General features: G+C 39.8%; 7 protein-coding genes across 8 annotated transcripts in view; 6 read left to right on the forward strand and 1 right to left on the reverse strand.

Annotated features, from left to right (window-relative positions):
• The first annotated feature begins 6990 nt into the window (after positions 1–6990).
• tiam2a (TIAM Rac1 associated GEF 2a) lies at positions 6991–51375 on the forward strand. The gene is made up of 24 exons (XM_007549122.2): positions 6991–7453; positions 7889–8061; positions 8789–9013; positions 12007–12192; positions 12269–12412; positions 15748–15804; positions 21086–21262; positions 22301–22405; positions 22520–22598; positions 22713–22802; positions 22900–23118; positions 25377–25471; positions 38486–38704; positions 39812–39880; positions 41159–41284; positions 41684–41792; positions 44783–44962; positions 45107–45225; positions 45433–45541; positions 45829–45887; positions 46003–46105; positions 46296–46389; positions 47991–48145; positions 49303–51375. Exons 1-24 carry the CDS (start codon positions 7195–7197, stop codon positions 50004–50006), a joined length of 3855 nt encoding a protein of 1284 aa, XP_007549184.1. The 5' UTR covers positions 6991–7194; the 3' UTR covers positions 50007–51375.
• tfb1m (transcription factor B1, mitochondrial) lies at positions 50371–85821 on the reverse strand. Of its 2 annotated transcripts, none has more exons than XM_007549126.2 (8): positions 85702–85821; positions 85065–85211; positions 83888–84039; positions 83697–83805; positions 83450–83601; positions 82450–82569; positions 55460–55587; positions 50371–53959 (listed from the first exon to the last, which is right to left on the reverse strand). In XM_007549126.2, the coding sequence occupies exons 2-8, from the start codon at positions 85195–85197 to the stop codon at positions 53695–53697; spliced, it is 1059 nt and encodes a 352-aa protein (XP_007549188.1). In that variant the 5' UTR covers positions 85198–85211; positions 85702–85821; the 3' UTR covers positions 50371–53694. The 2 variants fall into 2 exon arrangements, with proteins under 2 accessions (XP_007549188.1, XP_007549187.2); XM_007549125.2 differs by having other exon boundaries at positions 85706–85820.
• Positions 67434–72844, forward strand: LOC103136043 (claudin-20). The gene is made up of 2 exons (XM_007549124.2): positions 67434–67681; positions 68181–72844. Exon 2 carries the CDS (start codon positions 68311–68313, stop codon positions 69037–69039), a length of 729 nt encoding a protein of 242 aa, XP_007549186.1. The 5' UTR covers positions 67434–67681; positions 68181–68310; the 3' UTR covers positions 69040–72844.
• A 7567-nt stretch (positions 85822–93388) lies between the features above and the next one.
• LOC103136045 (filamin-A-interacting protein 1) lies at positions 93389–115096 on the forward strand. Its single transcript, XM_007549127.2, has 6 exons — positions 93389–93584; positions 105423–105709; positions 106047–106220; positions 106390–106568; positions 111498–114300; positions 114482–115096. Exons 2-6 carry the CDS (start codon positions 105428–105430, stop codon positions 114686–114688), a joined length of 3645 nt encoding a protein of 1214 aa, XP_007549189.1. The 5' UTR covers positions 93389–93584; positions 105423–105427; the 3' UTR covers positions 114689–115096.
• A 667-nt stretch (positions 115097–115763) lies between these two features.
• On the forward strand, positions 115764–121649 carry LOC103136046 (cell cycle control protein 50A-like). Its single transcript, XM_007549128.2, has 7 exons — positions 115764–116250; positions 118295–118414; positions 118853–118960; positions 119049–119142; positions 119282–119428; positions 119530–119739; positions 120548–121649. Exons 1-7 carry the CDS (start codon positions 116002–116004, stop codon positions 120739–120741), a joined length of 1122 nt encoding a protein of 373 aa, XP_007549190.1. The 5' UTR covers positions 115764–116001; the 3' UTR covers positions 120742–121649.
• Positions 121650–124628: 2979 nt separating this feature from the next.
• Positions 124629–136359, forward strand: LOC103136198 (collagen alpha-1(XII) chain-like). Its single transcript, XM_007549339.2, has 11 exons — positions 124629–124845; positions 125895–126000; positions 130047–130163; positions 130251–130394; positions 131203–131256; positions 132104–132367; positions 132478–132642; positions 132881–133054; positions 133155–133445; positions 133529–134131; positions 136355–136359. The coding sequence occupies exons 2-11, from the start codon at positions 125931–125933 to the stop codon at positions 136357–136359; spliced, it is 1887 nt and encodes a 628-aa protein (XP_007549401.1). The 5' UTR covers positions 124629–124845; positions 125895–125930.
• The window catches only part of col12a1a (collagen, type XII, alpha 1a), a 63919-nt gene continuing 55281 nt past the window's right edge, over positions 135108–143745 (forward strand). The window contains exons 1-9 of the mRNA XM_007549340.2: positions 135108–135305; positions 136355–136460; positions 140507–140623; positions 140711–140854; positions 141663–141716; positions 142564–142827; positions 142938–143102; positions 143341–143514; positions 143615–143745. The exon at positions 143615–143745 is cut by the window's right edge and continues 160 nt beyond it. Coding sequence (XP_007549402.1) covers positions 136391–136460; positions 140507–140623; positions 140711–140854; positions 141663–141716; positions 142564–142827; positions 142938–143102; positions 143341–143514; positions 143615–143745 — 1119 coding nt within the window. The 5' untranslated portion in view covers positions 135108–135305; positions 136355–136390. The remainder of the gene's footprint in view (positions 135306–136354; positions 136461–140506; positions 140624–140710; positions 140855–141662; positions 141717–142563; positions 142828–142937; positions 143103–143340; positions 143515–143614) is intronic.

The following is a 143745-nucleotide window of genomic DNA, read 5'->3' on the forward strand; positions in this document are numbered from 1 at the left end:
TTGTAGCTGAGAAAAGTGGGGTACATCTGAATGCCGAGACCTCGGTTTTATTTATTTTTTTTAAGCTAACAGGACAGCTACGAGTTAATTATAATCTTTAGGTGAACCCGTACTCCTTACAGCTTGCAGCGTGTTCCCTGTCCTCTTTTGCTCCCTCTCATCTATCCCACCACCTGCTGTGTGATATTTATGTTTATGCATTTGTGCACGTCTGTCAGCATCCAGGTACGCTTCCCCCTGTGTTGTTATTTTTCCATGGAGTTCCTGCCGCCGAGCTTAATGAGGCGCAGTTCCATTTTGCTGCGCAGAAGGCCAAGGTGGCGCTGTATCACATAGATGAATTATTAAAAAGCTGTGTGTGGTAGATGACATTCTCTACCCTCACTCCTGTAGACTCCAGCAGACGTAGCTTCATAAACTTCACGTTCAAGGATCCAAGTCTGATTTGGAGATGAGATTAAACGTCTGGAACAACTTGTGATGAAACCATTTCTTTTATTAAATGAGTTTAAATCTCCTGCTCTCCTGTTTTCATAACTAAGCACTTTGATTTGAATGTCGTAGCTTTTAATGTCTAGTTTTATTGCTGCGATATGTTGAAGTCACAAATGAGTGTTGTTGACCAAGTGGGTCATATCACAGAGACAGAGCCTGTAACGGCAACCAATACAGTCTCTCTTTGTACTAAGAATGTCTGTGTAAAAAGTACACTGGCACTTAAATTTAAATTACTAAATTTCTCAGGGTTTTCAGTTGTATTTTACACTCCACAATAATAGTAGTGTCCCCTTATGCTTCAGTCTGAACTGTAAAAATTCCTGCATTTATTTTGTTTTCAGCATGACAAAAAATGAGTCTATTTTTTTTCCTTTTGGATTTGAACTGAGACTTCTTGATGAGACAAACTCTCCAGAACACGTTTAATTTATTTTTGTGAGATATCTCTGCCTTTCTTGTCCCAAATCAAACACGTTGTCTTTTTACTCTTTACCTCTCCATCCTCTGCATAGGTAATCACTAGAATCTTGTGTTTTCTCTCGCTTTCCCTCTCATCATCTTTCTCCCCACCCCCGTTTCCAGCCCAATTCTCTAACACAAACAGATCCTCAGAGCATAAACAGAGCGTTACCCAGCAGTCCTTCTCTGACAATTTCCATACTGACTCATCTGTGTTGACTAAGCCTAAATCCCATTTACCACAGCAACGCTCTGCTCCAGAGCCTTGCCCTGAAGTCACGCTTTCACCCCTTTCTCCATCCTTCCTCCTTGGTTACTGTTCCCTCGTCCATCTTAACAGTGCTACAGTAGGGAGCTGGCCATCGGTCGGCTGTGGGAAATAGGCCAAGGTATGAGGATTTGTGGGAGCATTGGTAAATCTTTCTAAAATTAGACAGTTTACGGCGAAGCGGCACCGTTTACTGCCAGGTTATAAATGTACGCATGCTGAGGGGGAAGAGAAGACGCAAGACGAGGCCTCCTGCTACCATAACAGAGACTTGAAAGCTTTCTCTTGGATCGTTTGTGCAGTTAAGTAACTTCACGGCATCAAGTGTCACTTTCATGTCAGTTTTAACTGCAGTGTGCCTGCTATGATTGAGGGAGTTTAAGGTAATGGATTTGCTACTTGTTTCTTTATCACTAAAGATGCAAATAGCAAATCTCGTTTGCTGCAAGATTCGCCATCAATGCATAAAGCTTGTTCTAATGTTGAAATAGTTAAACATTTCTTATTGAGCAATTTCTATCACATAAAAAAAAATCATGCAGATATTTCTACATGTTACAGTATTTATTCAAATTCAACTCTTTTTAATCAAAACTTCAGTTACGGATTTTAACGGGCATTGAAATAAAACTTTTTTTTTAGCATAACAACTAACAAGGTAAATCTCCCCACACATATTCTATCCAAAGGGACATAGGAGCTTATTTTGACTAAACTTTTGAAGGAATGTTTTCACATTTTGTCTCGGACTATTCTTCTAGGTGAAAGGTTAAATACGAGTTGTCTGCTTCCATTATAAGCCCCACAGTTTGAACAACACAATGACTTGGTAAAAGGTAATTGGTTAAAGAAGTTGGAGTCAGTCAAGAAGCAGTCCCGAAGGGGAGAAATAGTGAGGATGCTTGTCCTCTCCTCTCATGTGCTATTGGACCATTTTCCTCTTTCATCTCTCTGCAATTGCTCTGCAGTCAACCCCTGTCTTCACACACACAGGCGCACACACACACATCACATTTCCACCATGCCCCCTTCAAAGGCTACAAAAATCTAGTTTGGAAGCAGTATCAAAGTGCTGTTCTCGCCATGAGTAGTTTTTAATTAACTACCTAACTACCAGCGCTGTGTGCATCTATTATTGTGTTGCTGATGCCAAGGCTTTATGACTCAGTCAGTCAGCATGGTGCCCTTCTGTCTGTGCTTTCTGACCATCCCTTCTTTTGATTTTTCAGGTCTTTGAGAGCGATGCTGGAGGTCAGACATACATGCTGCCCCCCAGAAGTACAGAGGTGAGTCAGCAAATGTATTAATTCTGTCCACGTACAAGAAAAACAACAACAAGAAAAACATTTCTGTCTTAAACGTGTGGCTCTGTTGGTTTTAGCATCATATAGTCTTAGTGCAACCACTGCTCTCCTTCCTGGTTTTGATTGCGGGCTGTGTGAAGATATTTTTACACACAAGGTGTTTGCATGATTGAGGGGATTAGAAAGCGTGCGTGGGTCTGTGTGACTATGTTACTTATTGAGGTTCAAAGCAAAGACTCGTTTCATGTTCATCTGTAGGTGTCTGCCAGATAAACACAGCAGATCTAACAGAAGAAGTTCAACATGGCCAAACTAGCACCCTCTTAAACTCTGTTGCGCACTGAGTTTTTTAGAGCGTTGAGTGTTTGGCAAATGTGTCAATCTGGGGAGACGGGAACAATTGGATAATTTCATAATTGGATCATTTCTGAATGATGCGGGCTACACCGTGTTGGTGCTGCTGCACTGTTGCCTTGCCTGTCATGGGTTTGAATCTTGACCTGGGATCAGGATTCGGACCTTTTTTGTGCTCACAAAGCATGATGTCGCATGTGCACTCTAACAATAGAACTGTACAAAATTGCGAAAACAATATTTCTCAATACTTCAGATTGTCTTGGTTTGGAGGATATCCTTAGACAACATACAGGCCTTAGCAGCTTTATAACTGTACGTGGTTCATCACTGGAACAATAACTGAGATGTCTGTGTCCCATCAAGTTATCGTGCTTTAAGAAATAGGTTGAAATGCTGCGACGTGGTTTTACAGAATTTTGAAAACATACGCTATGGCCTTCTGGATCAAAAAATGTATGTTTTGCAAAATTTACGTTGTGCGAGAGTGAATGGCCCAGTTTGCAAACATGCTTTAAATTGAACTTGTATGTTTCCGATGATCTCAGAAAGCCATAGAGTATCTGTCTTGAGGAAATAACTCTTGCAGACGTGCATAATAGATACTTTCAGACACGGCAGGATTGGTGTCATGGAGATCATGGGTTAACTCACTGGGTGCTATGATTCATAGTAGGAGTCTGTGGTCAATGTGGCAAGTGTTAAAACTGGCCTCATTTAGGGTCTAGAAAGAGACTGATCATGAAGTGGTTTAGGGAAACAATAAAGGCTTTCATTAGCTCTGAGCTTTATTGTTGACTTTAATGGTCTGCATTTTAACTTCTCTCACATTTCCATATATGGAAAATCTAAATCTTGCAATGAAAATGTAAAATAATGGTTAAATCTCAAGTTATTATTTTTTGATATGTTTACAGCTGTGTTTCCTCACAGTGTGAAAAAAAAAANTTTTTGCTTCATAATTAATAAGATTAATATGATTGCTAGATTGCAAGAGTCACATTAATGCAGAGGATAAGATTAAGACATGGTGTCAGATGGGTGATATTTCCATCCACCCTGTTGTAACTGTCCATATTTTTCTCTTTTTCCAAATATTTGACTGTCTTTCTTGTAAGTGAGGCCATCTATCAGTCACCTGATTAGTTGGTGAGTGCTGTGGTACTCTGTGTCACCAAACAGCTGGAGAAAACTCTGATTACTCCATCGCTTTCTCAATGAAAGGACTTTAAACCACAGTAACAGTGTATTAAAAGATTTTAGCACATTTGAAACTGATTTTATAATCTTGGTTGTGGCTTGATACACCAAGTCAGCTCTGACTGTTGCATTGTTTCCACACGTTTCGTGAGTTCTTTTTTTTTTTTTTCTGCATGCTGGCTGCACGTGTAAGCTGTAAGTTTGTTAATTTGGCTCTTTTGTATATGGGTGAGCTAGGTTTTTCTTGAGACAGGTTCAAAGATATTCCACTAGATATGATTTCCCTCGGGTAATATGATCCTTGGACTGCACACGCACTGATCAGAACCTGTATTAGAAAGAACCACAGTTTGTCTTCATGTTTCACGCACTTGTCGGGAGTTGTGGGATTTTTCTTGGCCAGTCTGCAGCTTTACTAGCTGCAATTTGACCCAGAAGGTTTGTTTAAACCGAGCCTGCACCCTTGTCCTTCGTCTCTTCGTCTTCGCAGCTTGAGAGCAATTGTTTTTACTTTAATTCGTTTTGGCTTTGCCTTGTAAATGTTTTAAGAACGCTGCTTGGGCTCTGCCTGAAGGATAGCTGTAAGCCTTTGAGACGCTCTGCAGAGTGAAACTAAATCCTTAGCTAAAGATTTAACCCCACCCGGCCTTTAATGTTAATGAAGGAGCTGTGGTTGTTCCAGTTGTTGTGCACAGATTTCCGGGACTCCCCTCATAGTCTTTGTAGGAAATATCTGCTAATAGGGATTTGTGCTTAATCACTGAATTTTGCTTCAGAACAAATAAGACTGGACTCATTATAATATCCATAAAGTGTTCTGAGTGTTTTTAGAATATGTGAGCTTCTCTTTACGCTCAAACAGCAGTGACTTTGCGCTACCACAGTAAACCTTTCCAGACTAAACACATTTATTCTGCTGCTAAATGTTCTATTGTCCAGCATGTGTTAAATTCATGATCAGGTGTCGACGCTTAACCTCTAGACTTTCTTCTCTTTCCAAAGAAAATGTTTGTATCAGCCAGAAATCCTCTCGAGAAAAACAAAAGAATAAATCTACAGTTGATCTGCTTTATTACAGGGCGGGTTAGATGCTTAACATTATTCAACGTGAGAAAATACACACGAGTTAAACAGGGGGAAACGCTTACTTTGAGATGCAAGGACTCCAAGCAAGTTTTTGTTTGAGTTGGTTAAGTTTCTCTCCGTGGTATACGTCCTAATTTTCCCAGGACTTATTTTGCTGCTGCTGGTATCGGGAGCACCTCATCTGCTAACCCCCCTACCACCTTTTCCTCTAGGTAAAGGTCACACTCTGACCCTGATGCCAAAAACCAAGAACCTGCTTGTAATGAAAAGCAGCTGCAGGGTTAGAAAGTTAACAGCAGGGCATCTGGGCTGAATCAATGCAAGAAAAGTATGAAAATCTTGGGGAAAGATTCTATTCTCTGAACCACATGTTATTACAAGTTGGGGAAAATATGATCCAAAAAATCCAAAAAATGTCAGGTTCTCTAAATTCACAGTTGTGGTTCTTAACCAGAAAGAGGTGGATTTCGCCACACTGGTTGTGAATCTTTCTGTCCCACAAGCAGAGGTGTTCAGTTGTCTTGGATTCTTGCTAAGAGTCGATGGTGTCACGTTACTGTTTATCAGAAGATTTGGAGATATAATGTCATAAGAAAATGTCCGTCTGTCCTGGTGAAGAAAAATCAAAAGACTTTGTCGAACTGGTAAAAAGTGGTTTCTCACCACCACTTTCCCCTGTGGTGGTGAGAGATGGATCATGACTGGAAGAACACGATCCTGGTTGCCATCCTATAGACCCAGTGTGAGACTGGCCCAGAATCACATACATAGACGGCATAATGCATTGGGATCCATGAGAATGAGATGGGTAGTGTTGATAGGCAGAGTAATGTCCCCGGACCTGTTACTCACCGCTTGGAAACTGTACTTTTATGAATGGATATAGAAAGAAACCCCAGATCAACATAAAACGTGACTATGACAAAGATAACATGCTTAGAACTGAGCTTGACACATAAAAAAAAACAAAACTAAAACCCAAAACTGAATTCTGCCACGACGGCACATGCTGGGTTCCTGCTTGCTGAGAACGCTGCACTCTGCTGTCAGGAGCAGAATCGATGCTGCAATCTAGTCAAGTGTCAGTAGACTGTCATCAAGGATGAAAAGGAGGCATTTCCATCAAGTGTTCATTTTTGGAGCTTGAGAAGCCACATAAGACCACAAATGATGTAAAATTGTTTGACGCAGAAGGGATCCAAACTCCCAGACGTCTTCGCTGGAGATTTATTCTACTTTCTCTGCTTAGTGAAAAATTTAGTGACTTCGAAGTAGTTTTGAGCTAGACTACTAAATACTAACTAATTTGTTTTATACGACTTTTGGGCTGAGTGAAAAGAGAATATTTAAATACGGTTCCATCTGTCTGTATACATGGTTGCGAACTGGTTGCATTTTCTTTCCATATAGTTGGGAATTCTCGGAATAAGCCAAGCTCTTCCACTGCCAAGTAGTTCATAAAAAAATAAAATAAAAAAAATTTCCTTTTATTGTCTTACTCCAGGCAACAGCAACATTTACAATCCAAACAACCTTAGTTGCTCCAATCAAATGTTTTCATCTCCAAATTCCTTATTTTACCTGACAAAAATTCCAGGATTCATCAAACAAATTTGCTATGAATTTCTGGTAGATGGTTGTCAGGCCCTAAATGTTAATAATGGGAAGGTTTTGTAAAATATTTAAAAAGATGAGAAAGAACGGATGGGTGCTATCTCTTAATACTATTGCACCTTTATTTATTTGTAATTGTTTTGGTTTAGGTTATTAAGAACAAATTTGGGTGTGTTCTTCTATCGGGTGTGTTCTAATCGTTGTGTTTACATCGTGCCTCCCTAGGAGACCAGATACAAAGACGTAAGCGAGGCCTTCGACAGTGGTGTCGACGGCCTGACTGCTGACACCAGCTCCCCCTCCCAGGTTTCCAGCCTCCTGTGGTTCCCCGGAGCCTCCAGAGCTCAGTCGTCAGGAGCCATCCACCAGACAACCAGCGACGCTGTCCGCCAGAACATCTACGAAAACTTCATGAGAGAGCTCGAGACGGGAAACGGAACAGGAAGGGGCGACAGGAGAGACCCGTCGACTGGAACGGAAGAAGACGGAAGCAGCAGCGAGTCGGCCGAGGGCTCCATGGAGGAGCTGGACCTTTTGTTTGAGAAGGAGCAGGGAGTGGTCAGAAGGGCGGGGTGGCTGTCCTTCAAGCCCCTCGTTACCCTGCACAAGGACAGGAAGCTGGAGCTGGTGACCCGACGCAAGTGGAAGCACTACTGGGTGACTTTGAAAGGTAAGCCTCAAACTCGTGAGTTTTGACTTAATGCTGAAAAACGTGAGTTGGGAGAAGCCGAGGAGATTATTCTAATATCCTTTCTCAAACGTTGCTTAGCTAAGCACAAAAAGGTTCCTGTTTGCTCTCAATCAGGGTTTTTACTCTTGTTCCGGATCAGTGAGTCACAGTTGACTTAAAGTAACTTTTTACTGTAAATGCTTTTAGGAGATTTATGTTGTTGCTTTAGTCTGCCGGGATAAAAATTTTCAATAAAATGTATGTGTGCTTTCACTATGATGATGATAGAGAAAAATCTTGTAGGAAATGAGAGAGAGTCAACAAAGCTTATTTTAACCTTTCAGAGGACATTGTATTCCTTTAAGAAAGCTTCTCTAGACGTTAGCATATGCAAAGAGTTCGCTGAACATTTTTCCTTTTTTTTTTTTCCCCCAGGATGCACATTGTTGTTCTATGAAACTTACGGGAAGGGCTCTACAGAGCAGGAGCTGTCACCCCGCTACGCCCTCTTAGCCGAGGACAGCGTCGTCCAGGCTGTCCCAGAACACCCCAAGAGGGAGAACGTCTTCTGTTTGAGTAATTCATTTGGAGACGTCTACTTGTTTCAGATAAACCCTTAACTTTTAGTCATTACTGCATGTGCATGTTACTCTACAGTAGTGTAATAGAGACGTACATTTGTCCAATAGCAATTTACACCAGCTTCCTGCTTCTTTGCTTCCTGTGACTTCACGTCACTGATACAGAAACTAGCCAGCTTTAGATTTTCTTCACCCAGTACGTGTGTACTGAGTGAAGTATTATTGTTAACACTCTTAACAATGAGAGTTTTCTTATTGTTAACCTTTTGCTACTTAGATTAATGAAATTTGGTGATTTCACTGAAATATGGAGTTTATAGCTTCCTGACCTGCCAGTTGAGGCCAGTCTCAAATTGGACCTTTTGCCCCAGCAGAATTCTCAGTGCATTGCTGATCTTTCCATGTTGTACTTACACCAGGTTGCAGATACATTAGAGTATATGAGATTATGAGTTAAGTCACTGTCATTGAAAATGACCTTCAATTAATTTCTGAGCAAATACTTTGTCTCCTGGACACTTTATTTCAGTAAAATTACAGGGGGCATTTATGCTGATGCTTTCTGATACTGGTGCCAAATATCAACCAGTCGTCCAGTGATCCTTCCCAGCCTATCTAGGACTAATTATTATTTTTTAAATAATAATACTAGCCATGCTGCAACATTTACTACCCTGCTAGTTTTGAACCTTGTCGCTAAACTGAACGTCAGCCTTCAAGCCTCATCACATCCCCTTCTCTTTGGTCATCTCAGGCCAGCAACCAGACGGATCTGGAGAACTGGGTGACGGCCATCCACTCAGCCAGCGCCTCGCTGCTCGCCAAGCGGCAGGGAAAGGAGGACACGGTGCGTCTGCTGCGGAACCAGGTACGCACGCTGCTGCAGAAGATAGACATGGATGGGAAGATGAAGAAGATGGCCGAGCTCCAGCTGACCGTAGTCAGCGACCCCAAAAACCGCAAAGCTATTGAGAACCAGGTGAGTCGAGAGGAAAATATAAAGAGAAATATTTTTTGTACTTCAAAATGTCCATCTATGAGAACGAATCGGCCTGCGTAGGTGAGGATGCAGGTTAATTTTGGCACATTTCTAAAACATTTAGTGTGCCATGGTGCCCGAGTGTGTGTGCTCTACTTATTTTTCCTGATTTGGCGACTGTGGCGACAGGTCTGTGCGCTTAGTTTTAGTCTGTGGGTGGTTAAAGTGGCCTGGATGCATCAGTCCCCAAATGCATTGCTGGGGGCTCGGGGGAGCTGCTTGTTCCTGCAGCATCAGATTGGGATTCCAGATGTTTTCTGGTAATAGGCTCTCAACATGCATTATCCTATTCCTCCTCCTCGAACAGCCTGAAGGGGGAAATCCAAAGCACTCAGTGCTGTGCTGTAGCCTACATACAGCAGATTACAGAGAGACAGAAAAAGACCCATAGTTTAACCAGAAGCCTAATTCTTTTTTTTTTTTTTTTTTTTTTTTTTACAAAAAACTACTGTTAGCTGATGAGACAGGCTGTTTATTTTCACAACTTACAAATCATGTCAAAGGATTGACATTCTGCAACGTTTCTGCTGATGGTGCTTAAAAAAAAAAAAGCAAAACGAAGTGTCGTAGTTATTGTAAAATGAATAAAAATCTAATCTTGCATGATATATTCTCAACAGCTCACTGCAGGCATAACCATTAGAGATGTCACTGCCTGACTACCACCAGGCTGCCTGCGCTCACGTCTGTTTCCAATTAGCCGGCATGCCACCGCAGAGAGACAAGCCGGAGTTGGAGTGAATGATAGGGTCAGAAGTGGTACAGGACAGGACTCTGATAAAGGCGCCTCGAGGCTGATGATAAATTTAAGTTTCAGCGGGGTTGTCGAGCACCGACAGGGCACCACTTTGATGTCCCTTCCTACCCCCACACCCGTGTCTGCTCCAATCAGTGCCAGCAGACCTTGTTTGATGTTGCCCTTTCCCACCCCAGCCACCAACCCCCCCCCCCACCCCGCAACACGCGAACACACAAATGCCCATATGCACTTACACACTGTGTGATCAGGTTTCACTAAAAGAATATTCATGCATGCAGATATTAAAGCAGAGAACAAGAAAAGTCAAACATCTGGTTACAGAAAAAGTTTTCCAGACTGAGGCTTCGGGTCAGTAATTACTTCTGAAAGAAAGCCAGGTGGGCTTAAACTTAAATCAAACCTGCTTCATTCATGAAGAAAAAAAACAAACAAACAAAAAAGCAAACTCTAGCAAACATTCTGCACGACTACTCCACTCCTTGCATAAATCATCTAAGAAATTTTACACACAGAACATTTCAGGAGAAAAACTGACATTTTTCCCCCCTAAATTGGTAGTCAATTTAGGAAAAAAACATTTTTTTGAAATTTGTGCCACACATGTGTAAATAAATGGCAAAACTTGAAGCGGTCTCAGCCAATCTAAACAGGTGTGGGGTTGCAGCAACATCAACAGTCCTCGAATGCCACCATCCTACTACTTTTGGATGCATCTCTGCTCCAGCACACCTGAATCCTTTGGGGGGGTTAATAACCCAGAGCTTTGCAAATGTTGCTGACATGCAAAGGAGGTAATGCAGACTTTTATTTGAGCAGTTATGGAGCAGAGAGGCATCCAAAAGTTGGTGGACATTGGCCCTTGAGAAGTGGAATTGCCAATTGACATTAATCAGAGAGTAATGGAAACGAAAGAACAAAAGTATTTTAAAAAAAATCTGAAAAAGCGAAATATCAATTTTATAAACACCTTTCTCTGACACCCCTAAAAAAATCCCACTGCAACCAGCTGCAGTCAGAAATCATCATTTTTTTGAAAATAACTTCTAATTATTTGATTGCTACAGTTTTTTAAGGCCTCAATTATTTTCTTAGATGGGAGAGTCTGTCAAAAGAACAACAATTCGTCTTGGACCCTACAGATGTGATCTTTCCTTTCCTATCTCCTTAAATCTAGTCACTGTTAACAAAGAACAACTGTTTTCAGTTTCTATATTTCTAAAACATAGCTGAGTAAAATCACCAGGTTAAGCACATATCTTTGTGAAATCCACTTGCCTCACAAGCTATTAAAATCTACGATTGAGACCACCTTACCTATCCACAGGGGGGGGAACCCAGACCTTTCGCCACAGTTGACAAGTGGGGCACATAAATCTGGTCCTCAGTGACCAAGTATTATGCCAGATGTAGTATATTTTCAACAAGAAGAATTCACAGGGTAAGCTGGTCTTCCTGGCCTACTTGTTAACTGTGCCCACCTGCGCAGCCACATAATTGTTCAGTGCATTAGCCGCACAGTAATGTCACCACAAGACCTTTGTTTAAGATGTTTGTTTAAGGTGTTCATAAAATGCCACCCTTCGGCCCTGTTCACAGTTTGCCCCTAATCCCGACGAATGCATGTTGATGTGAGCAAAACCCTAATGGGACATCGCCGTGGGTCCATTATAGTAAATGAAGTCATAGCGCAGACGAGACCTATTAAACTCGGTTGTTACAGGGGGGGTTAGAGGATTGTTTTAGCTCGAGTGTTCTCGTTAAAACCAGTCTCCAGCCAACAAAATGAGCACTTTCCTATAGCTAAAATAACATAACTGTATACGGGCTGTTGTGGTGGAAGTTTATGTGCACGGTCTGTTCAACAGCCCCCTGGTTCTCGAGACATAAAACGTGCATTTGGGTTCGCTGCGCACATAGAAATGCCTCTCTGTGAAATATGCAGTCATTTGTCACCAGCAAAACCTCCACCAAGACACGGTGCTGCCCGCCACCAGCATCTGCAAGCCATTACACTTTAAACTAAAACACTTGCCTGACCCTGCATCTCTTTTGATCCCCTTCCCCAAAAGCACTCCTTGTTTAGTCATCACCCAAAGAAGTAATTCACATAAATCAAAACTTAAGCATTGTTTTTTTTTTTTGGTTTTTGTTTTTTTCCCCCACTTGCCATCAGATTCAGCAGTGGGAGCAGAACTTGGAGAGATTCAACATGGACCTCTTCAGAATGCGCTGCTACCTTGCTAGTCTTCAGGGGGGGGAACTGCCCAATCCGAAGAGCCTGCTTGCCATCGCCAGCCGTCCAACCAAGTCCACTCTGGGACGCCTTGGGGTTTTCTCTGTGTCTTCTTTCCATGCACTGGTGAGGAAGACGACCTCAGAATAGAGACGGACGTTGTTTTTGTTGACTCTAGTCCTGACTGTGTGAATCCCTTCAGATCTGTTCCAGGGACGAGGCCACAGCCAGGAGGCGTTCGTTGTCGGTGACTTGTGGCCAGCGAAAGAGAAGCATTTTCTCCTCTCTTAAAGGCCTGGACAACCTGACGAAACGGGGCCGGGACAAGAGACCCTCTGTAGCGCAGGTATTACTCAGCACAAAGACACATTTTAAACGTTGTCAACACTGACACCGTCACATTTTCTGTAAATCTTGCACTTAAAAGTTGCATCAAGCCTTTGAGTAATATGTCTGCATTATCTTGCGAAAGTTTGGACACTTCTTCATTTTGCAACATTAAAACCACAAACTGAGTGGTCCAGTGTATGCTGCTCATCTGAGGATTTGCAGAAACTCTGCACTTTGGTTTCTTTATGTATGAAATGTCCTGGCCAAATGAAAGTTCTTGCCATCGCTAGTAAAAGAACGAGTTCTCCATTCTTGCAGGTAGTGAAAAGGCAGTGCATTGAATCGTTTAAAAAAAAAAGTAATGAAGCACTTTAAGATGACCTATGATTAATCATCACAGGTCTGAGATGATTAATCATCTGTTCAGGAGGAGAATTTCACAAGTTTGACCACAGAGTATTAGCATGCAGAATTGATGTGTGGACAAAGTGTTTGTATACATATTTGAGCATATTTTCGTTATGAAAACACCCTGAAACCATGTTGCACTTTTGCTTACTTGCATGTATTTCTGCAGCACTTTCAGCACATTTTCACCCCCATCCTCCCCCCCAAACCCCATGTGAGCGTTTATTAATGAAGAGCACACAGGCTCGCATCTCTCCTGGCTTCTTTCGAAGTCTGAGAGCAAACCTCTCATCAGCATGAGCACACGGGAACATTCCTTACCCAGGTGCAGACGGGGAAGTCTATCCTCTCAGGTTAGTAATTAGAGTTGCGCAGGCTGCCTATTTCTCAGTGCTAAATCAGTTATAAATCCTCCACTTGGCGCCCTCAGGGCCACGGACGACACTGAGGAAGCACTTATTTACTCAAGCGTTTCATGGACCCCTGGGTTGTAGCTGAGAAAAGTGGGGTACATCTGAATGCCGAGACCTCGGTTTTATTTATTTTTTTTAAGCTAACAGGACAGCTACGAGTTAATTATAATCTTTAGGTGAACCCGTACTCCTTACAGCTTGCAGCGTGTTCCCTGTCCTCTTTTGCTCCCTCTCATCTATCCCACCACCTGCTGTGTGATATTTATGTTTATGCATTTGTGCACGTCTGTCAGCATCCAGGTACGCTTCCCCCTGTGTTGTTATTTTTCCATGGAGTTCCTGCCGCCGAGCTTAATGAGGCGCAGTTCCATTTTGCTGCGCAGAAGGCCAAGGTGGCGCTGTATCACATAGATGAATTATTAAAAAGCTGTGTGTGGTAGATGACATTCTCTACCCTCACTCCTGTAGACTCCAGCAGACGTAGCTTCATAAACTTCACGTTCAAGGATCCAAGTCTGATTTGGAGATGAGATTAAACGTCTGGAACAACTTGTGATGAAACCATTTCTTTTATTAAATGAGTTTAAATCTCCTGCTCTCCTGTTTTCATAACTAAGCACTTTGATTTGAATGTCGTAGCTTTTAATGTCTAGTTTTATTGCTGCGATATGTTGAAGTCACAAATGAGTGTTGTTGACCAAGTGGGTCATATCACAGAGACAGAGCCTGTAACGGCAACCAATACAGTCTCTCTTTGTACTAAGAATGTCTGTGTAAAAAGTACACTGGCACTTAAATTTAAATTACTAAATTTCTCAGGGTTTTCAGTTGTATTTTACACTCCACAATAATAGTAGTGTCCCCTTATGCTTCTGTCTGAACTGTAAAAATTCCTGCATTTATTTTGTTTTCAGCATGACAAAAAATGAGTCTATTTTTTTTCCCTTTTGGATTTGAACCGAGACTTCTTGATGAGACAAACTCTCCAGAACACGTTTAATTTATTTTTGTGAGATATCTCTGCCTTTCTTGTCCCAAATCAAACACGTTGTCTTTTTACTCTTTACCTCTCCATCCTCTGCATAGGTAATCACTAGAATCTTGTGTTTTCTCTCGCTTTCCCTCTCATCATCTTTCTCCCCACCCCCGTTTCCAGCCCAATTCTCTAACACAAACAGATCCTCAGAGCATAAACAGAGCGTTACCCAGCAGTCCTTCTCTGACAATTTCCATACTGACTCATCTGTGTTGACTAAGCCTAAATCCCATTTACCACAGCAACGCTCTGCTCCAGAGCCTTGCCCTGAAGTCACGCTTTCACCCCTTTCTCCATCCTTCCTCCTTGGTTACTGTTCCCTCGTCCATCTTAACAGTGCTACAGTAGGGAGCTGGCCATCGGTCGGCTGTGGGAAATAGGCCAAGGTATGAGGATTTGTGGGAGCATTGGTAAATCTTTCTAAAATTAGACAGTTTACGGCGAAGCGGCACCGTTTACTGCCAGGTTATAAATGTACGCATGCTGAGGGGGAAGAGAAGACGCAAGACGAGGCCTCCTGCTACCATAACAGAGACTTGAAAGCTTTCTCTTGGATCGTTTGTGCAGTTAAGTAACTTCACGGCATCAAGTGTCACTTTCATGTCAGTTTTAACTGCAGTGTGCCTGCTATGATTGAGGGAGTTTAAGGTAATGGATTTGCTACTTGTTTCTTTATCACTAAAGATGCAAATAGCAAATCTCGTTTGCTGCAAGATTTCTCCAACAATGCATAAGGCTTGTTCTAATGTTGAAATAAACATTTCTTATTGAGCAATTTCTATCACATAAAAAAAAAAAATCATGCAGATATTTCTACATGTTACAGTATTTATTCAAATTCAACTCTTTTTAATCAAAACTTCAGTTACGGATTTTAACGGGCATTGAAATAAAACTTTTTTTTTAGCATAACAACTAACAAGGTAAATCTCCCCACACATATTCTATCCAAAGGGACATAGGAGCTTATTTTGACTAAACTTTTGAAGGAATGTTTTCACATTTTGTCTCGGACTATTCTTCTAGGTGAAAGGTTAAATACGAGTTGTCTGCTTCCATTATAAGCCCCACAGTTTGAACAACACAATGACTTGGTAAAAGGTAATTGGTTAAAGAAGTTGGAGTCAGTCAAGAAGCAGTCCCGAAGGGGAGAAATAGTGAGGATGCTTGTCCTCTCCTCTCATGTGCTATTGGACCATTTTCCTCTTTCATCTCTCTGCAATTGCTCTGCAGTCAACCCCTGTCTTCACACACACAGGCGCACACACACACATCACATTTCCACCATGCCCCCTTCAAAGGCTACAAAAATCTAGTTTGGAAGCAGTATCAAAGTGCTGTTCTCGCCATGAGTAGTTTTTAATTAACTACCTAACTACCAGCGCTGTGTGCATCTATTATTGTGTTGCTGATGCCAAGGCTTTATGACTCAGTCAGTCAGCATGGTGCCCTTCTGTCTGTGCTTTCTGACCATCCCTTCTTTTGATTTTTCAGGTCTTTGAGAGCGATGCTGGAGGTCAGACATACATGCTGCCCCCCAGAAGTACAGAGGTGAGTCAGCAAATGTATTAATTCTGTCCACGTACAAGAAAAACAACAACAAGAAAAACATTTCTGTCTTAAACGTGTGGCTCTGTTGGTTTTAGCATCATATAGTCTTAGTGCAACCACTGCTCTCCTTCCTGGTTTTGATTGCGGGCTGTGTGAAGATATTTTTACACACAAGGTGTTTGCATGATTGAGGGGATTAGAAAGCGTGCGTGGGTCTGTGTGACTATGTTACTTATTGAGGTTCAAAGCAAAGACTCGTTTCATGTTCATCTGTAGGTGTCTGCCAGATAAACACAGCAGATCTAACAGAAGAAGTTCAACATGGCCAAACTAGCACCCTCTTAAACTCTGTTGCGAACTGAGTTTATTAGAGCGTTGAGTGTTTGGCAAATGTGTCAATCTGGGGAGACGGGAACAATTGGATAATTTCATAATTGGATCATTTCTGAATGATGCGGGCTACACCGTGGTGGTGCTGCTGCACTGTTGCCTTGCCTGTCATGGGTTTGAATCTTGACCTGGGATCAGGATTCGGACCTTTTTTGTGCTCACAAAGCATGATGTCGCATGTGCACTCTAATAATAGAAATGTACAAAATTGCGAAAACAATATTTCTCAATACTTCAGATTGTCTTGGTTTGGAGGATATCCTTAGACAACACACAGGCCTTAGCAGCTTTATAACTGTACGTGGTTCATCACTGGAACAATAACTGAGATGTCTGTGTCCCATCAAGTTATCATGCTTTAAGAAATAGGTTGAAATGCTGCGACGTGGTTTTACAGAATTTTGAAAACATACGCTATGGCCTTCTGGATCAAAAAATGTATGTTTTGCAAAATGTACATTGTGCGAGAGTGAATGGCACAGTTTGCAAACATGCTTTAAATTGAACTTGTATGTTTCCGATGATCTCAGAAAGCCATAGAGTATCTGTCTTGAGGAAATAACTCTTGCAGACGTGCATAATAGATACTTTCAGAGACGGCAGGATTGGTGTCATGGAGATCATGGGTTAACTCACTGGGTGCTATGATTCATAGTAGGAGTCTGTGGTCAATGTGGCAAGTGTTAAAACTGGCCTCATTTAGGGTCTAGAAAGAGACTGATCATGAAGTGGTTTAGGGAAACAATAAAGGCTTTCATTAGCTCTGAGCTTTAATGTTGACTTTAATGGTCTGCATTTTAACTTCTCTCACATTTCCATATATGGAAAATCTAAATCTTGCAATGAAAATGTAAAATAATGGTTAAATCTCAAGTTATTATTTTTTGATATGTTTACAGCTGTGTTTCCTCACAGTGTGAAAAAAAAAAGATTTAACACATTAGAGCAAGTCATTTCTTAATGATTTTGTGACTTGGTGTATTACTTGGTACTTAAATTCCCCTAAAAAGTCACCATCTTCCATTAATCCTTTCTTTTCAGTGAGGCCAACTTGTGTTGGTGTGAGCAAGTGTCCAAGCTCCGTTGTTACTTAAATGGTTTCTCAGAGAGCCGACAAGATATTCCAGCAGGCTGAGGATGTGCAGATGCTGTCTGGCTGGAGCTCGAAGGAAAGAAGCGAGCAGCTCCATGTGATGGGCCTGTCAGCTCTGCTGCCGTCTGCCCTTACTGAGAGGTTAAAACTTACTCTGACTGAGATAGTTTTGCTCGTGAAATCCACCCTCCACCCACTCGTGCTGTCTGCTGAGCTGTGAATTGATATGCTGTGACTGCATAAAAAAAAATGACAGGTTTGACAGCTAGCACCACTTAAGAAAGTTATTTTATATTTAAAAGGTATCCAGTGCCTTTCTAAAATAATAATCCCTTGATCTTTTTCATGTTTTGTCACTTTATAATGATGAATATAAAGTTTATTCAGACCTTATATGATTAACTGTACAGTGTATAAGTGTGATGTTTTCCAAATGAAGGTTTCAAGTACAATTTGTCTTTTCTAATTTTATTTATTTATTTATTTATTATTATTATTATTATTATTATTATTATTATTATTATTTTTAAAAAGCTCTTGCAAAGCCTGATTTGATAAAAAGCATCAAATTTTCAACGTTTTCTGCAAATTTTCAATTAAAATGATCGGAATATACTTTGAGTAGGCCATTCTACCAAATGCTTAAAACCATTTAATTGTGGCAAGGGCTGCTGGAAGGTGAACTTCTTGCCCTGTTTGTAGTCATTTATAAACTCCAGCAGGCTTTCTTCTGGGGTTGCTCTGTATTTCGTGCCTTTCACCTCCGCATCAGCTGTAATCCCTACTAAAGACAAGCATCCCCGCAGCATGACGCTCTCACTACCATGTTGTACTGGGTTGATAACTTCTCCAGGAGATATTCAGAGCTTTGAATTTTGTTTTCTGACCTCAATCCGAACATTGTTCCTGATCTGTGGTGTGTTCATTTTATCTATATGATGCTGTTTGTCAGTGAACATTTGTTGGGTCCCGATAAGTCTGCAGATAATGGATATATTTAAATTTGACTCATGTTATCAACTATTTACTGATGAGATCAAAAATTTGTTTTTCACAAAAAATACCAAAACAGTACATTGTAGCATGAGGTTTCTAAAGAAACAAGAGGCAAAAAGTTTTGATGGATATGAATACTTTAAATGAGCACCCTTATATTGTTGTACATATGTTAAGTTTAATGCAGTTTCATCCATTTTCTCTTTCTCAGTGGCTGGTTCCCAGACTGAATTAAAAGCAGCTGGACAGATTTTTTTCTTCTTCTTCTTTTTCTTCCCTGGCTCTTGACCAGCGTCCCATCACCTCCCATCCATGACATACTGATCCTCTTTGGCTGTCGTTGCCTCTCGGCACACTCCACTAACTCCAAATGCACACATGCAGCTTTAAATCCTAAATTCTGGCAAAGATATTGTCAGAAACATTCAGAGCGTTTTCTGGGTGGCCACTGAAATCACTTTAAGCCCAAGAAATAAGGTGAAAGTAAGTAAGTTTGAGTGGAGCTTTTGGGAAATGAAGAGTAAATTTTTAAGAACTGTAAAAGATGACAGTTGCTTTTTTTTATTTTTTTTTTAGGTCCACTTGTTCTCAGCACTGTAATATTTGTGCTGCTAAGGGTAACAAGATGGCTGTTTTTGTGCAGCGCCCGTTACTCTGCGGCTCGTAGGGGGGGGGGACGGCTGACTGGGAAATAATTTCCACACTTGAATTGAAACAGTGCGTCCACACACACACACCACACAGAGCACCTGTTGAAGTCCAGCGTCAAGGCAGAGCCTCCTGCTAGTGCTTGGCCGCCATTCATGGAAACAGGCAACCGTCGGCCCACTCTCCAACCATGAATGAGTGTTCAGTGTTGGTCAGCTGTTGGTCAGGCTTGCCGTCGGAAACCGCATTTCGAATTTCCGGTTGCACGTGCGAGGTCGTGCCATGTTGCCGTGACGCAGAGCTTGGTCATCCTTTTGTCACCACGTTTACCTCACATCACATTTCAGAGAAATCACTAGTGAATCTCGACATGTTCCCTCTTTACGACAGGTGGGAGCGGGAGGGGGGCGGGGATTTCATTCATGCACGAACTTTTAAGTTGTCATTTAGCCAGAAAAGGAGACAAATGTTTGTATGTTGATGTTTCTTGAAAGAGCGTGTGTGTGTGTGTGTGTGTGTGTTTGTTTGTTTGTGAAGCCATGCAATGCTCTGAATCAGAGATGTTTGCTTGTCCCTTTAGGCGCTTTTTCTAGCTGGGGAAAAAGGTCTTTTTCCTCTTGAGCTGATTTATCAGACCAAGCAAGCAGCATATGAAATTGACAGACCTCATACACATTGGATTAAAAAAATAAAAAATAAAATAAAACCCTCAGTCACACACACGCACACACACACACACACATCACTCTCCATTTATTGGTCCCATAATGCGTTTGCAATTATCCCCCCTCACTGCCATGTTTCGGTTTAACTTGATATTGTCGGTATATTTGGTGCGGAGCCTTTCCTCATGATCTATGGCCGTAATAATTGTGGCTTTGAGCTGCGATTGTGGTGCCGGCCCCCGACTCCACGACGCAGCAGTGGTGTTTTTTTCCCCTCCAGAGACACAAAGTCTCAACCAAAAGCCCCAAATGGCTGCCTGAGAGGCCGAGCGGCGGGCTAACCCCCCCACCTTAATACCCAACTCAGACCTTCCTCCTAATGCCACAAATACTAGAGCTTGTAATTACCTCCAAGATCTTGGAATCATTTCCAAGCACATTGTCGATGTACATTACGAGCCTTGCAAAAGTATTCAGACACCCTTGAACAGTTTCACATTTTTCATGTTTAAACCACAAACTTGAATGTATTTTATGGGGAGTTTTTTTTTATTTTATTATTATTTTTTTTTTATTGATGGACCATATTGTAAGGGGGAAAAGGAACATTAAATGTGTGGAGTCTTGCAACATTTTATTTATGCAGATAAAATCTGAAGAGTGTGGCATGCCATTGTATTCAGTTCCCCTGAATCATTACTGAAAATAAAAACAAAAATAAACATTTTGCCGAGGTCACAGCTGCAGGGCTGCTTCTCTACCTCTTTTGGATTTTATAGACTGAAATTTGACCTATTTTTCTTTGCAAAATATCCCAAGGATGTTGTTTCTAACATTTTGTAGATCCAGCTTTATATGTGGGGTTGTTGTCTGGCTGAAAGGAAAACCTCTATTACAGTTTCCGTTCTTTTGCAGAGAGTCTCGAATGGATTTTCTTCCAGCACTACAGTGTATTTCACATCACTGCCATCTTTCATAGTGGACATGTTAGTTTTTCCAGTTATTTATTAAAAATATTTAGGGAAAATGTTTGTTTTTTTTTCTTTTCTTTTCCTTCTACTGTTCAGTTATACCCGTACTTCCTGCCTACAACATATGGGTATGATTACTTTTTAACTCGTTGAGCCCCTATTTGATGTCAGCACCAGCCAGTTTGGCCCTTGTCAATCACCTTGTGTACACAGCTATAATCATGACTATAATGTGCAGCAACTGCCATCTATGGATGTTAAATGAATTTCTGAAAACCTAATTGTTGGACATCTTTGCTCTACTGCTTGATCCGGAGCCAAGCATTCAGACTAATGGAGCTGTATTGATTTGTGTGCTTTGACTCACAGTCACTCCCTCCTCGTTTACCTTTTGTATCTCGTGTTTATCCCTTTATACTTCCTCTCTTTCTAATGCTGCTCATCCTCTTCAATCTGCTTATTCCTTTTGGGACTTACCTTAATTTTTTCCCCCTGTTTTTTTTTTTTTTTTTCCACAGAAGCCTAACATGTTGACCAGGATCTACTCCATGTCGCCACCTGATGGGGGCATTTGGGACAACGTCGACGCCGCCTCCGACACGCTGACATGTGTGCGCATGCCGGACGGCCTGACGGTCCAACTTTCCATCAGAAAACACCAGACAGCCGCTGACCTTCTTTGTGCAGCCTGCAAGGTTGGTTTTCAAAGAAATGACATGTTGCCAGAGTGAGAGGACAATATTTCTGACAGCTGAAGGGGAGAAAAAAGTGAATAGAAGCAACGAGGACATTTGGATTTCATTGTGTAGTGTAGGAATTCATGCAAACTTAATAGACAAATATAATATTTTTGAAGTCATGCAAGCTTTAAATATTGAAAGTATGAAGCATTAATAAATCATATGTGTTGCTAAATTGTTTTCAAAGCAGTCAAGTCGTGTCAAAAAGCACTTTCTGAGCAATGGGTTCGCAAAAAAAAAAACAAGTGTGCCATATATGGATGATGACGCATCATCTAGATCTTCAGCGTTGGGGGAATTTATTGAATTTATGTGTGAGCACTTAATGGAAGACAGGAAAAAGGTTGTGACAGTTTTTCTAAAATAAATTTGCTAAATGTGGGTCAGCCAGCACAGATAGCACAAGTGGGGAGTGAACTGCCAGACCACATGTTTGTGAACATTTATCAGCTAAAACAGGAGGGCCGTGTTTTACATTGCAATCCTTTTTATGTCCTTTTTATGTCATAAAAGTGTTGTCACTGCTTTTGTTTTAGTTAGCTTTTTTCATTCATGCTTATTCCATATTTTCTATTTTATTCACGGCAACGAATATAGTTATCACGACCAACAAGCCTTAACACAACTCAGTCAAGTTGTAAAAATTGTGTTTGGTCTTTAAGTAAACAGACATTTAAACTTGTTAGAGTTGAGTCACAACTTCTGAAGCCTCTGCAGCAGTATTTGAAGTTGCATTGTGTAGAAGTTGTTTAGTGTCTGACTTTGTACTGCTCCCGGTGAATGACTGCACAAACGTTGACACATGCACGCCCAACGTACGAGCAATAGCTTGGGCAATGCATCTTTGTTTCTCTCCTCCCCATGAAAAGTTGGTAAATAATTTACGCCTCTGCTGCACAAGCAGCTGCCCGGCTAAGTACCAATGCATGAAATATGTCACATTGTTGTGTTCATGCAGGCTGCTGAACATTAAAGGGTCTCTTGTGTAAGCAGGTGAAGCAGCTGGACCCGGGTTTGCACTGCATCCGGCTACACAGACAAGCAGGGCAGAATGTGGAAGTTCGATACTTGGCTCCTGGCGAGCTTCTCCACGACGCGGTGAGAAGGACATGCATGCACTCTCTGAAGAACACAAATAACTCTTTATTATCCTGGCTTTTTTTTATTTATATTTTTTATTGTGTATTGATTTTATTTTCTATCTCGCCGTAGGTCTGGGATCAGCTGGAGGTGGTCTCTGCTAATGTGTTCGCGCTGCACATGAGAAGGCCGAGCAGCACCGGCGACTTTGGTGAGCCAGCTTGTGGACAAATTAATGCTTAATTAAAATGACGTTTACCTCATGGCCTCATGAGTTTTATTTAATTCATCTTCTGTTTCAACATTTTTTTTTCCCAATCCTCAGGCTTTGCCATAACGGGACACATTGACAGTCAGAGGAACAGCAGGATTTTTGTGAGCGAAGTTCTCGCCGATGGGCTGGCTTTCAGCGAAGGTGGCAGCTTCTCACTTTCACCTCGAGTTTAAGTCTTGTCGCAGGTGCCTCCGTAGGCCGCTTTTTGTTCCTGAAACACACCTGCGTTTGCATGTAGGTCTCCGTCCAGGCGACGAGATCCTGGTGCTGAACGGCCAGTGTGTGTCTGCTCTGGACCTGGCCTTGATCCAGACCCTGTTTTCTGAACGGTCCCTGCACCTGAGGCTTCGGCGGGATGGCCCCACGCCTTCAGCTCGGACGTCGGACCGCCCCGCTCCTCTGGGCAAACGCGGCCAGGAGGTCCGTGGCAAGCATCACCGAGCAAAGTCCTCTTCAGGTGCGTTCTCTTGAGCTGCGTCTCCTTACATTAAGCACTGGGACAATAAGTTTCACTGAAGATGGGAATAATTTTGCAGCTTGGTCTGTTTGTGTGACCGGATATAATTCTAACGTCTATCCGGTCATAAATTTAGCACTTTCCTTTATTGAAAACTCCTTTGTCATTCTCCGGAAGAGACTACGCAGTAGTGGAAACGTCAAGGTGCTTTTCTCTTCCCGCAGTTTTGCATCTTTCGTTTATGTTCATGTAAGTCCATGCAAATAGAAAAGTTCTGCTCTGCTGTCCAACATTTACTGTAATGCCTGAGACCGTAGGTAGTTTTGACACTTAAGCCACAAGATTACCAGCTCACTTCTGTTTTAGTTAAGATCTCCACTTCCTCAGTCGGTCTTCTTCACAGAGGGAAAGCGAAACGAGAAATGCAAAAAGAAGTTTAGATGAAGCCGAACAGTTTTACTTGAATCGGAGGTAGAGGAAAGGCTGGAAGAGGTCTTGGACTGCAGGAGGCTCATAATCTCCATGAGTGTATGGTGTCCTGTCAGGCCGGTTTAATCTCCCGGTGGATGCGAGGTGACAGAGGCGAACGGTAAGGTCATTTATCACGCCACACAAGCACAGCTGATACCAGGCAGGCAAAGCTTTTCACTGAAACTGGAAAAAAAAAATAAAAAATGTTGTTCTAGTTGCCATTAACTTGGAAACTTAACCTCAGGATGTTCATGATATGAACTTTGCCCCTCTTGATGCATTGTTTTTTTTTTTTGTTGTTGTTTCAAATCTTAAAAGGTTGCTGCTGTTTCCCTCATTTACAATCTACAGAGGATTTTGCGCTGCACATAAACAAAAAGCTTCAGTTTCAGTGAAACTGTTAATTGTCATCTTAATTATAAACAATTCATTAGCGTTTCCTCCAGCATAGACATAATTGAACACAAAGGGATTAATGACTTGAAGGCCTCATTATGGCAGTTTTAAGTGATCAAAGCGCCTGCAGTTTTTGTTCTTCGGCCCTAGAGGGCGTCTGCTCCAAGGCACGGCTGATGAGAGGAGAGGAGGTAAATGCTGCCAGCAGAGGAATTAACGGTTGTATGACAGGAATTACAAAAAGCCTTTGTTTTCGCTGCATGACAGCATTCTGTTTTATTTTTAGAGATCCTGATGCACAAAATAAAAGGATGGGAGAAATGGAAGTTGATTATATCTTTAGAAAATCTGCTCCAGCAGGAAAAAGATTTGTTGACAGTGATTGCAGGCTTAAAAAAAGTTTTTTTTTGTTTGTTTTTTCCTTTTGTTTCCTGCTGCTACTTTGGCCCGTCTCCCAGGCTACAATCACAGTGTATGTGTTTTATCTGCCAACTGCTAGAGAGTTTGCCCTTGAGATGTTGGATCTCAAAACACTCACTTCCCTCTTTTCTGACACCATCGTCCTGCGATCAGCAGTAATATGCAAATAAACATGTTATCTAGAAGAAGCTTTATCTTTTTTATCCTTAAGTAGGATTCATAAGAGATTTTCTAGTGGATTTCTAATAAACTTATTCAAATAAAAAACCGAAACTCGTATACATTCGTTACAGATTTGAAGGGTTTACTTCTCCTAATTTTGATGATTATGGCTTAGAACTAATGGAAATTCAAATTAAAATTTTCAAATTATTTTAATATTTCACGTAGGCACTAAATGTTAATCTTCGTAAAGAAATGTGATGTTGTTCTTGACACAATTGTGGAAATTGTTCAGGAGGCAGGTATCGACACTCTTCACAGGAGGGTAATCCAAGAAAAGGTCATTGCTAAAGTAGCAAGCGATGCAGAGAGCAATGGATCCTAGCATGTTAATGGAAAGCTTAGTGGAAGGACAAAGTGCAGTAGAAAAAAAAGGGACACAGACAAACAGGCATAACTGCATCCTTCAGAAGATTGTGAAACAAAGTCCAGTCAAGAGTTTAGAGGAGATTTGTTCGAAGTGGACTCCAGCTGGGGCCGGTGCTTCACGTTTCTTCTCCTGATTAACTAGAGGTAATTGTCTCTATGCAGAAACTCCCATGTGTGTCCTGCTTGGCACATCGCTGTGAATGCGTGCCCCCATTTGTGGCATGAGATCTTTTTAAGTTTCAGGCAACAACGTTGGTTTAAAAATGCAACAAACCAGCGTTGTTTCTGTGGTTAGGTAGGATGAGCTGCAGCAGAAAAAAACCACAATAGTTAAAATGAAACAGCTGTGTGACAACCATTCTGCTGCTCTTTCTCTCCAGATGTGTTTGCTGCAGCAGACAATGGAGAGTCCCTCCGCGTAGGTCTGGAGAATGATCACTCCCAGTGTGCCCACAGGCTCGTTCAACACAGCAAGGTAGGATGGGCTTGAGTGGGTACGCTGTACCTTCTCCATCTTTCCTGGACTGTATGTGTGTGTGTGAGTGTCTGTGTGTGGATGGGAAGAAGGTAAAAAGAACCGTACACGTCGCTTTGAGCCTGCGCCCACTTGTGTGGCAGCTGTGGGGCCATCACAAAGCAGACTGGCACCAATCCGTAGCATTACCATAATTAGGATCCTCCGTCATAGCCACCGGTATAAACACAGCTTATTACTGTCACACAGACAGGAGAGGAGGCTGTTTTGCTCTCCCACTGCCTCAGGCGCACGTACACACATGAAGACGAACGCATGTGAGAGGAAGGCCTGCGAGCGCTCAAAGTGTCTTTATTTTGTGTGGTAATTAATCGAAACAGACTGGTTTTTCCTCACCAGTCGTTCTTTAATTTGTCTTAAAGAGTCTTGGCTTTGGTCCAGTGCACTGCAGATAATGTGACCAAATCATTTTATAGGAGTTCTGTCTTTTTTTTTATTTTTTTTTAGGTAATTATTTAATAACATTTGGTGGATTCTGATGCATATTTTTGTCTGATCATGTTTTTATTTTTATTTTTTTGTAAACTGCTTTTAATTGAAGTCATTAAAGCGTGAGCTTGCCCCCTGGGAGTTGTTCTCCCCCGCCCCCATTTGCAACGTAGAAATGTAATGTGCTAAAATCTGTACAGCAGTGTTTATTGAGAGCACTAATGAGTGTGTGTGGTCACTGGAAAAAAAAAAATAATAAAAAAGCCAGGTGTTAATGATGTAGACATGGCTCAGTGCCTGAAAGCTTATGAGCGCGTACGTTCATGCATATTCACCTTCTCTCTGCTCACATTTTACATCCTACCAAACAAAGCCGAGTCCTGTGATTGTTGTTGCAGTTGCGAGCGCGTTTGGCTAATTTCCTCGTTGTGTAATCTGTGCTAAACGGGAAGGGATGCCTATTTGCTGCAGGGACTTTTAGACAGAGATTTTGTGCCAAATATCTGGAAAGCTTCCCTAATTGCTGCTTGCCTAATTGCCTGTGCGGAAAAAACAAAAAAAAAAAAAAAAACAAAACGCCACCCAGCGTTTGACCCGAGGTCAGCCACGAGGAAGCCTGGAGACAACAAGCCTCTTCTTCTCTATTCTTTTTGTTTGCCCAGCGACATGAGTCAGTCCTACTGTGCTGGGATCTGCACTGCACCACTTCTGCTGCTCAGCTCCCTGCCGGTTGTGTTTTTACTGGGGAATGAATGGAATATAGGTGTGTGTGTGTGTGTGCGCGCAGGAAGGAGGCCCTGCGATGTGTGTCACTTGCGTCACTGAGGCACAAAAGGAGACAAATGCCACTTTTTCTGATCAGCTATGTCAGGCACTGCGATGGGAATTTAAAAATAAATGGAGATAAAACACAGGGCAAGATATTGCTGCTAGTAAATCACATTTTTGCTTTCATGCAGAGCTGGATTTAATCACAGTGCAGCCGTCTGCTCATTCTCCACGGCAGAGAGAGAGAGAGAGAGAGAAAAATTGAGTCACCGGGTAGAAAATCGTCCCCGCATCAGCAAATGGGTTTGTGCCTGCCTGCACGATATAAAAGTCAAGGGAGAAAGATGGAGGAGAAGGACAAATTTCAAGTCTCTTGTCGCGTCTTGTAATCAGCGGCCTCATTAGAGAGCGACCACCTTTGATTAATTGGTCGGTCCGCATTGCAGTTTGCTCCAACCCAAGAGAGATCTTCGCGCGTCTGTTCTCGTCGTAGGTGTCGTTTGCCATCGCCGTAATCCGTGTGTTGGTGTTACGTAATGAAACGTTTGGACTGAGAGCACCGTAGCAAACAGTTTAACACGGCGATGTGGCTCCGTTATGAGCTGAACCAATCGATTGTTGATGTCAGCCGAAGTGGTCCTGGATAACTCCCACAAGACACCTCAAGCTAAACTGGTTTGTTATGGATAGAGGGCGGAAAGATGCTTACTGGCAACATTAAAACAGATGTTTTTTTTTTGTTTGTTTGTTTTGTTTTTCCTATTTGCCCTCTAAATCTAGATGTAGCTGAACATTGAGCTGGGCTGGTGTGATAAACTTCAGTAAATATATGATTTATTAAGAAAGTTTCACATAAAAAAAACAGTGCTAGTTTCCACATCATGACTAGCTCTGTGTTTTTGTGACCAGAACTACTCTCTAACGGTCAAATTTAACTTTTTTGATATCGTGAGAAAACTGAGTGATAAAACTGAACTCCTTGTTGGAACTGAATCGGTGTTATCCAAAGCAGATGGTTTTTCTCTCTTTCTCTTTTGACAGCTCCACAGTCTGTGTGTTCTCCTTGAAAGCTCCCAGTCTTTCACATCTCACATTAATATCACTCTGTTTGCACATTTCCATCTATGCAACATTTAATCGTCTCCATCTCTCCCATAGCATCGTTACGTCCCGCATTGATTATTACAATTCTCTTCTTTGTGATCTCCCTTGAAAATCCCTCCATGAGCTCCAAATGGACCAGAACTCAGCTGCTTGGAACATCTTCATTTTATCATAACACCCCAGTTTTACTGGAGCTTTCATTGGCTCCCGGTCAAGTTCAGAGTGAATTTCTAAATATGTTAACATTCAAGGTCATCCAACATCTCTCTTCCCCCTTCTCTCTCTGCACCATTGATACTCTTCCCCTATTTAATATACTCCTATGCTCCTTGTGATCATGTTTCTTTATGTTTTTTGGTTGTTTTTTTTTTGTTTGTTTTTTTTTGGCTCTCTTTGTAAACTGACCTTGTGTGTTACAAAAGACCCGAATCATGCTTTAGTATTGTCGTCATCGCATAGCGAAGGCATCTTCAGTAAAGCCAGAGCGCTCAGAAAAGTTCAGAGTTGTACAAGACTTGAGCTTGTTGCTCTGTGCTGCATGATTAAAGACGTCAGGCGGCACAGCCTCATTAGACAGATCAGTTCCTGGGACTGTTTGGGATACAAGAAATTCATGTCTATTTACAGTACTTTGAGCCTACCAGTAAGGCTTTACTTCTGGTAAAAACCCTGAGACAACCCAGGCTTCTTAGATGTGTCAAAATGTTGGTTGGTGCACAGAAGGCTCTGACTGTGCAACAAAAACACATTTCCTTCTTGCTCGCTTTACTTTACGAGCTTCTGTGATGTAATTTTACTAATAATTTGCATTATATTGTTACTGCTGTCCTGTCCTGTTCTTGTTCCTCCAGCCTGACATTGTGAAATTCAACATTCCCATCTTGGTTTAAGCTAAAGGTTACACAGCGAACAGACATATTAAGCTTCTTTGCATTCGTCCAGACTAGACATTTCCGTAAGAGCATTTAAATGGACTTATAAAGAGAACCATAGGTGGAGTCGTGCTCTGTCTGCCTACCAGAGTGGGGATCCAGCTTGATTCATCTAATTTAGACGCTGATGTTATTAGGCTTTGTATAAAACAGGCATACACACACTCGGACGGTTGCAACATTTCTGGTTCCCGCCTTGTAGCAATATCATTCCCCCTGCCCTTCTGATTGCGCTCCTTTTCTACTCTTCTTGGTGGACGAGAGGAGTATGAAGTGTTATAATGCCTTTAAAAAAAATGTGTAAACTTTAACTTCAAAAGTTCTGCCTGCAGACATAAGCATATGTGCCTTCTTGATGCGTCGTTTTAAACTCGAGAGATTTTTCTTTACTTGTGTGTGTGTGTGGGTGTGCGTGCGTGCGTGCGCGTGTGTGTGTGTGTGTGTTTGAGCCTGTGGAGCAGGAGGAGGGAATCATTTGAAGATGTGCGTTTGTATTATGATTAAGCCCATCAGCCGCCATCTGGTCATGAGCAGGCTAATAATGGGGGCTTAGTGCTGGCAGTCCAGTTAATGCGAGCCTCCTCTTGTCAGTCTACCCATCTGTAAACAAGACTGCGCTTAAAAACTTACTGTAGGAACCCACATGGACCACGGCCCATTATGATACTGAGGAATGGCTACTTCGGAGGGAGCCGTGCCGACTTCAGGCCTGACCCGGAGTGATGAAGACCTTCAGCCGCCCCTCTACCTCACCACGTTATTCGAGATCTTGGTGCAGGACCAGTCGCCGGCCCATACCCTGTGCTCCCTGTTTGCCATGTGCTGGTTCTGGCCATCGGGCTCTGAAGTCGAGGAGGACGACGTGAATCTGGGGTCTGCCCTACTCGGTTTGGGGCGTCTCGTCAAAAGCAAGGTGGCCTGTCTGGCAGAGGACGTTTCTGCTTGTCTGCAATGCCAGAGAGGGTCCAAGCAGGCGGTAACTATGTGTTACGGATGTAAAGATGGGAACGTTTTGTGTCATAATTGTGTCTACATTAATCATGGTTTTGTAAAGACATCATAAAAGTACGCAGAAGCTATTGTTGCAGGAGTCCAGGTTGTTTGCTTCCAGCCTTATTAGTATCTTAATAGTATTATAGTAATAGTAGCAGTATTCTTTCCTTCCTATTCCCATAAATTTTAAATGTTTTATTCAGTGCAGTATATCTGTTTTTAAACTATAAAGCATTGTTTTCGGAATGCTGTGTGCAAATAATGCAGAATCCAGACTAAGTTTGCATGATTTTAGGAAAGCGTGTCGTCATTGTTGAGTCTTGCCATAACATTTGTAATGTTTGGACACAATCTGGACATTTATTGAGATCCAGCCTCCAAGTCACTGAGATCTATATTTCTGATGTGGGCATCACAAAAAGTAAAAGGCAGTTTACATAGCTAGCCAAATGTATTCTTAGCTGGCATAGTTTTTGATATCTGACATATTATGGTCTGCCAAATATTGCATCCAAACAGTCCTCTGCATTTGCAACATTGCACACTTTGGAATTCTGTTTCACGCCGTTGTTATGTGGTGGATATTTTAAATGGTTTTAATTGACTTTAAAAGGCATTTCTGGAAACTGAGAGGATAAAATGTTCCTTCAGGCAGGGATGTACAAAGTGTGGCCTGTTGGCATTTTTAGCCCTGAAAGGCTTTTCTATGGATTCTGAATGCAATGCAAGACTGCTTTGAATGTGGCCTGACATAACCTAACTAAACATAATTAGTGCCGAAATTTTTACTGTAGCGAGGCATTATGAACAAGAGGCAGAAAACTTAGGATGGTCTTAAATGGAAATGTTTTGGAACAACACAAAGCATTTGTCTTTCAGTGAGTACATTTTTTTTTTGTTTCTTTGCTTTCATTTTTGTTTTCTTGTAAACAGAAACACAAACGTGCAGCCGCTTTTTACTCAAAAGAGGGCATGTGGGCGAAGCCGCTTTTCAAACTTAGTTACGTAACTCACGGTTTCCAAGAGAGAAACTTGGTTTATGGTTGATGATTTACAGATCCATTTGTTATAAAAATCAGACCACTTTGTTTCATTAAAAACATCAACAGCAAGTTTTGCTTTATTGTTGAGCGAATAAAAATGACAAAATACTAAAGAGTACTTCCAACTTGACAATTTTGAGATCCAGACGAAACAATGTTCCATTTCATCCCTACGCCAAAAAACAACGTACCCCGGGCTATCAGGAGACCCGACGCGGGCAGCAAACTCACTACCGCCGATTGAAGAAAAACAAACAACGTAGCAATCGAAGAACAGAAGTTGTATCGGAGAGGAGCTTGCGGAGCCTCTGGGGGGGGCGAGACGATCCTCGCAGCTCCGATCGTTTGTCTCAAGGCCACCAGCGACAAGCAAAAGAAGACAGAAGGTCTTACCGACTGTTCAACCCCCATGTGAGGAGATGAAAAGGGATGGAGCTGTCATTGTCAGGTCATTATGTAGACTCAGACTATATAGAGTTGAAACTTTCGTTTTGGTTTGTTTACAGTTCGGTACACTCTGATGTGACAATAGATTGATTTGATCACTCGTTTTTTAGGGTTCTATTTCTATTTTTTGTTCTGTTTTTAATCTTTATTTACCGTACTTATTTACAATTTTGAATAGAGAAAATCATCATACTTTGACTAAAACTTGAATTTTTTTTGTATTTGACAAATGAGCGGAATATTACATTAAATAATCTACCTTAAAATAAAATAAAATGGCTAAGCAAAAAAAAAAAAAAAGAAGTATTGTTCCTCCCTCAGTAGTGCCATTCTGTTGTGAAAATATATACTTGTACTACATGAAAAACACTGAAAACTGAATAGTGATGCTAATTCACATTTCACCCTCGATTCACCCGGGCTTCAGTGTATTCTTAGGATGGAAGAAAAATGTTGCCATTTAGAAGTTCATGCACTGTATTGTCATCAGAGAAAAACCTCTTTAATTAAATTTGTTTATTTTTAGACATTTTGCATTTAGAATGCTGCATAATGCCGGCATCCCTTCCGCCGTTGTTCCGGCAGTCGTGCAGTGAAGTGGATCTGAATAGAGTAGAATAGGTGCTTCAATCTGAAGCCGGCTGCATTATTAAAATACACTCCTCTCTTTAAGTCCTCTGAGACTTTGCGGGAATAATATTTGTTAAGGATGAATAATAAAAGGCGTAAATGGGCTAGAGTGAAGCGCAATGGGGACCGGCCCTTCCCTCCGCCTCATCTTTCTCTCTCCTCCCCTCTGCTCCGTTTGATTTACGAGTCGGTGTTTTCTTTTATTGGGGAAGCTTTGAAGAGAAGGTGGCATTGTGGTTCTACAAGCCCGCTAAGATGGCACATGAATCACCGGCAGCCGGGCGGCTGCTGCTCCTGCTCTCTTCCTGCCTTACAGTGTCGGGGCAGGGCTGTTTTCTGCGAGGGACGGGTAAAGCCACCCACGGGGGCATGCCTGCATTTCATCCTGTGTTTTTCATCCTCTGCCTCCTCACATGTGTTTGTTTATATCAGCAAAGGCAGAGCTCCTCTGCGGGTGACGTGTAAGGCTTTACCTTTGATTTTGTGCAGCGTTTCATTGCAAAGCAGCAGCTCTGCACATATTGACTCAGAGCGTTAAAGGGGTGATAGAGATGGTGTTTGTCGTTTCTCTTGCCTCTCCCCCCTTCCTCCCCACACGCACAACAGCTTTCAGATATTTTTGCATCTCTTGCAAGCGTTTGTGTGTGGAAAAAAAAATGCTTTGAAAACAATTCATGAAATATGATTTAAATTTTGTTAATTGGTGACGTGATTCACACGTCGTCTCAGTTTTAAAGAATTGCATCTGCTGAGCAACGTTAAGGTCAAAAACCACCAATGAGAGATGCTCGGCTTGAGTGGCCGATTACAGATTTTTATAAATCTGGACTGGTACAGGTTTTAACTGCAAGAGCTGTAATTTAAGACCATAAAGGAAGAGCTTTGATCCTGCACACAGTCTGGGTGAAAGAGCCGTGGCTGTAAAACAGGGCTTTATTATTTGAAAACAAAGGCAAAAAGATTACAGAAATAATAATTTAAAAAAAATAAGCTGTCTCCAGCATCTTATTTTCACAATTACTTACTTAGCATAGCAGTTTCCATGTTTTCTCCAGAGATGACAGAACTCCACTTGAATTTGGAGTTCCCAGACGGATGCCAACATGTCCAAAACCATCGTGTTTCTTAGCATTAGATATGAGTATTGTTGAGGGCATTTAAAGCTTAAGTCAGATTCATTTTTGTATGCACAAACCTGGCCAGTAGAACTGATTATCACTTTCACTTTTTTCTTATTCATAAAAAGGAAAGAAATGTGGTCTGGTAGTGATTTTGACTTAGGAAAATGAGGGAATGTATCAAAACATTTGGCTTATTTTATTTTATTTTTAACTCATTTTAATTTAACTTAAGCCTAACAAATACATGTTGAGTAAAATTATGGTGGGAAATCTTAATTTTGATGCAGTTATGAATTGGGAGAAAACATATTTTTCAGTTTAACCTCCAAATTGGTTGATATTGATCTTTGTCTAAAGTCCGTTATGGACCTAAGACGTGAAGGAATTGTAAACAAATCTTAATGCACATTTATTCACTGCTGTCTGCACTAATCATAACTTATTGCAGCGCTCACGGTGTTATAACCACCTTCATATCACTCACTTTCTACTAGTGCAGGTCTTTTAGTAGAAAACCTCCATCTGTTTATTAATTCCTCGTGAAGCTACGTTGTTCGCCGAGCAATAGATGTCATGTTTTATTTTTGTGCGAGGCCATAGTTGACATTCCTGCCCTGTTACCCCCGCTGGCTCAGAGCTTCCCATTTTTGAGTCAGCCATTCCTCTGTGTGTGGAGGTAACAAGCCAGAACACTCTACATTGTATTGCTGCTATTGAGAGGCAGGACACCAGTCCCAGCCCCTGGCCTCTCCGTTAAGCTCTCTGGAAGCCACACCAGAGAGTTCCTCTGTAGCCGAGGAGGAAGGTGAGAGATGGAGGCGAGGTGCGGGGACCCAGACTGCAGTGATGATGCCGAAGATGGACTGTGAAAGCTGCGAGTGGAACAAGTCCCCAAAGAAGTGGTCAGACTTTCCTCTTCTGATTGACATGCAAATCAAGCCGGCAGCAGGCGCTTTCACTCTGCCCAGGCTCCCAGAACGGCAAATCAATCAGTCCGTCCCTATTGGGCCCGGCTCGATCCGGGAGGCAGAGGTGGGCTCAGAACCGAGGCGTGTGATCCAGGCCTAACTGGCAGACGGGCTGCGAATGAGGAGAAAAAAAAAAACATAAAGAAGGCAAAGAAAATCCAAGAAGCTTAGTGGATTTTAAGAATTTCCAGGTGGTGAAGCCGTACATCTGATATACGGCAGGTGTCATAGAGCCGATCGGTCATGCCGACGTTCAGGGGAGGCAAGCTGCACAGGAAAGGCTGTTCGCTGGCTCGCAGGACCCGGCGGCACGCCACAGCGGCATGGAGGCTGCTCTACAGACTGCTCTTCCTGGTGACCAGAAGGCTGGGGGAGGTAGTGGCACTTTACGCTCTCGTGTTTGATGCTTCGCTTTGCTGTTTTTGTGTCGCTGCTCAAATTTAAAAGGAGCTTCTTGATTGGTACTGGAATAGTTCACAGCGTGAAGGCAAAATCACTCTTTAAGTTCAGCTCTCTCTTTTTTTTATCTGTTTTGATTGCAGGTAGATTTTACATAGCTTGAAAGAAAATATCAACCTTAACATTTGTACTCATCTGTTAGGCGTAGATGGAGAAATCCTTTTTTAAGATGTAATTGTTTACAAACTTATTGGTGGCCCAATTGTTCTTACAACCATTATTAAACAGGACAGGTCTGACTTTTTCTCCATAACATTTCTCAAGGTTAGAGCACACAGAGAAATCTTTCACCATTCCTCTTTACCCCCATATAACCTTCAAGGCTATAAGGTTTGGGTCTGAAGGCTAAGATGTGAATGGAGAAAACATTGATTTTTTGTATGGGGTGAACCACTTCTGTGTTGATGTTTTGGATGATTTTTCTGCTGAAAGATTCATTAGCAACACATTCTTAATTTTCTGGATTATTTCCTGGCATTTCAAAGACAGCATGACTGTAACAAAGTACCCCTAATCTTGGGACAGGAAACACTCCCACATCACTACAGACCATCCACCGTGTCTTACAGGGGGGCATGAGGTGCTTTTCCACTTATTCATCCTTTGTGTTGAGTGTTTGTTGCTGCTGAAAAGCTCAAATTTAGAACTCCAGTTTATAGTCAAAGTAGAAACTAAAAACACAGGTTTATGTTTGGGATGGTAGAACACCTTGAAATTATAGATTGGCATGTTGATGGTGTCTAAAAGTTGTTCTAGTTGCTGCATTTTTTTTTTCTTTTTCTTTTTACATTCCTTACCATCCCACTCAGTTAGGAAGATAAATCTGAATTTAAATACTATGTCATGCAGTATTTATAACCCAATGAAGCAGATAATTATTAATTACTAACTAGATGTTCTTAAAAACACTGATTAACTCAAAAAAGTAAACAAGTTGTATCAAATTTTTTTAGATTTCTGTATATTTAAATGATTTTTAGGGCCGCGGTGTTAAGGTGATTTTTACATTTTGAGATTATTCTGCTGCAATAAAACATGAGTTTCTTTCAAGGCTGTTTACAGACTTTTGCTCTGTGTGGTGGCAATTTCCCCCCCCCAATCTCTACATGTTTGCATGCAATGAATTCAGAATTAAAAAAAAAAAAAAAAAAAAAATCCAGCTAGCTGTTGCCATCAGGAAACTAAATCAAGCCCTTCTCTGATCACGCCTTGTTTTCTAATCTGTAAAGATCAGCAGAGCCGTATGTTCTGAATCGACTTCAGGGCATGAGCTAAGGTACAAACGTAACGCGGAGCAGACACCTGTCAGCCAGAAAGCCCCTGAATAGGAATTCACAGCAGCGCTGTCAGATCCACTTGTTCTTCACAGCTCTCCCCGGCTTCTCCTCCCGTCTCCTCTGGCTCACGTCCTTAGCTTTTAATTGGTTATTTGGGCTGGCTGTCGGGCTGTGTTGGTTGGATTGTTGTGAGGCAGTTGCAGTTCCTGAGTCATGAGTGCGGAGCCCCCCACCCGTCCTCTCTCGCCGTCTGTTTCTCTCTGCCCGCCTTATCTAGTCGGGCTCCGGCGAATACATTTATTTATTTATTTTTTTATTTATTTATTTTTTTGTGGATTGAAGTGAACGAAATTGGGTTTCTCTGAGCAAAATGTAAGCATCTTCAGTCTTTTGTTCTCGAGCTTCGACTCCTCCACGCTCTCACAGTCGTATGTGAGCTTCAGCTGCACGTAGTGGGCCAGTACTAGAATGTGATGAGAATTAACTGAGCATTTGAGTGGAGATTTATGCTACCAGGCACATACTTGTTTGAAGAAAACCCGACAACCCCTCCCTGTGGGTGTCTGGAGCAGAAATAAGCGTCACATCTGAGTGTTATCACTCTCCCGAAGCCTGCTCCCCTCCCTGTCTGGACGCATGAGTGGGCTGTTTGATGAATTTGTTGCTCTGATATCCTTTAACCTCCGTGCTTCCTTCAGGCCGTCTCTCTCTCTCCCCCTGTCCGTTTGCCTGGTGGGAGTTTTCCCAAGGCGTATATCACTAAATGAGGGCTGACTGCCACTGCGTCGTCACCGGCAGGCTTTCTGATCTTCAAAGGGAAAGTGTGTCAGCAGCAGTGTTTACAAGCTAAGAGAAAGCTGACACGCGCTCAGTCGCATTTAAGAAAATGCTGCCGATCGGCTCAGCAAACGATCAGCTTCTGCCTGGATGCTCGCGTAGCTGTGGGTTCATGTTTACGAGAACATAAGGTTGCCTGTCAAGTCAAATTGGAGACGTTCTCAGCAAGCAGGGAGACATTCGGTCCCCTCGCAATTATCAGCTAATACTCCCAAGAACTGCCTCCTTTTTTCTTTTTTTTTTTCTTAGTTGTTTCCCAGAGACATGGAGTCTGCGCTTACATTCAGGGAGGTACATCTCTGGAGTGACCGTGTTATAATGAGCCAGCTGATGAGCCGCCGGCTTATTAACGGACGTCCTGATTGTCTGTGGACTCCCTGGGAGATTGTAGAGGGGTGGCAGCTCACACCAGTGCCCGAGCTAAATGACTCAGACAGGCTTTTACTCGCTGCTCGCGTTGTGTGCAGGCATGCGCTTCGGCGGCCCCGGCGTCAGAACGGAGGGCCTATCGATCCTTGTCTGTTGCTGTACATGCTTTAGTGGGGTGAGCTGCATTCGACTGCTTCCTGAAGCGACATTTTAGAATACCTGCACACACACACAGACACACACACACAAGGGGAAGTCGGAGATTGCTGAGCAGCTGTTTTTCTTGGCACTTGGACTGTGTCCCTCTGCTGTGTGTTGCTGAGCAGCAGATTGAAAAAAAACAAAACTGCCTTTGCTGGCACCTATCAGCCTCAGCTGATGTCAGGAGCTGGCCATAGATTATAATGCAACATCATGTCACTCACCTGCAGCAAGGAGGAATAGCCATTATGGAGCCAGAGCACTTAGATCTTGAGATGCACCAATCAGAATTTTGTGGCCGATTTATCATCTTTGAGTTTTGCAAAACTTTGCAATTGTTATTTTAGCAATTTGCACAGCTAGCAACATCATGGTACTTTGTTCAACTATCCTAAACAGAAAAATCTCATTCTCTCTTGCTCGCCACCGCCTGAATGACCCACAGACATATATGGGCATGTTGTAGATAATGCACTCTTTTAAATAGCTGTTTACTTCTGACCAGCCAGTCACAGCTCAGCGCCGATTAAGCTAAAATTGACCAGTTATGCTGATCTCCCATTGCATCAACTAAATTAAACCGAACCAAAGTGAAATGAATGTGAATTCATAGTTGCTAAACGATGTAGAAAGTGGATTTTTTCCCTCCCGTCGTTGCTTTCCATGTAATATAAGTGACAACTTCTTAATTGCTCATTTTCTGCCGCAACCGCTAACAGACTGCAACGTCTCAACCAGCCACAGGCGGAACTTTGCAATATGTTGCCTAAAGCATATGTTCATTTTCCTGAGGCTGTACAGGTGGAATAAATACAAAGTAAAGCAGATCATCTGCCTGTAGAGAACATCTCTGCAAATGATATGACGCTGAGTAATCTACGGGGCTCCACCTGTCAGAAAAGTATGTTTGAGCTTCCGTTTATTTAGCTGTAAATTTGCACACATTAAACACTGTAACCACGTATTACATGGCAACGTGGGATTTCCTGACACACTTCTGACGTTTGTTATAGCGTCAGAGGAACAATCAAATGTGCAGCAAGGCGATCTGGGGAGATTTAAGGTAGTATCTTAGATGCACTGTGAAGTCTACAAAGCCAATTATTGAGTGCATGAGTAAATGTCCAATGTTTTCAGAAAACCCAAAATTTCCCATGGATTTATTCACATAATTATAATATGAAGTTTTGAAATGTCAGTCAGTAGAGATGAAGATGTGAAGAAATAGTTTTTTATTGAAGCGTGTGTGTGTGTGTGTGTGTGTGTGTGGAGGCATGCAGACTCCACCAGTGTGATCCACCATTTTAATCTTCCGGCTGTTCTAATCTCCAAGCTGTCTAACCTAAATACTCCGTCCTCTCTGTCGCCCCCTATAGAGCGTGGAGACAGTGTGCACCATCTACAATTCCTTCCAGGAAGGCTCAGCAGCCGGGGGTGTGATGGATGATGTGAAGGAAACTCAGGGAGGCGAGTCAGGCTCAAGTCCCGCCAGAGAGGGCGCGCTGCTCAGACCTTGCCCGAAGCACATGAGCGTCACGGAGAGGCTGCGCAAGGTCATCCAGGAGCTGGTGGACACGGAGAAGTCCTACGTGAAGGTGAGTCTACAAAGACTGGACAGCTGTAATACTAGAATTAAGAGAAGTGGATTAATATTTCATCAAACTCTGCTTCACACTTTCTAAAGATTTAGTAACGTGATCCGCTGTCACTTTTTTTTTTTTCTTCTTTTTTTTTAAGACATTTGCCTTGATTGAAGCCACCGTAGGGTGTGTGATAAAAAAAGTCTGAGCATTAAAAATGATTCAGTTTCCTCTTACACCTGTCTGGCATTATTTCATTATGTCCTGATTTGGTGTTTTTGATTATAGTGACAATTTTTTTTTTCTGCTGCACAATATAAAAGCTACAATCATAAACTCAGGGTCCCTATAGTCTTTCATGAGTTTTCAGGGCTTGACGAGTATGAGGGGGGAAAAAAAAAAAAAAGAAAACAGTTGCATTTTGAGACTTCCTGATTTCTTTGTCCAAAAGTTGTCCTCTTTTAATCCATCATTTCTTTCGCCATATCTCACTGTCTTCTGTCCTTCTTTCTGTCGTTCGTTGTCGTTTCCTGTATGCTTACTTCGTGTTCTTCTTTCTTTTCCTCCACCTCAAGTCTTTCCTTCATTGCTCTCTTTGTTCCCTGCTTTCTCTCTACCTTTGTACCTTTTTTTTTCCCCGTCTTGAAACTATGAAATAAAATAAAAAATGTGCCGGAACCCTTCAAACTTCTGCACTCTGCAGCCCTTGCAGCATTTCTTCCCCTTCTTCCAAATTTCCTTGTTGTCTTCATCCGTTCCCCCTCCCTCTTCAGCCTACCATTGAGTCGTAATTGAGGGAGGAGATTGCCTTCCCAGAGCAGCTTGATTCAGGTCGTTTCGTCTGAATCCATGCACCGCTGGCTGGGGTGCTGAAGGGAAGGAGGGAAGAGGAGAATGCTCATAAATCAGCCTAATGAGAATATTCTCGCTGATTCTAAGACAAGCTACAGCCATATTAAAGGAGCGGGCTGGAGGGATAGAGAGGGGAACGGGAGGGAAATGAGGTGATTGCGGAGGTTATAAAGGCAGAACTCTGATGATGGAGGGGATTTTAAAGGATGAGCATGTTCAGGAATAAAACACAGATGACTGACCACCTTCTGCTTCTTTCCCCACTTATAGGACCTGGACTGCTTGTTTGAGATCTACCTGAAACCGCTGCAGAGCGAAACCTTCCTCACACAGGACGAGGTAGGCTGCGGATCTTTGTCCTGGAGAAAAGGTCGAAATCATTGAGTGTTTATTACCCATCGATGAGCTCAACCGGATCATCTCCCTCATTGCCAGTTTAACTGGTTGCAGGAGAAATTAGCATTCCCCGACCCCGACCGTCGAACGCCACAAAGGCGCGCAGCAATAAAGGCCAGCTTAGGTGTAAAGACACTCACCTTAATCCACTGATTGCTGTTCATGCTCCTTATTACATGTGTAATTTTTCTTCAGTTAAAACAAAAACCTTGATTTATCTATGACAGCATAATAGCTAATCTTAATATATTACTAAAATGTTACTGAAGCTTATTAAACACAAGGTGATTTATGTCAGCGTTTTTATGACCGTGACTTGGAGCCACCGGATTTTTTTATTTTTTAAAGAAATGTCATCTGATCAAAAAAAACCCACATCAAATAAATACAAATATAAGAAAAAGCCACCACAATTCATTTTTAAAGAAATTGGCTTTTCACAGTGGAGTGTTGTATCCAATCATCTTTCTGAAAAGTTGAGTGGAAAGAATAGGTGAGGTAGAAAAAGGTGCAAAAATTGCAGGCTTGAGAAGATTTGGAAGCAAAGCTTGAGCTTAACTTTTCTCTGAACTTCTTGTCAATAACGGTGTGACTGACGAGGCTGTAATGTCACAATTCTGTTTTGATAAACTTCTTCTTTATTAGTCTTACGTAAAATCACTTATTGTGAATTTGCTGAGATGCAAATAGTGTTTCTGCAGTATGCTAATGAAATCACACTTGCCGGGCATGACCTCAGACATGGGACACTCCTCCTGAGATACAGCAGTCGATAGTCCTGCTGAGACCGAGGGCAAATAAAATACCCATTATGAGAGACGGGGACGTGTCCAGACACAGACTGGACAGGGCAGTGTTGGCCCCTCGATGGATTTTAATGAACGGTACCGTCGACCCCGGCTGTACAGTAGACGGCACATTTATGTGGCTCGTCACTAACGGGCTTTGTCAAATGGAGCCATCACAGAGGAGATCTTCTAGCCCTCCAGAGGGAATGTGTGACTGACTGTTATGAATTACAAGTCATCCCAGCTTTATTTTCTTTCCATGTAACCTCACATTCTCTCTCTCTCTCTCCTCCCACTGCTCTGTCTGTGCTGTTCGCCTTTCATACATCCCCATCAATCAACTTCCCACTGTTCCACCATTTCTCTCTCCTTTCCCTTTCCTTTCTTATCCACCCGTTGCTCTTCATCCCTGCCACCCTGCTCTCCTTGTCAGATGGAGAGTTTGTTTGGCAGCCTTCCTGAGATGCTGGACTTCCAGAGGGTCTTCCTGCAGACCCTGGAGGAGAGGATTGCCTCCAAGCCTGACTTCAGCACCCTGGAGACACCCTCACAGTTTAAGGTACACAGACGCAGCGATGTTTACACCCTTATCGATTAAAGCTTAACATCTTTAAAGCACACCAAACAGGTAATCTGAGTTACTTTTCCCATAAAAAGATGTGACCTTTGAGTTTTGGGGATTTATTAGACAAATGAAGAGTTGTGACAGCAGTACAATGTCCTGATTTATAGGCTTAGCCTGACAAGTTGTGGAGTCTGTTGATTAAATCTGCGGTTCAGCGGCTGAACCCAGAAAGGTTAGTCGAGAGGAAGGGGGCTTCTGAATGGTCTCCCAGGAGAGATGGAGGACGGTCATGACTTCACGTGTTCATGCTCTTTCATCTTGTATAAAGCCACTTTCTGTCTGTGTGCAAACCTCACTCCATTTTATTATTATTTTTTTTCTATTTCCTGGCAGAAGCTGCTGTTTTCTCTGGGGGGTTCGTTCCTCTATTATGCGGACCACTTCAAGCTCTACAGCGGGTTCTGTGCAAACCACATCAAAGTCCAGCAGGTCCTAAAGAGAGGTAAGGAATCCTGATCACGGGGTTCTCACCATTACTTTTCCAGATTCAGATCCCCACAGTTCTGTCCTTTCCAAAAAGTGAGAATTATGACCGATATGTTGTGGGTAGGCTTCATATACAGAGGATGAAAAACCCCACAGACTGGATGGATGGGCAAACGGATAGATGGGTGGATTGATGGTTAATGGCTGGATAGATGGCCAAAGAGATAGATGGATGGATAGATGGCAGGTAAATGAATAGATGGCCGATGGGTAGATGACCGGGTGAAGGATGAGAGTGGACAAATGGATGGATCGGGGATGTCGTGGAATATTATGGCAAATGAAAAATAAAGCAAGGAAAATTCCATCTTCTCTACATTTTCCAGTCCACACCTGGATAATCCTTAAATTCCATGATTTTCCATGACTTTGTAGGAACCCTGCAATAAGCACAACATAGCATCCCATGAAGCAGAGGATCAGTGCATGTTAACTACCTGCTTCCAAACTTTCTTCTCGTCAGCTTCCTTACACCTGAGTTGCATCAGTGATGTCCCATGGCACTTGCTTCTCTATTTCTGGCCATCAACTGTTAGGAAGCAAGTCAATTATGTATGAAAGCAAATATCCCAGAGTGAGGCGTGTGGATGAAAGTGAGCTGACTGATGCCTTTCCAGTTTTCCATCTCCTACGTCCCGCGCAGAAATCCTGTCATTTGCGATTTCAAAACGAAGACCTGTCCGCCCAAAGTCAGGCTTTCAAATGATCCTGCTCACTCGACGGCTTGCTTTCCACAGCACACATGTCCGTGTAGAAAACTGAAAAGTTAATTTGTGCATGCCAAGACGTCTGGCATCACTTGGGAATGCTGCCCAGCAAAACAGGACGATGTAAGAAGAGTGGTGGCTTTGCCAACATGGAAGGGTGGCGAGGGCTTAAACCTGCCATATTAACATAACGGTTTGGGGTATTCCTTGAAGTAAGCAGCAGGAGGAATATTTAATCGGATTAACTCTCCAAAGTCGATGATGGGTCAGAGTTACCTGGAGCAAAAATAAACACCCTGAGCATTTTCTTGGATATTTTGATCCTGCAAACAGTGTTTTTGTTCCAACAAGTGTCAATAAAACTTTGAGGGTAGACCATTCGGTTTTAAATATAACAGGGTTATAAATTGTTGGCAGCAGGAAAGTAACCAGCAGTTATCTAAAGCTTAAAATGACGAGGTGCACCTTTATTATAGCTGGCGCTCACGAGCTAACACAATAGTGGGTAGCACAAAATTTTGCACAGTGCAGCTAAAAGCTGCTTTGTGTAATCACTGATGGCCAGTTTGCTCTGAATCACGGAGAACTCCCTGCACAGCCCGGTCATAAACAGGTGCAGTCTTCATCGTCCTCCTCTCCCCCTGCAGACCGCGAGTTACCGCCGCTTCTGTTTATTCGTTCGACTTGTTAATCGCCTGCCAATTACTGCAGGAGGTTCCGATGCAGCCGGCTGTCTGTTGCTGAAAGTGTTATAATTACTGCTGTAATGGCCCCCCCTCCCTCCTCTCTGTGGAAGCATACCGCAGTGGGAAAATGTCACCGCCTGTACAGACAACTCATTCTGCTGCATGCATCGAACTTTACTCTCGTTCACGCTGTTGGCTTCAGCAAGAGCTATGCAGGTCAGATCTGAGAGGTTGAGTTGCCTCTACTTAGTGAGTTAATTTAAAAAATAAAATAAAATAAAAGTTTGCCATTTGTTATATCATAGAGGCAATTTACTGACGCAGTATCGGTGGAGTAGATGCAGAAGAAAGCTACACTACCACCTGCTGGAGACAAGTTATTGCACCACGATTCTGCCCTTACAAGACTGACATTTATAGCAGCATTTCAGGAAATCCAAGTACCATTCATCTAAGAAGAAAAACAACCTAGTTCAGTAGTTCAGTTCGAAAAAGTAAAACCTTTATTATGACTATTTTTAATGTATGTTTTTCTACTCAATTTTAAATTTCCTCTCATTAATGTTTGACAACACTGATGTGCAGCTGCAAATAGGATTTTATCAAAAAGATAAGGCCAATCCCATTCAACGATTTAGACATCATAGTAAAATAATTTGTTACAAATGGCAACATATTTCAATGCAGCATTTTTGTTGTTATTATTTTAGATGACCGTGCTTTACAGCAAATCCAAATCTAAAGTCTGGTTTCTTAAATCAATAAAAATGTAGTCTTAGATTATATATAATCATGGGGGCAGGCTGTCAATGACACCACTCAAGGTCATTTGGAGAAAAAAGGTGCATATTAAAGGAAAGTTAAGTGGAAGAAAAAAAGTGCAATTATAAAAGATGCACAAGCAAGAAGAACAACATCCAGCTTTAAGGGGATTGTGAATTAAAGTTTGTTCAAGAGTTTCTGTGAGATTCACAAAATGCAGACAGTGGCTGGAGTTTGTGATTCAGGAGTTTTCTGGAAAATGGGCTCCAGTTGTGACAATCCGGATCCAGAAACCACGTCAGAAGCATCGAACCGTATTAAAGGGAAAGAGGATAAGACTGTAGCTCAGTGGTCAAAGGTCAAGAGCAACACCGCATAGCCACAGGCTGTCATATTATATTGGAGGGGACCCCAACAAAGATTTGAGTGCAGATACTCATAAATGTCCACCTGCTGGTGGACATTTCCAAGTTAAAATATTTTTGTTTTTCATGGTTTTATTTATGTTATACATACATACATACATACATACATACATACACATATTTATGAAAGTATGAAAATTCAAAATAATAAATGTTTGAAGATCTAATGTTTTTTTTTATTTTTTTTTTATAAGTTGCACTTAGATTTAATGAACGTAATGACCAAAATAAATCAACTATTCATGATATTCACATTTACTGAGACACACATGTAGATTCAACTTTGGTCCATCAGGAAACTCAAAGGATGATAATAAAGTGGTGAAATAACTCATGTGAATTTCTCTTTTTTCTTTTAAATTACAGCAAAGACGGATCAGGCCTTTAAACAATTCCTGGATGCAAGGAACCCTACTAAGCAGCACTCGTCCACCCTGGAGTCGTACTTGATTAAACCGGTGCAGAGGGTCCTTAAGTACCCCCTGCTGCTCCGAGAGCTGGTCTCCCTTACCGATGCGGACAGCGAGGAGCACTACCACCTCACCGGTAGGAAAACACATGCACGGTTGAGAATCTGCACTCGTTCACACTTGTTTCTCGATGATTTGATTTAATGCACGCAATGATCAAGTATCAAATCTTACACCAAATACAGCATGTAAAACCCTGATGTGTTGCGTGCCCTTGCAGAGGCTCTGAAGGCCATGGAGAAGGTGGCGAGCCACATCAACGAGATGCAGAAGATCTACGAGGATTTCGGCTCCGTGTTTGACCAGTTGGTTGCGGAGCAGACGGGCCTCGACAAGGAGGTGAATCTGCGTTTCCACATAAGATCTGTAATCGTAATGTCAGAATAGTGGAGATGCACGTGGTCTCAACCGAATTTATGAGCTTGGCCGATTACAAATGCATGAGAGCTGTTTTATTTACATGCTGCAAAAAAATATGAACGTGCAGCTTGTTCTCCTTCTCCATCCTCGGCTCACTTTTGAACTTTCCTCTTCTGTCCCCGTCAGGTCACAGAGATTTCCATGGGTGAGTTTCTCATGCATTCCTCAGTGGTCTGGCTCAACCCTCATCCATCGCTGGGCCGCATGAGAAAAGATCCCGAAATTACTGTATTTGGTGAGTCTCGCAGCGTGTCATCCTTGGATGTTTGCACAATTAAAGTCCGTGTAGAACAAGTGAATTTGGTTTGTCGGAGAAGTGCGCAGAGGCGCATGTGAGCAGCGCTCTGACTGAGACTCTCTTTGAATTTAAATATCCATAGCTGTAATGCTGATGTATGCCTTAAGGCTTCAAACTGGCAGTTGACATGCTTCTGTGGGATCCCAGGAGGTATTTGCAGTCAAAACCTAAGATGCTGATGTGCTTTTTTTTTTTTCTTTTTTCTCCCCCTTCTCCCCCACCAGTCTTCAAGAAAGCGGTGATATTGGTCTACAGGGAAAACTGCAAGCTGAAGAAGAAAATGGTAAGAATAGCATCTGTTATACTTTCCCACGACACAAATAGTGTGTTTAGTTTGAAAAGTTGCATTTTCTCCTTTTATTCCAACATGGCTTTGTGTGTCTCTGCTCCGTGACCAGACGAATCCTCGTTCGGCTCTTTGTCACGGCGACTCAGACCCGTTTAAGTTCCGGCGGCTCATTCCTCTGTCTGCACTGCAGGTCAGGCTGGGCAACGCTGCAGGTAAGAAGCTGGCACATCGCCACAATACCCCCCCTCCTCACACTGCCCCGTTTTTCACATTCCAGCCTCAATGCCCCTCCCTCTTCTTATCTCCTTCTGAAAGCATAAAACATATTTGAACTGTTTGATTAGAAGCTCTGGCTTCATTTCTTTCCCCTCCCCCCCCATCTCTGTCCATCTCTTTTTCCAGGAACGGGCACGGAAAGCAGCTGCATTTGGGAGCTGATTCACTCCCGGTCTGAAGTGGAAGGCAGACCGGAGACGGTCTTCCAACTGTGTAGCAGGTCAGAGTTACCATCTAGTTGATGTTAATGCTTTTATGAATTTATAGTTTGGTTTATCCACTGAAGGATGCTCTACTGAAGGGCTCTTCTCTCTTAATTTTTTCCCCCCAATTTCCTAACATTACAACCTCAAGCTACATATTTTACTGGGGATTTTTTTTGATAGAAAAAAAAAAAGTCTGTGCATGTAAAGTAGATTAATAATGCATGCCACACTTAAAAATTGTGTTGTTTTTTTTTCTTCTGCTGTATGGAGTTGATCAGTTAAAATCCCAATAAAATAGAAAATTGTTTATTTTTACTTTGGTGAAGCAAAATGGTCTAACAAAGAAAATTCCATTCAAAAACCAACATTTTTATTTGCAATGTGTTTTATTCAATAATAACAAAAAAATAAAGACTTTCATGTGGAGGTAGCAGGCTTATTTAAAAATCGCCAAGCAGAAGTGAATTTTCTTGTAGTCTAAAATGTACAGGGCCTCCCTGCCCCCTCACAGCTACAGGTGCTTTGATAATTTAGCAAGCTTGTAAATGTCATTCCTGATTGGAAAGGTCAAACTTTGCGCATCTTCAGTTGGAAATTGAGACTCAGCCTTAAGAGTAGAGCTGCTGCTTTACGTCCAAATAAGAGCTGAGGTGACTGGAGAAACGGGATTTCTCCTGGGCTCCTCCTTTTAATGGGACAGGCCCAGAACTTGATAGAGGGAACAAATCTCTCTTCCAGCCAGACTGGTTTTGCTAATTAACCTATGACCTGGGTAAAGAAATTACCCGTTTCCTCCAAACATAAATCTTAATCCAAAAAGTTAACCTGTAGCAGTATATCTGACATAGTATTTGATATAAAAACTGTATAGAAACTTAAAAACAGTAACAAAAACATATCTAGCTGTAAACGTGTCAAAATGGCTGATATTTACACAATCAAAAATAATCCAATTAGAATTTGTCAACTTTGTCATTAGACTTCGGGAATGGATTGAAACGTGTTTCCATAAAACGTCCGAGGTCGAATATATTCATCAAGTAAAATTTAAAGATGTGAAAATACATTTTAATTAAATCTAGTAGATCCCTGAAAAAAAAAAATAGACAAGCTGATTTATTACTGAATATTAGGTCATGTTTTAGAAAAAAAAAAAAAAAAACAGTTTTAAAGTCAATCTACTAGAAAATAGTGGCAGCTGGACAGATTAGAATACAGCTTCTAATCATAAATAGAAATTTGCTCAGTAATATAGAAAAAATGTGGAAGTCTGTAACCTGGTTAATAATTTTCCACCTGCCTCTCCCAGCAACAGTTAGGAGCCCATCATTCAAAAGCTCCTTGTTTTTCCTTCAGACGCTTTACAGAAGACTGCCATGCCCTGCTGCAGTGTCAGCATTTATTAAATTATTTTCACAAGCACACTGGTGACTGAGGGCTGTGACCAAACTGGTAATTCATATTACATAGTGTGAAATTGAAATCACTTCTAATGAATCAAATCAATCGTTTCACACACAAAGAGAAGCCTCACATATCCTCGTCTTCTATATCCGGTTCCTGAAATCAAGTCTCGTTGTGCCTACTTGGCCACTTTCTTCTCTCCTCTACTTAGTGTGCCCGAGAACAAGGTCAACGTCATCAAGGTCATCCGCTCCATCCTGAGGGAGAATGTGAGGAGGAACATGAGGAGCGAGGGAACGCTGGAGAAGAGCTGTAAGGAGCGCTTGGTGCCTCTACACAAAACGTTGCCTACCTCCGCCAAACTAGGTGAGTGGGAAGACTGTTTATTTATTATTTTTTTTATTCAAAATCCCTCTGTATCTTTTATTTTTTGATTGTTTCCTTAAGATTCTAATTTTTAGAAACGCTGCAAAGTTGAGAGCCGTCGTCTAAAATCATGTTGTACCAACAACTAAAATGTATTTACTGTTGATTGAATACATTTCAACACAAAAACAAAAGATTCATGCAACTTTTTTTGACTAGGAAATGAATGTGCAAAGTAATACTACATCAATTAAAATTATCAGGAGCTTAAGGGATTCTATGAAGCCTAATATATCTTATGACCTAACTCTGATCTCTATCCAAAAGGTGAAATTTGGGGAAGATTTTTTTTGTTAATCAGTCTTCAGAAACATGTTGGATGTAGTCAGACTACATCTTTAGCACAAAAAGTGGAACACCTTATTAGGTCCGCAATCAGGCCGTGTGCGTACAACCATTGTATTTTCAGTGACTTAATGAGAACACGGTCAATGTATTTGAGTGGGCAGAGATGTCAGACACTGAGGGGAGGAAAAAGGTTTTTACTGCAAGGTCCTGGTAAAAAGAAAGATTTAAAGAGGAAAAACAAAATAGTCTGGCTGAAATTTTACAAGTGGACAAACAATTTAATGTCAGTCACACCTGCATTTGATGATCAGATGTGGACGATGGTCTGAAAGTGCAAGTCAGCATCTATTTATTTTAAAGGTGTTTTCTTAAAGCATCAGACATGAAACTGGAATCTGTCTTGCTCTTGTATGAGTCCATTCTTTCATTTTAGACACAATCACATCAATAAATTAACATCAATTGTTAAAGTTTTAACACAAACAAATTGACAATCAAAATTGTGACCAATCACAAGTTACTTAAAATTTTTCTGAAATGTAAGACCCTGGTACACCACCTGGTTAGAAATATGGTTTGACTTGGCTGGCGGCCATTAGAGGTCATTCACAGAGGTCTGGACAAGAGTTCACATCCGATGAAGGCTGACCAGAACTGGAAGCTCATTTAAAAGTCATTAGTTTCACATTATGAACTTCAATAGAGATATTATCTTGCTTTTAAGGTCAAATTGTATATTTTATTAAATGTTTTTGTTCCGATAGAGACTGCCACTAATGTCCTCTAACTACCTTTTATTTCTTTATCAGGATCCTCCAGAGCTTCCTGGTTGTGTAAGCAGCCACTTGAGGAAGTCTCCTTCCAGGCCGGGAATCCTAAGTTAGGACCCGACTCAGACGACGGCAGCCTGAGTAGTGGAACCTACAGTTTTTCTAGCGCTCCTCCAGCTTGCGCCTCTTCTGACTCTCAGGCCTCCACCGCCCCCCAGAACTGGTCTCAGGCCCAAGAGTCTGACTCACAACCTCGCTCCACCTCTGTGAAGGAGTCGGACATTTTAAGCGACGAGGACGACGACGGTTTCAGCGAGGGGGGCGCGAGAAGGGACAGTGGGGACAGCAGTTCCCCAGCAAGTGCCATCGAAGCCCAGTTCCTCCATCTCAAGCTGTCGGAAGAAGCTGTGTCGAAATGCATTCTGGCACCTTGTGTCCAACCAGAGGGAATTGGGGACACTCCTGAGATCCAACACAAGCCATTGCAAAGACACTACAACGGAGTTAAGAGAAAAACCAACAGTATGAAGAGAAACCAGGAGTCGCTGTTGCACCTGAAGAACCAGACTAGGTCATTGGATAGTCAGACTGGTTCAGTGTCACCCTGTGGTGTTGTGGACCTCAACACTCTGCTGGAAAGAGAGTTCAGCGTCCAAAGCCTGACATCCGTAGTGAACGAAGACTGTTTCTTTGACCGAGCTGACAGCTGTGCGACAGACTCTGGAAATACCATGTCTACCTAGAATCCAATATGGGCAGAGTGGAAAAAATACTGTATCTGACCCACAGGTAGGTCATAAAGGTGAGGGGGCTGGTCAAAATCCCAGCATTACAAGTGGGGAAACCCATGTGGCTTACAGCAGTCACTGCCAGGCAGGGTGTGAAGCTGTGCCTGAACTCGGAAGTCACTAAGTCTGACACCCTGCCACAGAGGGTGAGGTGCAAATGATCTCTTAGCTGGCAGACCTGGGTTTTCCACCTGAAGTGGAGAGGTGAGACAATTTCTCCCCCATTGATGACTGCAACAAATCCTCCAAGCACTGATGTCATTGTGCAAGCGTTTTGACTTTTTCAGCTTCGCCTCTTTTTATTCTCTCTCTCTCCCCCTCCCCCCCCAAAACCATTTAAAAGACATATTACATTCCCCTCCTCTCCACATCTTGGGCTGATTGGCAGGTTTGATTTGATTTCTGACCTTTTCTGTGGGAAAAAAAAAAAAAAAATGGGGAGAATGTCCTCGGCTGTCAGTTACAGAGGAGTGCTGACAGAGAGGGTGAACCAACAGTGTATACATAGTGACAGGGTATGGAGAAAGAATCAAGTTTCCTATGCAGGGACTGAAATTATTCAGACAGGAGGTTTCCACATGAGTTCGTATTGCCTGATGCATTTACTGTAATGTAACCAAACGCTGTAGATCACGGGGGCAAATTTAATTTAGGTGATCATAGACCTTATCAGCTGCACAGGCCAAACTTTTTAGCCCAAATCTAAAAAAATACCTGCAAATTGACAAAACTAAGCCTTTTTTGCTGTATTTTGTGCACTAAAGTACACTGTTTGCCTACATATTTGAATTATTTTTTTACCTGTACAGGTTCTGATATCATTACTGCTGTTTTTTTAAGTTATTTCTTGGATTATTCTTGGTTGAGAAGCTTTTTGGGTGACTGCTTGAACTTTAGGCTACAGATCTGATCGGCTCTTAAATTAAAAAAAAAAAAAAGATGCTAAAAAGTCCCGTTTCCTTGCTTCATTTTTAAAGCAGCCTTTTGGATTTGGTTGTGTCACTGAAGATTGTTTTAATTCCTATGTTTATCAACATTTGTAATCTCTCCTAACATTTCTGCATGCGGCATTTGTGACACTGTTCAGTTACGAAATATGGCAGGAATTTGCAATAAATTTGTTGATATTTTTGTAGCCAGTTTGCCATAGAATAAATCTACATTTTGAGGTACTATTAAAAAAAACAAAAAAAACAAAAAAAGGCAAACCACTTCTCTTGTGTGCAACTTTACCTTGCCTTTTAATGCTAGTATACCAATGAATGTGAATGCTCTATTCTTATGGAAATGTTTTATAAAATAAAAAGCTTCATCTTGTGAATGACATCTAGAGACTAGTGTCTTCAGTTCTGCATTAACTTCCTTCTTATTGGCTGCGTGGTGAAGCAGTTCAGGGACGCAAAGTGTCTCATCTCAATTTGACGCGTGGTCCCTGATTGGCTGTCATGTAGGATTCCACGTCCTTCTTTAGATGGAAAAAGGTACATACTCAATAGAATGCATAATTATGACAGAAGTGGGGCACAGAAATATAAGATTGGGAGAAGCTTTACTCCTATGCATGGTTTTTTATGCTAACAAGCTATTTATTCCCAGTGGACAGCCTTTTGATTTTGCTCCATTAACTTCCATAAGTTATATCGTCATAATATTCATGTGTATTCTATTGGGATTTTATGTCATTGACTAGCATTACATAGCACACACACCGCTGTGAAGAAGATAAGTATGAAACTGAAAGCCTACTGAGATATGGCCATCCAATTAAACTTATAGGTCGGGTTAGGACAGCATATATTTGGGAAGCAACCAAAAGGTAACTCTAGAGGAACGGCAGAGACCCACAATATGGTCAAGAAGGTCTGCTGGCCAAATGAGAATAAATTCATTGGGTTACAAGCTTAATATCACATGGCAGAAAACTAACACTACCTTGAATCATGTTGTGGGGATACATTTCCTCAGGAGGGACTGGGAAGCTGGTCTGAGTTGATGGTGAGGTGGATGAATCTAAATACAGGGCAAGACTGGAAGATAACCGGTTAGAGGTTGCAAAAGACTGGAGACGAGGGCGGAGGCTCACCTTCCAGCAGGATGGCAACACCAGAACTGCCAGCTACAAAATAATGGCCCTGATAGAAACATGCTCATCTGCAAGATTGGCTAAAAATGAAGGTCTCTGGATGGTAAAGACATAACCCAAAAAAGCTGACTCAGGGCGAAGTCGGATTCTTAAAAGTAGCTACTTGTAAAACCCGGTATTGTCTTTGCTCTTCAATGTTTTCGACCATCACATAAAATCCTTTTAACAGGAACCCGATCATGTGCTTGCATTTAGAAAAAGCAGGGCGCAGTCTGATGCTAAATGATCCAGTTGGAGACAAAACCTGCTTTGCATGCAGTTCAAACAAATCTTAAATGCCTGTTTAGTATTATCGAGTTAATAACAGAAATGCTGATGAGACAGAACTCCCCTATGATTACGTTGTTGATGCACAATGCATGGAATCTGACATTCAGAGACCTCATGAAAATACTGCAGCGTCCAAAGAGGTGTCTGCCTCACTGCACAGCCATACCTCATTAGCACATCACTACCCTGCTGCTCCTCTGCATGACATAATTTCTCACCATTAAAATCAGCCACGTTCCCTCACTTACCAAAATAAAAGCTCGGCATTGCACTGCACCACTCAGGATTTCATTAAGGCCAAAGAGTGAACTGCAGAACGCAGCATATCGATGCATGTGAATTTTCCATTGCTGCAAGAGATTATCACCCATCACTCATCAAAACGGAACCAAGTCGCTTTCTGGCAAGTCAACCCAAGCATACCATCTGTCGCACTGGCAGGGAGCAGCAGCGCCATGTTCTGCTGGTAAAAACCTGCTATAATATTCAAAGAGGAGTATTTAAAACACTTTCATATAATATTTGAATAATAACTACAGCTTCGAGTTTATTCACAACATACGTTTTGCTTAGAGAGCGTTTTAATTTGATAAGACCAAACTCACTGGTAATATATTGGCTCATTTACTGGTAGCTTTGGCATACGTACAAACAACGGCTTACGTAATCAAAATATTTATTGAGAGAATGCAAAAAAAAACCCCAGAAAAGACGGTTAAAAATTATTTTACTATGAGTTCTGATCCTTATTTTGTCTGTTTTTTTATTTGAGCTGACAAATTCACAGCAATTTCAGCAACCCTTTAAGGTCCGTCTCCCAAGTGATGGAGCAATACACACTTGAATGAAAAAAAATTGTCCTGGATGTGGAGCTGCCATGTTCCCGATCTCTAAATCACCCTGAAAGCACTGACATTTCTTTCAGCTCCCACAGGACAAGGTGTTAGACAGAAATGAAAAAAGAAATGGGACATAAAGAGATACTTACTCGGCAGGAGCTGCTACGGGCAACTAGCTGCTTTCTTTCCCTTTCCAAAAATGCATGGAAGGCAAGCACCGCTCGTACACCCGTTCATGTGTTTCGAATGACTTATTTCTCCCTGGGTGCAAAGAGAATGTTTAAAAATGCATGTCTGTGCCAGGTGGAAATGTCAAGGCTAAGAGCAATGTGTTGTCTTTCTGCGCTAGCAGAGGCTATTAGTGGGCTCCTTTTGGTTTTCATGCTTGTTTTCAGCACGGTTGCGGAGCACTCGGCATCTCCTTAAACGCGTCCACTGAAGTGTGGTGATTCCTCCCCAGGTGCTTCAGCCTGAGTTCTTCTCTGAAGTCGTAGCTAAAGAGGTTGGGGTCGTTGGCGCAGAGGTGAGCGTAGGCATCCGACAAGGCCCTTATGTGGGGTATGGTGAGCTCGGTGGGGCGCAGAACGGGGTCCACGTCTGCCCTCTGCATCATCTCCTCCGTCAGCTCCAAGCGGCACGCCTCCGGAAACAGCATTCTGGAGACAGATGGCAGGAGACACGCTGGTACAGATTCCTACATTCAGGTGGCTTTGATGTATTAATATTCATGCCGTTTTAATGGCATTTCAAAGTTCAAACAGAAATATATTATTCCTTAGCAATTATTGCTAAATCTGAGGAGTTAATCGAAATCACACAAAGAATCTGCTCATGAATGATTAATTTTCTCCCTTGCAACCGACAGCAAATTGCAAAAGTATTCACCTCCCTTGAATTTGTTCGTATTTTTTCATGTTAAGACCGCAGACTTTAAAACTATTTTAATAATGAGATTGTATGCGACGTAGACATAAAGCGAGAGCTTTCTGCAGTGATTTCTCTGACATCCCTGAATAAAATCGAGTATCGTCTGCCCTTTAAATAGAGGAATCTGTCGACAGGACAACTATTAGTGGCGTATTCTACAAACCTGGCCAGGTAAGGATATGAGGCAAGATTTGAACATTGATGTCAGCAATCTGACAGATCATGGGATAAAATACAAACAGGAATGAGAAAAACTTTCAGGCTATGTGCTAAGCTAATGGTGGCATGGCTGAAACAACTAACAGCTGTTCTTGAACTGAAAGGTAGCTGTTTGTATTGACTCATGAGATCTTAATGCAAATGGATGCAACGTAAAAACATCTTGAAACCTTTCCATTTCATAGCAATGTACTACTTTGTGTTGGCCTAGTACATAAAATCCCCAATGACATAAATTGTGACTGCAACATGGCAAAAGTTTAAACGGTGTGAATTCTTTTGCACGGCTCAAGGAGTGAAGGAGTGTCAGCGATCGAACACTTGGACATAAAAAAACAAACAAACATTGATTTACATTTTTCTTTATATCAGATTCAACGCAGACAAGCTTGTGAATTTAGTTTCCAGACATTCTTCTGTCTGAAAATGTTCATCTATATTCATCTTTAGTCCGCTAGAGAACATTAGCCACTTCCAGACTCTGCAGAGACTCTTAAGATGCATCAGTGCTGAAGGCTGCCTCTGAAATTTGGTGCAGCTGCCGCCAACCTACTGCTCTAGCATAAAACAGTCTGCCTCGTCTTCCTGTGCCACCTCAGTGAGTCATAATTACCGCTCTCTCACACAGCCTGGGTTCTTTTTGTTACCCAGGCCTACACACGCTTCCCCAACAACCACGGGGGCGATGGGCAGCGATTGCATGCATGTGGATGAGTGGGCTTGTTGCTACTGGTTTTTGAACAGAGTTCTGAAGTTGCTTTACTGTTAAGGGTTTGGTTACAGAAAGGCTTAAAATCTGCGTTTGTCAGAGCGCTGAGTACACGAAGCGAAAAAAAAAAAAAGTAAATCAAAAAGCAGCCTAATTAATGATGAGATGAAGGCACTGCTGTCAGAGCGCAGAATGAAAAATGTAGATTGAGAATGACAGATGAGGACGAGCCAAAATTAAAAAGTAAAAACTTGAGCATAGTGGCCTTCTAAGACCCAACAAGTTTTATAACTGTGCTCACCTGATTCCTTTATGGCAGTGCTTCCGACGGAACTGGAAAACATTCCTCACTACTTTCTCCACCAGCTTGAAGGGCTGTTGAATCTGAGGCTTGACCAAAGGGGTGAAGTGAACTACTCCCACATCCACCTACGCGCACAGACACACACACACACACAGTAAGCGGAAATAACAGCAGGGGGAGGGGGATGAACAGAGACCTTGAAAATGGATTGTAGAAAGAGTGCTGACTGAAATGTGTGTGTGGAGGCGTGCGTGCTGCATGAAAGCACAGATAGGTGTGATGGGAGAGAAGAATACAAGAGTGTGGAAAAGAACAGTGCAGAGAAAGCTTACCTGTTCAATGCCCAGAGAGGTACAAAACAGAACAAAAAGACACAATAGGAATGATCAACTCGCTGTGCAAAAACAAAAAGAAGAGGCGGAATAAGATGACGCAGTATGGCTGGCTGCCTGGCAGGTTGGGTCCAGTTGCCACAGTAACATCTGTGAGACGAACCAAAGAAACTGAGTCTTCCTGTGTTGCTGCATCATCTGGGAATTTCTTCATAATCCCAAGCCTGACTTCCCAATAAACAGCATGTTTTCTATCCACAGAGTGGTTATCAATGCAGAAGGAACACATGCAGTGTACCTTGGAAAAGTATACATACCCTCTGAACCTTTCCATATTTTACCATGCCACATGTGGCACCTATTTGGGTTTGTGCATTTAGAGGTATCAGATCAAGAGAAACTGGGTACCTATGCACAGCACATTTTTTCAGATTATTGTTTTTTTGTTTTTTTTTTGCAGAGTTTAGACGATAATGCATCACTTTCTTTCAAGGTCCTTCCAGGGTTATGCACCTTCCAATGTTACTTTTCTTGTCTTAAAAAAAAAAAAGTCTTTAAAATGTGAAAAAGTGGAAAATCTTTTACAAGGCACTGTACACATCTAGTGATGGACCTGTCTTTTACCAACTCTTTATGGGGGGAAAATAAACTACACAAAACTATGCCCTATGTCTTCCATTTTTATTAACTGTCAATTAAATAAATGCTTCAGAGGCCAGCTGTGACGCACAGACATATTTTCTTTCACTGCTTACAATACGCCCAGCGCATTGAGGTACCTGATCACCAATGAGTAAGTATGCAAATACAGTACAACCCTCGTATCCACATTGGTTAGGGACTGTAGCCACCTGTGAATTTGTATTACTACACACTGTGGAAACAGTCTTAGCCACAGTAGAACCTAAAATATACAGTATTCCTCATCTATGCTCTTGGGGGTGCAGACAATTAGCAGCTAGAAAAATCAATGCCACTCTTGGGTTGGCTGCTTTGCAGACATCAACTAACAGAACGTAATGTAGAATTGTGCTTAGGTATGTCAGCTTCCCAAACAGCATTTTCTTTTTAATATTTTAGAAATAAAATCTGAATTTTCTGTGATTAATTTGCAGCTATGCTCCACAGAGAAGTCAGCAAGTAATGTACAGTGAATTAATTGGTAGGGGTCCACTGTGATTAAAAAAAAAAAGGTTGATGATGCATTTGACAACTTTTTACCACCCTGAAAGTGATGGTGCCGCGCCCTGAGCAGTGAGTGACATCACTCATATCAAGAGCTAATATTTAGGAGGGGGAAGTATGTCAATCAGCAGGATAACAACCCAAACTAATTTGTTTGTGCTAAAATGAATGATAAAAAGACAAAACATACAGTTATTAATATAGCAAAGCATGTAGGGTTTAATTTTATGCTCATTTTCATATAGCAATATAGACAAATCGAGATTAAACGTTTTGTGTATATTGCAGTTCAACTGCTCCACTTTCACCACCACAAACATTCCAATCATGTTTTTGGGAATCTGAGTTGAACTACAGTTTAAGTACCAGAGAGAAACCCGGCTCCACTTTCATACACACCTGATCCTTCTTGTGGCAGTTTTAAGTGGACATGACATCATGTAGGAAGAACTATTCCAGACTCAGGAGAGCCTGTTTGTTATAACTGGGAATCTCAAGTCAATATTTGTATATATATCCTTCACATAATTTCTATACATTTCAAATTTTACACTAGTATTTGGGTTTTATGATGCTGTGATCAGATCTTTTAAACAATAAATGCATCAAAAAGTGTTTCCTAACACTCTTTTTGGCCATATAAACCCACGTAGCCAGAGTAGATACAACATGATAAGAATGATGCTGCACTCAACAAAGCAGAACAGTTGGTTGTCAGATTCCCCATGTTTAGTTCTAACCTCACTTCTTTAATAAAGAGTGTGCTGATGCTAATAAAGACATTTTGAGCAGCGTGACTATTAGGACTGTATAAATAAATCGATTTGGCGATATATATGTCGATATTTTCCGCCCTCGGAAAATATCGATATTCCATCCACGAGTATCGATCCGTTAAACCATAGGGGTCCCACTACTTTAGCAGTTAGAAGAAAACAGCTTACAGCCACGGCTAACTCCGGGAGCCAAGGTACAAAAGCCCTTTTTCCCCATAGTCCAAAAGACTGCATTTGTAGCTGCATTTTTACTCCAAAATGCAGCCACAGTGTCCAAAAAAAAAAACATAAGTGCAATCATTTGCATATTGAGAGTCTACAAAGGCTGATAATCTACCCACTTTGCTCCTGGATTACTGTTTAAACTTTTGAATTTTATGTCAAATCCACATGAATTAAATGACAGAAACTAATTCTCTCACTGCATCTTTGATTCATTTTGTCCAGCTGCAGACTGTTAGACTGTCCAATCAGAGTCAGGTATTGTGTAGTTGGTGCTTTTAATCAGTTTTCAGTTAACTAAATTCAAGTCTATGGAACACAAAATGTCACTAAAATTACTCTGTCCTAAAATCTTTCAGAAAATTATAAAAATGCACTGAATCGTAGCAAATTGTATAACAACAAATATTGTGATACATATCGTATCGTGACCAGAATATTGTATATCGTATCGTGAAATTACTGTATCACTACACCACTAGTGACTATGGGATTCCATGGAGACTCATTCACAGCATTCACCCTAAAAATAGTAATACATCTCACAACTTTTAGATGATTTTTGGATTTAAATGCCTTTCAAGACGCTAAAAGGGTTTTTGTAAGGCAAGATAAAAATAATTAACTCTATAATCTCCTGTCTGAATGGATATTAAAAAGTGGGGAATTATTTTTTCATACCAAATCAAAAACTTGAGAAAAGGAAAAACTTGAGACAAGTAGAATGGGGGTATGCAAATGGTCCTGTTACTGTAGTATGTTGCTTTAATGTTTAATGTTTGAGGGCAAGCAAATCTGTAAATAAAATATCCTGAGGACAAACCCCACCTCCAACTTAGATTTCACAGAGTTAAAATAAAAGGACGTCTAATTCTGCTCAACAGCTCTCCCACAGTGAATACAGGCCCTGCGGAGCTCCTCATGCACCCTTCCTGCTTATATTTCTGGATTGTGACTCACTCATTCGCAGCTGCCTGTTTGCTTTGGGCTTGGGGCTGGCGTCGATAATTAGGGGAGGAAAGCTAAAGTGGTCCAAGGGCGTATAGAGGGTTCCTAATGAAAGTTTGAAATACCCCTCTTTCTCTTTGAACAGCAGAAGTATCATTTGGAGAGGCACTTGTAAACTGCAGCACTATCTCTTATCAGATCTATAGATCCCAGTGTATCCCAGCATTGCCTGGCTGCTGCTAAGCTTCCTGTCGCAGTGGCGTTTAATGGGCCAGCAGCAGTGGGGACCGACAGTCTCAACAGCCCTGAAGGCTGTGCGCCAGAATTGAATTGAGAATTGAGAATGCTTTAAAGTCTTAGGTTCAGCATAAGATAACAGGACAAGGACGACAGAAAAAAAAAAAGGATTTTCTAGTTATAAGTGAATGCAGGTGTTAAATAAAGCTTCTGTTCTACTTCAAATGTTGATTTTTGTCATATTAATGTCTAAATAATGACCCCAGGCTTTTCTTGCGGTGATTGATAACCCCTTCAGTTCAGTTTTATGTAAGGGCTTTGAGGCAAGGAATGTCAAGGGCATCAATGGGCCTTGGCGGCATCATTTTTATTTCCATTATGAGGATGGATTTATCCAACTGTCATATCAACAACATGTTAAGAATTTGATCAGGATTTCATATCTGGACCCGCAAATTACTTTCCTCAGTCTTTGAGTTACGCAAGATCAGACCACCATCTGCAAGGAAGACGCAATAAAAAGGAATGCCTTTAATTTCACTCTCTGCTGGAATAATTAGGCCATTTATATTCCACAATTTATGATTTAGGAGAGGAGCAAAGGGAAAAAGTCGATATTGGGCCTATGCAGGCAGCAGCAATTCACCCATCAGCTTGTCCAAGTCACTTTGCTGCTATGATTTATGTATGGCCTTGCTACATGGCTCGACTGGGTAGCACCACTGTAATATATCCCGCTGGCTGCCATTAATTCTTCACCGATAACCCCAACATGCAAGGGAACTCCATCTTAAATCACACGCAGTCACCTGGCCCCTCTGCAGGAGGTGTTATAGACATGCTTTTCTACTAAAAAAACCCAATACGGTTCTGGTCGGAGGGTCATATACACTCATGATACAGCATCAATGTCATTTTCGTACCAAGCTTTTAAAAATGCATTGAAAAGGAGCTGATTTTTCCTGGGTGGAAGGATTATGTAACTCAACTTCTGCGGTTATTTTAAAAATAACTGATGGGTGCACTAATCCACAGTCAAAATTAGACATAATAGCTCATCATCTCTCATACCTCTTAATTAGGTACAGCAGCAACACAATGGATTTATGTATGTAAACATAGTGAGCCTTCATAGTGAATGTACCAAGCAGCAGAGGCTCTGACTCTGAAAATGGAATAGTTGGCACGCTGGTCTGAGTATTTTTGAAACTGCTGATCTATTAAGATTTTCACACACCGTCATCTCAAAGGTTTCCAAAGAACGGCTTGAAACAGAGGAAATAGCTAGTGAGTGGCAGATGTATTTGCAAAGTTAGCTATTTGATGTAAAAGTAGAAGGGGCAAATCAGTTTGAGATAACAGAAAGTCAAAGTAGCTTAAGTTCCCATTAGTTATATCTCAAAAAAGATGGCCTATTGTGGAAGGGTAGCTCTGTTGTCAGGTAATAAGAAATGGGTAAAAACTCCCACTGACTCTCCAGAAATGGAAAAAATAAAATGGTTCTCTGGTTTATTGACTTTTGATTTCATAGCAATATTCAGATGATGAGGTCAGAATTTGGGGTAACAGCATGAAAGCATGGACACTCCTATCAAGAGTTTAGACTATCAGTGTTGAGTTTAGGGTACGATGGACAACCTCCATCACCCTTGGTGACCTTTCATCCTAGCGACCCGATCTCTTGATTAACTGATCAACTAAAATAGTTTTTGGCACACTTTGGGTCACTTAGTACAACATTTATAGCCTATATGAGTATTGTTGCTGACCATGTTCACTATAATGCATCCATGTTTTGGCTGCTTCCACCAGGATACTGCAACATGTCAAAAACCCGGTTGCTATCACTTTTATTGGTGATAGCAATAAAAGTATGAGCTTTCTTGGATATGCGGCTTGGTGAGAGCCACTAATCCAAATTTTTAGTGTATACTTAGAAAATCCACAATGAATGCCAACTTGTACTCTCTTCAAATACAAAACAAAACAAACAAAAAAAAAACATTCAAGCTGTATGCCATGTTATTGCATACTTTAAAAACAGTTTAAATAAATCAATAAAAAGCCTGAAATTAATTACATTCATGTTTCCGTTGGGTGTCTGTAAACTTGACTGAACTGAGTCTCCAACCTTTGGTGCCATATCCTAATTTTCCAAGGCCAGTGGACTTTCTGATCATGCTTACAATGTTAAACATTTTGTCTTCTAGTTCAGTCGCCTTCTCCTGTACTTCAAAAGGGAAGTGAATGTAAGATAGATAAAGACTAACTATATTCTCTGATGTCAGTAATTTCTTTGATTTGGTATGTAAATAAGTTAACACAGACTTAGCCTCCTTATTAAAATGTTACATAAGGATAAGTATTTAATAATCTTTCTCTGGCTATAATTGGTTTAACATAATCAGTTTGGGAGAGGAAAAAAAATTCAAACACTCAAACAAACTTTGAACTTTTGCTTCTCATCTTATTTTATGCTAATTAATCTGATTAACCCACATTGATTCCTTGTATTCCCTCTTACAAAAAAGGCATTTTGCTAAAAGAAAGTAGAATTTCTACTCACTAAACTTGCGAGAAGAGCATAATATGAGAAATTTCAACTTCAAACTTCCACATCTACTTCTGTCCACAGCTCAAGTCCTTTTAACTACCACATGGGAACAAAACATTGACGTACATATTAAAATCTTTGCACATTACCATATTTCCTGTCTGACCTTCCCATAGCTCAGCAGGGTACTCCATTATTCCAGCTTTGCCCTATGATTCTCTAGCTCCTTTTTCTCCTATTCCACCTCTGATGCGTCTTTCCCTGAGAGTTCTTGCCCGATGGGGTGTGAGCAGTAATTTGTCATGTCCCTCTAAGCGTAACCAAGACGAGATGGCAGCGGCCCTGGGGCACCACCTGAACCACCAGCACTTGTGCTTACTTACATAATAGAAGGTACCAAGGAGAAGAAGGGAAATGGAAGAAAGCTCTAAAAAAAAACAGGGAATATAAGAGAGAGAAGCTCACAGAGAACGTGCAACAAAAACTGTGAGACTTGCATTAATCATGACAATACCTTGGGAAGACAACCTCCATTACATCAGTGGAAGGAGGCAGCCTCTTGAAGGAAGATAAGACAGAGGTCTATGCCAGGGAAAATACCAGGACCATGATAGTTTATGGGCCAGAAGAAGGAATGGTTTGACGTCCTGGGAAAAGAAATTACCCATGACATGCATAGAGGACATTCAAGACTGTCGCTCTGGTTTTCAACAAGACTTCAGCTCATTTGAGAGATGCGTCATAGAAAAACATGAACCTTGCCCTAAACATGAGCGATTTACTGTTTCGGAGAAGACAGCATGGGAAAAAAGCTTTGATGGGATATTTAGGAATGAATAAATGCCATTCTGAATGGTAGATTTGGGAGAGATGATTTAATAGAAATGTATCACATAGGTTTACATAGGGTACGAATATCAATGGAAAATATTACTTATTTCAGAAAATTTATTCAAAACATGAAACTTATAATTTCATTATATAGTCATACAATTAGTTTCTCATTGATTAATGATTATAGTTCAGATCTCATGAAAACACAAATTTAAGCTCTCAAAAAATCTAATTTCATATACAAAGAGTAACGTTGAGTGCGAGTAATTTCATAAATAAGGACTAATATTAAGACTTTAAATCACAGGGAATTCTCCATACTAGACAGTTGTCCAACACAAAGTCATAGAAATCTTCAACAAAAGGTAATTTACTAAAGAATCTGCCTGTTCAGAGAGGGAAAGTTGAGTGGTAGGAAAAAAATGCATGAGAACCAGTCAATGGCCTTGAGAAAATGATAAAATCCCAATCACACTTCCACTCCACTGACCAGATTTATGCAGGGTTCATATGCATTTTCCCATATTAAAATTCCATCCTTTTCCAGATAAAAAATTATCCAGTCCTGCGATTTTGATTATTTCAAAAATGGAACATTTAATATAATATTTCTCACATAGACATGTTTTATTGCTTTATGTACTGTAATATACACATATCAATTTCAACAGGCCCATATTTTGAAATAAAAAAAAAACTTCTCAATGCTTCTATTGAAAATTTTTATTTTCTAGGAAACTGGTTTTGAGCTTTCATGAGCTGTGAAACCCTGGTCATCAAAATGAAAATATTTATAGCGCTGACATAAAACACTGTGTGGAATGAATCTATACGTTATGCAAGTTTTAAGTTGAAATGTGGAATTAAATGAACCTTTCTATAATATTCTAACTCATTGAGATGCACCTTTATATACACATTGAAACTGAACTCGAGCCTTTCTGCATAAATACTGTGTTGACAGCAACATCCCAGCAATCCGACAACACCTTGCATCTAATCTGTGAACAAACCGTCCTTGCAAGACGATGAGCATGAAAACCAATTACGTGAGGGAAGAACATAAAAGAGAAAAAATGCAAATTGATCGATAAAAGCCCCTCGTGTGGGCAAAAAGGACTGTGGCCGGCCAAGCTGTGCCTCAGAGCCATGCTGCAGAAAAAGCTTGAGAGCTCTGCTGTGGGCGATAAAACAAAGAGGACCACACTCACAACAGTCTGCAACATCTTCACACATCACAGCCTCGCACATCTGCACTCACTGGGTTTATGTCAACTGCATTTTTGCTCTTCTCTCCTTCCACTTTTTCCCGCATTTCTTCCACTCCCTGGATTATCCATTTACTTATTTATCGCGCTCCCAAAACAACAACACAGCATCAGCACTTAAGATCTCATCCGTTACCATGAGAAATATCACACTTGCCAGACTGGCTGTAGTGCGTCTGTGGGAAAGTGGAAAATTTCTCATCTTGCTGCAGCGGTATTCCACGAGGAGTTCTGGGAATGTAGTGCTGCTGAAGGTCGACTGTGTGCACCAACCCACATGCTGGCCAGATCTCATTTGAAGGAAACGGTGTCTTGGGGATAGTTTAGCAAAAAGAGTGCTCGGCGGACAGCTGAGTTAAACAAACAGATCAATACTTTCACCAATCAGCTGTAGGCACCTTATTTATACGCCGCAAATATTGCAACCAAAAGCAGATCGCTGTAGGTGAGGAACTGGTTTGTTTATTAGCCCATGCAGCAATAAAAAATATCATAGATCTGCACTTAGAACTATATTAGGTCGATTAATCTTATCCTCTCGACCCCCCACCCCCCATCAACCACGCACATTCCTAACACTATTGTTTTGTCCGCTTTGTCATTCATGAATCAAGGCCATCTAAGCCACTCCCCTCCTGTGATACATGTCCTCTACAGAAAGGAAAGAAAGACATGCAAAGACAGGATAGCAGCTGTGAGTTTTAGTCTCCTGCTGACTGATTAAGATGATGCTCTGGGGATGGTCAGTTTTGGCATGATGAGTAAACCTGCTCCTCTGGCCTCTGGACCAGCATGTAAACAAATTAAAAAAATAAAAATAAAAAAAATAAAAAAAATTCTCTGATTTAAAGGTCGGTGCTGCTGATTTAATCTTTAAACCTAAGGGTAGCAGACATTTCTTCTGTATAAACTAGATGGCCCTCCCCAGTTGTGCAGTGAGTCTGATTAGAAATATCACGAGTTTATATCTTTGTCACTTCTTATGTTGCAGCAGCAGCAGCAAAGCAGCACTGCAACATTATGACTGCTCCAATTTAATGTAAGTATGTGATATATATGGCAATGGTTTGCAAAAGTATTTATACATCTTGAACTTTTTCACATTTTGTCAAATTACAAAGCACAGCCTCATAATGTCAACTGCATGCGGTGCAAAAACACGTTGAACATTATCGACATAATTTAATATTGTCGACTTAAAATTGTTGAACATGTTGACCGCAGAGCTTATCTTCTAACCTTGCAAGTACATATTTCCTGCCAGTTATTTCAGAAAGCAAAACTCAGTATGACATATTCCAAGCTTTTGTTTCTTGTCATTTTGCTTAATACGGCTTACATATTAATCAACTCAAAAGTAAGTGTCATTGAAAAATTATACTAATGTCAAAAAAGTCATTAATGGTAACTTGTGGTGTTACAAGCTAATCAGCTAATTAACTCATAACACCTGGAAAGGTTAATTGAGTTCACTGGGTCGATAGGCAACACCTATGAGGAAGACTGTTGACTTGACACCCTTATATACTTTTCAGAAGCCGGACATGATAAAAACATCGATTTTTGATTAGTTTAATCTGATATAAAATTTTCTGAGAAACTGGATTTGAGTTTTCATCAGTCACGATCACATTTTCCTTATTTTGAATGGAATTACTAAAATAAATTATCTTTAATCTGATATTTTAACTTAAATACACATACATGGAGAGTTGTTTCAGACAAAAACAAAGATTCAAAGTCCTGGCAAACTTCATCCGAAGCCGAACAGGCAACGTGCAGTCAAGTGGTTGCAAACCTTTCATTGAACACCATAAACCACACCTGGGGTGCAAATAAATAAATGTACCTCTAGGGGCCATTTATGTTGATTCCTGTGCTTATCTCTACTAAGAGACATGTTTCATTTGGGCACTGAGTACGTTGAGGAGAGATGAGGTTACTTAAGGTCAAGTGATTCAGTTCAGGGGTTGTTAAAGGGAAGGAGCAAACGTTTTTGGCTCGGTTTGGATTTGTCAGTTTTTTTAGTCTAAATTGAAATGGAAAGATAATTTACATTGTGAAGGAAATAAATAACTTCAGGATTATAAATCCAAATGAAGATCAACATAAAGACTCTTAATTGAGCACACACAAAACCAAAGCTTACCAGCAACAACAGCGACCAGAAGCCTAAAATATAGGATTTTACACTGAATAATTAACAAAATAGAGGTTGTTTTTTTTCCTAATGTGGAGTTTCTGTATTAATTACAGGATTTAGCAATTAACCATGCATTTTGTAATGGTGTTTTACTTTGTAACACATTTGTAAAGCTAATTTATATTCTTATTTTTTAGATCTGTTTTTATTTCAGAATAGTATTATTTCATGCTCTTATATTCCCATAAGGAGGTGGAGTTTACTCTTTAGAAGGGGTCCAGTCAGAGCACAGAGACCAGAGAGACAGCAAACTTTGACATATCTGAATTAGTGGCTGCAAAGCCTGTTGTGCTGATCCAGGAGAAACAAATTCTGTCAGGGATTTTGGCACCACACCAGCCAAAACAGAAATGTTAAATCATGTTGCTCAGTTTCATTAGCAAACCCTTGCCTATCATCTCAGAGTTCTCCAATCTCCTTCACAATTGCCTGCAAAACAATTTTTCATAATGATTGTGAACCCAGTTGATTCGTGACATGATGCTAGTTGCACCAAACAGAGCTAAGGGGGGAAAACACGTTGCTGTGATCGTTCACTAATTTAATTAATTACTTAATTTCCCTTTAAGAACAATAAAGTATTTTTGAATTGAATAAAGGTTGGAGGAGTAGTTTGTGAGATACAAATGTGAACTCACACGGTTGCTGCACTACAAGCCGGGCTCCAGAAAAAAACTCCACCCCCTCATTTGAATATAGGAAATTGAAATAAAGAAAACACGGAATAAAATTGTTAAAAAAAAAAAAATAAAGTCCCTAACTAAATTAGCTTTACAAATTGTCACAAAATTAAAAAAAGAAAAACATGAAATGAATGATCACATGACTGACAAAATAAGCTCCTCATTTAGCTCTATATTGTTTTGTTTTCATGAGGAGATCCATTTATTTATAACTATTTATTTATAACTTATATTTAATTTTGAAGACTCCCCATACATTTTTCGAATTTTAAAAGCACATAAAGATTTATTTATTTATGTGCTAAAATCTGATGTTTCCCTTAACACTGTTTTTCCAAATACGTAGTGCCAATAAAATACCGGATAACGAAAGTTAATTTCCACATAACCGAGTTCTAGGACTGAATTTAGCTTACTAGTGGTGATTTTATTTATTTGTTTTTTTTTTTTTAATACAAAAATGTTAAACCGGATTAAAAGTTGAACATTAATAAGCAGCAACGTCCGCCGTTCGGTAAAAGGTTGTAGAAACGGTTCAACTAAAGCAGCAGTTAATCGGTTTGAGACGCGGCTCACGCACTGCGTGTAGTGATTAGGGCGCATTGCTGTGTAATCACTGATGAAGTTGTGAGGCAGACCGCGCTCCCTCTCTTTCATACACACACATACACACACCGGTGAGGGGGGAGGGAGAGGGAGAGAGAGACGGAGAGAGAGAGAGAGAGAGAGAGAGAGTCGCGCTAGGAGAGAAGAGGCGGCGGAGGCGCTACGGTCACTTTCTCACAGGCTCCGGTCGAGCCTGTGTGGTCTCTCCCCGCGCTGTTGCTAAGGAAATGGATGGCTTGAATGGATCGGTGGTCCGGACTGAGCCGTCCTCCTCGCCCCCTCACCTCAGCAGCCTGCCGTGTTTCAGTGCGTGTTTACGGGAATTACTGCTAAAAACGTGACGCGTCCGCTCCAGCTCTGCACCAGCCGGGGTAAGAAATTATTTTAACATCGCATCATCGGATTTAAAAAAAAAACAAAAAAAGAAAAAAAAAAAAAACAAAGAACAGAGGAATTGTTTTTATTAACAATACAAACAAAAATTATTTCCTCCTAAATAAAATAAGACATGTATATTCAGCTTACTTATTGTGACACCTCACCTTGAGGAAAACTGGTTTTCAGAGAATAAAGTATAAATCGTACAGCTAGATGAGGTGAGGACACTGCAGCTTTAAGTCCAGATAGCTGTTGCAATGCAAATACCACAACTCCTTCCTCACTCTCCAGACTATGTGGCTGTTAAAGATTAGGAGAAGAGAAAGCGCAGCAGAGTCCAGTGTTTTGATTACCTACTGTCAGCCAGAGTCAGCGTCTTCCACCTTAGAGCAATGCTCTCCTTTGTTTGCAGCCTCTGCATGTGTGAGGTGAATAAGATGAGAAATAAGATATAGTGCAAGTCAGTTCCTCATTTTGCTCTCTCTACCCCAGTCCAGTGGAGCTGTGGCTGGAGAAGAGAGGTTAAGAAAGGCAGAGGGGTCGACGAGCCTGGCTGGTGCCGGGTGGATGCTGCCTGAAGACGAGAACGGCTGAGGCGGCAGCACTGACTCAGAAGAGGAGCATGGCATCCACTGGCATGCAGATATTTGGATTTGTCCTGGCACTGCTGGGCATTATGGGCGCCACTGTGGCTACCCTGCTGCCCAACTGGAAGGTCAGCGCGGATGTGGGCTCCAACATCATCACGGCCATCTCCCAGATGCAGGGGCTGTGGATGGACTGCACCTGGTACAGCACCGGCATGTTCAGCTGCACGCTCAAGTACTCGGTGCTCTCCCTTCCTGCGTACTTGCAGACTGCACGCACCACCATGGTGCTCTGCTGCGTGCTGGCCGCCATGGGCCTCTGCCTTGCCTCTCTGGGGCTGAAATGCACACGCTGGGGAGGCGGACGCCGTTCCAAGCGACACGCCGCCATCGCCAGCGGCGGCTGCTTCGTCACTGCTGGCTTTCTCTGTCTGGTGCCCGCTTCTTGGTTTACCAAGGAGGTCATCACAAACTTCTTGGACTCCAGCGTGCCCGAGAGCAATAAGTTTGAGCCCGGGGGTGCCGTGTACGTGGCCTTTGTTTCAGCAGGCTTCCTTTTTGTCGGAGGGTCCATATTCTGCATGTCCTGCCCGGGGAAGAGACACGGCCCTCAGGACCTGGTTCTGCTTCCTCCGCCGGACAAACTGCTGCTCCAGCAGCAGCAGCAACAGCTGCTCCAGCAGCAGCAGGAGCTCCAGCACCAGTACTGCTCTCTCTCCCCTTTAGACAACAAGACTGGCTACAGCCTGCAGGACTATGTGTAATAAAGCAGCAGCTATAGGGAGGCAAGCCTGAGGGAGAAAACCGTCACAGTTAAATCCGTACGTCGGGCCGTACTGAAAGCTGCGAGAGGAGGGAAACAACTTTGAATTCATTTTTGTCTCCTTTTTGTCTGTTTTGCAAGCACAAGCGGTGGAGGTATTCCCTGAGCAGCGCCTTCGTAGGAAACAGCGCAAATGTGAAAGGAGGCAGGATCCATGCTGCAGAATGGAAGGAAGCTCCCAACAAAATGCAGATTGTTCATCAGTAAATCACAGAAAGCGCTCCCGGGAAACGGATTACGCAAATAAGAAAGTCGTCTGTGTAGATTTTTGCCCCCACCCCCCCTCCTCACCAAAGCTTTAAATAGAAATAAGCAATCATTTAGCTGCTATTTACAATCATTCATAATGATCTACCCCCCACCCCCCGCTTTATTTGACTAAATAGGCAATATAAACACCAGAGAGCCGAAAGTAAAACCCCTTCCATAGCAAGCCATTTTATTTTATTTTTTTAGTATACATATCTCCTAGAATGCAACCTTGAATTGATGGAAATTAAAAAAGGTAATATTTTTGTTAGTTACTAGAAGGATGTTGATATTTTTTGCCTCTAAAGCATGCCGTGTGGAGCCTGTTTGCGTATTAAAACGTTGGAATGCCTGGTAGAGCGACTGAACCACACAATGCCTGTGCCTGAAAACAAAGCTGTAGAAACATTAACCCTGCTGGAAGTGTTCAAAGAGGACTGTCAGGAGCAGAGGATGTGGGGCTGCTGGCTGCGTCCAACAAAGACAAGACGGACAGACAGACAGATGGCCGCACATCACTCTGCAGGTGGAGATACGGCAGAAAGGGAGAGAAATTTTGCAGGAAAAACGTCTAATCGCTTCAGATGAATGGACGTTTTCATGTTTCCCGACCAGACACAATCGACCTGTGCAGCCCGTCTTTTGCAACAATCCATTGTAGACGTTTACACCCACACCACATGCATGATTTTTGTGCGCTTGTTTCGTGTGCATCGTAAACATTCAGAGGCTTTTCACATGTGCTTTTCACTCGTCAACCGCCTCTTCACTGCCATGGAGACAGGTTTCCCGTTTAAACATCTTTATTATCTGTCAGTCACAGAAGTTCTTTTAGACAGGGGCATCCTTTCATGCAGTCAAATCCTCCTGCTTTCAGTTTCTTCAGATGAATCTCTGTGCAGAAGCTTTCAGAAGACTTTCTTCCTTGTGACATTTTTTTTTTTTTTTTACCATTCCCTCATCATATCAGCATTTAATGGTCCAGCATCGCAGGAAAACGCTTGAAGATAACGAGAGGCTCCTTGAGTCAAGTGGATAGCCATGTGGCAGACGACTAAAAAAGCTTTGAGTCATTCTCCATATGTGACTTGTTTTCCAAGTGCGTCAGCAGCGAGGCGCATATGTTACCAGTCTTCACCTGCAGAAGCTCTCGGTCTTAAATTGCGTCCACTTCACTGTCCCACTAGTCCCACTGTTCCTCGCACTCCTACCAGTCGCTCCTGTTTTCTTTTTCTTTTTTTCTTTTCCTCCTTTCCAACTCATTCACCCTGGCCTGTTTGTGTCAGCCGTCACATGGATGTGATCCCTGACGAGGGAACGCTGATGCATGCTGAAAGCGTGTCCTCCTCAAACGCACATCCACACCAGGCACACACGCTTCTCCCACCAAATTGCCACCCACACGTACCTACTCATGTGTCATTTGCAGGGCTACGCTTTCGTGGTTATATTTCAGGGCGAGTCTACACTTTGACTCTGAGCACAGGAATATTGTGTTTTGTGCATGGTGCAGGCAGGGATGTATAGAACTGCACATTCTCTCCTTTTCTCTCATAAGCATGCAGCTTCCTGGGGAAGTGCAGATGGCTGAGCGCAGCCTGCCACCTGCAGGCGGCTGCCAGCACACCACGGGCTCCTCAGTGGGCGCCGCTGGCAACCTCGGCAGCCCTGCAGGGCTCGAACTGGCACGTGTCAGAGCTGGCCACCTGACAGTAACACACTGCCCAGGCACCACTACTGATAAATGCAATAAAACTAGTAAAGAATGTGCCATGTCATCAGCTAATACTGACACATTATGTGTTTGAGAATGTGCCAAATTGTCTCATGATGACAAATTTTAATATCTGGAATTTTTCTGTTTATTTTTCTATGAATTTTACATTTTAAAATGTTTTATGGATTTGAGATTTGTTCTGCCAGACTAGATGCTTGTGTACAGTCCTTTGCAGCTTTCGAGGGTTATTTTATTCCTCGTTCCCCTCAAAGCACAGCAAGACTCCACGGTGTCTTGTAAAAGTATTCCTACCCCTTTAACTGCAACCACAAATTTCTAAGTATTTTACTGGGCTTTTATGTAATAAGAGTAAATAGAATCATTATGAGTGATGATTCCTAAGGATTATCATTCCTAATGACGATCATTAGGAATGATAATCATCATGATCATTTTTCCTAATGATCATGTTGTGCTTCTGCACAACATGCAGATGTTGTGTGAGGTTTATCTTTATGTGAGACCAAGGAACTCACGTAGGTATAACGGAGCACTTTTGACAACCTAAGCTTTGAATGTCTCAGAGTAACATTCAGTCCATTATCTCAAAATGGAAAAATATGGAACGACTGTGACTGCAGTCTGCCAAGAAATGGTGCACCAGTCTAGCTGGCTGGGTAAGGAAAGCAGCGCTGCAAAGTCCTGAGTCAAAACCACGTGCAATTTCACAACTGCATAGAGCTGCTGGCTGCAATATTTTGGAGTTTTGGAATAATGTAATTGATATTGTCAATCGTAATATTCAACAATAGTAGCACCCTTGCATCATTTCCTGTTTTCCTGTTAGCATTAATCAGAAAAGCAGCCAAGAGGCCCATCCATTCCATTGAGAGTAATCTACAGACGCCTGAAGAAAGCCATTAGAAATTCTGTTTGCAGTGTGTTTAAACTGTTTTTATATACGAACATGTTTCAAACCCATGCACCCTTCCTAATCATGTTCCACTTTGTTTAGCACAAGATTCAATGCATGGAGGTTTCTGGTGAAATGTAAGACAAAGAAAAGATAAGATGCTCATAGGGCATGAATACTTTCTCAAGGCACTCCAAGTGTGGGGCTTTAAAAATGTATTTATATCAGGAAATATGATTCCGTGTTGGTCTGTGACGACTGTACACAAGTGTCTGTGACTTTAACGGTGTTTTGTTTGTTTATTAGGAGGATTTGTCATCCTTCAGATTGTTTCAGTCGAAGATAAAATACCACGTTCATGCCATATCTTCTTTATAAGAAGACTACTCAGTGCACTTTTTATTTGTGTTTCTATTCGACAGCAGTTTGGTTCAAATGAATGAGCATTCCAGGCTCTCTGGACCAGTATCAATACATAACACAAGTGGGCACTCTGGACAAAAAAAAAAAAAAAAAGAGAGCAATTTCTGACTGATGGGATTCAGCAGGGAAATACCAGTTAGAGATATTTTTAGTGGCTGTGCAGCTTAATCATCAGCACGCAATTTTATTTGCTTATAAATGGCCAGAGTGCAATGTGACTAGGTCCTTAAAGTCTACAGAGTTACAACTCTCTGCTTATACTGTACCGAGATGTTGGATTTATTACTTTGATAACTGCAGCTTATTTTTGTGAATGCTTTAGCACTTCTTACTTTGCCAGAGCCTATTTGTGATGAGCAGTTCACAAGTTCTGATACAGTTGTCTCAATGTGCTTGTGCAAGTAGTTCTATTTTTTACCAATAAAACTATTTTGTGAAAGCATACAGCTTTGGTATTATCTGTGTTTTTGATTCAGAAGCGCTCAGCTTCTCCCAAGCCAGGAAGATTGCAGGATGCTCCAGCCTATTCTGACAGGAAACAGGAAGCTGTTTCTTTTTTTTTTTTTTTTTTTTTTTTTAACAAATGCAGCATCAAAGAAATAACTACACCATAAATTTAAATTCAAAGAGGCATCCATAAAATGCAATTGCGCACGAAAAGCTTTTTAAAGAAAAGATTTATCTAATATAATTCCCAAAAGCATTTCCTGCTACTGTTTGATTAAATGAGGGCATTAACTAATACAAAAGTGAAACATTAAGACCCCCAAAATTAATGACTTTATCAATAACATGCAAGTCATGATAAGAAGGGCAATACCATTGTTTCTTTTTAAATGACAAATGTAACTCCGTCTGTCCCATTTTGTATTAGTGCCAGTCGGGCAGCTCCTGCAATTTTGCCTCAAGATATTTAATAAATACAGTCCTTAATTTGAGATTTTATATCATCGTCATTTAATGGCACAGCAGCTGCAGCATATAAAAGACACGCATTTATGATTATTTCTACTGAATAGTAGGCAATCAGAAACTATAAAAAAGGCAAATTCCTATTTTACAGCTACTAAGCAGAAAGAGGCTGTCATTTTCCAGAGTTTAAAGAAACTGGGTTAAGAAATCAAATATTTTTTGGTCTTTGTACACAGTTTGCATGTTCCTCTACTGCATGCGAGTTTTCTGCATACAGTCTTACTTTTCCTCTTTTTTTTCCAATTAATATTAAAAATAGAAAACTAAGCATTGTTCCTAATACTATTTTACTAGCACTACTAGTAATAATACATCTCTCTCTGTGGGTCTATCACAAGCAATGAAAGAAGCATGAGAATTTTTAAAATAAAATGCAGGCATTTCAAAACTTATATTTTCTTTATCTTTAATAATATCCATCCAATTCTTAGGAAATTGTTTCTGAATATCAATTTTGTTTGTATCCTACTTAAAGACTCAGTAACAAAGGTAATATTGAAAACGCCCCCCCCAAAAATATTCATATGAACACAAACTTTACTGGGTATCATCAAGCAATATAGGTTAATATTCTTTTGGTGTGTTTTTAGAGAAAGATAGGACTAAAAACACGAGGCAAAAATGCTAAAATATTTCTTTGAATGAGTAAAGTGTATAACCGATGAGGCATTAAAATAACTTGAGACATGCAGACTTTGATTTTTAATTCCTCTGTCCTGCAGCCGGTGGAGCCTCTATTAAATTAGTTAGAATCTGGACATTTCATTAAAACTGATTGGAGTCTCCTCATTACTCGCCAAGTGAGGAAAATACCATGGACTATTAAAGGATCTCTTTCTCATGCACCCACTCCTCTTCGTTACGCAACAAGACTATGCATCAAATATCTGCTCCTCGTGTGGGGAAGCGCTAATAGGATCTGCTTCTCTGTGTATTTAACCTACATTTCTCATCAAAGGGTTTCACCCAGAGTTGTCACTATGAAAGATTTGGGAAGTTGGTTTTAGACGAGAGAGCGAGAGAATGCGAGCGCTCCTCTGCACCACGCACGGGTTAATTAGGATACAGCCTTCAGCTCGAGGTCTTCTTCCATGTTAACATTCAGATTACTTGGGCGACCTTTCTGACTCAGTCAACAGTCATCCCACCACAAGAAAAAAGAAAGAAAAGAAGACTATTTGGCATTAATGTGACAAAAGCGAGTGGAAGTGGCACTTAAAACACACCCCAATTCCTAAAAATAAACTGAGCACCGAATGGCAGCAGTACGTCGCCAACCTTAATGTGCGTCTTTTTGTTCTGGTGAGGCGGTTATGCTCATGAATGTTCGCACCGGAGGCATAAAGCCGCCATCGGCGCTGAGGGGGAAATGACCTTCCATTGTCAGAGCAGCTCTGTTGTGGTCCCGACGTTCACACGAGGCTGCTGGAATAATAGCAACGACCTTGGCTGAGCAGTAAACTGCTGACAAAGGCAGTAAAAAGCTACGGGGATGACAAAAGCAGAGCTCGTAGGAAAACAATACAGGCTGACAGTTCAAAGAAGGCCTTTCAATATCTCCGCTTTGAGCCCCGGGCAGTGAGCGCGGATGTGAGGATTTCTGCAAGATGAAGGAGGAGGCGGCTAAACGCTTGAAAGGTGTAGAAGGCTTCACCATTTTCTAATCAATTTCATTAATGATGCTGATCAATATAAAGATCATGCACTGCTTAAATTAAGTTTGGAAGAGAAACTCAATCGGATTCCCACCAGATCCACTCATCCTTAGTGCATCGTTGCTCATAGAATTAAGGGATTTTATGATTTAATTCAGGTTTCAGCACATGGGTTCAGCATTTAGGAGTTCTGTTTTGGTTGCCGTAGTCGTGTGAAGTTTGGGATCGCACCATTACTTTATACAGACAATGTCCTTCAGAGAGGGTCTTCACGCCGTGACCTTCAGCAGTCGGCATTCGAGGGGATGAGAGTCAGCTCCACTAAGGCCCAGACAGAGTTTACCTGCTCCGTTTAGGTCACGGTTCAGTCTCTGCTTCAAGCAGAGCTGATTTATGCTGGTGTCTCGTTCTTGACTTAAAGATCAAGATTCCGGACAAAAAAATGGTTGAAATGACACTGGTCTCAACCCAGTAAAAGTCGAGTCACTGCTGTCAAATGGAGCCAACAGGTGTTTCAAGCACCTGATTTTGCTGAAACACATTCAGCTTGCCTGTATTAACAGGAAAAAAAAATTGTCAAGTGCTGTTTATGCATTTTTTTTTTTAATTATTTGATGTTTCCTGGAGAAAAACCTCTGGAGGTGATCTGAGCACATCCCACTGGGCGGTACGTTGGCCGACAGGTGCAAACAGCAGATTTGCTGCATTTCCTTCTGGTTTCCATTTTCTGTGTTTGCAGCTTTTTTCTATTGTACTTGTGTTTTTGTGCTTTAGACTTTGCACCATTCAAGCGTTTGCAGCGCACCAAACTCGGTGCCGTGACTATATTTCCCTTCTTGTGTGGGAAGGCATTGGGGATCCCACAGAATGAGATAAAAAAATGTTTCTGGGCAGAGGGATTTTTTTTTTTTTTTAACTAGTACCTGCTTATTTTACGCACTTCATTTCCTAAAGCGTTTTTAAGCACTGCGCTGCTCATTTGCAGCTTTATAAATCTTCTACATGCTTGCATCCTGCATGATCAATAACTACACAGAGCTTAATATCCTAAACTGAGCACTAACTCGGATCAAACTGCATGGTTCATTAGGAGCAGCGTCTCTGGAGAGGTGATAAACCAGCTATGCCAACCTTTGCATTTTGTTTCAGAAGAGAAGTGGAGGAGGCCGAGTATTTTTAGGTCTAGTTTACCCTTGGTCTAGAATGACTTAAGACGCTCTCTTCTGGCATTTTCCCCTCTGGCACTAGTGATTGAAACATTTTTTCCTCAATTCTCTGGAGGAAAGATTCATTTGACTCCGTTTATGAGATATGAATAGAAGTAGACGAATAGCGCGTGAGGAGGAGACTAGAAAGCAGTTCAGTTCCTCAGAGTCAATTTTCACCTCTGCTGCTCCTGCTGGTGGGCTGCAAAAGGTCGCACAGAAGAGATCCATCACTGTGAGTGAGTTTTACCGGACTGAGCTAGATTGGATTCAGCAACACAAAAGCGTGTCCTCCGATTCAGGATAAAATTTAAACAGGAAAATAAACACTAAAGCTGCAGAAGGATATGGATGGATTTTGCAGAGACTCAAACTCTCCCTGTTATTACATTACAGATGCTCAATGCAATTTAATCAAGCTCAGCTCATCTGGCCTGTGCTCTTGGTAAACGACTGCGTACAAGGCCAACATCTGCAGGGCTCTCCTCTTGTTAGCTGGTGGGTGACGGCTGATGCAGCCATTATTCAGAGACATGCAGACAACCATCTGCTAGAGGTACGCCTCACTTTCCCTTCAGATCCATCTCTGTCACCAATCTGTCTTTTGTTGCTCTGTACTGGCGTGGATGAAGAAGCACTTTTCCTTTTACTGGATTTGTTTTGTCACATACATCACATGTAAGTAATTTCCATCCCTGCATTCTTTCAACTCAAACAACGTCCTTTTTCCACAATTATTTTTAAACTTGCAAACCTTAATACATGATACTGGGACTGTAGGTGAAAGACAAAAAAAAAAGTTTGAACAATCACTAAGTGGAAGGAACTATTGGAGCTACATGCAAAGGTTTCGTGTGGAATTAAACTAACACTGTACATCACCCTAACCCACCTTTCAGATTGTGAAAAGTGGTGGTGGCAGGATCATTCTGTGGGAATGCTTTTCTGATGCAGGGACGGTAAAGCTAATCTTCCCACAGGTCAACAAAGATAAACATACACAGACGCCCTCCATCAAACGTGACTGAGCTGCAGTTATTTTGCATACAGGACTGGGCAGATATTTCTAAACGTTTGACACTAGATTTGTCTAGAAGCTTATTTTATTTAGGAACATTAAAGTAAAACAGGATGAAATACATATGTATACTTCATGCTTTCTGAAAAAAATAAAAATAAATCTTTTATGCCCTATCATGGACTAGCAAACTTTACCTATCGCACCGTTTACCTTCATTGTAATGTTTCCTGTTGAAGTTTTATTATGTAAAGCACTTTGAATTTCCTGGTTGCTGAAATGTGATTTACAAAGAAGCTAGCTTACTTTCTCACCATCTACAACGAATACCCATCTACACAATATTTAGTCCCAGCAACAGCAGGTTCTGTAACTTTGTCATTTCGATACCTTTATTTTCCAATTCTACCAACAAGCAAAGAAGCCGGCGATGTATTTATAGACGGGCACATTGAGACATAATCAAATCTTTCCTGGAGGATGATTCTGCATGGCTGGGTGTTCACACTCAAGATGAAAATGCCTGATGGCAGTATGCACTCAAAAACTCCTTGACCTCTCACATGATTATAAATTTCACATGACGAATTAAGTAAAGTCTGAAAAACAGCTCTTCCTATGAGATATAAAGAAAAAAAAAGTTCAATATAAGCATATAAAATTCAGGTAAGTGCTCATATACGTCGGAGTGAAAATTAAAAGAAGCAGAGTAACTTAATAGAAGTAGGAGGGTGAGATTATGGGAAGAAGTAGAACTTCAAGGCAATTTAAGCAACATCAAAGTAGCCATTCGATGCTCCCTGGAAAACGTCAAGGGCGTTCTCTGTCACTCAATGTGACACAAGGAGCGCGCTGCACTCTGGGGAAGAAGGGACAAATTAAGCAGACAGGATAAGAGCCGATCTCCTCAACCCTCATCAGTACAGACCCAGCAGTGGCTGATGTAAAATAGATGCAACATTTCCCTGTCTCATTAGGCGGAACTGGTCAGCTCCTCTACCTTCTAATCAACCGGCCAATCAAACGACAACCGTCCTCTTTCCCTCCTTCAGCTCAAGCTATTTTCCCCCCCACCAGGCTGTCATTCAGCAGCTTTTTCAGCAACTCAATGTGACTCATTGTTTATTTCATTATGCAGCACTGAATCACTTCAAAGGTTTTTAATCACACTTTCCACATAGCCATGCATGCACCATGTCACCTTATATGGCTTATTTCATAAGAGACCTATTCAAAGATTGTTTCTGGTGACTGCAGCGGAGGAGGTCAGAGACTGAAGGCCGGAACGAGGGACAAAATGTTAAAAATATGCAGAAGCCTGTCAATAAATTTGAGTTTCTTGCAGTTCTCTGGTTTTTCTGTAGGACAGAGGAATTTTTATCTTTGTCCAAGCTAGATTAATTTTGGCAGAACTACCCGTGCTTACACTCATCCAAGTTAGAACTGCTGGTGACAGGTGAAGTGCAGTGAACCATAAAAACAGTAGTACCAGTGTATGATTCAACACCAGCTGAAGGCTAAGACTGACATAAATTAAGAAGTACCTTTATATACCCCTTTTTCCCCCCTTTCACTCAACTTTACATACAACAATGTAAGAACAACCAGCTGCTTTAGCAATGACCTCCTGAGGCTTGCTTTCTTATAGATGTCATAACATATTTATGTGTTAAAGCCCTCTTTGTTGGTCTTCTTCAACATTTTTTAGATACTGGACTGGGATTCAGAAAGATGCGACCCACGTTCTTCAAAATAAACAGATATCTGAACTTTCTGAATTGAATTACAGAAATGAACGAACTTTTCATTAATATTTTAATTTATTTAATCTGTATGATTGGCCTGACATGAACATAAAGGGCAGACATAACTAACACAAAGCTTGAACTCATGACAATTAAATTACAAGGAAAGGGAAAACCTTGGTAATTGTGCTTTGGTTTGCATAAATTCCTCTTCATTAACACAGTCAGTGATCCCTGTGTTTCCGTTGGAGAGAGATAATACCTACAATTAGACCTCTAAGCTGACGTATTATCTATAGATACGTGGTTCAATAACACCTTTACACAGCCTGAGAAAGCAAAGAGCAGTAATAGCCCAAAGAGTACACATAAAAAGAGATTTTGCCCTTCACTGGATTGTTTTCTTTCTTGAGTTCCCTGTCTTGGCTTAGCTGAGCTGCTCCTTGCAGTTTTTAATGGTAAAACAGAGCATCTGGCTGTAGAGGAGCTCAATAATGAAAATTTAATTTGGGCAAAGTTAAAAGCACATGGCAGGATGTTTCAGACACACACACGAACCAGCACAGACCAGTGGATGGATGGATAACTTCATAAAGAACAGCAATGGTAGATATCGTGCTTCTTTATGACCAGAGCATTAAAAACAACAACAGTACCCAACAAATACAATCTTATTCTACTTTTTATACATCAAGTATTGGAGGTCAAATTGTTGCCAGTGAGGCTGGTTTATAAACTAACTAAATAAAAATAATTTTAAAAAAAACCCCACACACATTCTTTTAGTTCATTAACAGTTAGGACATATTTAAAAACTACAATCATAAAAGCATGCATTTTATTTTAATAAATTATTCTAATGATGTGAACACTTGCTTTAATTAAACAGTTAATATAATAGCTTAATAGTTAAGCATTGTAGTATATTTACGTCAATGTTCACTTCAGAGGTTTAATATTGTGTCTGCTTTGCAACAATCTGTACACACACCTTTGACATGCTTCTTGGTGTTCATTAAGATAAAAGAATTTGATCAGACAGCTCTTGTTTCTGCATGTCACAGACTTTATCGGTTCTCTTCTTGCACCTTTTAATGTTCTTCCATAAACCAGGCAGGACATTTTTACTGTTCCTGCAATTCTGTATGATTACACTGGCGTGCAGCAGTAAACAACAAAGAGGCATTGAACTTTTTATGAATAATACTGCATGACATTATATCAAAGAGGGGGTTTGCGTGCTGTTGACGGGACAACATAAAAAAAAACAAATAAAAAATAACGTCATGCTTGATCTTTTATAGGGCATAAGCAGCAGGAATTCTGCTCATCAAAGAGCGATCATCTGGTCTAATGATATTAATTCGACCATTAAAACACTTATCAGGAATAGACAGCCTGGAACACGCAAGGTGCTGATTTAGCAGTGGCAACGATGAATGTTTAGTAACCATCCCATAGTGAGGAAAACTCAGTAAGAGTTTGAGATTTTCTTGCCTTTCACATAGATAATGAAAAAAACCAGTTATACTGCAGTGGCTCATCTGTGTAACCTCTGGGTATTAAATTAAGTTTAATGGCAAAAATATTCTAAAAAGCAGCCAATTTGTTTTATAAATTAATGTTTGAGTTAACCAAAGCAGTAGGATCCAAAACATGAAATGCATTGGCCTTCCTGAAGCAACAAAAGATCAACTATCAGATTATCATGAATACCAAATAGTGCTTTAAAGTCCTTTGCTTTTTAAAAGTCCAAAGGTTCTCTTTAAATGTGGATCAGTCTCCATCCTGTTGTCATGCTGTGAACAGATGCTATCTTTGCTGTGAAGAGAGCAAAAGTTTTGATCTTCAATAAGTTTTTTCTCCAAGAGTTGAAAATTTACACACGGATATGAAAAAGAAACGAATTCAAATATAATTTGATTTTAGTCAAAACATAAAAAAAAAAAACTAAACAAAAGGATTTAAAATCATATGTGCACTGTTCATCATGGGAGAGTCAACATGTAACCCTGAGTAAATATTTCAAAGTGCCAACAAGCGTGATCCAGTACCGCTAAGCTGCGGTTTGACAAACAGGGAAAAATGAGATGCTCAAGAGAGAACAAACGGAGAAACGAGACAGCAGAGGGTGATGAAATAATCATTGGAATCTCTTCTAAGAGAATGAACAATCAGTGCGGCGCCCGTACACTCTGCTGCGTTTTACTCTTTGCGGGAGATTAAATATTTACCTTGAGTAGGACTCCTAAAGAACTTCCCCGTCTTTAAGGGACCACCTGACACCTATCTGCTTGATCCAAGACAATACATATGTGGTTTCACTTGTGCCAAGTCTTTTCTACATCATTTGCATTAATGTTGATGAGCCCCCTGGAGTCTTTCTAAAGACTTTTGTCTAGGATTCAAAATATCTCTCTGAAGAACTCTTTATTCACCAACATGAAGGTTTGTATTTTCTTAATGGATTCCCTGGTCCTGGGAAAAAAAAACAAAAAAAAACCTCTGCCACTGATTAAAAGAAAAAGTCTCATGTTACATAAGCCATATCGTCTTTCTTTTGCCACTGAGACATCTGTGTGGGTGAAAAGATAAAGACAGAGATATTGGGCCTAAAAAAAGAACAAGGCTCTCATTACATGGAACAGGGAGATTGTGCCACATCTCAAATACCCACCAGGCATCATTACAACTCAGAAAGCGTCCAGAGACGGAAGAGAGAAAACACTGATTTAAAACCGAATGAGGCCCAAAAGAAAGGAGAGAGAAAGGAGAAGAGTAATGGGGATGAGATGAGGGGCTCTGACGGGAATGTGGGTCCATATGAGCAGAACCAAGTGTCACCCGGGGGGAGAAATCTGCCAGCTGCCACCTCTCAGACAGTGATATACCAAAGACATTTTATTTTAGCTTCACCTTTAAATTATGCATGGGATCACAGATGCATATATGTAGCCAGACTGTTTTATCTGCCACACCTCAATCAGAACCAAAACCAAAAAAAGGTTTGTGCTGAATAGGGCTGCATGATGTTGAGAAAATATGACATGCATTATATTGCGGAACTGTGCGAGATAACAAAAAACAGAAAATAACCAGATGATAAGTATCCCACTTATAAAATAAAATCTGAAATTTTCCTTGTAAGCACAAAGCCTGAGTGAAAAAGTTCTTTCTGACCAGCGTCTGCTGCTTTGTCAAAGTTAATTGTAGTTTTTTAATGACTTCGTTTTTATGTTGCATCAAATCACAAGGTTCACTAAATAAATTGAAGACATAGAGAGCCTGAATCTGTGGTATTTAAATAATGAGCCAGTACTTATTTCTGACCATCATATGCAAACTGAAGAGAGTGATATTGCAATGACAAAACGTTTGAGATACATTGTGCAGCCAAAGCGCTCAGTAAGCAGATGAGGCCTTTTCTGATTACCGGATAAATTAAAAGTCCTACCTCTGGCTTGGGAACAAACGCTCGACCAGGGATGACGAAGCGCTTCTTGACGGTGCAGAGATACTGAGCCATGATGGACAGACGACTTCTCTGTCTGCTGCCGGTGCTGGCTGTCAACCTCTGGATGAAGGGAAAAAAAAACAAAAACAAGATGTTTCGGTAAAACATCTTGTTTTACCGAAACAAGATGTTTCAGCTTCTTTCTGAGTCAGAAAGAAGCTGGATGTTCACAGAGTTCTGTATCCGGACATCAGAGGCGTCTTACGTGGGCCACTTAGAAAAAATAAATAAAGGACTGAACTGTTTAGACTCTGCAGTCCAAAGGCAACTTCTCAGTTTAAAATAAAATGTAACCTAGTGATGTTGGTCTCCTGTATTATTAGATCCAAAAATTTGCAGAATCATCCACTAAGAAATTTTAGAAAGATTAAAGCTTCCTTCTTTTGAGAAGCTCTACAGAGTTGATTTTTTTTTTTTTCCAGAAGCGGACCAGGGATTCTCAGCAGATCAAAATTGTGCATAGAGACTGGATGCCAGGGGATCAAAGATGTGAGTTTTTCATGTTGCAGTTATCATTTTAAAATAGATTTATCAGGGACTCAAAGAGAATGCAAATGTGACAGCAATCTCAAAGTGCTAGATCAGCTACAAAAAAAAATGCATTTTGCAAAATTATAAATTAGGTTTGTTAAATTTGCTGAGATTGAATAAGGTTCAACCACTCAAGGATGTTCTGGAGAAATTTGAGACAAGGTAGCCAGGGTTACAGCAAGAAACAGAACTCTCTGCTTTCCTCTGCTGGTATGAACAAAAATGTTAAAATGGAAAAACAATAAATAAAAAAATAAATAAAATCATCCAAAGCCAAAGTGAAATATTTTGGCGCAAAGAAAATTGATCTTGAAGTTAAAAATCTGTTGATAATAGTCGCATTGTTATTTTTAATCTGTGTTTAAGTGATTTCTGACACCATGACAGGCAGCAGCATGTGTTCACCCACCTCTGCCACCTCTTTCTGGAACGTGAGGGTGAGTCGGGCACGTCCGAAGGTGAACGGCCCCGTCCTGTCCGCTATATTTTCCAGCCACTTGATAATAAGCGGGGTCGAGACACTGAATGGTAGGTTCCCAATGATGTGGAGGTTTGGTGGGTCTTTGACAGAACCAAACATTTAAGTCACACAAACATATTTCACCCAGAGTAATCTAACATCTGCTGTTATTTTATTCAATTTATTTTTCTCTCACCTTCCTCCCAAGCCTTCGAGATAGCTGCTGGGAATCCTCGATCCATCCTGTAGGTGAGAATGTCTCCGTGAACGATCCTCAGCCGGCCTGCTGACGCCTCAGACAGCAGCTGGAGAAACAACATCTTTAATAACTAAATCTGCCATTCAAACAGTCCCTCTGTAAGCGGCCAAAAGGTTGTTTTAATTTACCTTCAGTCCAGGGATGAAGCGTGAATCTTTCTCCACAACTAGCACATCTGCCGCTTCTGCATTGAGAATGGAGCGGGTGAGACCACCGGGACCTGGACCCACCTCGCAGACGTGAGCACCCGTCAAACTGCCGGCCTGGCGAACTATCTTGTCTGAAAACATTAAAGGTAACGATTCGGCAAACAAAAATGAAAACACATACACATTATGCTACCTCAGATGAGTTCAGCGCCTCCAAATGCAAACAATGCAGTCTCTAATCACGTCTTTATCATCTAAATTAAGATTGATGCTGCCCGGCGTTTCAATACTGGTAAGCTTCTGCCGGATGAAGAGAGACATTAATCTAACAATCACCTTGCCAGAGGACGAGAGAGCAGATCAGACCTGCACTGCATCACTTATAATCATATTATCGCCATAGCTCTCAAGAGTTGCAAAAAAAAAAATCCCTGAGCAAGTCCTCTCATTAGGAGAGCTCTGAGGCCAAAAGAACTGCAGTACATCAAATGATGAATCATTCCATAATTATTTCTAAAAATAAGGATTTAATTGCCATTTGAAATTAATAAATACAATGTCACGACTAAGCATTAAATAAAATCATAGACATTTTGAGTCAGTATATGTGAAACTACATTTATTTCACACTTCCTGTGATGCAGTGGATATAAACTGTCACTGTTGTTTGTCAAACTCATCAGCACAATAACTCAACTTCAGACCAAATTGATGAAAGCATAGGACAGACAATAAAGTCATTATGTGCAGCAGTATGCCAGCTTAAGTAATGACATACTGAACTAATGACGCTTCTTTTAATTAAAAAGGTATATATTTTTTAGGAATTACTAAACCTAGCTGAATGCAGCTTGAAATCACTTTCCTACAAGATCTCTTAAGGACGAAAAAAAACACAGATATAAATGTATTTTCTGACTCTGTTTAATTGCTTAATTACACACATTTAAGACATAATTATCATTTCAAGTCCTCCATTCAAAAAACTTAGTGTCCTCTAGCAGAGGACTGCTACTTTTGCCTTACTTTAAGGTTGCTTCTGATGCCTTAAAATAAGGTAGTGTGTTATACATATAAGGTTGAAATCATCAGCAAAAACACACGTCACTGCCGGGATCTCATTCACTTTTACGTCATGTTACACTGAAAGACTAACCTGTAAGCTTTAAGTCCAGCAGAAAGTTCTGGGAAAGCTGCTTCTCTGCTCGCAGGTTGTACAGCTTTATCAGCTCACCCACAGTGGGCAGCGGAGGCAGGCGCAAAGATCCCACTTTCCTTGAAGCTGCCATTGTCCAAGTGAATACTAAAGCAATGAAATACAAACCTGATCAATTCGGAGGCGAACACACCAGATCAATTATGAGTCTGACCATGCACGTTGTAGATTAAAAATTATCTAATACACCCCCCAGTGGTGTAACAGAATATCACCTTCACAAAACAGAGCAATTTTTTTTACCCTACACCATGAGGTATGTTTCATGCGTGGCGAAATCGCCAACGGTACAACTTCATTTTGCACTACGTGAAACATATTTATGTGTACATTTTTCTAACGATAACTAATCAGTAAGGACGTGATGAATCAGCCAGACTGCTTGTTGACAGCTGACACACTCGTTAGCGGCTAATGTTAGCGTCTTAGTTCACATGCTGCTTACAGAGCCAGAGGGGGGTAGCTATTAATGTCGACGACACGAGTAGCAATGTTTCTAATAACGGACATACGGTTGAAATATCACTACAAACAGAGTGGAATAAGGACATAATGGTGAAACAACTAAATTGTTTACCCACGTTTGTCCCCAGTGTCCCGTTTTTCTCCGGTGCATTTCCGAACACGTGATAGTGTTGCTGTCCAATCAGCCAAAAGGAAGCACATTTTTTAACCAATCAAATGATCGGTTTTGCCATGTCCTTCAAAATGTGTTCTCTGCTACCTCGCCACCAGAGGTCGACATTTCTTTCATTATTAGCTGGTATTTAATGTAATAAAACAGCCATTTTTTGTAACGTGGAGTCAACAACTACAAGTGATGGAATTAAATCAAAACGTTATTATATAAAAGAATAGTTTTAAAATAAATGTAACAAAAATATGCAAATCATCCTCATAAACTATAACAGTAGTTGATGTGATTTGTTTTGTCACTAACAGACAGCCTTCTCTATTATAGGAATTGTAAGCTTTGGAACACATTACCATCTTATTTTAAGACCATTCATAGCTTAACTAGTTAAAGATTAACTAGAATCGTACTGATTTTTAAACATTGTAATTGTTTTAATTCAGTAATCATATTCAAATTAATAAGTATATTGTTTTATATTCCATTTCATCATTTTATTGTACTTACAGGTGATCTTAACTTTTCATCTAAATCAGCTGTTTTAAGTCCTTCTAGGGACAAGTTTCATCAATTAGCCATGGCTATATACACTAATGCAAGCTTTAGATTGTTTTGATTAAAGTTTCTTCTATCTGTCCCAATCGAACAAACATAAAAAAAAAAACAATGTCTTCATTTAGAGTCAGAAGTTTAAAAGTTTAGGAATCCCTTGGAATATCAAGCCACCGCATCTCTATTTTCCAGTATTTCCTCTCTCAGTTTCTCCTGACACAGATAACACAAGGTTGGTAATCCCTAAATATACAACACAGAAGATAATTGCACCTGCTAACGCCAGTGAAACTACATTTTTTACTGATTAGTTCTGGTTGTTCTTCTGTTTTGTGTGCCTAAGGCTCCAATGTTGGTTGATGAGTATGGAATTGTATGTGAAGTGTTTGCCCATGTTCTGAAAACCAAAATAAAGTAAATGTATATATTTTTTTAAATCAAATGTCTTAGTTTTATTTCGAAAGTACAAAAAGTCATGGCTCTGATGTACTTCCATTATTATTTTTGCAACTTGTAAAAAAATCTCAGAATGTAAAGTGTGGCCTAAGTATTTTCGTTAAGCTGGCTGATGCACAGCTGTTATTTGGACTGAGTCCAACAGCTGTGTGGTCTCCCCTCTTTGCTCCTGCTGGAAGTCTGAGCTCGGTTTGGAAATACCCGCCGCCTTCACTGTTTGGCAGATGACTGAGACTTTTGTGCCTTGCTGTGGCTGACCTTGGGACGGAGACTCCGACTCTGAACAGCGGAGACCGAAATAAGCACAGTGTCGGATCTGGTTGCTATGGCAACCCCATTAAGCCCATCGCAAATTACGATACGCACTAGAAAGCGTTAGAAAAAAATATTTCAAAACTGTAAAAATCTGTTTGAGTCACTTCCTCTGCGTGCGTCTGTAGCATGCATTCAACAAATGCAGGAAATGAGACGTAAGCAATTAACATTTCTGGGTTGGTAAGTCATCGCATAGTGAGACATCAGAGAAAAAAACAAAGACAGAAATGCAAAAGGGTATATAATTTCTGAGCCAAACAGACTTACATCAATAAACACAAAAACCACAAGAGACAAAACGCCCATATGCTCAGCCTGTTCATATTGCTATGATGATAATCACCTGCTGGGTCTCTGTTTTCCCCTTATTTAGCTGAATGTGTTATGGATGATTCAACAAGTTCAGCAGGGTTAAAAGACCCTGAAGTGAAACCAGATGTATGTGATTATGAATGTTCTGTTTACTATAGAAACTCCCAGCTAAATAGTGCTTTTCTACAACCACATAAATAACAAGGAGTTTGCATTCAAATTGCAGTGCAGTCATTACAGCAAATGAGATGCAGCTTACAGTATTTGGAAAGTTATACTTTGCTTTTATACAAGAGGTGATATAATTCTGCAATATAATGATATTGGGAAATGCTTAAATTATTAAAGGACATAATCGAAATCCGGGTCATGCTGGGAGACTTGTGATAAAAAGGAGTTTGAAAAATTGCATGATGTCATTATTATTGTTTTTTTTCTTTTCTTTTTCTGAATTCGTGCACATCCATCAGCTTTGGACATGACAGCATTCCTGTGTTGGGAAAAGGAAACTCTAGATCTTAATTCCTTTGTCTGTAAATCTTTTTTTTTAATGATTTTAAACATCCTTTGGCACATAAATGTAGCTGTGGTGCTTTAGCATTGAAATTCCTGTGGTGATGATTGTAATCCGGTGATACATGTTCCGTGGTATTTTTGTGGCTGTCTGAGATTTGTTGGTCTTTTTTATTTTTTACAATAAATCACCATGAGACAATTTAGGTCCCGTGGGACAGCTTGGAGTCTAAAACTTGGGTCTTATTGTGGAAAAATGAATGAAAGAAATATCTTAGTTTTATTACAGTATAAAATGAAAGGATTAGGGCCTGCTTTATTCTTTTTTGTCTTTGTTTTCTTGTCCATTTTGAAAAAAAACTAATTCACTCACTCATTACCTCATTCAGGGAGAACACAATGTTCAAATTAGTAATAATACAAATTCCTGGTTCTTTTTTGTCCGAGGTGGGTAAAAAACAAAACTCCTGAACCGACACAAACTTACAGCATTTTGCTATATTTCCCTCTAATTTCTTTTAAGTTTTTTTTTTTTTTTTTTGTAATCTTTTAAGGAGTTCCTCTTTAATTCCTAAAGGTTTTTCTTTGGATTTAAGCTGATTTTTAATTTTCAAGTTCCTGGACATGATATTCTGGGCATGTGTCTAAACAGGAGGATAATGAAAAAGTGGTGGGCTGCATAAGACACATCAGGCCTAATAACTATCTACAGCAGATTAGTAATATCTGAAATTATCTACATTAAAACTAAGAAATTATTGGTCTTTTAGTTGATAGTTTAATGTTTCTAGGGTAGTTCTTCAAAAATAACTCCAATGAAGGCAAATCACTTCAATACGGTTTTATTAACATGGGGTTGTATGAAAACCACAAAAAAATGTTATATACTTTTTCCTGGATTTATCCAAAGGAATGGGAATCAATAAGGCAATTTATCAGCTGAGAGCTATAAATTACCAAATCACCTGATTTACAATAAATTCTCTGCTAAGATTTCATTTATATGTAAACACAACAATGGTTAATCACTCGAATTTAAGAACCTGTAAAATAATTTTCCTTTTTCAAGTCCAAACGGAGCACACACATCTTACTTTTTCTAGGTTTTCAGGAATAAAGACGACTTCTTTCAAATGTAAGAAGACTACACTAACAGCCGAGCATGGTAGGAGTATCGTCATTCGATGGAAGTGCAGTGGAAGTGGTCCATTTCATGCAGTGTAAAGAACAATAGAGAGGAAGAAGCACCTCCAAATTCTCAAACTCTACATCTCAAATAAACAACTGGTTGAAACATGGAGTCTGCTGGGTGTCCCAACAGGACGTCAATCCCAAACACGCGTCAGAAGTTATTTAAATAGATTAGACAATGCAGGTTTATGGATGAATGTACATAGTCTATAAATTGATTATTTATCTAGGATGGCCACAACCTTTACTCGACTGAAAATGTATGGATTACACATAAAAACTGTCTGTTGATGACAAAAAGCCAGTGTATAAAGCAAATTTATATCAGTAGCTTGTCAATGTAGTTTCTCTGCAAAACACAAAGGGACCTTTAGACAAATAATAATAGGTTTGCAAATATTTGAGCTTGAATGTATAACTTCGACTGTTTGGATTAAAGTAAATCTGTAACAAATTCAATCTTGTGCCACTAATTCCTGCTTTCAAGGCCCATTAAATTAGTTGTTTTAAAGTGCTAAAAGAAGAGTTCAAACACTTTATTAAAAGCTCAAAAGGGATATGCAAATCAGGCTCATTTATCAAACTCTCACCCCCGCACAAACTCAGCAGATGCAAAGCGCGTCGCTTGAGAAGAGATGTTCATCAAATTCAATGCACTCTTTGTACAATGAGCCTATATAAAAGTTTTACTTTTTGAAATGAGTGACAAAGAATACTGAATTTCTTTGCAAAATTGTAACTGTTTGAGACGTACTGGTACTTTATTATGACAAGATAGTATTAAAGAAGCTTAAATTTAAACTTCACTAAGTTTAATTTCCTTTTGTTCCAGATCATCTCACAAAACCTTTGATGTGCAAGTGTAACAAATTTGACAGGGGTGAATAATTTAGATTTCCACTGCTTTCCAACCAATTTTGTTTTTTTTTTAAATTGAGATTTTATTTATCTCTTCATGGCAGCTGGCCAGGAACATAATGTTCCCTGTAGTCTCCATCTAATCTAATCTCACTCCGCTTGGACAGCTCGTTAGTATCTGTCAGCACAGCCAAAACTGAAAATGACCCACGAGAGCCGAGGTGATGTCTTGGGAGAACGAGTAAAAGTGAATGTCGAGTTGTTTTGCAAGAGTTGCAAGTGTTGGATGGGAGCTCTGTCATTACATCAGCACTGAGAAACGCTTCTGAAAACATGGGGTGATTAAAAGATCCTCTTATCAAAGATTGTGAAGGGCTGTATTTTCATTTGCCTACTAATGTATTATCTAATAACTTTTGAGATTAGTCCTGAAGCTTTCAACCAATATATTTTAGTGTTTTTTTCATCATCTCCTGCTGATCAGATGTGAGCCACTCTGACTGCATCATAAAAGTGATGCTACTTCAACCAGCCCTCATATCTGAAACGTACCAAAAGAACACCAGTATCCATGGAGCCAGACAGAACCATCTTCCTGCGTGCATTGTATGCAGAAAGAAAAAAAAAAAAAAAAAAAAACTTCTTTCTCACTAAAATCCCACGACATTACATCATTTCAGGGTGTGGGAACTGTGGCATTTAATCAAAATAGCCTTCTCGTGACCTCATTTTTGGGTAGATCTTCCTCTTCGGTACCACATGAACAGTATCAGCATGACTTCATTCATGAGAAAAGCGCATTTCAAACAAACAGAATTTTTCTATTTGTTTTTATGCTTAGTTTTTCCCTCTGGTCTATTTGATTCTTAGCATCACTCATAAGGGTGGCAAAAATCCTCCAAGATGAATAAATAAGTAAAACCTTTAACACACACTCATTATTGTCTTATCTATTGTCTCTATGTTTTGTAACTGGAAAACAAAACATTACATCAGCGCCACACCTAGGTGAGCTAATGGTTCAGCTTCAGCAAAATTACTCTTGGGGCACATATCTGACACAGAAGAAGAAGAAGGAAAAACCAACCCAAAAAACAGGGAGTGAATGTGTCCATGTTCATCTGCCATAACTCTGTTTGCTTTAGTTTCCACTTAGAAATAAACATTTCATTTTGAGCATGTGGTGTTTCCCTCCGGTCGCTATACAAAACTCTAAGTGAAGGGAAAATGCAGACTGCGGTGCACTCCCTTGACTTCTTGCATTATGTAACCACTGCACCACAAAAATCTCCAAACTGCAAATTATAACATCAATGCATGGTAATGTAAGATTTAAAACCAGCAAGTAAATGACTGTTCTGAGGTCCAAACAAATTAAACATTAACAAATAACAGCTAACACACATTTGGGTAGGAATAAAGAGATTTTTATTTGTGTTTCCAAATATGAATTCAATTTTGTTGCTTACATTAACGCAGAAATGTCAGGAAACAGGAGATTCAGAAGTACGTTCCACTGAATCTGTTGTTAAAGTTAGCCCAATATTGAGAGGACATCATCTCTAGTCTAATATCTGTTACCCGTGAGATGAGAAAAGCTTACTGCAAAGATTTGTAACAACTTTACTAATAAAAATCCTTCAGCACCATTCATTACTTCCAACAGAGAGACGGTTCGGTCCAAAGATTTTAAGTATCCTGTTACAAGGCACCTCATAATACAGGCCAGTTCTTGAAAGTAAAAAGTACATTCCTTAACAGTTCTAGGAAAGTATCTTACAAGTTTGAGGTAAGTGCCATGCTAAGACCTCATTTACAAGTCTGGGTCAAGGTCAACTTCATTTATAGATTAGCTTCATGTATTTGCAAGTCACCGAACAATAAAACAAAGTTTCTGAATATAAATAATAAATTCTGGGCAGTAAATCATTGAGTTTCATGCAAGTTCCACAAAAGTTCTGGAAAACATCTGTTCCATTCTGGAATTAAGATCTAAGACTCAGCTAAATTCAATGAAAGATTCCTGAAAGTGCTGAGTGAGTCGCAGGAGAGTCCAATGCAAAGTTACAGAAAGTATTTTTTTAATGTCAATTTATGTTCCATGAAAGTTCATTGAAAGTATTTGGTAATTTCTAATAAAGTTACAGGAATGTTTCATGAATCTACAAACATAGCTGCTATGTGAAGGCTCCAAAGGCTAGTTGGAGAACATTAGTGAATAAGCAATAGTGAAAACCAAGGAACACAGCAAATGAACAATAACGTCTCATAGAGCATAATACAGTCCATATCATTTAAAAATAGAAAAGTAGGGGATAAATTGCAACCTACAAAGACATGGGCATCTACCTAATGTAACATACCAGGCAAGTTGAGCATTAAATAGAAGCAACCAAGAGGGCAAAGCACCTCTGGAGGTGCTGCAGAAATGCACAGCCAAGGTAGAAGTGAGGAAACCTGTTGTCACAACACAAATTCAGCCCCCAAATTACAGCACTGCTTCGTTCTCAGTTCAAATGTTAGGCGATTTTATGTCTGCGTGTTGAATGAGACAAACTGTACAAATGTGGATATGATGTCACTTGAATAATTACCATATGTTTTTCTTCAAAAGTCAATTTAACTTGAATTACCAGGTTTTTTTTCTTTTTTCTTTAAATGATTACAAGATCTGCTGTGGAGCGGCAAAGAAGGTCAAGCCACAAATAAATAGGTAGGTGAAGCAAGATTTGGTGTGTTTATGCAAGACTGGTCAGGGAGCAAACAAAGCTAACTGTTCCCGTTGATGCAAAGCACAATTACTGTACCCCAGCCACAGCTGGTCAAAATTAGATTGTTTTCAGCAGGCAGCACCAAAAAAGCTGCCAAATCCTTACAGAGTTTTACCACACTCAGCCCTCCCAAGTCAGCAGCTGGCAGTTCTTCGGAGCGCTGCAAGAGCTCGGGTGGCTCTTGCTGTCACTGGACTTTCCCAGGATGACAGAACAGCGTTGCCTGGTTCAGCTGTCACCAAGGGTCAGCGAGGGAGAGAGTTAACGGGTCAAAAACATCCAGCATTCAGCCATCCTCAGCTGCTAACAGCACCCAAAGAGGATAAGTTAAATATAGAGTCGGCTTCTCGGAGTCTAATCACAAAGACAAGAGAGGGACGTTGGAGTAAAAAGATCTGGCTCCATGACAAACAACATCACACAGCACCTCTGCCTCTTCTCTCTGAGCAACAGCTGAGTGTAACGTCCCTCACAGATGCCCCTCCTGTTTTTTTTTTACATTCACACACCCATCACCTGGCTTCTTAAGGGAAAAGGGAGGGGAGTTAAAAAAAAAAAAGAAAAGATGTTCGCTTTAGTGTGAGGCAAAACTGGGCAGGCTGTGGGAGTGACAGAGGGAGGGGAGGGTGAGAGGGAAGTTACAGTGCTCTGTTATTGCTCTCTGCCATTCCCTTCATGACCTGAAGAAGAACAGAGAGAGAACTGGATCGTGGTGCTTGTGATGGATCTTGGTGCCAAGCTGTAGGAGAATCTATACGTAAAACACTTGACAAAAGGGATATAAGTGCTATTTTTTTTTTTTTATTATTATTTTTTTTTAGAAAGGATAACTCAAACCAGGGGATACAACAACATCAGGTAGGCTATCTTCTTATTTTCATTATGAAACTAAGTGTTTTGAGTTTCTGCAGTAAGCCAGTGAAAGCAACTCTGTATTAATCTGTCATTCTAAAGTGCAGGCTGGTGTCAGTTTTATAAAGCCAATAAATCTTATCAACAGAAACTTAATCTGAGCTGTGATAGAAACTCCTCAACAACAAATGTATGGGCAGCTATTCACAAACCAAGTGATTAATTCGTCGTAGTAATTGTTCATTCAAGTAATATATGTATTCCGGCATTTTTGAATTCATTTGCAATAATCTCCATAAGAAGACAAGTGGCTGCTGGTTTTGTTCATATAACTTCTGCGTCGGTATTAAGAGAACACACAGAAAAGTCATGAATGAAACATTTCTGAATGATTTGCACATGACTACATGAATAAGACCATTTAGCACAAAGAATTTTCTGATTCACACGTGGGAGGAGAAGCCCATAACTCCACCAGAGAGAGTGCTGGTGCTTCGTTGAGTTTAAGCTACATCATGTTTGGGAATGATATGCACTTGTACATGCATGCGACCTTTGCACCTCAACTCGCCCCCACACAGCCGCCGACACCTCCGCAGGACCGTGAAGCAGACTGAATGACAAACAGCATCACAGAAGCTCAGACAGCTGCCTTTTTGTCACATTACAAACTGCAGTGCAGTTTTTACAAGAACTGGAGACAAACCAAAACAAAGTCGTGCTTACTTGTGAAGTGGAAAACAAATAAGACATGATTTTATCTGAGTTAAGAAATTTGAAAAGTTTCTCCAATTGCATTCAGCTCCCTTTACTCCGATACCCCGAAATAAAAGCAGTTGCAACTCATTGCATTCAGAGTTCACCTGTGTGTAATTTAATCTCAGTGAAGGCCTCAGTCGTTTGTAGGAGATCATTAGTGGATAAACAGTATCGTAAAAACTAAGGAACTCCACAGATGTACAGAGCAGGGGTAAATATATGGTATTAGGGTTATCTTTAAAACAATCTCGCAAGCATTCAGGGAGCAGAATGTAGATAGAACAAGCATGCAAAGATTGATAATTTGGGAGAGTCATAGTAATAATGAAACGTGGTGGAAGCAACTTACTGTTGGAATGCTTTTCCTAAGCAGGGACAATGAAGCTGGTCAGAATTGATGAGAATAAAGATTTAATTTTGAAAACAACAACAACAACAACAACAACAACAACAAAACAATGAAAATCATGCTTTATTTTCCTTCCACCTTTACAATTATCTCCTCCTTTGTGCTGATCCATCCTGTGAAGTCCTGCTACAACACAATGAGGTTTGTGCTTGCAAAGTCACAAAATGTGGAAAAGCTCAAGGGGACTGAATACTTTTGAAAAGGCACTGTAGGCCTTGACGAGCTGCAGAAAGAGGACATCTTTCATCCTGAATATTTTCGGGGGGGTAGTAGTGACGCCAAAGCGAATTCCATTTCATCCGCATGAAGTCATCCTCGTCTCAGAAGGGATGCATGGCTCCTGGGAGTCGCAGTTTGTCAAGCAGTTACATCACCTCGTCTCAGTAAGCCGAAAAGAAAATGTCAAGTTCAGCAAGACAGGAGGCTGCAAGGGTGGCTCCCACCCTCTGCAGCTTACATGGCCGCAGAGCACTCAGTGGTATAACAAGCAATAACTCAAAACAGAGAGAGGTGCTGCGGCTATATTTGCTTATTAACATTTTTGTGCTTGTCTAAGCTTTGCTTGAGCAGAGTTTGTGAAGTTCAATCAGCTAAATGGATGTCTCAAAAGACAGATTTGTGAATGTTTACTGGTCGCTTATCAGGCTCTGGTTGAACATGAATCAGTCTTACTGTAAGTCAGTGACGTGGACTTTCTTTGAACTGAAACCAACCTGGATAAAAGCTTGGAAGTTTATCAGAAGCTATTGATTTTAGGGGCATTAAATGTGTCACTGGCTTACCTCACAGCATTACGATACCTGTGAGTCACCTGGGCTTTTTCTTGTAAGGTGGCATAGTTTGCTCTCAGTTTTTCTTTTGTTTTTGTTATTTATTTATTTTTTTTTTTGCCTCATGCAGATATATGAGTGCTTTCTTATGAGGGTTTGTGTTCTTCATAGGTATAGGAGGAGGAGCTTGCTGCTGTCAGTGGTGGGGGTCCTCCCTATATGTCTGAAGGGCCTCACCAAGCAGCTGTCGGCGACACATGCACAGCTCTCATCATATAAGAGCCTCTAGTCTTTAAATTCCAAACATACAGTTTGGACACATTTGGAGGTTTCGCAGAACAGTGGCACTCGTAACTCATGTTTGCCATGGTTAAAAATAAGTCCCTGAACTCCATAGCAACCCAAGATCTTCCCAAGACCACGTGATGTAAAATAAAGCATATGCTGTTGTAAAAATTCTTTAAGACTCTCCAAATGTAACTATTATCTATGTCTTCTCTAACGACAGAATTTTAAACTGGTCGCGATCTGCTCTTCCTGAAAAACATACGGTTTCGAATGGCTACGTTCAGTGTTGCAGAATCGTATTGCAAATATTTGCCCCCTTGCAGATTTTTGTTTCTCTTTGTTTTATGTCATGCTTAAATAATTAGTTTTGTCAAAGTACTGTTAACATCAGAAACCTAAGTAAATACAAAATGCAGTTTTCAAATCATGATTCATTAAAACAAAAACATAATCCAAGTCAGTCTGGTTCTAAGTGGTAAAGGCGCCCTAAGCCAAATAACTGGTAATGTCACTCTTGGTGCTATTGTCCCATCCGCACATCCTCTCACTACGACTGACTGTTAGTATGATGTTCTTTTTATGAAATGCCGTGTTCGTTTCAACAGAACACACACTTTACCACTTCTTTCTCCCCAGTAAAGAGAATGTATTCCCAAAGGTCTTAAAGATCTTTGCGATGTTTGTTTTGGCAAATGTAAGGAGGAGCTATTTTTTTTTTATTTTTTTTTTTTAATCAGCAAGGATCTTCTTGGAACTTTTCTTGGGTGACATTTTAGCTCAGTGCTTTTCTTGTTGTTAAATCATGAACTGATACACAAAAGGCCTTAAAGTCCTTTAGTTGCTGCTCTGTTTTTTTTTTTTTTGTGACCTCCTGGATGAGTAATTTGTGGAGTGATTTTGGCAGGTCTGGCACTTCCAGGTTCCTCACTGCTTTGTCCATTATGAATGATGGCGTACTGCTCACTGCGCTTCACTGCACTCTAAAAGCCTTAGAAACTACTTTATATCCATTTCTGGACAGACGGGTGTCAGTGCATGACATGTTGCTTTTTGAGATGTTCTACACCTTTATATGTTTTGTTTCCAAGGATTATTTTACAATTTACCTGTCAAAGAGACACTTCATGCCTGCTTTCAAAACACACAATTTACTCATTGTGACATGATAATAGAGTTTTACAACCCTTAGACAATAATATTTAGTGTAAGTCTGGTTTCATTGGGGTTGTAATCTATCATAGTTAATTCCTAAATGGGATCCAAAAAAATGAAAATATGGTCCCTATTATGGATACAAATAGGCTCTGTCTCCTTAGAAACAAACAAACAAAAACAATAACAACAAAGAAACAAGGGATGACTGGAGGCTGCTTGTGTATGTCTTGTGTATGCTGTAAACTGTTCCTGCCTTTCTATCAGCACATTACAACACAGAGAACACAACACGTCATGTTTCATGTTACTTCATTTGATCACTTAAACTTCCACCAAAGGGCGAAAATTGCTTCCATATTTCTCCCATCCACCCTTTCAGAAGCATTTTTTGTTGTGCTGACAGGAAATGAGTCAGTCTTCAATCAATCAATCAATCAATCAATCAATCAAATTTTTATTTGTATAGCACATATCAGCAGCAAGGCATTTCAAGGTGCTTTACATAATTAAAAACAAAGTAAAAACAACATGTGACATTGAATAAACAGTAAGAAAGCGAAAGAGATTTTGGAAAAATTACTTTTGTTACGGAATTTAAGCGCCTGTCGTCGCTGGACTCCGCCGTCCGTTTAACACGGGTATTATCCAGGTCCCGTCGCCTAACAGGACAAGGTCTCCGACCTTCCAGCACCAGGCTCTATCCACCTATCACACGAATTTTTGCGCTAGGACTTTGCCGTCCTACACGGATTTTTGTGCACGTCTTAAAAAAACCCCCCAAAAAAACCAACATAATTTACAACATTAAAACGTAGACAGTGAGAAAGAGTAATGAAAAGATGTACTGACTCTTTTAACCTTTCCCAATAATGTTACACATAATCATTCAAAAAATGATAGTGGGTCTCTGATAATTATTGCACTAAATGTTTTATTTTTTTCCTATGAGAGAATCATTCACTGCTTACTAATTTATCTTATATTGATCCAGCTGGAAGCAGCGCAACAATTTGAAAATGCTGTGGAAAAGCAGTAAATAGCAGACAATAGTACAAGCATGAAACAGTACAAATTGACACTTTCAAAACTTTGATTGGCTGTGGTTTGGAGATGTGGGGTGGTGGTTAACCAAGTGTTAAATTATCATTCCAACCCTTCCAGACAAAGACACTGTGAGTTAAGCGATAGGAAAACAAAACAAAAAAAACGTCTCATTTGAAGTGAGAATTTCTCAGGCAAAATTAAGTTGAATTATTTCAACTCATCATTGGTTGGAATCATTGTAGAAGCTATGTTTATCACTTTTTTGTGTACTCTAAAATTATATTTCCTCTCTAATTCCAAGGTACTAGTAGCAGGGAGTGTTTATGTTGTATCTTTAATACTGTGTATTATTCTGGACTTGTTTAGTTTTTAATGTTTAATTCTAAAATATTTGGATTGTTATCAACATCACACATGCCAAAAACAGTCCTATGGGTGAAATGTTCATACCCTTTCAACCTTGTCTCTTTTTTAGGCTGCAACAACAACCCTTAATATATTTTGGAAATGAAAGAGGATGATTGAGCTATATGACAATATACGTTTCCCTCTTTTTTTACAGTTTGAAGTGAAAGACTCAAGCAATGTTGCAAAGCATCCTTTGAAGTCTTACTGAAAACAAGTGAAATTAGAAGAGTTGTGCTTCAAGCATCATTAAACTTCACTGCTTTCTTAACTTGCTTGACCACTTTCACACAGAAAGATAAACATTTCCCTTCATTAACCGAAAAGTAGTGAAAGCTATATATGACAATATAGCTCAACCACAGATATATTAATCATCTGAAAAAAGAAAGAGTATATCACAATTCCATATCGGAGCCTCTATAAGTGATTTAAAACTGTGTCTGAAAGCGAAATTTGGCATTAACTTTAAACTTGTGCACCTAACTTTTTCATTTATTTAAGCAGCATGTTTTATTATGGGTTTCCACAGGGAAACAATCATTTAAGTGATTAATTACATCTCAAAATTAACTTGAATAACACTTTAAGACCTAACCTGTAGTTGAATTGCTGTTTCTATTTATAACTCTTCCAAAACTTGATATCTTACTTGACCTTCGTAATCTAAACGTGATATCTGCGTCTGGCCTAGAATAATCTACCACTTTATTAGCTGGTTTACATGTTGGGTAAAATGCGGATAAGAAGATTCTTTCCGGTGTAGCAGCATTTTTCTGTCTCAGAGCCTGAGCCAGACAAGAAAACATGAGACTTGCATTATTATTGCACTGCTTGGTAACATATAGCTTAGACAAATGAGACTGATGATGCTCATGGGCATCAAAGTAAAAAATGCTGATCAGAGCTGGAGCAGAAATGGCAGCGTCCAACCTGAAAGCTGAATGTAGCAACCAAATGGTATTTTTTACTGTTTTTATTCTCCACTGTTGGGATTTACAGCCAGTTTAGCACAGAGCCATTTTAAACCCCTAAAGTAAAATTTCAGCTGGATACATAACCATTACCCTTCTATTGGTCAACTGTTTCATACAATAAAAATAAGTAATTTTGACATTGACATTTAGAATGTGCATTTATAACATAAAATCTGTTGTGAGGGAAACCCAGAGTAAAACAGGAACACAAATTGGGACTTATTAATAACAAAGCCTAGAATTCAAACATAAGTCTTGCTTTGCTCATTAGGGAAATAATAACTGCTGAAGCTAGAGCTTCCTCTAGTAAGCAGATCAGTGACATGAGTAAATTACTACAAGGTGAAACCCACCACCTGAGCTGACATTTTGCTGCAGCATGTCATGTCAGCGTTAGTTTGAGTTATTATAGCAGCGAGCTATTAATAGAAGTCACGGTTACATTAAGACAAGCTGTAAAGGTTTGAGTTTTCACCTTTGAGTCTCTTTGACAGTTCAATTTGAGTAAAGTAAAAATGTGTAGTTTTCCACAGTTAAATCCAGGCCCCCTGAGGCTGCTGGAAGTCTTGGCAAAGCAGTTGACCACCAAGCTTTAAGAACAGGCTTCATCCTTGCATGCTCTTGATTTTTTTCAATATCAGGTGGATTGACTTGGAGCTTCCTCTCTCATCCTAAGCCAGAATGTTGATTGAAATTCCCACATGTTGGCAGACTGGTGTGTTTTTCTCCTACTCGGCATAGAACATCTTAAACGGGCCACATTGTCACGCACTCACTTGGAAATCTCATTCTTTTCCTTGTTTGATATGATTGTGGTTGTGATCCAACCAAACAACATGAACTAAATATTATTTTTATTCTTAATGTTACATTCTTTCAGCTGCTTTTCTTGTCTTTCAACGCTAGAAAATTCTTTTGGCTTCACCCTGTCTTTATTCCCCGCTCGTCTTCCTGAAATAGTACCCATCTGCAAGTTGAAGATGCTGCTCAGCAACATTTCAGATTTCAATTACAAATGCAGTGATCAGAGTTTAAGCTGTTTTCCAGACTATTCCGATATAAAGGGTACTGTGGTTTCCCCCATGGTCCAACAACATGACTGTTTAGTTAACTGGTGACTCTAAGTAACCCTTAGGTATGAGTTTGTGATTTCCCAATCATTTGTCTTGGATTTGCTCTGTATCGTCCTGTTGCTGGCAACCTGTTCAAGGTTTGCCCTGCCACACTGGACTTCAGTGTTGGAGATGGTGAAGAATTTTATGACTTTCAAAGTCAGTTGACTTTTGATGTTTAATAGCAATTACTGTACAGTTATTTTAACTGATCTAAAACAAGATACATTTGGTCTTATTTCATTTCAGACAGTAAATAAGAAAGGTGTGTCGTTCTACTCAGCGTACGTAAACTTCTGGTTTCGACTGTGACTGGCACAGAATAACGTTGCGACGTGGTCATCAAATTATGCTCAAATAAGTTTAAAAGTAAGCCAAAATTAGGAGCAAACAAATCTTTTTTAGCAAATGTTAGCGAGCCTCCCTTCTTTAAGCCTTGGATTTTAGGCACGTGCTTTGGTGGGGCGCATATATAAAAATACTCATATGCGACAGCTGAACTTGGGACCAACCTCCTTATAGATCTGGGTTTCATTTTAAATTTAGACTCAGGCCTTGATCGTAGTCTTTTGATGGATTTTAGGAACTTCTTTCGAACTAAAGTTGCATTAGTTGCTAGCTAGTCAGCTGTGGCGATGCTTTAGATGCCATGAAGTTGTGTTGTTGGTGGGTTGGACTGGACTCCAGAGGCTCTGCTTTATAATCTACAAAGACACTCAGTCTGGCATGAGTGTGGCATGCCAGACTGGAATGCAGGCAGTATGAGGCATAGAAATCCCTATGCTTCATGGGTGCAATGACCAATCAAGACGGATCAGACAGTTGAGGGAGATTGATCACAATTATTTGCTGGACGATAAATGTGTTAAAAGTGTCTTGCAAGAAAAGCCTGTGCAATAAAGGAACATCCCATTTATTTGTACTTTGAAGTTTTACTGTACACAGCATTGAACATTAACTTTTACTGTTATAGCTCTCAGTTACAACCAACTCATTGCCCTGCTTGCTTTGCTGAACGAGTGACCCTGCAAAGTGAGACGGCCTGTTACAGTAGTTCTTCTGCATCTTTCTGGCTTTATTCCACAAACTAAAAATAAACCATCGAGTTTCCAAGCCTGCGTCAGGAATTTTGCTGCTTGTGCTCGGGCACATAGCCCAAATGGGTGACATTGCAACACACGTTTCCCCATTTGATTACACCTGACCATTTTAATACCTTGCTCTATCTGGGAATGATTTAAACGCCCTGGTATGACATGAATGCTGCTACCCACACCTTTTACAAACTGGTGTGCTACAACCTTAGAAGCAATGCAAACTAGCCTGTGGCTGAAACTAATAGTTATAGTTAGGAATTTGAGACTGAAATTAATCTAAAAGCTATGAGCCAAATCTTCTTGAAGCCACTGTGAACCTACTAACCTTCCAGAACTGACATAAAGATGGTAATTGAGGAGTTAGGGTGTACGTTTCCCTCTTTTTTTACAGTTTGAAGTGAAAGACTCAAGCAATGTTGCAAAGCATCCTTTGAAGTCTTACTGAAAACAAGTGAAATTGGAAGAGTTGTGCTTCAAGCATCATTAAACTTCACTGCTTTCTTAACTTCCGTGACCACTTTCACCTAGAAAGATAAACATTTCCCTTCATTAACCGAAAAGGAGTGAAATACTCCCCTTTAATCTCTTTGAGACTGTAAGTGAGGAGTCTACTTCCTCTTTAGTTTATTCTCATATTTTTTTAGAATGCTTTAAAATTTGCCTGACATTTCAACCAGTGGAAGAGGCCTGGCCTAAATGTTATGCATGTTCTTTTGGGAAAATTCCTGACTTTACATGAACTTGTTGAGATTTTGATGGCAAAGGCAGTGTGCTTTGACGGACTAGCAATAATCAATAGGTGTCGCATGTAAAATTATTTTTAAAGAGTGAGCACATGAACTTGACATTCAAATATGCTCACTTAAAGGGGCAGCTGAGGAACCTTGACGTGAGACGTTGTAAATAATTACAAGCAGTTAATATGTCACCTGAATGAGCTGTTGTAAATGATTGTTAGCAGTTAATATCTGACCTGAGTGGCTAAGTCCCCATTGGCTTTATTTAATATAAGTCCAGAAAAGCTGGTCCCACAGGTTGAAGCTGACAGCTATTCAGGCCAAGACCAAACTGGACTCGTATTAACTTAAAAACAACTTCAATCTCATAATGTAGCAAAGATTTACACAAATGTTATTTTAGAAATCTTTAAACTGAAATCATGTTTGACTTAGGCGGTTATTTACATAGAAGCAGATGATTATTTGCACGTAAAATAAAGGTAGGCGGCAGCCACCAATTATCTTGTTGTGTGAACTTACTGGTACTGAGAACCATAGCATTGCAAGTGTTTTTGGATAGAGTAGTTGTCTAATACAAAAGTAAGTCAGGTCATCTGTATTTATAATACATAATGTAAGTTATCTATTACAGGTAAAATATTAACCACTTTTAACAACATCTTATGACAAAAATGCTGAGCTAACACTTTAAGGGCATATTTGATGTTTTCCTTTGCGCTCTTTGCAGTGGAAGGTCACTCGCCCCTCCAATGTTTAGGGTGGTGTTTCATCAAATTTGGATGCCAAGGAATTCAGCTGTTGAACTAGATTTAAACAAGATTTTAAAACTGAAAAAATGTAAAAGGTGTGTCTACTGTTGGAACCAGAAGTTTACATACACTAAATAAAAAGACACAAACGCATTTTTTTTTACGCTGTGATATGAAATTGGAATACACTTTTCCCTTTTTAAGTCAATTAAGATAATCAATTTTATTTCTATTTGCTAAACGCCAGAACAATGAAAAAGAGATTTTCTGTAGCAATTTTTGCAACTTTGTTCAAAGTCATAAGTTTAAATACACTGAATATCACTCAATGCAGAACTTTTAATTTTGTATCTTTGGAAGCTTCTGACAGGTTTATTGATAATATCTGAGTTAACTAAAGACACACCTGTGGATGTAATTTAAGGCACACCTCAAACACACTGCACTCTTGTGTAACATCATGGGAAAGCCAATAGAAATCATAAATTTGGTTCATTCTTGGGTGCAATTTTCAGTGGCCTCAAGTTGCCTCGTTCAGCTGTGCAAACAATTATACGTAGGTGCAAACAAGATGGGAATGTTCAGTCATCTTCAAGAAGGAGACAGATTCTGTATCCAAGAGATGAACATGTTTTGGTCCAAAATGTGCATCTTAACCCAAGAACAGAAGCAAACAAGCTGGTGAAGATACAGTGTGGAAGGAACCCCAAAAGGTTTGGCCTAAGTCATGCAGTTTAAGTACAATTGTACCAAATACTAATGAAGTGTATTTAAGTTTTTGACTTTGAAGAAAGTAATAAAAATTTCCTTTTAAAATGATTTCTCATTATTCTGGCACTGGCATTTAGTAAATGAAAAAGAACAAAAACAAAACGAAAACAAAAAAAAGCTGACCTAAAACGGCAAACTTTTTTTTTTCTGATTTCAGGTCAGACAGCATGAAAAAAAAATGCATATGTTTCTTTTTATATAGCAATAATAATGCATTTTATTTGACAGCGCCTTTCAAAACACCCAAGGACACTTTAAAACATTAAAAACACAAATTAAACAATAAAGAAATGGCTATAAGACATAAAACCACAAAATAACTGCACAATTAAAATGAGAAGGCTAACTTGAACAGATGAGTTTTGAGTTGTGCTTCGAAGGTCAGAAGAGCGTCAATATTACGGGTGTCAGGGAGAAGAGCGTTTCAGAGTTGGGGAGCAGAGTAAGAGAAGACTCTTTCCCCCATGGTGCAGTGAGGGGGAAATAGTGTAGGGAAGTGTCTGTTTTCAACTGTAGCAAAACACCAACAGGCTGTGAACTGAGACAAGAGACTAGGTAAATTTATTTAGACCCTCTTGTCACTTGATTTACTCTCAAGATTCAGACAAAAAGTTTTCCTGTCAGCAAACAGGACTCGTGAGCATCACAGAATCACTTCCAGACTAAAAACACCCAACATGAGAAACACAAATCTTGTGAGCTGATTTGACGCATGCAGAAAACGGTTACACACTAACTGGACACCAACAACACACAAACAAATCTTTATTCCAGAGATAGAATAAAGATTCCATCTGATATTCACATTATGTTTGCATCTGAGTAAGTGTGTTTGTCATTAGTTTAAAAGTAGGTCAACCAGGCTGCAAATAGGGAGTTTTCGTGGAGAAGTTACTTAAGGCCAAAGTCATAAAGCTTTCTGTAAACTTGTGACAATGCAGTAAAATAATGAGAACAACTGACTCAGATTTACCGTTTTGCATTTTATGATGTTCAGAGATGGGCAGAAAGTAGCTACACTTACAGAATTATATCTACTTTTATTTTTAAAAATGTACTATACTTCAAGAAACAGTTTATTGGCACCATACTGTTTCTTCTGTTTATGTAATAATAGTCTTACTCTTCTGTACAAATTCTGTGTGCATACAATATTCATCCCCATTTACATTGATGCTTCTAAAATAAAATCCAATGCAACCAACTGTCCTAAATAGTAAAGAGAGCCTAATTTTGTGTTGCTTAATTTCAGTATAAATGCAGTCATTGTGCAAAGGTTTTCTGGGTTTGTTAGAAAACTTTAGTGATCAAATTGTCCTGCACCAAAGGACACTGTGGTGAGGTCAGAGAGAAGGTTAAGGAAAGATGGCTTATAAAATAAGATCCTAAACCTGGAATGTCTCACAGAGATCCGTTTAATCCATCTTCTGAAAATAGAAAGAGTAAGGGACAACTTTGAACCTACCAAGATATGGCCATGTACCTTTTAGAAACAAATATATTTTTGGGAATAATAAAATAAATATGTTCTTCCAACAAAATTTATTCTTCTTCTATCCTCAATCCAGGGAAGATGAGGTCCAAAGGCAATGGGGTGGAAAGCCAAAACGACGGGGTCCTTGGTGTTCCACCAGGTGACCATGACATCAATGAAGAAAAGGACGTGGGTCTGCCTGTGAAGACCCTAAAGGCCAAAGTTCAGCAGAAGGAAGGTGAGGAGGAGGTTGACGTGATCTCTGATAAAGAAAAGCTGCTGTTGGATTCCACAGAGACTGGAGACAAAACAGGAATCATCACAGATCTGTCCAAACAGGATCTGCTGAAACTGTTGGGAATCATGGAGGGTGAAGTTCAGGTAGGACTTCTCTTTGTTTTGTTTTTTTCTGAGCTGGAGCACAATCTGAGTCCTTTACAAAGCTGGCAACAAACAACATACCTGGAAATGTCACTGTGGTTGAATGCATTCATTTTAGGTGATTGCACTGCAATTTTAGCACAATAGCTCTATCTTGTGGTTGAAAATGGCAGTTTAAAATGCCTAAAAAAAACACAGATAAAAAGTATGCTCCTGAAAATATGCTCTGTTTCAGACTTATTTTGAGAAAAAAAAAACAATGCAAGTGTTTCAATGTATTTCATTGCATAGACTGAAAGGAAATATAATATTATGTTTGTGTCTGTTTTGTTTTCAGGCCAGGGAAGATGTAATCTGCATGCTAAAATCCCAACAAACAAGTCCAGAAAGCCTTGAGTCACAGTACGGATGTGCCGTACCTGCCTCAGCCCTCAGAGCACTGCAGAGGGACAGCTTGGTCACCGGCGCAAAGCCGGATAATCACAGTGTCTATCAAAAGCCGATGGTTGAGGTTGGAATGATTTCTTTATATTTTTGCGTTTTGCACTCTTCTAAAACTCTGCTGATAAAGAACCTGACAAAACTTTTCGATTTAAGAGTAAATTTAAACAACTTCCAGTACGAGTTTTCTCCTGATTTAAAAGCGTTCTTTCGTGATCTGCTTTGTGTTTCCGTCTCAGCTGAAACGTCTGCAGGAGAAGCACAAGGACACATACCGGCGGATGCTGGGTCAGCTGCTGCTGGCCGAAAAGTGTCACCGCCGCACCGTCCACGAGCTGGAAATAGAGAAACACAAACATGTTGACTACATGAATAAGAGCGATGACTTCACAAACCTCCTGGAGCAGGAAAGAGAAAGGTGAGGGGCTGAGAGGAAACTAATGCGTGCCGTGACTGAGACAGCTGAGGCCGATATTGGATGGTTTAAGCCAAATGAAAAGCTTCGCCGAATTTATCTTTTAAAAAGTTATTGTATTTTATCAGGGTTTCAATCTGAAGGACCATCACAAAGTAGTGCAGTGGAAGGAACACAAACATGGTTTTGGCATATTTCAAAACAAAAATGAAGAAATGTGACATGCATATGCATTCAGACCTCCTTTCTATGCCCCTCAAAAAAGTCTCTAAACCAAAACCAAATGAATTCTTCAAGGCTTCACCCATGTCTAATTCAATCTCTATATAATTACAGCTGTTGTGTGATGGTCTCAGACAGGTCAGGGATAAAGTTAGAAGAAATTTCAAGACATAGATTGGTAATAAAACAGTATTCCCAACTCTGAACAATTGAGAGAGCAATGTCTCATTTACACTCTAAAAATAAGTTTGGCATAACTGCAGGGATACCAAGATATGGTCATACACCTCAACTGACCAGAACGTCTGAGAATGTGTGAAAGATATCTCAAGCTGAAATGTGTGACTTCCGAGAGGATGAGACTACTGGAGGTCAGGTTAACAAAGAATATGAGAAAGTGGATGCAGGGAGAAGATGAACAGATAAGAGAATTAATAAAAGGTGACATCATTAACAAGTTCCGGAAAACAGGCCTTCTGGAAAGGGCCGAAATTGATGAGGAGTTGACTGGGGAAGCAACTTCCAAATAAGGATGTTTTGTCACATTCAAGTTGAAGGTTTCACTGAGCTAAGAGGACAAAGCACAGAGGCAAGTTCCAGATAAAATGTGTTATATTATAATTGCGAGCAGAAATGTTGCAATCTATCAAGGTTGAGATTGTTTTGCTGACTAAAATGTCGCTAAAGGAAAATAGTTTCCAAAGACCAGAATAAGTTTCTGAAATTCTTACTGTTGGCCAGCAGGGGGTGACATTTATACGGGAAAAAAAAAACAAACAAACTGTAAAATACAACACAATAAATGTACCTCTCATGTAGATACAACGATTGTTAAATTCAACACTTCAAAATGGCTGACTGATATGTTTTTATACTGTTGTTCAAGTATCAAATCAATCTGTGGATAAAATGGTCTCATTCTTGCAGAGGTTGGTTTCTGTTATTCTCAAAGTGAAGAGGCTGGAGAAATACAGTGGATTAGTTGCGAGTAACAGTCTCCTCTAATATTCCTTTGCTTGTTGTATTAACTTGACTATAGCTGTTTTCTATTATTAACGAAAGTTTCAATGAGGCAGGCCAAAAATTCCACAATAACAGATAAATTAATCCAGTAAAATTAGATATAAATCCATAATAATTTCAATTATTTAAGGATTATAATGAAATCTTTCAGTTTTTAATCTATAATGTGTAATTAGTAGTTTTATGTTTTTAGTTTATGGTTTTATGTGATATATCAGAATTGCTCATCCAGATGTGCCCTGTTCGGCTGATATTAAATGTCTTTCCTATGTTCTCCATATAGCTTAAGCATTACAAAATCTCAAAAGTTAAAGTCAAAATGTGGAAAATTCTCTTCAATTCAGTTTTGAGGAAAAAATCTGGAAGTGCAGTGCTAAAACCCAATGTTGTTCATATCTGAGCCTATGTCAAAAGATGGGCTTGAAAAACAGATTCAGTAGGTCTGAGACAAGAACACGTTTCAATCATTCAATTCTGTTTTGACATTTTGCTCTCAAGAGAACATCATGGTCTCACTCTTGTCAATATATTCCTCACCAGACATCCGAAAGTAAAGAGAGAAGGTTAGTGGTTTTTGTGCCAAGCATCTGGAGGAATGGAGTGACTGGGCATAGAGGGAGCTGTTTCCGTCAGCCATTAACGCCTTTTCTGACAACAGAGCAATTTATGTGTCAGGAAGTGAACATCTTTAAGGCGGAATGTATGTGGGTTGACAGAAGAGACAGCTACAGCTGGAGGGAGTTTCAGGGTCACGCAAATGAAATAAAAAATTTCCTAACCTCCTCATAATCCTTAAACAAAAAGAAATTGTTTATCTTCCTACAGTCCGCTTCAGTATAGTACGCTATTCCTCACATCCAAAGTTTTCCTTTTGGACGAGTCACTATAACTATTCAAATTTTTTGGGGTGGGGGATGGTCTGGGAGAGACATAAGCAGTTCCTCTGAGCCAATTCCCCAGGGAACATGAGATGAAATGTTGTTTTGTGATTTAAAAGAATGTTTTTCAATGCATGCCAGCATGTGGATCACACCTATGTTTGCCGTTTGTGTCACGCACACAGTCGTCTAAGATATTGAGATCATTATTTAGCACATTACTATGTAGCCCCCAAAAATATTTAAAAAGTATTAAAATAAAGTTGCTTATTGTTTAAACAAGGTTTATAAATACTTTCCCTTCTTAGTGTTGGATATTCCATAGCAGGTAATTCTTTCGTAGCAACAGTAAACTACAGTTCTTTTAATGACCTGACCATTAGTCTCAGATAGCACTGACATCATTGCTGCAGCCTCTTCCAGGACAGTAAGTTTAGACCGACAATTCCTTAAATTTAAAACCCATCTCACCGTGCAAGTATAAATTTTATGAGCAGCACAGATCTACATGGCAACTTGCGCATTAGCCAGGGTTGGTAATCCTAACTGACAACAAAAGCTACAACTTATTTTGCCTAGTGATAAAGTGCAAGTGGAAAGAAAAGGATAAATGGCTTTTAAAATCTAAAATAAAAAAATGTCTAGTTAATTTGTAGTAACTCATTTTGGCTCTTGTTACAAATGTAAGGCATTTTCAGCTTCACTTCTTATAGAGACTAAAATATTTACCCATTCTTCTTTGCAAAATACCTCACGCTCAATTTGACTGAATGTCAAATGAAAATTTCAGGTGGATTTATTTCCGGACTTTGACTAGGTCATTCTATGGTATAAAAATACTTTGATCTAAACCATTCAATTGTAGTAGTGGCTGTCTGATTAGTGTTTCCCTGATGGAAGCGGAACGTCCATCTCCTTTTTCAGACGTTGAAGTTTTCTTCCAGGATTGCCCTATATTTAGCTGTCTTATCCCTGATATAAAAAAAAAGCAATTCCCATACCCTGACACTGCCACCACCACGTTCTACTGTGGGAATGTTGTGTTCAGGGTGATGTGCAGTGTTAGTTTTCCACCACATTTTGCTAAATGGCTTGTGGTGAACTGGATATGTTAAGGCTTCCTTTCAGTAATGATTCTATTCATGGTACTTTCACATAAGACACAGATTATTGGAGGGCAGAGCTGATAGTTTTGCTCAGTGACAGATGATGCCACCTAACCCTTATAAATCAGTATTAAGAGGGGCTGAGTACTTATACAAAGCACTCTTTGGATTTTTGTGAACAATTTCTGAAAACCTTGTCTCATTTTCTTTCCTCTTTGCAATTATGCACCATTTTAGTAGGTCTATTAAATAAAATCCTAGTCAGATTTATTGATGTTTGAGGTTATAATGTGACAAAATGTTGACATGTTTAAGGGGTATGAACAAAAGCTCTGTAGGTGATTAAGGATAAAAAGGCACTTAAAAGTTTAGTTTTGAGTTGCATTTATTCACAAACTCTGCTGAATACTAAGACCAGAAATAAGTCTGCCTGGCAACAGTCTAAGCATCGTGTTACCTAAGGTGATTGGTTGTACTTTTCTAGATGGTCCTCACCTCAAGGGAATCATTCAGCTTATTTGGTTTCCTCATCACATGCACTTTGCAGGGAAAGCTATTGAATTTTCCCCTGAAGTAGTGCACACATTCGCTTCTTCCTTCTGTGCTACTCTATCAAAAGATCTCCTAACATTTTTCTACACTTGGATGCAACTTGATTTCACCAAACATGGACAAAATGCTAATGTTTTTACTCTGTTTAATGGTGCAACTTTCTGAACTGGCCTCAAAGTTGCAGAATTTTTGGAAAACATGCAAAACCGAGGGGAGTTTTGTTGAACACTTCCTATGAAGCAAGCAGTAGTTCCACCCCTGTACTGTGTTCACTGCAGAGCAGCACACACTGTCACACACATCGCTATCTATAGCTGTGGTTACACCACTCACTACAGGTTCCACAGAGGAGCTTAACTGTAGTTTTTTTTCTTCTTATTCTGCTGAGAACATTATTGGAATGTCACAGTAACAAAGTCAGCAGGAAATGGTGGCGTCAGCACTTTTTCAGCACTGTGATAACGATGGTGGCAAACAAACTTTTTTTTTTTTTGCTTGCAGAGCATCTTTAGTTGGTAAGTTCTGAATGGGCACTGAAGTGCTGGCACAAGTTACCTTGAACATTCAGTGTTTGCTAAAGATGCCTAGTCTTCCTTGTTGTGTTATTGCCTGTTCTAATTTGGTTCATTTTGCAATGCAAAAACTGTTCACTTTGAATAATGTATTAGACTCTCCCTGGAAGTGGAGATGCAACTGCTTTGCATGCATTTTGTTGGAGCCAGCCCGGTATGAAAGCTGGGCATGAGCAGCATAGAAAGAAGCTGAGAGAAAAGGCCACAGCTTGGTGAGGGGGCTGTTAGCAGAACTTACACTCAGTTTGTGTTCAGAGTGTCTATCCCATCGGCAGGAGGTAAGCAGCACTAAGGATTGGGGGCAGTAGAGCAGATTTTTACATTTCGCTGTTCTTTATTCTCAAACTGTACGCTTTCATGTTGAAATCCTATCTTTAGAAATAATTTGTCTTAATATTAGATTCACTTGATTTGAGTTGTAGCTTATTAGACATTTCCAGGGTGTATGCTGCATTACATATGAAAAGTCATATGCAGACATAATGAAACATGTTACAGTCGCAGATGACAACTTAAAAGTTACCTTTGAATATACTTAAAATTTAAATTTACGTCAAATTATTATTTTTTCTCTTTTAGACTGAAGAAGTTGCTTGAGAACGAAAAAGCCTATCAAGCAAGGAAGGAGAAGGAGCACTCCAAGCGTCTGGCCAAAGTGCGGGAGGAGCTGGTGAAGCTAAAGTCATTTGCATTGATGTTGGTCAATGAACGGCAACAGCACCTTGAGCAAATGGACCAACAGAGCCAGCGGGTTCAAGAGATCAGCCTGCAGCTCCAGCAGCGGGACCATGCCCTTAATGAAGCCAAAGAGCGTGCTCAGGAGGATGGTCAAAGAGTGCAAAGCCTAGAGGCTGAGCTAAAGGAGAAATCTTGTAGGATCACCCAACAGCATGAAGAGATGAGTGCCAAGCTGTCCAGTCAGGAGCTCCACAATCGTCAGCTTAATGTCAAAGTTTTGGAGCTTACACACAAAGTGGAGGAGCTAGAGGAAAGCAACAAGACCTTGAGAAAATCTGATGAGGAAATGCAAGAGTTAAGGGAGATCATCAGCAAAGGGGAGTATGGCAGCTCTAACTTGATTGTTGAGTTGGAAAACCTGCGAAAGAGAGTGCATGAGATGGAAGGAAAGGATGAAGAGATAACAAAAACAGAGAATCAGTGTAAAGAGCTAAGAAAGAGACTAGAAGAGGAGAATAGTAAGAGCAAAGACCTAAGGCTGGAAGTAGAGAGGCTTCAAAACAGAATGATGGATTTGGAAAAACTGGAGGAAGCATTGAGTGTTAGCAAAGCTGAGTGTGCACAGATACAAACTGCTTTAGAAAGAGAGAAAGACCTGACCAAAGAGCTTTCAGATGAGGTTGTAGCTCTCAAAATTCGAATGAAGGGGCTTGAGTCATCAGAACTCAAATTGGAAAAGTGTGAGCTAACACTTAAGGATGACCTGCGGAAGCTTAAGTCCCTGACAGCTGCACTAATGGATGAACGAAAGACACTGGTGGAGAAAGTAAAGTCAGAGGAAAAGAAAAGAGAGGATTTGAGCAAGGTTGTTAAACTTGAGCAGGGTCGAGTGATGGAGGTGACCGAAAAACTGATAGAAGAGAGCAAAAGGTTTCTAAAATTAAAATCTGAGATGGAATCCAAAGTTGAAACTTTAACCAAAGAGAAAGGGGAGCTCAGTACTAAGCTAGCTTGTCAAACTGATCAAACTGAGGATCTTACGTTCAAGATAACCCAAATGAAAAGGAGGCTAGACATGTTTGAACAAGAAGAAAAGCTATCTGCGAGGAATTCGGTTATGTGTGATCTAGGAAAAATCACTGATCCTGAAGGGAAAGACAACAAAGTTAAAGAGTTAACTTTTGAAATAGAGAGTTTAAAAAACCGTCTGAAACAACTGGAAGTAGTCGAGGGAGACTTGATCAAGACAGAGGACCAGTATGATATTTTAGAGAAGAGGTTCATGACTGAACAGGAAAAAGCAAATGATCTTTCCCAGCAAGTGGAAGAAATGAAGAATCAGATTGCACGAAACAAAGCCATTGAAAAAGGGGAAGAAGAAAGCAGAGAAGAAGACCTCCGACAGAGATGCAAAAGAGAGGAGGTCCAAACCAGAGAACTACAAGCTGATGTGATAGCTCTCAAGGAGAAGATCCATGAACTGATGCACAAAGAAGACCAGCTATCTCAGCTGCAAGTGGACTTCTCTGTATTACAACAAAGATTCTTAGAAGAGGAAGAGAAGGCCAAGAATGTGGGCATGGAGGTTTTTCATCTCACCAAAGAACTAGAGTTAGCTAAGCGCCAAAGCCGGGCACTTCGACCCAGCTTAAATGGAAGGAGAATAGTGGATGTGGCGATCACATCCACTGCAGTACAAACAGAGCCATCGCCTACTGAATCAGGAGAGGAAGACACACCAGCTGTGTTTATCAGGAAGTCTGTTCAAGAAGAAAATCACATCATGAATAACATCCGACAGAAATGTCTGAAGAAGCCTGAAAAAGGTAATGCAGTTGAGCGATGCTCTTCATCTAGTGGTGATTTTAGTATTAAAAAATCCTGGATTCCTTGGATGAGGAAAAAGGACAACACTCCGCAAGAGACCAATGTGGAAAAGCCTCTCGTTATCAATGGGGAATCAGTTTCTTCTAAATTGACCATGCCTCAAAACCAAGGGCAACCTCTACACATCCGGGTAACACCCGATCACCACAACAACACTGCCACACTGGAAATCAGCAGCCCAACCGCTGATCAAATGTTTCCAAATGCAGCTCCCCTTAGCCCTAACCCATCTCAACCAAAATCCAGAATTACTATCATTCCCACCTACTCTGTGCCAACCACTCGGAGAAAGACTCCTACTGGATCTCAAGGTCCTGCAAGAGCCAAATCCCCAGTCACAATCACAACCATATCTAGGGCCAAATCTCCAGAAACTAGCCGAAACTCTTCTTCTACCTCAGTAAGGCCCCTTTCCCCGGTTTCGGTTATGACAGTGAGCACTGCTGTAGCGCCTGATATATCTGCCTCCCCAGAGCCCCAGGAGATGACCATGGGCCGGGCCGTGTTCAAGGTTACCCCTGAGAAGCAGATGGTCCCAATTCCTATCAGAAAGGGCCACAACAATGCAAACATCATCACCTCTACAGATGAAAACAAGATTCATATTCATCTAGGTAACAGTATCTCCCCAAAGATGGTAGTCAGACCAGTAGCTAGTGTAGCAGAAAGCAAAGAACTGACCCTATCAACGGGGACAGTTTTGCGTTCACCTCGCCAGATCACCACAACTGCTACCAGAAATGTGCAGAGTAAAGTGACAAGCAGCATTACAATATCCAATGTGACATCCACGACTTCAAGATCCATCCAAAGCACGGTACGTTTTAGTTTAAGACAGATGTTTTTAGCATTTAGTAGCTAAATTTTTTCATGCTTTAAATGTTGTGCCTTTCTTTATTTTACGGTAATTTGAAAAAAAAAAAATTCTGTTGTGTTTAAATATTTTTTGTCTTTGTTTACATTTAATTATCTGATCATTGCTACCTTTTGCAAAACAGATTGGCCATGATATCCAGTCACCTCGCACAGGACTTACCCGTATACCAATGTCCAAGAGCCTCAAGACAGGAAAAGCTGCACTAGGATCCACAGGAATCTCAAGTGGAATGAAAGTTGAGACTCGGACAGAAAGTCAGTCCATGAGGGTTGAAGTCAAAAAAGCCTCTGTGAATAGTAATACATCACACAATGGAGGGAAATTGTGAAAATACAAATTGTCTGGTCTATGGTGATAAGTCACTCCGATAAAAATCCCCAATTTTCCAAAACAAAACAGCTGTAAAAACTGCAAAACGGAGCAAAAAGTGTAGTTTTATATTTCTTAACTGTTTTTTTTTTACTTATCTCTCATCAATTACTGTCTTTTAGATGTGAAATACTTTATATGAAAAGAAATGGTATATCTGTGATTGCTATGTAACTAAGTTCTTTTGCTTTTACTGGTTGTCACAAATGTTTTTTTTTTAATATATGTATGACCACATTATAGAAAATATGTATTGTTTTTGGTAAATTAACTTTTTAAGAATGTTTTGGCTTGTATTTTTTGGTTCATAATTTTCTTGCTGTAAAGATATTTTTACAAAAGCATTTTTAATAAATATTATGCAAGAGAACAGTTTACAATTATCATCATTATTATTATTACAATTATTAAATTATAATTACAGACGAATTTTAAATAAAAAAAGGCAACGACAGCTGTGTTCTTCAAATCGCTTGTGACAATGGCCTAATAAAAATATACTTCATATAGGCTATGTTATAAAAATATATTTCATATATATACTTGTGCTTTATTAACAAATAGGATGTCCACAACAAGTTTGTAATTTCCTAATGAACTTCCGAGGTTATTTATAGATTTGTCAAGCACAATCCTTCATTTAGTTGGCAATGAAAAAAACACCAAGGCAATAAAACTGTGGCTCTGCATCATTTCCACATTTGTGAAGCAAGGAGCGCGGTGCGGGCAGCCCAGGATCTGCAATGAAGTCTAGTTAGTAAAACTGCTGAAAATAAGTTGCGAGCTACAGCAAGTGACCTCACGTACGTTATGGCTCTTCATCAAGTTTTATGATATCGAGATAATTTTTACATCATTATTAAGAATCATTATTAATTTCAGTTTTCAGGAACCTCCTCCAGATAAAAAAAAAAAAAATACTCATATTTCCCCGCTCTTCATACTGTCTGCTGGGTCTTTCACCGGCTAATAGTTAAGAAGCGAGTATTGGGGGAGGGCGCTTCTTCACTGTCTATGATGACGTCACCTCTACGTTCCATCATTTCATTGGCCTGGAAACTTCCGGCTTCTTCCTCTTGGTGCAGTTTCCCATAACAGGTGAAACAAACGCCATTATGAGTCAATAGCTGGATCAGATTGTGGCTAAATTTAATTAATCTGAACACAGATTCAGATTCCCTAACATTTCGCCCTGTTTGCCGTTCGGGATTACCGAGTATTTACCGGTTGTCAACTGTTGCGGATTAGTTTAGCTTGAAGCGGACCACAACAATGATGGCGTCTAGCTATAACGCTAAGGAGGAGGACGGACACCACTCGGGATCTTCAACTCACGGCGGGACGGGGGCTCCGAAAAATAAAAAGCCGGACAATACAGCGTTCAAACAGCAGAGACTTCCAGCTTGGCAGCCTATATTGACTGCCGGTACTGTGCTGCCTGCTTTCTTCGTTATCGGACTCATGTTCATCCCCATCGGGATCGGCCTGTATGTGACTTCAAACAACATAAAAGAGTACGAGGTACAGTTTCAGTTCATCTCCGCCAATCGTTTCAGTCTTATTTTATTTCAAAGCTACTGCACTGGCTTTGTTTTAACTTTGTTCTTTCTCTTTCTGGTAAATTGTGAAACTACGTGGACTTAATGGCCGTGTATTATTACGTAAACATGGAGAAAAATGTTGCAATTTACGTCAAACAAGTGCATTGAGCTGTGTTTACAAAACTACGTTAAAGTGTTATAGTGTAGGTTCTCTCTCTAGAGGTACTGTCATAAAATCACACTTGTCAGGAAAGCTCAGGCTTATAGTGTCTTTAAAAAGCTCTACTGAGTTATCAAGTTGAACGTATTATAGGGTTCATCGTCTCAAAGTGTGGAATTTTAATCTGTCATTTTTATTATCTGTGTATGCAGTAATTTCAAAAGCAAGAGGTTAGGGTTCCTTTCAGACAATTAAAACTGACTTTATAAAAACGACTGCTCAAAAAAGAGAAGTAATTTGCAGAATTATTAAGTTACCTCATGCAGGGAAGCCGACAACTGCTTGGTGGTTGGACTTACTACTCATGGAGACTAGGGCTGTAGGATAATATCGATATCGCGATATATATCGATATTTTCTTTCCTAGAAAAAAATCGATATTCATCCGCAAGTATCGTAACATCCAACTGTCACCTTGCTCACTCACTGCTTGCTTCGCCGGGAGAGTGATTAGGTCATCAGGCTTAGAGTGATTCCTTCAGATGTTAAGTGTCAAGGTTAAAAAGGCATCAAACTATTCAGAGCAGGGTGCTTGGTGCACTTTATTTACTTTATAAACCCATGTAAGCTACAGTTTGTACTGTTTCAATTAAAAGAAACATGTTTTCTCACCACTTCTTTGATTCTTTTTGTCCAGCTGTCGACTTTAAGTCTGTGTCCATGTCCAACCAGAGCCAGGTATTGTGTAGTTGGTGCTTTTAATCAGTTTTCAGTTAAATTAATTCAATCCAACTCTATATCACCAAAATCACTCTGTCCCTCTAAAATCTTTCAGAAAATCGCAAAAGTGTATTGAATTGTATCGTCTGATGAATATCGCAATATGTATCGTATCGTGGACAGAATATCGTGTATCATATCGTATCGTAAGATTACTGTATCACTACAGCCCTAATGGAGACCTAGTAATAGTAATAAACACAAACAAAAAATATGTTTTATTTCTGCTAAAGTACAAAATATAACAATGAAGTCAAAGCTTGTTTTTTTGCACTTAACACAAATGAACAGAAATGTTAAGTTGGTTTTAGTTTTTTGTTATACTTAACAATAGTAATGTTAAACCACCAGCGGTGTGAAATTACAAATTATGCTCTATGTCTGGATATAAACAAAATAAGGTTAGGAGCTATTATGCCATTGCCTATGTTACAGTCTTAGTTTTAAAATTTGCTTGATCGGTGTATTAATATTAAGCCTTAAAAGGTGAAGGATCGTAAGATATGTAACAAGCATACAGAACCAAATAGCTTGTTTTGATATCTCAGTTAGTGCCAGCCATCATATATTGTCAGACTCAGTTTTACCTTCTCATATCAGTGGTGAAAAAGTTTGATTTCCTTGACTTCAAAGCGTATTGCTATTTATGTTGGCTTCAAAAATCTTTCAGATCGCAGTTTTATTGTGAAGTGGGTATCGGTAGCAAGTCCGCCACAAGTTGACTGCTTTAAAGATAAAGTCTGAATCACAGCATCTGGGTCTCTGCTTCTTAAACAGTCCCTCTTCTTTTTTTTTCTAGTCACACTTATGATGTTCCACATTATCAATCCCAGGGCAAACAAATGCCACCTGGCGTCAATATTCATAATTGGATGTAATATTTTGCATGGTAAAACAAAGATAAAAAAAACAAAACACTTTTCTATTTTATTGAACCTTATGGAAATGCTGTGATTATTGCACAGACATTGCACAGACATTTTTTAACTTGGAGGAGCTGGCAGGAGTATTGCTGTCATAATTTCTGGCACTCATTTTTATCTAACTTATTTCTCCCCATCTGCGTGTTCGCTCATAATTTTAGGTTGATTACACTGGTGTGGAGCCTAACAGTCCTTGCTACGACTGCGCCAATAACTTCACCTGGAACAGCACAACACCATGCGTCTGCACTGTGACCTTCACGCTGACGCAGCCGTTTGAGGTGAGCTAATTTCCTGCATCAGTTCAGGCTAATGTAGACACAATGAATAAATAATTCAAGCCTTTGCATTCAATACTACAAATGCTGTTTCTGCAATAAAAAGAAAAAAAGAAAAGAAAAGAAAAAGACCGATTATCCATTAGAGTCAAATTAGAGTCCAAAAATAGAACATCCAAGGTCTGCTTAAAAGCTGCTTTTATATCGATTTATGTGGTTATTAATTATGCAGTCCTGCTTTCGAGGGCCGTTTATTGATTATTCAGGAAGTCTACGGGAACCTGGACTGTATGTCTATTCCTGGGTAAAACAAACTTTCCATTTGTCTCCTCTTGGCTACTTTCTTTGTTAAAATTGAAGTTGGATGAAACCTAATCTAAACGGAGGGACTGGCAGAAGTGACAGGTAGGCCCAGATAAATAATTTCTCCCCTCTCAACAGAGCAATGTCTACATGTACTACGGTCTGTCCAACTTCTACCAGAACCACAGACGCTACGTGAAGTCCAGAGATGACAGCCAGCTAAATGGAGTTCAATCCTCTTTAACGGTGGGATATATAGTTTTTTATTCTTACATATCTTGTAGCGAAATCGCCCATTTTCATTCTGCTGAAAAGTGTTTTTTGGTTTTTCCAGAACCCCAGCAAGGAATGTGAGCCGTACCGTACAAACCCGGAGACTAAGCAGCCCATAGCTCCATGTGGAGCCATAGCAAACAGCCTTTTCAATGGTGAGCCCTGGCACATTTAAACTTTGTATGAAAACTGTGCACAGAACAACAGTCTTGAGAATTTAGTTTTTAAAAGTTAAGCTCGTTTGCCACGCATCCTTTTCAGAAGGAATAATAAATGAGGTTTTTATCTTCTCAGACACCCTGGAGCTGTATTACAGCCAACCCGACGGCAACACGTCAAAAGTTACTCTGGTAAAAACGGGCATTGCTTGGTACACAGACAAGCACGTGAAGTTCAGGAACCCTGGAAACGACAAAGACAACTTGACTGAACGTTTCAAAGGTACGCTTTAGAAACCACTTTGCGATATGTTTTCTTTTTTTTTTTTTTTTTTTTTACTTTTGTAGTTACTAAATTACCACTGACTATCGGGTGTCTCTCAGGCACGGCTAAGCCAGTGAACTGGCTGAAGCCAGTGTACGAGTTGGACCCGTCAGATTCTGAAAACAACGGCTTCATCAACGAAGACTTCATCGTGTGGATGCGCACAGCCGCCCTGCCCACCTTTCGGAAGCTCTATCGCATCATCCAAAAGAAGCCGGACTCAACTCCGACTCTAGCCAGTGGCAAATACGTCTTGAAGATCACTTACAGTATCCTTTACAGTCCAGCCAAGGCTAAGATAAATCATTTCTTTATTCATTTATAAAAAGTCTGTAAGCATTTTGTCAAGTTTAGCTATTTAACTAAATATAGGGAAACAGAATATTTCAGCTGGGGGAAGGGTAATAAAGACAGAATTATACAGAATTAAGATTGATTACATGTGATATTCCAATTTCTGAGAAACTGAACTTAGGGCTTTCATCATTTGAAGGCAACAACCACCTAACCTAACAGAAACAACCCTTTGAAATGTAAAACAAATGTCTACAGTGTATAGAAAATCTTTACACCATGTCTACATTAAGTAACATTCAATTTTTTTGGACAGTGAAAGTAGGCCTGAGCACCAGGATGTCCCTCCATGACATGCAAACTTCATGCAAATCCCCAGTCTGGGATTTGGAGCCGTTGCAGCACTACGCCTTTTTTTGAAAGGAACTTTCTGAAAATTTATTGCAGTCCACCTGTGTCCATAAGTACACAAATCTTCAGTACTAATTAGGTTTTGTAGTCGCCGTTTTGCTCATCTGCTCTAAGATGAGGTTTTAGATTAAAAGAATAATTGAAAACAAACTCAAATCAGCAGTTTGCAGGCTTTTTTTTTAAAGAGACGATATTAACAGCCACTTGTTAAATTCTTTCACGACATGGAAAGAATTCTTTCTTTCTTTCTTTCTTTCTTTCTTTCTTTCTTTCTTTCTGTATTTCTGTATTTCTGTATTTATTTATTTATTTATTTAAACTTTTGGCAGCTTGGAGTTTTCTGTCTCTTTACCTTAACCCTCATGTAACCAGATTACCCCGTCCGCAGCTTTGATGGTCGGAAGCGGATGATTTTGAGCACCATTTCTTGGATGGGAGGGAAGAACCCCTTCCTGGGTATCGCCTACATCACAGTGGGCTCCATCTGCTTCTTCCTGGGTGTCGTCCTGCTTATTATCCACCACAAATACGACACCCGCAGCAACAGCGCAGATATTCCTAACTAAATCGCTCCTGTGTTGGGTCTTCCAAGTCTGCATGCGCCGGTGACCCTGACGGGTCTATTCTGGACTGCTTAGTTGCTTTAGGTCGGATACACTGTGAATGTCTGGTGTGTTTGCACAATGGCAGGCATGTCTGAAGCATCATATCTTAGCTCCGTTTACCTCTTCCTCATCTGTGCGTGTTTTTTTTGTTTTTTTGTGTGTAAATAGCTTCAAGCTGATCATTGTTCGGTTATTTATCTCTACACCAAAGTTCTTGTTTTACCTTTGTGGTTATTATGCAAATAGCTTATTTTGAAGAATGTATGTATTCTTTAAGGTTTCTGCTTAGATTCTATATTAAAGCCAGTCCTGCTGATGAATGTAACATTTTACTTGTGGTTTTTAAGATGATCTTTATTTCAGAATCAGATATTTGTTGCCTGTGTGCTGTAAATTATGGTAAACATTGAAGTCAAAGCATTTAATCTCTGGAAAACGGGTAGCGTATTCCTGGTACACTCTCCTCTCTTATTGATCAAGATACACTTATGCTCGTTATGCCCGATGTTCTTTAACTGTAAAATGCTTATTGAATGGAACATTAAAATTTCCCAATATAGCCAGTATTCCTAATTCCAAGAATGTTGGACCATGTTTCTTGTTAATTATGCCACAATAATTTATAATTTTAGCTTAGTTTGGCCTGAGTGTTAAAATTGTGTAAAAAAACAAAACAAACAAAAAACAAACTTTAATGTTGACCAAATGCTATGCACTTCACAAGTGTCACATTTGTTAGTGTATCCCTTGTTTCATTAAATTTTCTGTTACAATGTTGTGAACTATTGATACAGAAAATGTTCATTTAAATTTGAAAATCTTGGGTTTTTATAAGGTTTGTAGGGTCCAAATAAACAACTCTGTCAGTATCTTGATGTCATTTGTCATTTTTAAGTGCCGTTTTATTTCTTTGTCATAGAAAAATAAAACTAATATGTAATTCAATTTGAAATTGAATTACATATTGATACTGGTGTAATAGCAGTGCTTCAGATTCTGTAAAGTTATCTTGATGTTGAGCTTCGACACCAATTACATTTCTTCATTGCATAAGTCCAGTTTTGTTCAGATTTCATGTAGGACGACACAAAAGAGGAACTACAGTGAGAGCCTACAGCTGTCTTTAGACTACTTAGAAAACTAGTAGAAGATTTATTTCAGTCATTTTAGTCAAAAGGGAAAATTATAGCCATTCCTCAGAGTGACAAACATCAAGTTTTTATATCTGGCGTATATTGTGTGTGTGTGTTTTTTTAAAAAAGCCTACAACTAATACACATTACAAATGCAGGTTCTGAGAATATTTGGCCTCACTGAAGAACATGTCCATGTACACATTTTTTCTTCCGCTCAACTTTATATCAATGTGTTTGGACGCTTCATTTCAAACACCCAGCTACTTCAGAAATGACATTATGCTTAAGTTTACTCGTTTGGATGATTTCCCAGTTTTTGTTTTTTTGTCCACCATAACATTTCAAACTGTTAACATATTATTATGTTGTTATTATTATTATTACTGAACGGCTGTATTTCTATTTCACTTTGCATAATGGCAATAAAGACCCTTTATGTCCAATTTCCAGCTGACCGTGGCCAGCAGATGGAGCTATACTTCTTCTACTTATGCGTAAACGCCTTGTGTGGTATAGAGTCTGATGCTGCTTAGTACAAGAACAGTATGCAGCTTTAGTTGACCAGTAACACGGTAATGCTTTAAATCACATAATGTTGGAGTGTGCTGTTTTCCACAGTTTAATTATGGTTAACCAGAAATTTGCTCTTTACAAACAAACCGTAAATCTCTTGTTGGGAAACAAAATAATTGATCGCATAAAGCTGATGCTCATGTGGTTTTCTTTTTGTACAATAAGTTGCTTTTGTTTTTCTGTCTTTGATCAGCAGGGCAACTGTATGTTCATTCATCTGAAGGGTGGGGCCGAAGGACGCTCCTTTCTACAGAGCCACAATGCCTCTCACTGTGTTTGGTATGTCAGCACTGGTTTTAGATTTGATGAGTAAGCCTTCAGATGTCTCAGTCTGCTGGATATAATATAAAATGTACCGATGATTTGACCCCAGAGTTACAAAGTGGAATAACTATAATTTCATAATGTGTCATCAAGATCCATATAATTACTGTTGTGTTATAGTCACATCTCTGACACTTCTTTTGATCTCTTGCTTTGGGGGTTGGATAGGTTGTGTGTAAGATTTTCATATGATTAAAGAGTCTGAATGGAACTGGATAGCCCTGCTGACTGATGAAGTAGTAATATATTGCTAATGTGTATAATTAATCAAATCTTTGTTGTTCATATTTCAATAAAATTATCATTTAAGGTTTTTTTTTCCATATCCTAAACTGTATTCAGACGTAAATATTCTGCTACTACTTAAAAATATATTGTAGTTTACAGTGAAGATGTTATGAAAAAAAATCTTCCACTTATACACATAAATGATACAATTGGACAAACAGATTCAATTCATAATCAAAATCAAACAGATTTAAATCTAATGGGAGATATTCCCACTTTATTATCATGTTTACACCAATTGGTAAAAAAAAAAAGTTTTCTGGGGATGCACAGTGAGTCACTGATTTTACAGTGACTTCTTTTCCTCAGCAAACATGTGGCAACAGTGGTCACTTTATTGAATGCAGTCATCACGTAATTAATAGCAAGAAGCATTTTGAGTAGAAAAGGTGAGGCATCAAAACCTAAAATCACTGTACCAAATATTAGGCATGTTGGTGGTAGCATGATGCTGTGATTCTACCACCAGCTTGTGGTCAGGGGAATTGCAGAAAGAGGGTTTGCTACTGAAAAAAGAGGATTCCTCCAACTTTACTTTTCCAACAAGACTATGATTCTCATCAAAACTAATTTTAGAAAGGTCAAAGCAGGCAAACAGTAAGGTTCTGCAAAGGTCCTTCCAACGTCCTCGGTTGCAACCCCAGTAAAATTTGTGTGGCTGTTTTTAAAAGATAATTTTGGGAGAGAAAATAAAAGGTGATACAAATTGGTGTGTAGTTGAGCTGAAGCTTGTAAATAAGCATTTTTCCAAAGTTTTTTTTTTTTTTTTTTTTTTTTACAAACCAATAAAATTATAAACGTCTGCCTACGGTTCTTTTGTTTATTGTTTGTAGTCAATGAAAAAAGAACTCTGTAATTATGACTCATCATGACTGTAAGTTGAATCCAAAATTTGAATAGCCACTCATGGCTATTGTTTTCCAGTTTGTTATTAAAATTAGGCTAAGGTACATACTATTAGCAATCCATTTTAAACTTTAGTAGATGTTAAACTTTAGTTGGCTCTTGATTAAACCGCTTTCTCTAGTTTGGAATTTTGTTTGCTGCAATGACCCATTTTACGCACTAGAGGGCAGTAGAAGCCTGTGAGCAGTTTTCTGAATGGCTCGCCTTTGTTAAGGACTGTCGTGTCCAACAAAGTCCAATTTTCTCGTTTTGATTCACGTTCCGTATAAAGTTGAAAACATAACTCTCTTGTAGTTTAATTTTATGTTTATTAAATTCATTCTGATGAATAGCTTTCCTCCCAAAGAAATATGTATTCAGAAAGCCTGAAATTCACATTTTCATCTTAGATGCTTTCTGTCGCAAATAAAACATTTCCTCCTGTCAGAGATGTCTGGCCAACTGCTGTGAGGTCATATTAGATCTGGAGACTCATTATATCAACAGACCAAAGGAATGCAAGAGTGGGGTTTAAAAAAAAAAAAAAAGCAATTTCCGAACATGGGCTCACTCTTTGCGGGGGGACATACATCAGCAGGGAGGCTGAACTTTCGCAAGAAGCTCATATGTTGGAAAAACGAGAGCTGGAACTGCCCCCCTTGTTAAGTAGCCGATGGTAGAAAGATTCTTCCCACTTGGAAAAAGGCTTTTCCTCCTAAGACATCTGGCTGGTGGAGGCTCCGGTAGTCCCCACAGAGGACAGAGGGGTCCATTTCTCTATTGGTTTAGAGAGTGGGGGACTTCAAGCAGGCTCATCTCATTATCTGCTCCCTTTAGTTTTTAACGGGAGCTTTAACTGGTAAGTAAACGCAACTTTATTTAAACTATCAGGAGATTTGAGACTGGTGTTTTTTTTCTTTTATTTAATCTTACAAAAAAAATCGATTTTTATATATCTATATATTCTAATTCTTTACTCTCTTTTTTGCATATATTAAGTACACATTGAGCCAAAAATAATAATAATTAAAAAAAAATTGGTTTTAAGTTAAGTCATTTTTGACTGATCTCCTTATTAAACTGAGGAAAAATGTTCAAATGAGATGAACCAGTGTTAGAAGTTGCAGGGCACATGTGCAGAGGAGTGTTCTTGACTTCATAATTCAGAACAAATGATTTTCATATGCCAACAAATCCATCAGTGCCCTTCTAGATGCAGTTCTTCTGCTTGTGCACCAGGCGGAGTGCGGTACCTGATCATACAAATTGTTGCGTTTGAAACAACCTGAAATACAAATTTTCATTTGTTTTTTGTTTGAAAAAAACAAACAAAACAACAATGTAAATTTACAGCAAACACTAACATGATGTGGACAGTTTAAGCTCACTGATTTCCTCTAACACTCTGTGGAAAGAAATTGAGTTTTTTTTCTGTGTTCAAAGTGAGTTTTTGGCTGCCCTAAAAGGGGCACTTAGACATGCCCTGCAGGACATTAGTAAGTGAAAACCGCAGATTGGGCTCTAGTGCATGTAGTGATCTGCATCGTGAACCACCAAAGAGATCAAAGGCCGTCAGAGAGCTATCAGCTCTGCAGTGTGTGCCCTCAAAAACTTGAAACCAGATGAGCTTGTGTTAAACAGTTTTTTTTTCCTTAAATCCCTCTACAGTGTTAATTATACACCTCAGGGTATGGGTGTGGACTGAAAGCAGCAAGGTGTGGCACTTATTGTGTAAAGAAGCCTCGATAAATCTAATGGTTTTTCTTCTAGGATACATAATGAAGCACTTCAGATCAGTTGTTAAATCTGCCAACTGAAAATGCTACTTCCTGCTGACCTTCATATCTCACACTAGCCGTGGTATAGCTGTGTAGGCCAGTAGCTCAAACATCCTTTCTGTCCTGACAGATTGATTGATGTGCTGCTGATCCTTCAGGGTCAAACATGAAGATAAGGCTGTCGCTGGCTGCGGCTGCTTTCCTCGCAGCTCTGCTGTCCTCCATAGATGCTCAAGGTAAATGAAGCCACCTGGCTTTGCTCTTCTCACATAAACTGTCCTGCTCTTTATCGCTCCTTCTCTTCTTTCCTATTTATCTCCTCTGGTTTCTGAAATTTAAGGAGTATGATTTTTTTTTTTATTATTATTATTTATTTTGCAGAAATGATGTAAGAGATAAATGAACTGTATGTCCATGATACATTGAATAAAGTTATTGCTGAATGTTCTTTACTTATGTGAGTGATTCCATGTTGACTGTTATTCCTTCCCCTCTCATTTAAAATGGATTTAGTCTGACTGTTAGTAACAAGAATTATTGCCTTTAGACAAAATCCGGATTCAGTTGCCTCGTATTCAAATAGCAATTGAGATTGGATAAACAAAGTATTCGGCAGCAATTTTCTCGCTAAGATTAGCAAACCGAAGCTTGTTTCGTATGTAATTTAGCAGAACACTTAGAAGAGTAAAAATCATTTCAGTGATTATGTTTGCTGTCTGCTGTTTCAGTTTTGTGTTGAAACATACTTCTCCCCCCAACCCCCAAAGAAAAGTAGGAAAATTGCCAGAATCCTTGCAATCAAGTTCTTAAGTACTTTTTGAAAAATGTTGCAGGATGTTGTGCATATAAAAAAGTTTCCCTGCTGTGGCTTTTGTAGCCTACAGTAGTAACTTGTAAAACATTAGGTTGAATCCAGTCATTTCAAGTGCGTCTAAAAGTTTATGATATGGACAGATTACTGTTTGTCCTTGTAAAATGCAGCAGAGGAAATGATTTAGCTCAGAGCTCTAATTTACAGCTCTGACACGAGTGCACCAGAAGTTAAATTCTCCATTAAGTCCCATAAATTAACATATCACGGATGACTGACAGTGCGAAGTAGCAGCAATAATTCCACGTAGAATGATTTATTAATCTCTTATGCAACCACTCCATTCAGAGCTAATAGCAAAGACGGATACATTGTGTGGAAACTTTCTGATATTTTCCTTGTGAGAGCTCTCCTCCCTGGTGAGAGGAGTCTGGCCTCACATATCTGCACTAAACGGAATGGAAAGATGAAATACGAGAGCTGCAAATTAATCCTCAGACAGCACAAAGACAAAGAGGCTTTCTAAGGGTTTTTTTTTTTTCTTTTTTTTTGCGGGCATTTGCAGAAACGCTGAGTTGCGAGACATATGGAAAGTTAATATGCGCCAGTGTTTAATGTCAGCACATGTTGCGGAATTACTTTGGCATGTGTCCTGCCTCTTTGGGGAGAGCTCTTTTCTCTTGGTCTCCCCTCCTGGCGGTCGTTCTGGTCAGGACCGCTGACTGGCTGACTGGATGGAGACTGAGGTAACACAACGGTAGCCAGACTCTGGCCCCTGGGAACTAGAGGTGTCTTTTTATTGAAAACTGGTGGGACCATCATCCATCTAACAAAAGCAAAACCGCAGGATCTAAATAACTGACCAGAGTTTGTTATTCTTTACAAAACCATCTTTGTTCCTTGAGTATATTTTCCAACCAGAAGGCATAAAAAAAAAAAAAAAAGCTGTGACCAATTCAAACAACACTGTCAAACCATCTCATCATGAACACATGTGGAAGCAACCAACTGAAGACCCATTCACAAGTATTGTTTCTAAAATTCTTGACAAATCAGTTTGCAACACCAGACCGTTCTACACTCCTACACATCCAACATTTAATTCTATACCTCCATTTGATGAAGAAATAAAGGGGAACGCGATCTGCGGGGCTCCTTGAGTTGAAATGCCAGGTTGGTGAATCTCCACTCCAAGTTTTTAAGTATTTGGCGGGCTCCTGTTTGTCGTCTGCCTGTTTGTTCCGAGCTATGGCCCTTTCCTCATAGTGAATTTTAAAATGATATTCTTCCCTCCCGTGTGTTTGGTGATGCCTACTGCATGTTCTTAAACTAATTTCATCTGCATCATTGTTCTACACTAGCTGAACTAAGCCAAATTTACATTTAAATTCAACTTAATAAGTCCTGCTTTTTCACTATTGTGAGTTTCTAATAACATAAATATTTTGGGGTGTTTTTTTATACATGAAATGAAAGCTATCTTTAGGGCAACATGTAGCAAAGTAGCCCAGCCAGCTTTGGTGCCCCACTTCCACAAGTTGAATGCTAAGTTGAAAAGAATGAAAGCTTGATACACAAAGTATAATTTCCTATATTGACCTTTGAATTTGACCTTTCTAAAAAGTATCTAATACAGCATCATCTCTTCAAATTCTGTCAAATGCACATAAAAACTAGACAGAATGACCAAAAACATGTCATAGTACCATTTTAGCCCAGATATATTAAATTGGCCCAAATTTAACAAAGCTGATCCATTCTTGTACTTTTCTTTGTTTTTTTTTTGTTTTTAAAAAAAAATCAGTTTGGACATTTAATGTACTTTGTAATCAGGGCAAGCCCTAGCCCCATGTAGGCCCCAGGCATAGAGTCGGTTTTAGGGACCCACTTACACAAGTATTTATTTATTTATTTTTTTTATGTACAGTACAATAGTTTGGCAGTCATATGCACAATGTACAATAGACTGAATTACAAAAATGTTCCAAATAAATATGATAGTTTCTAGAAATGTTATCATCCCTATAATAAAACAACCAAAATGCAGTGAATAATATCGTTATAGATACATGTAAAAAAAAAACAAAAAACAAAGAAGGAGACATGAGACATGCTTAAAACTTGCTGTTGTTACTTCTAGCATATGCGGCTAGTGTTGGTTCTTCATTGTTTTCAAATAGTTGCTTTTTGGTTAGCTACATGCAAAATCAACTAATTAAAACATCTCACAAAGATATGCACTTCTTCAAGGATACCAAGCTAACTAAAGAGTCAATAGAAGAAATTATATGCCAGAACACTGGGCTAACAACTGGACTCTTATAAAAGTCCTATTGTCAGTTTTTAAAATTGCATGTAATTTGTAAAAAAAAAAAAAAGAAGAAAAAAATAGTTTAAATATTACTGATTACTACAAATATGCATGCATGTAAATTACTCATAATAAAACTATCCTTTCCATTTTATGACAGAATATCATTTTAAAATATGTTTGTCATCTCTGTCTGTGTGACTCCAACTTGTACATGGATACCTACCCATAGTCCAGTCAGTCAAAGTTGTTCATTCAAACAACTTTCTCATGTACATGATGCATGACACTGTGACTGAATCATCTGAATGTAAAGACGCACCGTCTTGTCTTTAGTCTTTTTTGTTGTTCTGTTTGTTGTATTTATGCACACTCTTTCTTTGTTTTAAACTTTTATTTATGTTTTTTTTTTGGTTGAACAAAGTTTTCACTTGCCTTTCTGGTGCATTAAGCCAGAGAAAAAAGTACACAAGAGTCTCCAGCGACGATTTGTGTATTCTTTTTTACAGGTTTGCAATGGATGTGTGCCACTCACTTGTGCAAAGAGTCTTAACCAAATAAACTACAAACCACTTCTTGTCTCTGAAATATGTTTATATACAATGTATATATAACATATGGTGTTCTGTTCTGACCATCAGTAACCATATGGCAATCTTGATTCCATTGTATAATCAGTAACTGTTGTTTTCTTTTTGTAATACTGAGTCCAACTCCATCATTAAAGCCGTGTAGTATGCGGTCGGGGCATGCAATGTGATGATTGCACTTAGCATGTGTTGTATGGTTCACACAGCCTTTGCACTTTTTGTGCACATGAAATGTGTTTGCCATTGCTTGAGTTGCTTGAGCAACTCAAACAGGTGCCATTTTGTTCCAAAATGGCTTCTCACTCCGTTTTTTTTTTTAAATTTATTTTTAATTTTAATTGTTGTCACATGTTCTCCATCTGTCACTCTCACAAATGGATGTCAGTTCTTTGTGCCTGCCCCCAACAACGAACAAGTGCGCTTCAGTTGTGAAGTGTTTGTAGTTGGGGTTTATGTATATGCTTGGATCAAATGGCCTTTTGTTTTAATTTGATCAAAACTTATATCCACATTCATACATGCTGTTTATTTTGTAACGTGATTTAACAGTGTTTGATCTTTTGTTTGCAGTGGAACCACCCTCAGATTTGAAATTTAAAATACTAAATGAGAACACAGTGGAAATGTCATGGGTAAGACCCTCGGCAACGATAGAGGGCTTCAGAATACAGGTCGTATCAGATGCAGGTAAGCATGAAGCAATTTAAGTCAAGTCAACTGAAACATAAAATAAACCCAAACAATATTGTAACTGGAGAATCATGTTATCCCCAGATGAACCAGCAAGATATTTGAACCTCGGTGCAGAAATATCTACAACACTCCTCAACAACCTGACACCCGATTTAGACTACACGGTGTCAATAAATTCCTTTTATGGTTCAGAGGAGAGCATCCCCATCTATGGACAACTGACAAGTATGTATGAGTTCAGCTTGGGAAAAGAATAATGGGTTAAATTGAAATAAATAAATAAATAAATAAAATAGAATGACAGTTTTTAAAAGTAACATCGCCAGGATTCTAGGTTCATCTCACTAAAGAATAATCTTACTGCAAAAATAAATCTTTAGTTATGCATTAAAGAAATTCACTACACACAGAATCATGTATTTCTACCTTGCATTTCCTTTGATTTTGATGATTACACCTTATGGCATGCACAGTCATACGGAGGACCATCGGTCTCAGTTCAAAATTTCCAGCAGTATTAGTAAAAACTTACATTAATGAATGATTTAAATATATTATTTGAAATTTATATAAGTTTTGAATTGGAATACAACTGTAAAATAGCTTACATTTCAATTATATTCTACCTTGTTGAGTTGCACCTGTACTCATCCAGGTCCGAGGACCTTTATGGCATTTTAGCTTACTCTGTATTGTGAGACAGCATGGAAAATCCAAGTTTTTCATACAGAAATTTTAGTAACGTATTGGGCTTTTTACTAAGATTAAAATGGAATGACGAGGACTTTGTTCTGCAGGTAACTTGTGCATGGAAAAAGTGAAAAGACTCAGTTTCCATTAAGCCACAGGGACATCGGAAAGTCACAAAAAAAACAATATGTTTACTGTTTGGAGTTGCTGAGTTTTCATAGTTTATGAATGTGGTTTTTATCCTGGGGACTCAGTTTTATGATGTGTTGATTTCCTTGCCTGTTCTCTGTCCGTGGATCTGGAGTTTTACTGTTGCACTCACCAAGTTTTCCTTTTGTTTCAGTTCAGTCAAGTAACACAAGTGGAAAAGTGAGGAAGCCACATTCAGATGCAATCAGTGAGTATGTTTACCTGTGCAGCAACCAAAATCTGAACAAAACCAGTCCTTGAATGCATTCTCCAAAAACTTGACCTAATTTTTTTCTTCCTTTTTTATAAAATTTAATCATAGAAGTGTGTTTGCTAAATAGGTAAATCTTTGAGACTACCAGGATGGGATTTGGTTAATTTAATCCGAACAAGAGAGCAAATTTAACATAAGAAAACTTATTATGGATCAGAACCATCTTTAAAACTCTTAATCAAAAATATTCATTAAAATAAATAAATAAATAAATAAAAAAATTCACCAAACATTTAATTGACCGAATGTGGCTTCTGAGAAATGGGTATGTGAACATATATTCAAAGAGACCACATACACTCTGCCAATGGAGTCATGTTAAATGTTCCAGAAAATTTCATTTATGATTGAAATCTTTGTGGGTTTTAAAGCTGAAAAAACGACTGTAGTCAGTGGAGCCTGAGCTAAATGTTTAGTCTGTAAAGCCATCTGCTGGAATAACTATACCAGCCCACTGTTTGGCATCAGTTGATTTTTCCTTTTGATGTCTGAATGCAACTCTTAGCCATCCAACTACCTGTCAGGGATTTGATTTTATTTAGACATTCAAAAGAAATGAGGCATAAAAAGCATCGTTTGAAATCCAGCTTGCTGTCATATCCTTGTTGGCACTTATTTAGAATATAAATTGATTTACTTTGAGAAACAAAAATTGTTTTATTATAATTGTTTCAAACCTCGATAATTCCGACCAATCAAAATGTTTAATGCAAGATCTAAATGTTTTTGCTCTCCACTAATTGCCCGTCATATTGTTTGTTTCTCTAATGTGTTTTCTCAGAATGTTCTGTGAGCGCCATCGCAGATTTAGTTTTTCTGGTGGATGGCTCGTGGAGTGTGGGCAGAGAAAACTTTAGGCATATCCGTAGTTTCATTGGTGCCCTGGCGGGGGCCTTTGACATCGGCGAGGACAAAACTCGTGTTGCTGTGGTTCAGTACAGCACAGACACTCGCACTGAGTTCCCCCTCACTCGTTACACCAGAAGAGGAGACCTTCTGCAAGCCATAAACTCACTGCCTTACAAAGGAGGGAACACTATGACCGGTAAGGGGGCAGGAGAGAATTTGATTTAATTTTAAATGTAAAGACTGTGTCAATGTGTTAAGTTCAATCTGCCAATGTAAAAAATACAAGATGTATAATTCTTCGTTTAGGTGATGCCATAGATTACCTGATGAAAAACATCTTCACTGAGGCAGCTGGGTCAAGAAAAGGGTTTCCCAAGGTAGCCATGATCATCACTGATGGAAAATCCCAGGACCCAGTGGAGGAGCATGCTGAAAAACTTAGGAACATCGGAGTGGAAATATTTGTACTAGGTATGTTTTATTATTCAGGGTTTTGTTAAATCGTGGAGGGTTGTCTGTTCTTGGAAACTGTTTTAGTTTTCCATTGATTTTCATCGTGAGATCCACACTTGCCCTTAGGAAAAGTGAAATACTGTTGTTTTTCAAAACTTTAGCGGCACTCCAAAGCAGCTAAGCGTCTCTCACATCTGCAAAGCAGACAGGATTGAACGCTTGATTTATTGGTGCTGTCGCACGTCTTTCCGTGCAGGTATCAAAGGAGCAGATGAAGATGAGCTCAAAGAAATTGCCTCTACACCTCACGGCAAGCATGTTTACAATGTGCCCAACTTTGACCTGATCCAAGATGTCCAGAAAAAGATCATCACTGAAGTTTGCTCTGGTGTAGATGAGCAGCTTACCTCTTTGGTCAGTGGGGAAGAAAGTAAGTAAAATCATAATCATTTAATATGTGTTTGAGATTCTGTGTTTGACTTACAATTTTTTTTCTCAAATAATATACTTTATTTTGCATCTTTTACCAGTGGTGGAGCCTGCCTTTAACTTGCAAGTAACAGAAATTGCATCCAAGTCAATGAGGGTGACATGGGATCCCTCCCCGGGTGAAATCACAGGCTACAAGCTGACCCTTATTCCCATGGTGCCTGGAATGAAGCGACAAGAACTGTACATTGGACCCACACAGACATCTATAAACGCACGAGACCTCTCTCCTGAGACCGAGTATGAGATCAGTTTGTTTGCCTTGAAAGGTCTGACTCCAAGTGAACCCATTCTGGATCTAGCAAAGACTCAGCCGGTCAAGGTGTCCACTGGTAAGTGCAGAATTTACTCTTGCTGAAAAAACACACTCTATGAAATGTAGTCACTTAATTTATAATGTCCTGTTATTTCCTAGAGTGCTCCCTGGGAGTGGATGTGCAGGCTGATGTGGTGCTACTGGTTGATGGCTCATACAGTATTGGATTACAGAACTTTGCTAAAGTCCGTGCTTTCCTCGAGGTGCTGGTCACTTCCTTTGACATCGGACCCAATAAAATTCAGATTAGCTTGGTCCAGTACAGTCGAGATCCACACACAGAGTTTGCCCTAAACACCCATCATGACATTAATGCTGCTGTCAAAGCTGTGCGTAGCTTCCCGTACCGTGGTGGTTCCACAAATACTGGCAAAGCAATGACATATGTCAGAGAAAGGATCTTCGTCCCAGGTCGTGGAGCGCGGGATAATGTTCCTCGTGTCATGGTCCTCATCACCGATGGAAAGTCATCAGACTCTTTTAAGGATGCGGCCGCCAAACTGAGGAATGTTGATGTGGAGATCTTTGCTGTTGGTGTGAAGGATGCAGTGAGGTCTGAGCTGGAGGCCATTGCCAATCCACCAGCTGACACTCATGTCTATGAAGTTGAGGACTTTGATGCTTTCCAGAGAATTTCCAAGGAGCTGACTCAGTCCATCTGTCTGAGGATTGAACAGGAACTTTTGAAGATCAAAAAGAAAAGTGAGTGCAAAGTATTTAAAGAATATTTACAGCTTTAGTTGGTTATTTTACTCAATATAAAGGTAAATGACCAAATTTGTCAGTCTATTGATAAACAAGACTAAATAATGTAGAGTTGCATTAGCCTTTGTAATCCAAGTTTATTGTTATTACTTGTTTCATCATTAACTTTTTTTTTAACCAGAATAATAATAATAAAAAAANTTTACAAACCAATAAAATTATAAACGTCTGCCTACGGTTCTTTTGTTTATTGTTTGTAGTCAATGAAAAAAGAACTCTGTAATTATGACTCATCATGACTGTAAGTTGAATCCAAAATTTGAATAGCCACTCATGGCTATTGTTTTCCAGTTTGTTATTAAAATTAGGCTAAGGTACATACTATTAGCAATCCATTTTAAACTTTAGTAGATGTTAAACTTTAGTTGGCTCTTGATTAAACCGCTTTCTCTAGTTTGGAATTTTGTTTGCTGCAATGACCCATTTTACGCACTAGAGGGCAGTAAAAGCCTGTGAGCAGTTTTCTGAATGGCTCGCCTTTGTTAAGGACTGTCGTGTCCAACAAAGTCCAATTTTCTCGTTTTGATTCACGTTCCGTATAAAGTTGAAAACATAACTCTCTTGTAGTTTAATTTTATGTTTATTAAATTCATTCTGATGAATAGCTTTCCTCCCAAAGAAATATGTGTTCAGAAAGCCTGAAATTCACATTTTCATCTTAGATGCTTTCTGTCGCAAATAAAACATTTCCTCCTGTCAGAGATGTCTGGCCAACTGCTGTGAGGTCATATTAGATCTGGAGACTCATTATATCAACAGACCAAAGGAATGCAAGAGTGGGGTTTAAAAAAAAAAAAAAAGCAATTTCCGAACATGGGCTCACTCTTTGCGGGGGGACATACATCAGCAGGGAGGCTGAACTTTCGCAAGAAGCCCATATGTTGGAAAAACGAGAGCTGGAACTGCCCCCCTTGTTAAGTAGCCGATGGTAGAAAGATTCTTCCCACTTGGAAAAAGGCTTTTCCTCCTAAGACATCTGGCTGGTGGAGGCTCCGGTAGTCCCCACAGAGGACAGAGGGGTCCATTTCTCTATTGGTTTAGAGAGTGGGGGACTTCAAGCAGGCTCATCTCATTATCTGCTCCCTTTAGTTTTTAACGGGAGCTTTAACTGGTAAGTAAACGCAACTTTATTTAAACTATCAGGAGATTTGAGACTGGTGTTTTTTTTCTTTTATTTAATCTTACAAAAAAAATCGATTTTTATATATCTATATATTCTAATTCTTTACTCTCTTTTTTGCATATATTAAGTACACATTGAGCCAAAAATAATAATAATTAAAAAAAAATTGGTTTTAAGTTAAGTCATTTTTGACTGATCTCCTTATTAAACTGAGGAAAAATGTTCAAATGAGATGAACCAGTGTTAGAAGTTGCAGGGCACATGTGCAGAGGAGTGTTCTTGACTTCATAATTCAGAACAAATGATTTTCATATGCCAACAAATCCATCAGTGCCCTTCTAGATGCAGTTCTTCTGCTTGTGCACCAGGCGGAGTGCGGTACCTGATCATACAAATTGTTGCGTTTGAAACAACCTGAAATACAAATTTTCATTTGTTTTTTGTTTGAAAAAAACAAACAAAACAACAATGTAAATTTACAGCAAACACTAACATGATGTGGACAGTTTAAGCTCACTGATTTCCTCTAACACTCTGTGGAAAGAAATTGAGTTTTTTTTCTGTGTTCAAAGTGAGTTTTTGGCTGCCCTAAAAGGGGCACTTAGACATGCCCTGCAGGACATTAGTAAGTGAAAACCGCAGATTGGGCTCTAGTGCATGTAGTGATCTGCATCGTGAACCACCAAAGAGATCAAAGGCCGTCAGAGAGCTATCAGCTCTGCAGTGTGTGCCCTCAAAAACTTGAAACCAGATGAGCTTGTGTTAAACAGTTTTTTTTTCCTTAAATCCCTCTACAGTGTTAATTATACACCTCAGGGTATGGGTGTGGACTGAAAGCAGCAAGGTGTGGCACTTATTGTGTAAAGAAGCCTCGATAAATCTAATAGTTTTTCTTCTAGGATACATAATGAAGCACTTCAGATCAGTTGTTAAATCTGCCAACTGAAAATGCTACTTCCTGCTGACCTTCATATCTCACACTAGCCGTGGTATAGCTGTGTAGGCCAGTAGCTCAAACATCCTTTCTGTCCTGACAGATTGATTGATGTGCTGCTGATCCTTCAGGGTCAAACATGAAGATAAGGCTGTCGCTGGCTGCGGCTGCTTTCCTCGCAGCTCTGCTGTCCTCCATAGATGCTCAAGGTAAATGAAGCCACCTGGCTTTGCTCTTCTCACATAAACTGTCCTGCTCTTTATCGCTCCTTCTCTTCTTTCCTATTTATCTCCTCTGGTTTCTGAAATTTAAGGAGTATGATTTTTTTTTTTATTATTATTATTTATTTTGCAGAAATGATGTAAGAGATAAATGAACTGTATGTCCATGATACATTGAATAAAGTTATTGCTGAATGTTCTTTACTTATGTGAGTGATTCCATGTTGACTGTTATTCCTTCCCCTCTCATTTAAAATGGATTTAGTCTGACTGTTAGTAACAAGAATTATTGCCTTTAGACAAAATCCGGATTCAGTTGCCTCGTATTCAAATAGCAATTGAGATTGGATAAACAAAGTATTCGGCAGCAATTTTCTCGCTAAGATTAGCAAACCGAAGCTTGTTTCGTATGTAATTTAGCAGAACACTTAGAAGAGTAAAAATCATTTCAGTGATTATGTTTGCTGTCTGCTGTTTCAGTTTTGTGTTGAAACATACTTCTCCCCCCAACCCCCAAAGAAAAGTAGGAAAATTGCCAGAATCCTTGCAATCAAGTTCTTAAGTACTTTTTGAAAAATGTTGCAGGATGTTGTGCATATAAAAAAGTTTCCCTGCTGTGGCTTTTGTAGCCTACAGTAGTAACTTGTAAAACATTAGGTTGAATCCAGTCATTTCAAGTGCGTCTAAAAGTTTATGATATGGACAGATTACTGTTTGTCCTTGTAAAATGCAGCAGAGGAAATGATTTAGCTCAGAGCTCTAATTTACAGCTCTGACACGAGTGCACCAGAAGTTAAATTCTCCATTAAGTCCCATAAATTAACATATCACGGATGACTGACAGTGCGAAGTAGCAGCAATAATTCCACGTAGAATGATTTATTAATCTCTTATGCAACCACTCCATTCAGAGCTAATAGCAAAGACGGATACATTGTGTGGAAACTTTCTGATATTTTCCTTGTGAGAGCTCTCCTCCCTGGTGAGAGGAGTCTGGCCTCACATATCTGCACTAAACGGAATGGAAAGATGAAATACGAGAGCTGCAAATTAATCCTCAGACAGCACAAAGACAAAGAGGCTTTCTAAGGGTTTTTTTTTTTTCTTTTTTTTTGCGGGCATTTGCAGAAACGCTGAGTTGCGAGACATATGGAAAGTTAATATGCGCCAGTGTTTAATGTCAGCACATGTTGCGGAATTACTTTGGCATGTGTCCTGCCTCTTTGGGGAGAGCTCTTTTCTCTTGGTCTCCCCTCCTGGCGGTCGTTCTGGTCAGGACCGCTGACTGGCTGACTGGATGGAGACTGAGGTAACACAACGGTAGCCAGACTCTGGCCCCTGGGAACTAGAGGTGTCTTTTTATTGAAAACTGGTGGGACCATCATCCATCTAACAAAAGCAAAACCGCAGGATCTAAATAACTGACCAGAGTTTGTTATTCTTTACAAAACCATCTTTGTTCCTTGAGTATATTTTCCAACCAGAAGGCATAAAAAAAAAAAAAAAAGCTGTGACCAATTCAAACAACACTGTCAAACCATCTCATCATGAACACATGTGGAAGCAACCAACTGAAGACCCATTCACAAGTATTGTTTCTAAAATTCTTGACAAATCAGTTTGCAACACCAGACCGTTCTACACTCCTACACATCCAACATTTAATTCTATACCTCCATTTGATGAAGAAATAAAGGGGAACGCGATCTGCGGGGCTCCTTGAGTTGAAATGCCAGGTTGGTGAATCTCCACTCCAAGTTTTTAAGTATTTGGCGGGCTCCTGTTTGTCGTCTGCCTGTTTGTTCCGAGCTATGGCCCTTTCCTCATAGTGAATTTTAAAATGATATTCTTCCCTCCCGTGTGTTTGGTGATGCCTACTGCATGTTCTTAAACTAATTTCATCTGCATCATTGTTCTACACTAGCTGAACTAAGCCAAATTTACATTTAAATTCAACTTAATAAGTCCTGCTTTTTCACTATTGTGAGTTTCTAATAACATAAATATTTTGGGGTGTTTTTTTATACATGAAATGAAAGCTATCTTTAGGGCAACATGTAGCAAAGTAGCCCAGCCAGCTTTGGTGCCCCACTTCCACAAGTTGAATGCTAAGTTGAAAAGAATGAAAGCTTGATACACAAAGTATAATTTCCTATATTGACCTTTGAATTTGACCTTTCTAAAAAGTATCTAATACAGCATCATCTCTTCAAATTCTGTCAAATGCACATAAAAACTAGACAGAATGACCAAAAACATGTCATAGTACCATTTTAGCCCAGATATATTAAATTGGCCCAAATTTAACAAAGCTGATCCATTCTTGTACTTTTCTTTGTTTTTTTTTTGTTTTTAAAAAAAAATCAGTTTGGACATTTAATGTACTTTGTAATCAGGGCAAGCCCTAGCCCCATGTAGGCCCCAGGCATAGAGTCGGTTTTAGGGACCCACTTACACAAGTATTTATTTATTTATTTTTTTTATGTACAGTACAATAGTTTGGCAGTCATATGCACAATGTACAATAGACTGAATTACAAAAATGTTCCAAATAAATATGATAGTTTCTAGAAATGTTATCATCCCTATAATAAAACAACCAAAATGCAGTGAATAATATCGTTATAGATACATGTAAAAAAAAAACAAAAAACAAAGAAGGAGACATGAGACATGCTTAAAACTTGCTGTTGTTACTTCTAGCATATGCGGCTAGTGTTGGTTCTTCATTGTTTTCAAATAGTTGCTTTTTGGTTAGCTACATGCAAAATCAACTAATTAAAACATCTCACAAAGATATGCACTTCTTCAAGGATACCAAGCTAACTAAAGAGTCAATAGAAGAAATTATATGCCAGAACACTGGGCTAACAACTGGACTCTTATAAAAGTCCTATTGTCAGTTTTTAAAATTGCATGTAATTTGTAAAAAAAAAAAAAAGAAGAAAAAAATAGTTTAAATATTACTGATTACTACAAATATGCATGCATGTAAATTACTCATAATAAAACTATCCTTTCCATTTTATGACAGAATATCATTTTAAAATATGTTTGTCATCTCTGTCTGTGTGACTCCAACTTGTACATGGATACCTACCCATAGTCCAGTCAGTCAAAGTTGTTCATTCAAACAACTTTCTCATGTACATGATGCATGACACTGTGACTGAATCATCTGAATGTAAAGACGCACCGTCTTGTCTTTAGTCTTTTTTGTTGTTCTGTTTGTTGTATTTATGCACACTCTTTCTTTGTTTTAAACTTTTATTTATGTTTTTTTTTTGGTTGAACAAAGTTTTCACTTGCCTTTCTGGTGCATTAAGCCAGAGAAAAAAGTACACAAGAGTCTCCAGCGACGATTTGTGTATTCTTTTTTACAGGTTTGCAATGGATGTGTGCCACTCACTTGTGCAAAGAGTCTTAACCAAATAAACTACAAACCACTTCTTGTCTCTGAAATATGTTTATATACAATGTATATATAACATATGGTGTTCTGTTCTGACCATCAGTAACCATATGGCAATCTTGATTCCATTGTATAATCAGTAACTGTTGTTTTCTTTTTGTAATACTGAGTCCAACTCCATCATTAAAGCCGTGTAGTATGCGGTCGGGGCATGCAATGTGATGATTGCACTTAGCATGTGTTGTATGGTTCACACAGCCTTTGCACTTTTTGTGCACATGAAATGTGTTTGCCATTGCTTGAGTTGCTTGAGCAACTCAAACAGGTGCCATTTTGTTCCAAAATGGCTTCTCACTCCGTTTTTTTTTTTAAATTTATTTTTAATTTTAATTGTTGTCACATGTTCTCCATCTGTCACTCTCACAAATGGATGTCAGTTCTTTGTGCCTGCCCCCAACAACGAACAAGTGCGCTTCAGTTGTGAAGTGTTTGTAGTTGGGGTTTATGTATATGCTTGGATCAAATGGCCTTTTGTTTTAATTTGATCAAAACTTATATCCACATTCATACATGCTGTTTATTTTGTAACGTGATTTAACAGTGTTTGATCTTTTGTTTGCAGTGGAACCACCCTCAGATTTGAAATTTAAAATACTAAATGAGAACACAGTGGAAATGTCATGGGTAAGACCCTCGGCAACGATAGAGGGCTTCAGAATACAGGTCGTATCAGATGCAGGTAAGCATGAAGCAATTTAAGTCAAGTCAACTGAAACATAAAATAAACCCAAACAATATTGTAACTGGAGAATCATGTTATCCCCAGATGAACCAGCAAGATATTTGAACCTCGGTGCAGAAATATCTACAACACTCCTCAACAACCTGACACCCGATTTAGACTACACGGTGTCAATAAATTCCTTTTATGGTTCAGAGGAGAGCATCCCCATCTATGGACAACTGACAAGTATGTATGAGTTCAGCTTGGGAAAAGAATAATGGGTTAAATTGAAATAAATAAATAAATAAATAAAATAGAATGACAGTTTTTAAAAGTAACATCGCCAGGATTCTAGGTTCATCTCACTAAAGAATAATCTTACTGCAAAAATAAATCTTTAGTTATGCATTAAAGAAATTCACTACACACAGAATCATGTATTTCTACCTTGCATTTCCTTTGATTTTGATGATTACACCTTATGGCATGCACAGTCATACGGAGGACCATCGGTCTCAGTTCAAAATTTCCAGCAGTATTAGTAAAAACTTACATTAATGAATGATTTAAATATATTATTTGAAATTTATATAAGTTTTGAATTGGAATACAACTGTAAAATAGCTTACATTTCAATTATATTCTACCTTGTTGAGTTGCACCTGTACTCATCCAGGTCCGAGGACCTTTATGGCATTTTAGCTTACTCTGTATTGTGAGACAGCATGGAAAATCCAAGTTTTTCATACAGAAATTTTAGTAACGTATTGGGCTTTTTACTAAGATTAAAATGGAATGACGAGGACTTTGTTCTGCAGGTAACTTGTGCATGGAAAAAGTGAAAAGACTCAGTTTCCATTAAGCCACAGGGACATCGGAAAGTCACAAAAAAAACAATATGTTTACTGTTTGGAGTTGCTGAGTTTTCATAGTTTATGAATGTGGTTTTTATCCTGGGGACTCAGTTTTATGATGTGTTGATTTCCTTGCCTGTTCTCTGTCCGTGGATCTGGAGTTTTACTGTTGCACTCACCAAGTTTTCCTTTTGTTTCAGTTCAGTCAAGTAACACAAGTGGAAAAGTGAGGAAGCCACATTCAGATGCAATCAGTGAGTATGTTTACCTGTGCAGCAACCAAAATCTGAACAAAACCAGTCCTTGAATGCATTCTCCAAAAACTTGACCTAATTTTTTTCTTCCTTTTTTATAAAATTTAATCATAGAAGTGTGTTTGCTAAATAGGTAAATCTTTGAGACTACCAGGATGGGATTTGGTTAATTTAATCCGAACAAGAGAGCAAATTTAACATAAGAAAACTTATTATGGATCAGAACCATCTTTAAAACTCTTAATCAAAAATATTCATTAAAATAAATAAATAAATAAATAAAAAAATTCACCAAACATTTAATTGACCGAATGTGGCTTCTGAGAAATGGGTATGTGAACATATATTCAAAGAGACCACATACACTCTGCCAATGGAGTCATGTTAAATGTTCCAGAAAATTTCATTTATGATTGAAATCTTTGTGGGTTTTAAAGCTGAAAAAACGACTGTAGTCAGTGGAGCCTGAGCTAAATGTTTAGTCTGTAAAGCCATCTGCTGGAATAACTATACCAGCCCACTGTTTGGCATCAGTTGATTTTTCCTTTTGATGTCTGAATGCAACTCTTAGCCATCCAACTACCTGTCAGGGATTTGATTTTATTTAGACATTCAAAAGAAATGAGGCATAAAAAGCATCGTTTGAAATCCAGCTTGCTGTCATATCCTTGTTGGCACTTATTTAGAATATAAATTGATTTACTTTGAGAAACAAAAATTGTTTTATTATAATTGTTTCAAACCTCGATAATTCCGACCAATCAAAATGTTTAATGCAAGATCTAAATGTTTTTGCTCTCCACTAATTGCCCGTCATATTGTTTGTTTCTCTAATGTGTTTTCTCAGAATGTTCTGTGAGCGCCATCGCAGATTTAGTTTTTCTGGTGGATGGCTCGTGGAGTGTGGGCAGAGAAAACTTTAGGCATATCCGTAGTTTCATTGGTGCCCTGGCGGGGGCCTTTGACATCGGCGAGGACAAAACTCGTGTTGCTGTGGTTCAGTACAGCACAGACACTCGCACTGAGTTCCCCCTCACTCGTTACACCAGAAGAGGAGACCTTCTGCAAGCCATAAACTCACTGCCTTACAAAGGAGGGAACACTATGACCGGTAAGGGGGCAGGAGAGAATTTGATTTAATTTTAAATGTAAAGACTGTGTCAATGTGTTAAGTTCAATCTGCCAATGTAAAAAATACAAGATGTATAATTCTTCGTTTAGGTGATGCCATAGATTACCTGATGAAAAACATCTTCACTGAGGCAGCTGGGTCAAGAAAAGGATTTCCCAAGGTAGCCATGATCATCACTGATGGAAAATCCCAGGACCCAGTGGAGGAGCATGCTGAAAAACTTAGGAACATCGGAGTGGAAATATTTGTACTAGGTATGTTTTATTATTCAGGGTTTTGTTAAATCGTGGAGGGTTGTCTGTTCTTGGAAACTGTTTTAGTTTTCCATTGATTTTCATCGTGAGATCCACACTTGCCCTTAGGAAAAGTGAAATACTGTTGTTTTTCAAAACTTTAGCCGGACTCCAAAGCAGCTAAGCGTCTCTCACATCTGCAAAGCAGACAGCATTGAACGCTTGATTTATTGGTGCTGTCGCACGTCTTTCCGTGCAGGTATCAAAGGAGCAGATGAAGATGAGCTCAAAGAAATTGCCTCTACACCTCACGGCAAGCATGTTTACAATGTGCCCAACTTTGACCTGATCCAAGATGTCCAGAAAAAGATCATCACTGAAGTTTGCTCTGGTGTAGATGAGCAGCTTACCTCTTTGGTCAGTGGGGAAGAAAGTAAGTAAAATCATAATCATTTAATATGTGTTTGAGATTCTGTGTTTGACTTACAATTTTTTTTCTCAAATAATATACTTTATTTTGCATCTTTTACCAGTGGTGGAGCCTGCCTTTAACTTGCAAGTAACAGAAATTGCATCCAAGTCAATGAGGGTGACATGGGATCCCTCCCCGGGTGAAATCACAGGCTACAAGCTGACCCTTATTCCCATGGTGCCTGGAATGAAG

The sequence above is a fragment of the Poecilia formosa genome, unplaced genomic scaffold (genome assembly GCF_000485575.1).
Source record: "Poecilia formosa unplaced genomic scaffold, Poecilia_formosa-5.1.2 Scaffold30, whole genome shotgun sequence".
Lineage (NCBI taxonomy): Eukaryota > Metazoa > Chordata > Actinopteri > Cyprinodontiformes > Poeciliidae > Poecilia > Poecilia formosa.

Coding starts and splice junctions, on each gene's coding strand:
- tiam2a (XM_007549122.2), top strand. CDS start 7,195: ATGAGAGAGCTCGAGACGGGAAACGGAACAGGAAGGGGCGACAGGAGA. Junction 12,413..15,747: donor AGAGACCCTCTGTAGCGCAG/GTATTACTCAGC, acceptor TTGATTTTTCAG/GTCTTTGAGAGCGATGCTGG. Junction 45,226..45,432: donor AGACGGGCCTCGACAAGGAG/GTGAATCTGCGT, acceptor TGTCCCCGTCAG/GTCACAGAGATTTCCATGGG.
- LOC103136043 (XM_007549124.2), top strand. CDS start 68,311: ATGGCATCCACTGGCATGCAGATATTTGGATTTGTCCTGGCACTGCTG.
- tfb1m (XM_007549125.2), bottom strand. CDS start 85,790: ATGTGCTTCCTTTTGGCTGATTGGACAGCAACACTATCACGTGTTCGG. Junction 83,806..83,887: donor GCTTCATCCCTGGACTGAAG/GTAAATTAAAAC, acceptor TTGTTTCTCCAG/CTGCTGTCTGAGGCGTCAGC. Junction 82,570..83,449: donor TCCAGAAAGAGGTGGCAGAG/GTGGGTGAACAC, acceptor CCCTTCATCCAG/AGGTTGACAGCCAGCACCGG.
- LOC103136045 (XM_007549127.2), top strand. CDS start 105,428: ATGAGGTCCAAAGGCAATGGGGTGGAAAGCCAAAACGACGGGGTCCTT. Junction 105,710..106,046: donor TCATGGAGGGTGAAGTTCAG/GTAGGACTTCTC, acceptor TTTTGTTTTCAG/GCCAGGGAAGATGTAATCTG. Junction 106,569..111,497: donor CTGGAGCAGGAAAGAGAAAG/GTGAGGGGCTGA, acceptor TTTCTCTTTTAG/ACTGAAGAAGTTGCTTGAGA.
- LOC103136046 (XM_007549128.2), top strand. CDS start 116,002: ATGATGGCGTCTAGCTATAACGCTAAGGAGGAGGACGGACACCACTCG. Junction 116,251..118,294: donor ACAACATAAAAGAGTACGAG/GTACAGTTTCAG, acceptor TCATAATTTTAG/GTTGATTACACTGGTGTGGA. Junction 118,961..119,048: donor GAGTTCAATCCTCTTTAACG/GTGGGATATATA, acceptor TGGTTTTTCCAG/AACCCCAGCAAGGAATGTGA.
- LOC103136198 (XM_007549339.2), top strand. CDS start 125,931: ATGAAGATAAGGCTGTCGCTGGCTGCGGCTGCTTTCCTCGCAGCTCTG. Junction 131,257..132,103: donor GCCACATTCAGATGCAATCA/GTGAGTATGTTT, acceptor GTGTTTTCTCAG/AATGTTCTGTGAGCGCCATC. Junction 132,643..132,880: donor AGTGGAAATATTTGTACTAG/GTATGTTTTATT, acceptor CTTTCCGTGCAG/GTATCAAAGGAGCAGATGAA.